General features: G+C 43.3%; 2 protein-coding genes across 7 annotated transcripts; one reads left to right on the plus strand and one right to left on the minus strand.

Annotated features, from left to right (window-relative positions):
- Positions 1–42,317: 42,317 nt before the first annotated feature.
- SLC7A10 (solute carrier family 7 member 10) lies at positions 42,318–82,635 on the plus strand. Of its 5 annotated transcripts, none has more exons than XM_038148483.1 (11): positions 42,562–42,694; positions 65,787–65,991; positions 72,073–72,224; positions 72,947–73,072; positions 74,015–74,168; positions 75,752–75,875; positions 75,972–76,075; positions 77,093–77,189; positions 80,751–80,900; positions 81,172–81,349; positions 82,292–82,635. In XM_038148483.1, the coding sequence occupies exons 1-11, from the start codon at positions 42,562–42,564 to the stop codon at positions 82,432–82,434; spliced, it is 1,566 nt and encodes a 521-aa protein (XP_038004411.1). In that variant the 3' UTR covers positions 82,435–82,635. The 5 variants fall into 5 exon arrangements, with proteins under 5 accessions (XP_038004409.1, XP_038004411.1, XP_038004408.1 ...); XM_038148480.1 differs by lacking the exons at positions 42,562–42,694; positions 82,292–82,635 and adding exons at positions 56,627–56,718; positions 56,834–57,023 and having other exon boundaries at positions 81,172–81,772; XM_038148482.1 differs by lacking the exon at positions 42,562–42,694 and adding an exon at positions 56,705–57,023.
- Positions 82,636–91,743: 9,108 nt separating this feature from the next.
- LRP3 (LDL receptor related protein 3) lies at positions 91,744–119,886 on the minus strand. 2 transcript variants are annotated; one of them, XM_038148104.1, is made up of 8 exons: positions 119,532–119,886; positions 116,976–117,038; positions 113,686–113,733; positions 105,644–105,782; positions 96,544–96,752; positions 95,174–96,260; positions 93,934–94,066; positions 91,744–92,577 (listed from the first exon to the last, which is right to left on the minus strand). In XM_038148104.1, exons 2-8 carry the CDS (start codon positions 116,980–116,982, stop codon positions 91,771–91,773), a joined length of 2,430 nt encoding a protein of 809 aa, XP_038004032.1. In that variant the 5' UTR covers positions 116,983–117,038; positions 119,532–119,886; the 3' UTR covers positions 91,744–91,770. The 2 variants fall into 2 exon arrangements, with proteins under 2 accessions (XP_038004032.1, XP_038004031.1); XM_038148103.1 differs by lacking the exon at positions 116,976–117,038 and having other exon boundaries at positions 119,532–119,884.
- Positions 119,887–131,279: the final 11,393 nt, after the last annotated feature.

The following is a 131,279-nucleotide window of genomic DNA, read 5'->3' on the forward strand; positions in this document are numbered from 1 at the left end:
GAGCTACTCTAAAAATCCTGTGTCTGGAAACTGTAAGAGGCCCAGCCATGTGGTACTAGGTTAATAACCAAAAACTGCAAAAAAATTAGGAGTTCATCTGAACTAGGAGTTCATCAATTGCAACAACAAAGATTAGTTGCAATTATTATGGAGCAATGACATAATGCTAAAATTAAAGAGACAGCTGTACTGCCAAAATTTATAGGAAAGGTTCTTTCAGCTGTTAGGAAATATTAATGCCATGTAAAAAAAAAAAACAAACCTCCAGTTAAATTTATCAATGGAAAAAATGAAAACTCTACCTTTTCTGTCAACTGTCAGCAACTGGCACAGTCAAAGGCAACGAGATGGCCATTCTTACAGAAATCTAGTTTATGGATCTCCTTTTAATAAAAATAATACTGTTAAAGTTGATTTAAGTCTAAATAAATGTAGAAGTCAAATGACACAATACATTATAATAAGTTGCTTAAGACAAAAACAATGCTATGTATTTTTTTACACCTGTTGCTACCACAGTCTACTAGGTACTCAATGGCATGAGAAATTTTTTTCTCATTCTGTTGGATGAAAACATGAGAAAGTTAAGACATTATTCACAAGACAGACTGTTACACAGCATCCTTAGTGTTCTGCTATTGTCATGAACTGCAGAAGGACAAGATGGTTGACATGTGACAATGGCAGACACAGAAGAGAAAGCCTGGCAAGTGACAGGCTGAAGGGGAATCTGAACAGTGGTCTGCTGTTATAAAGGGAGCAATCATCAGTTAGAGAAGCCAGAAGGAAAGTTACTTCCCCCTCCACCCACCCCCTCCAGGGCTACTGGTACTCTGTGCTACAGCACTCAGCTCAGATGTGGAGCAAGGTGGGAATTCAACAACCAGAACAGTCAGGAACCTAGAAATTGTGATTTGTGCAGATAAAATGAAGGAACTAAAGCTGTCTCCAAATAACAGAAAATCAAGTACAAGGTAAGGAATTTTCAGGTCCATAAGAGATTCCTGCTTGGAAAGGTATCAAGCAAATTTTGCAGTTCACTATTAGAAAATTTTCTATAACACAGAGCAGGAGTGGAATGGAGTGACCTGCAGGCATTGGAGCTCCTTTGAAACAATTCACAGAACTCTCTCTCCAAAAGGAGGAGAAATAGAAACAAAAGGTCCTTGCCTTTCCTTTGCTTTTCCCCCATGTCGTAATGATCTTAGTGCATACAGGTTTTCTACTCTCATTATTCAAAGCACAGAAAAAGAGAGAAAGAGAAGCAAAGGCCCACTCTCAGCTTCCAATGACACTGGATAAAACAAGCAGCAATATTTGCTTCATAGTCCTGAAAACACCAAGCCACAGTCTGGATTTGGTTTCTCCCAAAGTTCTTTACATAAATATAAAACCTATCAGCCTAGTGGGACCATGGACTGGGCTTTCTTTCCCTAATCTAGTTTCCTGAAAAACTGAGGAGACTTGCTGAACTGAGTTACTGAGGTGTTTTCTAGTCTTGAAATCAAAGGTCATAGGAATGGGCTGTATTTGATTGAAGGTACAGTGAGATCCAATCTCTGTGCACAAACTAGATTATTATGTTCTTGATGACCACATCCACTTGAAAAATTGGAAAATTTTGTTCCTGTATTTGCCCTGGATATTACAGTAAGCACTACAAGCAAAATAGTAGGATGCTAAGACAGAATATGTTTTAGACAGGCAAAATCCATGCCATGCATTTTTAATAGTGCTTAGTGATTAATCAAGTCGTTAGGGATGTGGGATTAAAGTCTTCCCATCAAGGTTGGATATCTTAGCACGTAACTAGAGAATATGGCCTTCCTGCAGGTATTGCTTGATGAGAGCCTTGGCCTTTGCCATACAGGTCAGAGCATTCCCTCACAGCCCAAAGAGTGTGCATAATGAGGGCAGCAATACAGTTCTTAAAGGACAGAACAAAGATGGCCACTGGCAAAAGCAACAATTAATAAATAATAGTTTGCAACACTTTACCGTAGCCCTTCACATGTCCAGCGTGATAACTAATTAATCACAGCAACAACTTTGTACTCTATGTGCCTTTCATCCAGCACCTCAAAGTGCCTTACAAATGTTAATTAAGACATAAGCTGTACTTTGAGGAATAATATTATGGTACTGGCCCCAGTCACTGTTAATTCGCTCTTCAATAGCACAGCTTGTGAAATCTGGTCGACTTTCCCAATGAAACAGAAAATGTGCAAAACTTCCTGGCACAAATCAGAAGATGTGTTTCTCCATCCAAATATAAGCTATTCCATTGTATTGCTGACAATATGGCATTCTCCACTCCTTCATGTTTTACTCCAGCGTAACCTCACATAACACAGCATGGTTTAAATGTAAGAGAAGATTAACTTTTCACAAGAAAATTGGATAACTGGTATTTTAGTCTGAACATCTGGCACATTTTTAGCTAAACTGTTTCTTTAAAAAGCTTTAGGGTTTGTTTCTTTTTCAGTGCATTCACTTACTACAGGCATTTGACTAACTTTAGCTCAACAGCTGAGATGAAAGTTAATTTCTTTACTGCAGTGACTAGACTTGGGCTGCCCAAAATGTCTGGAGGTCTGCATATTTTGGAGTTATTCTAATTCCTCTATTTAGCACTGCAACTTTACATGACATTTTGTATACATTCAACCATTTTCTGCTCATACAATCAATCTTCTGGCTTCAGAGGGGTGTGTGCTTGAATAAGATAGACAGGATTTATCCAACATCCCCTTTTAAAAATCATAATAGATTGCTCTTTAATTTCTTTGAGTGCCCTCATACTGTTGCACACATCCTGACCACAGAGCTGCTGAATTTGGGCCCCAAAACTTTTGGGCCCCTATGATAAGAGTTTGAAAAAGCCAGCTAGTTTGCCTCTGTTACACAGGTTGAGCAGAAAACAATTAATAGCTGAAAGCTTTTACCAACTGTCACAACTTCTTTTTTCTGGTCTTAAAATCTCATAATAGCATATGCAGAAAACCTTGCACTAGAAAGCTCTATTTAACCTCGAGAATAATAAAGGAAGGACACCTTATGTCATTCAGGTTTTGAATCAAAAACATCTTTGCAGAGGTATTTTAAATCCACGTGAACACATTTAGCTTGGTGGAAGGAAATGCTAAAGAGAGGCAATCCCAAAGTAACCTAATCACTAACATATTAACATCCCAGAAAGGGCTGCCTACTGTTCTGCCTTTAAACATTTCCCACTTATTTTGGGAACCAATGTCCATCTTCATGCCCTAGAAAAATACTAGCAGTGCAGGACAGAAAGACAACCAGCAATCCTTACTTTTGAAATGAAAAATGTGCACAGCAGAGTCAAGTTTCACCTTTTAGATTGAGGAAAGAAAGAAAAGGTGGAGGGGAAAGGGTGTGAGAGAGAAAAGTACAAGAGCCATCATTGAACAGGTGTCTGCATAATAACAACATGAGTAGAACTAATAAAGTTAATTTCAGTGAGCCTTGAAGCCAGTTGCAGGCTATTAAGAAAAACAGTGGGTTAGCATTTCTGGGAGCAGGTTTACTAATAGTATTACACAAATAAGAAGTAATTTCTTTACATCTTGAATGGTCATAATAAGCTAGGGCTTACAGCTTTATTTTATCAATTAAGTGATTAAGACAATCCCAACAGCAACGTAAACTGACACACTTTGTGTGTGACTCTGTATGTGTGTCTATACATGTGCAGCAAATGCCTATGAATTATGCGAAACATCTACCTGTGTCACTCTAATTGGTCCAGAACTATAAAAGGAAGATGATGTAAACTGGAAAAAGATGAAAAACTGAAAAACCTTTGCCTAATGACCAGTATCACGTTTCAATACATCTGAGGAATTCGAGGGGTACACTTACTGCTAAGAAAGAGGAAAGAGTTGACAAATCAAACTGTTGTTGGGATCATGAAACAAGCAGTCTTTTCCTGCTCTTTAACCAAGATATATTTCAACTTCTCATTATTTCTCCCATCCAGGGACCTGAGAAGCAATTTCCTAGCTACCACTTGTCTTAAAAGAGAAGGAGAGCTGGTCCCAGGGGCACAGAGAACCTTTTGACACCGTTCTCTTTTGGGAGTTCACATGTGATTTTTAATGAGAGTAAGAGCAATACTTTTAGCTTTGAGATATTAAGAAACTTATGAATGAATGCAACTTCCATCTAAGCACATTTGAGTGCATTGGTACAGTATTTCTTGGAATTCTTAAAGGTACACAAACAGCAGCCTCCTGACTTCAGCAAGATGCTGCCTTACTTCGTTGAATTTAATGTTTCCTTCCATGACTACATAATTCAGATTCTTTTAGACTAAACATAAAGACTTTACTCTTCAAAACTTAGCATATGTGGCGTAGCTGGAGATAGTAGATGTTTCTATTAAAACCACCTATTCTTCCATATATCTTTCATTTCACCAGAAACTCTGAAACTTAACAAAGAGCAATGATTACATCAGTTTGTGACACACTGTTTCTCTAGCTACAATTTTTTCTTTGAAACCCATACTAGATACCCATTGTCAAGGTCAGGGATATTAAAAGTGATTTGTTAGATGTAAAATAATGTTTATTATAGTCTAAAGAGCAAGCCAGCTTGAAGTAATAAATTAGTGCCAGATGAAAAACTGCCAGAATTCTCTATTATACATACGTTTCCCTGGAAAGCATCCCAGATTTTTTTTCTTGATAGGCTCTTTTACTAAAGACTCCCTGACTTATGGAGTGTGAGCAAAAGTTATAGCTCATAAAAGGGTCAGTGAGGAGCACTAAGGGGCTCTGAAAACAACAACAACAAACAAAACTCCTGTATAAACTGAGCTGTGGTTACAGCCTAAATAGTACAAACTGATGAACTGCAATAAAATGCTAAGAAAAACTTATGGAGTTTACCCACATAATTGCACTGGGTCAGATACTTGTAGCATCATCAGAAACCTGAAATCTGCATGAAGGAAAAAACCCAAATTATTCTCCTCTTCCCCATTGTTCTGCTCTCCGTTGTTTTAGAGACAAGGGTCATCTCAAATAAACAGGTAACTTGTTGAATTATGCATTTCATTCTTGACATGCACTGTAGTGATTTGGGAAGTACATAACTTGATACCATGAAAAAGAAAAGCACTATTGATACCAGCAGGAAGGCTAGACTGCAGTAGAAGGTTGTTTCCTGTGCCAAGGTAAATGTTGCCAGGTATACTGCAAACTATTATCTGTTACTATTCTTCAAAGGAAAATAACATATTTCAATTTTTTTTAATTTTTTTTTTTTTTTGTAACTGTGAGAACAAGAGAAATGGAAATGTCAACCTCTTTCTTGCTCTCTCATGCATGATCATTGATTTCACCACAATATGCTGAGAAAGCAGGGGGGACCATTGATCACTGGAAGTGAGCATTAACAGCAAGGGCATAAGGAAGTGCTTAAACCCAAGCAGCTGGCTGTGCCTGGGAATCTGGAGAGAGAAAAGGATGACTAGAAGTTTTCATTGCACATCTTGCAAATACCATGTAGGTCCAGGTCTGTTGGCTAGCTGCATCAACACAAATAAGCCAAAAGATGCCTTCAAAAGCAGTCTGCCAGCAATAAAGCAACAAAGAGACCCCCACCAGAATGGTCAATGCTGAAAATAAAAGCCATGTTATAAATGTTTACATGATGTAAGTTTGGAGTGTAGAGTCCAATAATTCTATCTGGCTCTTCTCTCTCACTTCCGTTCTTGGCAGCTAGATAACAAGTTCAGCCAAGCAACTCACTTAAAATGTACTGACATGAATCCCCATAGTGTAAATAACATATCTTACCTATGAAGGGTGATTATACTCCTTTTATTCTTGAAAATACTATCTTCCTAGCCTTTCCATGGAAATTGTTTGCATTCCTCATACAGTTTATAGTCTATAATCACAATACAGACTATTGCTGTTAATAACTAGAACGACACGGGTGCAAATCCAAGCCATGGAGCTGACACCCCAGAGCAGAGAGGAAGTTTGAATCTGAACATTGCATCCCCAGTCAGTCTCTATGGGAAATGAATTCACAAAGCAATAATAATACCATAAACAGCACTTAACGTGTTAGGGCTGATCCTGTCAACCCAAACTCCTACAGCACAAAAACTCTTGGCAGATCTCACACACTGCTAAAGTCTCGCTGAAACTCTCTAAAGGGACCTTACGTGGGATTTAAAATCACGCCACTGCCAAAGGGTGACATGAACCATTGCAGGTACCACTGAAATCAGTCATCATGCTGGCACAATCAATACATGTGCTACACAAGCAGATCGACACATCCCCTCTGCAAGCACGCCAGTCATCAGATTTTTGTCATCCTCCTTTCTGGGATTTTATCATTAAGGCAGATAAATCTCATGAGCACAGAAGTCATGAAACAGATTTGGGTCATCTGCAACAGAACAACTGCTGGTTTTCGCTCTGCAGGATCAAACCCTTCTTGCTGACCCTTTGTGCAGCTGACAGTCCTGCTCAGGCTGGCTGTACGTCTGTCAGGGCTGGCCTGGAGGGTACAAACTGAGAAGGAAGCCAGCAAAGGCAAGTGCTGTGTTACTGCAGGAGGTGCAGACATGCTGAACATGTTGGAACAGTACAGCTCAGCTAGCTGAGATCTGTCCCCTGTCCTCACACTGCTGGCACTGGCTGCAGTTTCATTCTCCAGCTGGCTACATGTGTGTCTTCCACAAGAGACCAGCATTATCCTCCTGAATACACGTACTTCTTGACTTCAGGATTTCTCTGTTGAGATTTTCTCTTAACACATCACAAATTCAAGTTTTGTCTGAATCTTAATGCATTTTCTGAATATTAATTATTAATTCCCGGAGCAATTCTTTACCTTTTACTCTTCTGCAATCTCCAATGAAAACATCAAAAATAAGAGCATAATGTGCAAGTCTTCCAGACAGTGAAGAATGCTTTCTGAGCAAAGAACAAATTGGCATATGCAAATACCACAAATGGATAAGATTACCTGTAGGGACGGGTACCATAAAGGTACTTGCATAGACAAGTATACAAACACATATACTGTACCCAATTCTGTCACACAGTGTTTGCACAAGAAATCCAGAGGTATGTCTGCTTTAATTTATTTATTGCAGCTACTATTAAACTACTGAATTTTTAATGTATTTCTTCCCTCTATTGTTAGAGAGAAGAACTTCCAGAGTTTTGCCATGAAAAGAAAATGAAATTAAAAAAAAGAAGAAAATGTTTAAAACTGTGGAAATTGCCTTAATGACACTTCGTTATTATCACCTTTCAATCTAGGCAAGAATTGAAGCTTAAAAATTAAAAAAAAGAGAAAATATCTAAAAAAAAGAGAAAATATCTAAACACTGAGACAATCTTTTCAAGTTGAAGGTGAAGAATGCCAAAAAATAATACTCAATTGCAGCTCCCCTAGGAAACTTAGTTGAAGACAAGTCAGACTGAGTTGGTGTGGATTCTTTTCACTGCATCAAAGGAAAATCAATAGTACAGATTGAGACCAACAGGGTGTGTGGTTCAGCAGTGTGGTTCTCAAAGGATCTTTGTCTCACCCTGGTCCTCAACTGGAACTTCAATAGCTCCATGCCCTGTTGGAAGTTATGGGAAATCATCATGGTCAGAGGAAGATAAAGAGCTCTCAGATGGAACCTCCTTGGCAGTCACAGGACTGATGTGACATGAGCTGCTGAGAAAGAGCTGCTCTCTTTGTCATACTTGCCTGCTCTCTTTGTCATACTTAGCCCCTCGTCTGCTCCAGGATACCAACCAGAAAACTTGTAACTGCAAGACAACAAAGTTGACAGGAAGGAGACCCAAGTGTCTATGTTTGAGTGCTAATATAAAAACACCCACAGCTGATCTCTTTCCTCCTGACATACTCCTAATGGGGATTTGGAGCATACATCACAGAATTCATATAATGTGGGATGTATTTACTTGCTGCCTTAAGGCTTTCCTTAAGGTAATTTGAGAATAAAATACTTTAAATCTGACAAACTATACCATGAAAAAGCCCAAACATCTCAAATGGGATAACCCATGTCAGCAAAGAGAGCTAACAGCTGACTGTCAAGCACAAGTAATGCATATCATTGAGGATAATATACAGAGATGTACTCACTAAAACATATCTTCATGCTATATACATAATTTAAACAGTTGGAAGCCTTTCCTAGCAGAACCATAGCAGATAGGCATTGAAACTGCTGCTGGAACACAGCAATACAGAAGATCAGCTTGGAACTCATCTTCTCACACATTGAGTGTTAAGTGTGGCCTTTGCTTCCACTATCAGACAAAATTCTCAGAAAAGCACCTTTCAAACTGGCTCCTGAGCCATTACAGCTTCCCTTGCCATCCCTCAGCAAAAAAGCAACACGGCTCAGGATAAATACATAAGTACTAGTTGTACAATCATATTGCCCATTACTTTTAATAATGTTACCTCCATTATTTGTAATAATGTTTTCATTTGTTTCTGCTGTCTGGCAACCTCTGGCAATTTTCAAAATTAAGTCCTCTCTTCATACAATGATGGAGAAACTGAAACACTACAGCACTATAATATTGTTATAATTTCACTGCATCTGAAATGAATTCACCTAAACTGTGAAGATTTTTTTTGATGTATTTTCAGAGCTTATATCTTAAGTGAGATGGTGCCACAGGATGAACAGCAATTTATAAGATTTGCTTAGCTTTTCATCCACAAATGTTTTGCCCCAAAGCAGGGGCAAATCTTCTACCTTTATTTCACAGACAAGGGAACGGACAGCAAACAAGTACCAACTCTGCAGAAGTGCTTGTACTGAAATCCAGTACATGGAACCCTGTTCCACGACTTATTCACTAGGAATATATTCCTTCCATTCTCTGGGCATCTCTCCACCTTTTCAATAACCTCCAGTAGCCATTAACTTGCCTGGAATTACTAAAGAAGGGAAGCTGAAGGTCACCTGTGGTTTTGAGGAGATGGGCTGGAGGCCCCCGAGCAGTCTGGTATCTGCTCACTGCTGGCAGGGAGCATTGCCACATGGTTCTTTCAAATCTTCTCTGGCAGCAGGAAGATACTGACATGCAGAATACAGCCAGGAGTCATGAAGTCTAATGAAGAGCCAGAATGAATTCCTAGCCTTTTTCCACCTCAGTTCTTCTGATACAATGAAGTGATTCCCAACAAGGAGCACAATCATTCCGAGTGTCAGAGCATGAATCAGCACATCAGTCCTCTCTGACCAAGGATCCTCCAATGGTTATCACACCATTCTGTAAGGCCTTTGCTCTGCTCATGTTTTCCTTTGCCAGCAAAATGAAAGCTTCCATGTTTTATTTGTGGGATCTGTCATAGCACCTCATTCAGGGCAAAGAAGTCTCGCACTAACTTATACTGCATATTTCAGTGCTGTACAGGCTCAAATTAGTTCAGACACTATAGGAAATCCTACAAAACTTATCCTTAAGTACCAGTGGAACAATGTTAATATGCTGCCAGGTACAGTAAATGGACACATGCTTCTCTCAGTTTCTCAGTATGTTCAGGGACCATACTGTCATACCATCTTGTATTTTTTCATACATCCTTTTTGTCATTGTGCAACTCTACCAAAAACCTGTCACTCAAGGCTTTGCAACAACTAAGTATAAGGTATTTTGTGACCTGTGTACATTCTAAAGGAGCTGAGGTAAATTAAAGCAGTAGATACAAGCATTCCAAATAAGATGCTGCTTTAGTTTACAAAAACACGTAGGGATCTAAGGATTAACTTGCATGAGGCTTGGGCAGCCTCACCTTGAACACTGCGTGTAGTTTTGGCCACTGCAATATAAAAAAAGATCAAACTATTAGAGAGCATCAAAAGATGGAGAAGGGCCTTGAGGGGAAGCCGTATGAGGAGTGGCTGAGAGCACTTGGTGTGCTCAGCCTGGAGAGGAGGAGACTGAGGGGAGAGCTCACTGCAACCTCAGCTTGCTCATATGGGGAAGAGAAAGTGCAGACACTGATCTCTTCTCTCTGGTGACCAGTGAGAGGACCAAGGGAAGAGCCTGAAGTTGAGTCAGGGTAGTGTTAGGTTGGATATTAGATAAACATTCTTCCCCCAGTAGGGGGCTGGGCTCTGGAACAGGCTCCCCAGGTCAGTGGTCACAGCACCAAGCCTGACAGAGCTCAAGGAGCATTTAGAAAATACTCTTGGGCACCTGCTGTGACTCATGGGGATGGTGCCCTGCAGGGCCAGGAATTGGACTTGATCCTTGTAGGCCCCTTACAACTCAGCATATTCTCTAATTCTGTGATATGCCCTAATTCCAGAGGAACCCTGAATTTTTACAACATTGTCTTGTTCCTTGAGTTCTGCTCAGCATACAGTTCTGCTCGGTACACAACTGCTAGCATGAACCAGGATGCAAGAATTCCATGCCTGCCCATCAAAGTCTCTTGACTTGGCAGATGTTCTCATGCATGACAGCAATCAGAAGATGCCATTCTTTCAAAATGCACTCAGAGAGCATCCTCTGTTAAAGTGCTCATGTTCAAGAGGGAATTCAGAACTCACTGGACCAGAAAAGAAAGAGAAGCCACCAGGAGCCTACCTCCCTAGCCAGGTGGCCAAACAGCTCACCTGGGAGCCATTTTGAACTGGGGTGAATTCACCTGACTTCTGGTGAATTCTTTTGTCAGTAACTGATGGATTCCTTCCCTTCTTTGCACTCACCCTCTCACACTAATATTTATTCCTTAGAGGCAGTCAACACAGCTCTCCCAGGGGAAGAAAGATGGCTGAAGACTCTCCTACCTGAGGAGGCTCTGAATATTGGCTTCCTCATTAAACTGCTGGATTATTATATACAAAAGTGGCTAAAATCACTTTTAAAGTGATATTATTTCTATTTAATTTTTAGAAATAATTGCATCTTGAGAAAAAAAATGCATCTTTAGAAAGAAAGCAACTATCCTTGGGAAGGTTGTTTAAACAATGAATCCACACCTCCTGCCTCACATAAGCCCAGTGAACCAGTTGCCTACATATCCCCAGCTCAAGATTCAGTGCTCTGCACTCTTCCTGAAGGTTGTTACACTGTTTTCCATGTCCAAACTAGCTTGTGCAGCCTTGGGACCACTGTACAGCCCTGTGCTGCTCCACACAGGGCATTGAGTCTCCACTGCCCAGGAACCACACTCCTTCCTGCCTGATCTACCCTCCAAGCCTAAAAGCTCTGGACAAAGGACACCAATCCACAGTTTCTCCCGTCTCACTAAGCACCCACATGAACACCAAACCTTGCATTTCCCTTCCAAATTGATCCAGCCATGATCCTTTGCAAACTGATCGATTCCTCGATTCTGTCCACTATGCTGCAAGGATGGCGTGGCAGAATTTCAATGAGCACATGGAAGAACTGGAAGGATCAAGCCTAGAATAAGAAACTCTCGACCTGAAGAGTGTCTAGAGTGGGCTGAGAGGAGATGGGGACAGACAAACTCATCTGTCTTTAAGGTCAAAGACAGCTTCATCACCCATCCATACAAACAGGGAACTTCTTTACTTCCCCAGAGCTGCAGTGCAGCATCTTGTAGAAGAAACCTGAGCCTTTCAGGGATGCAACATCAACTCGACTAAAAAACAGGAAAACCTTTCTGTGTGCGTGATGTGTAGCAGCCATTGTCAGCTGTTAGGAAACTAGTGTCCTTTTGCAATCACAAATCCACTCTGTACCAAACCTAGCACAAAGCTACCTGAATCCAGCTGTGACTGACCAATGTGAAAACCTGACACTGCTATCTTGCCTTTTTTTCGTATGCTGTGCTCCTGTAGTGAAAAGATTAGGTATCTCTTTTAAAATAAACACAAAATTTACACTAAAATTGTGTGAATGGGGTGAAAAAACTTGGATAGAGAGAGCCAGAATTCTGCAAGAATAACTGGCAGACATTTTGCAGTTTTACAGTGGTTGTAGCCAGCACTTCTGCAACAAAGGGGAGTTTCAATTACTCTGGGGCACCAGGCACAGATTGAAACTCATATTTTCTTATCTATTTAAAGTTGCTCAAATAAGCATAAAGCAGTGGTGTAATCAGAGAAGCTATTTCCATTAATCTTTATTTAGATTTTTTTTTTAAATAGGCCATAAAGTTAGTTTATAGGGATGATCTTTCTTTGCACGCAATCTCACAATGCACACAATACCTGTGGGTTTACCCAGGCAGTATTCCCACTGAATCTACAGGGATTTTTCTCCTGATTATAGAGTACAGAGTAATTTCCAGTATTTTATATTAGTTATCTCTGAGATTAGTATGGCCAGTACTGGAGCAACTTTAAACAGAGAAGCAAGACTATAGTAGTTTTCGCCAGAATTTTGCTAACTATGACATTTTAGAAATCCAGACCCAGCTGTTATTAAGGTCCCTGGGTACATGTTAGGGCAGCACTACTTTTGATATCCTACATTTAATTAGAACTTTAGCTGAAATATATTGAGAAAATAGTCAGGATAAAAGGTCTCCCTCTCCTTCATTCAAAAGAAATTATACTCTCCAACACAGATGTTAAAGAGAAAGTCATATTGTTGCAAATTCTAATTAGGAAAAAAATAGAAAAGCAATTCAATTACCTCACAAGTATTCCTGTAAGTTACTCATACAGAGCACATGAATGCTATATCTTCATTACAAATGGTACAGACATGCATTTATTCCTAGTATACCAACAATTGCAGCAGATGATGTAATGTATATAAAGCAGACTGCTGAGACGAGAGACTCATTTGGGTGGTTTACCTGGAAATAGGGAAAAATGCACTAACCCAAGATACTCCCATTAACTTCTGCAGGCTTTGGATCGGGCTCTACTTGCCTGCCTAATTAGGGCTCTTCTGGCTTCCTGGCAGCCAGTTTCCAGCTGGCCACCCTGCCAAGAGCTCTCCTACTTGCTGCTGACTCCACTGCTCTACCCCCAAGGAGGTGGGGAGTTCTACAACACGGAAACCGAATACACCCTTTACTAAACAAAAACATGTATGCCTCCAAATGTGCAATGCGAAACGCCGTCCAGCTTTAACAGTATTTCCTCTGCCATATGGAAATTACTGCATGCTCTAGTCCAAGGAAAATACAGATCTCCCCAAACCTTGCTCCGGAGCCCAGCTTTCAGCGCTTTGGGAACACTGGGAAGCGTTACAGCCCTGTTATCCAGTGGGGTTTAATTGCCATCTAGCGGGAACCATGTGCAACTCTCGACTTTCCCCACGTTACAGCCTTTCACAGGGGAGCCCTGCCCTCTCCATCCCAGAACAACTTGTATATTGGCAGGACATAACTACCCAGAAGGTGTTTCCACTGGCTCGACTCACCTGGACAGAGACCTATTTTTTTCTGGGCCAGGGGGTGTCTATCAAAACAAAGCAGTGGTGATGCCCTTCTGTCCTCAAAGACAAAGCTATACCTAATCTGAGTAACTCTCACACTTTTCTATGTCTGAGAAACAAGATATTCCTGTATGTTATTCCTAATGCGAGGTTTTCAAAACTCTAGAAAGACTTAAACTAAAATACCCAAAGCCTAGACTAAGGCACTGGTAAGAAGATACTGCAATGCTTGGGAATCATCATTAAATCCCAAGTACTTATAGGGAAAGAAAAAACACACTTTTTCACTTATGAGTTATTAAATCCTTAGAACTAACTCAACAAGTAGGCTAACACTAATTTACAAACATATAATCAAAAATATTTTCTTATTTTCCAAGTGTAAAGCACTGAGCCTACCAGCAAACTCATTAAGCAAAAGCAATTTCCATTTATAAGAGCTTAGATTCAGCTTTCCAAATACCTCATTTCTATTCTTCCAATTAGCATGCCACATATGGAAGATATTATACCAGCTACCCTTCACCTTTTGTCCTCAAAGCTCTGAGAAGGACCAAGCGTTCCTTATTTCCTGATGAATCCTTAATTACCTGCAATATGACATATTCCTCCTTTTCTCTTTTTGATCTCCTAAAATCTAAAAGGCAAAGCCAACAAGGCACAGTGTCTTACTCTGACCCTTCCATGCTTCCCAGTAACTGACTTTAAATAATAAACATTTGGAAACACACAGTACCCGTCTGCATTTCCTTTCAGTCTGTCAGTGTCTTCACAGACCTGGTAGTCTCTTTGTTAAGGGCTCAGCTAGTTATTCCTCAAAGGACCAGTTATTCCTCAAAGGGCAACAGAGATGTGCCAGACAGCAAACTGCTGACTGCCCAGTGTGATTGCAGACCCATCAGAGCCCAGCTACCCGATGGGCATCAGGCACTAGAGCACAATCAGCACTTCGTTTGTTGCATGACTTCAGGTCTCACATCCCACGTGTTAACGTGGGCATCACAGGCTGACACACACAGGAGGGGGGAAACGAGGAAGGGCTGGAGTCATCAAATGTGCCTGTGCCTAATCCCTGCTCTGAGAACGTTCCAGTTCCACAACACTCCTGATAATAGCAAAGCATGTCAAATGACATTTTTTATCTAACAAGCCCTACAAAATGCATATGCTTTTCATTTAGCATCCTATCCTACATCTGCACAAGTTGCCAGATAAACTAAAGTCAAGATGCCTACTTACAAAAGAAAAGCCAACTAGATGTGGCTTTCAGCTGTCAGCCTGGAGTTCCCATGTTAATGTACCTTAATCAGGGCTGCATTAGCATTTAAGATAAGCATTTTCTGAAAGTTCGGAGTCTTGAAGTTACTATCTGGTCTATGCTGGCAAGGAACTCTTGCATAAAGTTGACAAAGCTCATATTTGTCTCTATATCTGTCAGGATTATCAAATGCTACTTCATACTTAGGACAGTGGAGACAATGGCACCAGTAAGATTGCCACTCTGAAGGGCTTTGCTTCATAGTGGCTTTATTAAAGCAGAATAAAATGCAGCCTCAGTGGATGAGTTGGGTCTGTATTTTGCTTAGCTAGTATTGTGGTATGCATTTGCCTGCAAGATTTAGGAAGTGTAAGAATAGCATAAACCTGTTCATTTCCTTTTGATTTTTGCTCTAACCTACTTTGGAGTAGGATGGTGCCAAAGCAGCTCAAGCAGATTTCCAGTAAGTGTGTCTATGGGCAAGGTAAGTTGGTTACATCAGGGACCTCGACTGCCAGAGACTGTCTCCCCAGACACATTTATCTAATTGCAATTAACACAGAAGTCCTGTGTGTCAAAGTCATACTTTATAGCACATGGCAAGTGAGGACAAAAAGAATGCAACCTGCTGATAAAACAATAACCTTATTGAAAGAAGTTCATTATCCCCAAATGATCTGACCTTATTTGTTAATACTGCCTTTCTACTTCAGGCTCCTGACCTCTCAGCTACAAGAAAAGCCCAATCACATGCCCAAATCCATGTTAAAGTATAAGAACAGTTAAGAGCTCAACACTTTCTGAATTATTATGTCCTTGGGATGTGGAGTTGCTGCTTCAGTCAGTATTTTTATTTCTCATGTATCTGTGATTCCATCTGGAAACAACACAGTTATCTCGTATCCACCAAGACAGCTTCCACCTGCTTCCCATCACCCTCTGGTATCTCGGCTTTCCCTGCACTTTAGTGCTACAATTGAGAAAAAAAAAAAAAAAAAGAGAGAGACAGGAGTGGCCTGTTGCATAAGGTGTGCTCAGCTCCCCACAAGGCTGGCAAAGGCTAAAGTGGCACCAGGCACCCATTGCCAGGACAATTTTCTGAACGATTGCTCCACAAGGCTGGCTGGGTCAGGCCTGACCAGCTGCAAGGAAGCTCTCAGCTGAGACTCTCCAGGCTGCTATTGCTGGGCTAATTCACCACATTTAGAGGCAATATGACCATCCTACTCCTAATTGAATGATGTAAGGTGCTCAAAGTATCCATCCAGACATTTTGTGACAATCTGCTAATAGTCATTAACATTCTCAAATAAAACAACTTCACATCTCAATGCCAATATTAGTTTAATTATTTACTGTGCTCATAGGGACTAATTTTACACCATATAAACCAAACTGAAAAGCAGTAAGTACAGTGGTTTTGTTGGTTTTTTTTTTCCAAAACATGGTTAATAAAATAGTAATAATGTATCAGAAAAACACAGACGCAACATAATAATTATCCTTCACACTTGAATAGCACGTTTCATCTGAGAAACACAAGGTACTTGAAAGACTAAAATTAATTCTAATTAAACCTCGCAGCATCCTGTGTAGTTACATGACATTTACAGAGTGGTAGGTGAGACTCAGAGGTTTGGTAAGTTGCACAGGATGATACAGTTTGTCATTGGTGGAGTCAGAACAAAAATCAAGATCCTGGCTTCAAGTTCTATTTTAACTGCTAAGCTGCCTCTCCTCTTCTGTCCAGCACCAGATTTTCTGCTACAGTAAAATGACAGATGAGGCAAAGGGAAGAGCAACCTATTTATATTCCAAAATTTGAGATTTAATGACGAGCTAAATTGTTTTAATAACTGACTATTTTCTTCAGGCTCTATATATGCTTCTCCATTCCCTGGGTTTTAATCTCATACATAGTCTAAGCATGTTGAATCAAGCACTGTAAGGATAGAAATTACCTCTGGAAGGGAAAGAGGTTTTGTCTGTCCACACAAGATGCATTTTCCAGATCTAGAAAAATTTCAAAATACACATAATAGCAGCAGCCATCACAAGTAGTGCTTTCCATTAGAAACACTTGTTAAAACATACATATTTAACTAACTGTATTTTAAACAGATTTTTTTTCTTTTAATAATTATTCAGTTCTCAGGAAAGACAGAAACTGAAGAATCCAGACAAGAGAAAAGATAGTGGGAGATGAAAAAGAAAGAAGGTGCCAATCAGATAATTGCTTAGACTGAAGAGAAACACTTCCTAAAGCATAAGAATAACATTTCACGTTACCAGAGATGTAACATCTGCAAAAGAAAATATTTTTTTGTCTTTTTTTCTTAGCTTATAGTTATTTAAACTATAAGGTAGAAAAAAAGTGCTTTTTTCAACTAGTGAATCTTGTGAAATATCCCTCAAATCTATTATTTGAAAAATATCAGCAAACTTAATAATTACAGCAATTATTTGAAGGTCATCAAGGAAGAGATTTCATCTGCAAGAACCAACTATTCTGGAGGCTTAGTTTCATCAATGTAAGTCAAAAATGCCATTGATTTTCATTAAGAATATCATACATAATGTGGACATTTGGGAAATGGGGAGAAAACTATTACTAACTTCCAAAGAAAATTCAATTTTCATGGCCCTATATCCTACATAATTCCCACTGGCCAAACAACTGAAGCTGACAGCATTTACATGCAATTTAACATTACTGGTCCTTTCTACATGAAGGAAAGCAGGACAGAAAATTACAAATCTGATTGGAACCACCCATAAAAGGACAAGATCAAGGAAATGACAATAGACAGGACAAATCATTATGCTTCAAATTACTAAAATATATAACACAGTCTTAAGTCTATTTAAAAGTGTGTCTGCTGAATTTGCCTTTTTTCATAGAAAAATTATTCTTCATAATATATCATAACATATTCTGACGAGTTGAAAACCATCTATTATTTTTGTGTCACAGTATTTATAAATCTGTGCCACAATATTTAAAAATGATCTATAATAAGTCATTTCTGCACTAAGATATACAGAATGAGATACAGATCACAGAACAGCTGAGGCTGGAAGGCACGTTTGGAGGCCCCTAGTCCAGCACCCGTGCTCAGCACAAATCTAGCTACAGCAGGTTGGTCAAGGCTCAGCTTTTGAACAGCCCAAGAGCAGTGACTGCCTTCTTTTTGGGTAGGCTGCTCTACTGCTGGACCACCACCCTAGTGAATAAAAAAAACTAATTCTCATATCTGGTTGAAACCTCTGTTGTTATAATACGTGACCATTGACCTTGTGTTTTGTTGCACCCCTCTGAGCAGAAAGAGATATGAGACAATTCCTTGCTGAGGCTCCTTTTTCACAATGGCATGATTAGTGTTTGGTATCTAACTCCTGCATCTTGTCCATGTAACCCACCAGAGTAAGGATGTTTGGGTTTTTTTCTTTTTTCTTAAATTTTTTTGAGTTGAAGACTAGGTATTTCGTGTGGCTCAGGAGCAAACTGTAATCAATTAAATTGAATAGTTGGAATCACCAATGGAAAAACCTCAGCATGCATTCTGGAATGAACAGGTAAACCAGTGCACAAAAAAGCAGGTAGCAAAGTACTGCACCAAGAAGGGGTCACTAATATCAAACACCTTGCTGCTACAGAACCCTCAGTTGCCACCCAGACCATCATATAGTATTTCACTCTTTGCTGCTATTGTTTGGGTTCCAGGTACATGAGGTACAGAGCAAAACTGATCCTGGAAGAACTCTGTGTTGGGATGGGGGAGGCGAGAGATGGAAGCTGCTCTATTGCAGTAGCAGATCACCTTGCCTCACATCTACCAGTCTTTTCCTGAGGAAAACGTCTCTCAGATGAACTTCTACTTCCTAATTTAGCAATAAAACCTTCCTCTTTCTTTTACTCTACCAGCAACGTTTCCTGTTTAAAATATATTTTGCAATTTTGCCGGATCTTTACATCACAGGGGAGAGGGTAGGGATGTATTCATTTTTTTAAGTGTAGAGTTTTAAAGTGAAATTGTAGTGTTATGATGGTACAGGACACTATAAGGAGTAGGATAAGATACCATTCTCCAAAGGTGAGAAAATTGCTTGTTTGCTGCTTGTGCTTGCTATACCTGAACACTTGCATGACAGAGCTAATCCTATTTAATAAGCACTCATTTTATGAGAGTTCTGCTTTTACAGTCCTCAGTTTCTCAGAGACTATAATCCATTTTTTATTCATTTCAATCTACAAAATAATTGAAACTTCCACACACTGCTTTTTGGTTTGGTTTAGTTTGGTTTTTTTAAATGGGGAGACAATGAAAAAGAAGACCAAAAATTGGATTAATTCCATTTGAAAAATCCTAGTTTCACAGACCAATGTTTCTTTTTCTTTTCAGTGTCAAAACTCAAAGGATCAGAAAGGAAATCATGTGATAAGCTTCTGTTTTGCCACAAGGGCCTGCTTTATTACTTTCCATGTAGCCATTAACCTCTGAAGCAATGGGTTGGCATGTCAATCATTTAATTGGAGCAACAGGAGGAGAATGACTCTATGGTTAGCACAGAGCACTGAAAGGCAAAGAGAAAAGTTCCTGTTCACGTCTGATAGATCAAGAGTCTGTAAGAATCCTGGGTAAATTTCATCAGGGTGAGGCTAAGATCCACAGAAGTGTTCCTTCATGGTATCCTGCCCAAGACATCTACACTCTCAGAGCTACTAAGCACCAATAGTTCCTGCGAAGAAGATTGTGTTCCTGATTGTCCATCATAGTCATCATCATCCAAAGCTAGGCCTTCAAATTTTCAATATTTACTTTGCAAATATAAAGGCTTCAGTCTTTAGGACTCAAAATGTGTGCTTGAAATATTTACATGACTCTGGAGTTGGTTTAATGTCCCTGTGATGCTAGGGTGCAAAATGTATTACAGGATCAGGGGCCATTGGTTAAGTAATCCAGCAATACAGGTAAATATGCTTCCTATAAACACCTGCTTGGCTCTCAGATGCTTTCAAATTAAAAACAAACAAACAAACAAAAACAGGAAAGAAAAAAAAAGATCGTGTTATGAAATAAAAATAACCAAAGGCTCACTGCAATAGGCATTTACAGATTCTATTTATGAAACAATAGAGTGTGAGGCCCAAGGAATACACATAGAGAGCAAGGTATATATTTATATAATCACATGTGTGCAACTTACAATATTGTGCAAGAAAACATCGAGGAGGTTTTGATCTGCGTGCTGGTTTGGGCTGGGGTAGGGTAATTTTCTCCACAATGGTATGGGGCTATGTTTCAGGTGTGTGCTGAAGCCAGTGATGACAACATAGAGACGTTTTTGTTATTGCTGAGCAGAGCTTGCACAGAGCCAAGGCCATTTCTGATTTCTGTACTGCCACACTGGGAAGGACATTGTGGGTGCATGAGAGGCTGGGAGGAGACACAGCTGGGACAAATGACCCAAACTGACCACAAGGATACTCCAGACGATCTGACATCATGCCCAGTGTATAAAGTGGGGGGAACAAGGAGGAAAGGGGGATGTTTGGAGAGATGGAGTGTAGTAATTGCATATCCTCTGAACAGAGAGAGACATGGTTCTCCCAGGAAAAGCCTGGGAAGCTATGTAGAAGCTGTGGGAAATTTAGAGGAAAGAATTCAAACAATTATTATCTCTCTTTCTGTAACCACTGTTTACAGAAATGGCTCTCCAGAGCGTGCTATTCGTAGTTCACCAATAGTGTGAGAGGTTTTCACTTTGAGGCCAATCAAGTATCAGATTAGCGAGTCAGACTAGAAAAGTCAACTTCTTCCTAATGGAGGAATTCTATTTTGCCTTCTGATGAGTGGAGTCATTCATTCTGTCCCTGACTCAACAGCATCAAAGGAGTTTGTCTTCCCAAGTCACCATTATGCAGGATGTGGCCTTGCTCACCTGGAGATGGCTGAACTCCTGCCTATCCATAGGAATCTGTCCATTAATTCCTTGTTTTGCTTTGCTTTTTGTGTGCAGTTTCTGCTTTCCCTATTAAACTGTCTTTACCTCAATCCAAAGTTTTCCAGCTGCCACTGTTCCAATCCTCTCTCAGATCCCACTGGTAGGAGAGTGAGTGAGTGGCTGCATGGGCCTTGGTTGCTGGCTGGGGTTAAACCACAACCACCTTCCATTTTAACTCTTAGCATTTTGCAAACAACTACAGATCATCTGTTACCAATTGCTTTTGTACCAGTTTCCACTTTCCTATTATGTAAAACACTGTTTAGTGTATTTCTTACAGCTACACTCACCTTAGTTCAATGGGGCCCCAAATATTCTTGTAGTATCCAACACTGAGTTGTTGCCCAGCCCTCCACACACCTACACACTGCACGGCCAAGAGTGTCTCATTGCTGCTGGGGGGCACAGTGGAGCAGGTGGATAGAGAGAGATAGTTACTGAAAACCTAACAAGAGGTTTTTTTGCAAGCCACCAAGGTGTTTAAAAATAACAGTCCTGCTTTGAGCACAAAAAGCAAGAGGATGAACAGAAGCAGGCCAAGATAAAGCTCCACTAACAAAATGCTCAGGATTTGAAAAAAGAATTGCCCTGTCCAGGCTGCTTGGATAGGAGCTTTCCTGTTCTTTACAGGCCTAGACTGTTACTGCTATTTTTTAATTCAGTGACAACACAAAAAGACTTTTTGCTGGAGTTGAATTAGCAGAAGTAGATTTGGTCTGGGAGTTTTTTAACATGAAAACCATTTGTTGCACATTAAGATATCCCACAGCTTGTTTCTTTTTCAGCTTTTCCTAAAACCAGATTTTGCAACTTAATAGGATATCTCCGAATAAATGACACGAACCCTAGTGCAGTGTTAGAGCACCCAGACACTGCAGCAACAAAGCACTCACTGTTGAAAAGCCTCCGCTAGATCCCAAGAACTAGCTAACTAATATAACTATTTTGTTTTCAAATGGTTAGTCTCACAGATCTGCTCTTCATACTTCCCAGCATAGCAACATGGTTTTCTTCAGAAAGTTCATGTTTCAATTTATTTCTTCCCTTATCACAAGTCTGTCCAACTCTCCACTCTTGCCAGTATTTCACCCTAGAAAATGCACCTGACGAGAAATATTTCAACTCTGGGTTCAGAACACACCATGGTCCATGCTGGTCTTTTTAGAATCCCATCTTTGCTCACCTCCTCTCCATTAGAACAGAAAAATGTCATATGCAATTTCCACACAAGATCATAAGTTCCTGCCTAACTCATCAGACGACTCACTTAGAATTTATTAGCACTTTACTGATACCAAGTTGCAAGTATTTATTCGTGGCAAGAAAAAAATTGCAAGAGCACTAGGCATTAAGCTTAGTTTCACATTCAAGATATATCTGTGATTACAAACTCAGAACAATCTGGTTGATCTTGTTTAGAAAGCCCATTGTCAGATCCTAGAACAGACTTACCAGACTGGACCTTGAAGAAGACACATCTGAAAACAAATATGGTACTGTTACTGACTCCTTCTGAAAATTTATCTGCAATGTAAGACATGTCACATGTACCCCAGCCTGTGCGAGGGCCTGAGCTAGAAACACCTTTACAGGCATAAGCTTCATTACCTTTGTCTCCCTGATTTTTTAAGTTTTTCTAAGCCTTCTGATATTTACATTCTTGTAACAAACTTTCTCACACACTTTATGTAAATAACACTGTTTTGCATTCTTCTGTGGAGGAGGAGAAACGTAAGGGACTGTTGGTTTGTCCAGTGTCATTGGAGAGGTGGCACTTTCACCCTCCAATCCACTGTCACTTTTGGAAATCTATAAATGTTGGAGTCAGAAACTAAAAAAGCCTTTTCTTACCTCGGGAGAGCTGCGTGTCTTTGTTGTGCTATTGTGTGTCCTGGACAGTCACAATATGATGGCAAGAAACAGAGAATGAACCCTTCGCCAGTGGTTGCAGCATTAAATTGTCAAGAACAAACTGAGTGACTTCAGTAAAAGAAACCAGCAGTGACAGTGACAGCGTGTCCCTGACACACCAGCCAGGAGAGCTCTGCTGAGCACACTGCCCTTGCCGAGCCACCCACCCCTCCCACAGGGTGAGGGCCCCGCTGTGCAGGGCAGGGTTTGGGGTTTCCAGCACTGGCACTGTAGCAGGGGCTGCCTTAGATCATGGTTATGCACAGGACACAGGAGCTGCCTTAGATCATGGTTATGCACAGGACACAGGTGTGCAGAGGGCCTTTCCCCTGCTGTCAGTACAGGCTGCACATCACATCACAGGCCAGCACCCTGCCCCATGTCCTAAGCATGGAATTTACTGAGTGAGTAAATTTACTGAGCGAGTAAATCAGAGCTGCCATGCAGAATCAGCCACAGCATATCACAGGCAACTGCTCCCAATGACACATATAAAGACAGAGTCATTTTTGCAGACTTCATTCCCAGATGCTGAAACACTGAAATAGGTTCAATCTATGTGAGATAAACCAGCTCCCAGATCTGAGCTTTTATTCAGAACCATTCCAACTCTGTCTGTTCTGCTTATGTAACATATTATGTTCACTGGTCATGCCTTGTCACCCAAAAGCAGCTGATGGTTGAATATCTAGCATATAGAATACCAGATTGGACCCTGTCACTTGAAAATATTGCCACTTGTCCTCTTCATCTCTGTTCTGCTGGTTGTTTTTTGCCCTAGAATAGAAGTGAACAGAAATTTAAACAAAACCAGATAATTTGAGAATTTCACAGAGAAAGCTGTCCTGTGTGAAGAATACATGTGTTTATGAGTGCCAGAGTGATCTTCTTTATCCTTGGAGGCATAGGAGAAAATGAGTTTTTATTTTCTTCTGGTGCTGGCCTCCCTGATTCATGTTACCTTTTCACCCCAGTTAACATTCTTGTTGCAAGGAGCATGCAAAAATCAAAGAAACAACCATGTACAACTAGGGCTAGTGCCCTGTTTTACAACACAAAGGAGACGGCTGTAGGCATTCTTCAGAAATTGAAAGGCTAGGAAAAATGGGTGTGTTGGGGTATATGAATTTTAACTTCATAATTACCCTGTTATTTAAAGCTAATGAATAATTACTACAGCAACCTTGCTGTCATACAGCATACACCTACTCACCCATAGCTCAAGATGAAACCAGAGAATCACATTTGGAGCCTCAATCCTCCAAATACTTCTTATTGAGCTTAACACTTGTTTTGCCAGCATCCCTTGGCATTACTCTCCATTTACCCATCCAGGTCCTTCAGTGGCATTCATTGGTCTCAAAACAGTTTCAGATCAGAAATCACATCAGGGGTGCTATACTCCAATATTATTGATATTCATGTTTACATTCATCTTTCACTTCTTCCTTGGAATTACTTCCAGCATTTAAAACTTTTTAAGTACTGAACTTTCCCTCAGAGGGGCTGCTGACAAGGAAAGAACAAACCCAAGCCCCTTCAGTCAGTACACGTGAGGAATAATAATAACTGAGGAATAACTGAGGAATCTCAAAAGTGAAAGTAAATCCAAGCAAGCTGTGACAAGAACTTTTACAACTCTTCTAACATTAGAACTTTGAAAAATTAAGGCACTGGAGTTCTATATTCTCCTCTGCAAATCCTACAATAGAGCCAGTACTAAGGAAGTTAAAATGGCTCTCCTATAAGCAAGTTTTATCTGCATTTGCCATTGAATAAAATAGATTTTCTGACTACTGTGGCTCTTGTGTGGGAATCAGAGTAAAAACAATGTTTGAAGAAAAAAAAAAGATAGAAAATACTAACCTCAAATATGCTTTTCCCCTGTAATCCCCTCTCCATAGAAAACACATAAGAAAGGCTGATTCTGGTAAAGAGTGGTGCAAAAGCAGATAAAATCCCACTACAGCTCTGGGTTACCATGAAGAAATAGATACTGTATTACCCTAATGGAAAGCAGGTAGACTTTATTCAGCTGCCTTATCAACAGTGAAATCACTGTTTCATACACCACAAAACCAGAAATGGGCCTGCTTTAGGCAAATGTGGGGTTTTGTAGGGGGAAGGGTTGGGTTTTTGTTTCAGGTTGGTTGGTTTGTTTGTTTGTTTGAAAGACAACCATGGAAGAGTGCAGGAAAAGAATGCAAGCTGTCTCACATAGCAAAATACTGACCCCAGCTCACTTCTGAGTAGAAGGAAAAGAATGTGGGCAACGTCTCTCTTGTCAGAAGAGAGGAATAGGCCAGACCTTCTCTCACCAGCACAGGAAGAGATGCAGAGAGACATCTTAAGGAGCAGAACGCAGCACACAGACTTAAATTCACACCATCTTTTATGGTTCCTGTCATAACAGTTCCAGAGTTCTGGCAAAATAAGCTTATTAGTGCATTATCACACAAGATAATCAGGGTGATCTAATTGTTAATACCACTAAAATTGAAATGTGGATGTTAACTAGGACTACCTATACTATAAAAGAATTTAGGACCCATTTCTAATACCCACCACTTAAAATCTGTGTTCAGTACTCATCCTTCTTCTCCTCATCAATACTGTTTTGATGATAGTTTTCAGCTAGAGTTAACTGTCTGTTGGTATAATGCAAAAGAAAAATGATCAGCCGTATATATACTGTACCAACATAAAGCAGAGTCAGTTAAAAGAAATGAGATTATTATTTTATTTTTGTTTTCTCAGTCAATCTCAGAAGTATTTTGATTTTTTTAATGTAACAAGCTCTACAGAAGAGTTGCACAAAATAACCATTATGGACATCATAACAGCCTGCAACACCTGCAGGCCATCATTTCCAAGGTGGCTTGCTCATCTTTAGCAATATTTCTAGAATCACCTTGACACAGATGTCAAATTTTACACAAGAAATAATGACATATGATCCCCATTTTAATGCTGAGAAAGAGATCTGAGATTTCCAGTGACCAGAAAGAGAATAAACAAAAACTGGGCAAAGTTCCTGGACTGCATTACTACCAGTAAAACAATTCCCTTTAACAACCAAATGTAGATTGAAACCTCCTCAGCTCTATTTCTCTAACCATGTGAAGTACAGGCTAAATGCATGTAAATGTTTGTCATCTTTGGAACTAAAACACTTATCATGATTTGCTTTGGACATTGAATTTATTTGGTTCTCATACAACCCCAGCCATAAGAAAACTTTACCCTCAGAAGGCATTTCTTACCTGAAAGGGGAACTTACTATTATTTTAAACACTAGAAGTACATTTGACCCTAAACAGAGTACATGAAGACAGGAATTACATGCATACTGTTTAGTCAACTGTCTGCTGAAACCTTTATTTTCTTAACCTCTGTGAGGTTAAGTTCTCCACAATAACCTGACTGTTCACTGCTTTGCAGGTCTGAGCCCCAGGACAGGATTAGCCAGAATCAGCTGGACAGACACAGGCCTAAACCACTAAGGAATGATATGTATATGGTATTTCCAGAATGCACAGCAACAATTCTAAGTGGAAACATTTGTTCTAGCTGTCCTCCCTTGACAGCTTCAGAAAGAGCATGAGCTGGATCTCGTCATCAGTTCTGTTATACAGACTAAAACAAACCAAATCCCCTCTTTGTGGATGTGAGCCAAGCAACTGAATGTTCAGGAAATATTTCAGGGATTGAAGTCCCAGCCCTTTAACTGATATCTCTTGTGATATGCTGAGGATGGCAGACAGGTGCTAGCATGGAGATAGGCAAGAAGTCAGCCTAAGCCAAGCAATTTCACATGTAGGTTGCAAAAAAGCACCAAAACTTCCAGGTAGGCATTGGACACTGCTCTAGTCAGGATTCCTGGGCCACAGAACAGAAATTCATGGGTATGAACACAGCACAATACACAGGCCACCAAAAAAACCAAACCAAAACAACAACAACAACAACAACAACAACAACAACAACAAACCGCAGGAGGAAGGGTCAGGGTGTTTTCTAGGGGAACACAGTGAGGGAAGTTTAGCACTCCAAGCTGTTTCACTTTTCAGAGAGTGAACGGTAAAATAAGGAATTGTTGAATTGTTAGAGTGGAAACTGTTCTGCTCTTGGCCCCCTTTTAGGACTGCTTTTCCCCCTCGTGTAGGCATCATGCAGATGAGCAACAGGTCCAAATAAGAGTCTATCACACCACACAGGTTCTCTGCTGTGCTCTGTGCTACCTCTCCCCTGGGAACTGTTGCAAAAAAATGCTTGTTGCTCTGCAACAGGATAGTGGAGTAACAAAAGAAAGACTGACAGCTGTCCCACTGTGGACTTCACGAGGGGAAACACTACGTATCTCTTCACAGGCAACCTGATTTATCGTGGTGCTGGTCACCTCTGGGTTTCACCACCTCCGCCTCCCTTCCTTGTCAGGAGGAGGATGGAAATTATGAAGAGAATAATGAATGCAAGTTACAAAGACAACAAGAGAGCCTCTTCCACTGAAAGGGATGGAGGAGGAGGAAGAACAGCCTGGGGGTGTAAGGAGCAGTCCAGAGCTTGTTTGCAGGGGAAGAAGGGTGAACAAAATGGGGAGAGTCAGAGCACAGCTACCAGTGACCATCAAATGCCTCTTGGAGGTGCTGTCACAGGAATGAAACAGCACTGGTGTTTGCCACTTTACGACACAGATTTGGCTACCTTGCTTCCACCTGCTTTGGGCCCTGACACTCCGCACGTTTGACTCTCAGTGTTAGCTGCCCTACACAGCAGGCTCTCCTGAGATACCCTGTGGAGACATGGGGAAAGAGAGGCAAAGAAAGACCAGGCAACTGCAGACAGTGAGTGTGCATCATGAGCTCTGGTTCTCAATTCACTTACAAGGGAAAAAATAGACAGCTGCACAGCACATACATTGCTGAATCTTTGCTATTAAATGGAACTAACTTTCATTATTTCTGCACCTGCCTTGTAATTGTGACAAGCAGGGTAAATGCAAATATATTCTAGTTAATATTAGTTTTCTGAAACCACATAAAAATGAAACAAAATTTGGATTTGGAATATCCTCCATGTTGAAACGAAGCTTTATAATACCTTTTGCAACAGCTATAAAGCTGTTGCTGCATATCAAAACAATAAAAAGACAGCCTGGTGTGAGTTAATGTGGCAATATTACAGTACATTACACCTCTTAGCTATTTTTATAGGTTTATAAGAACTGAATTTCCCAGTTATTCTATCTTCCCACAGGCCCCACTGTCACGGATATAAGTCATTCACCCATTCACTGTATGCAAAATGTTAGACACTGAGTGCCCAGGACCAGACCAATTACACACACAAATGAAAGGATCATGAACAGCTTCCCTGTGGATAAACATCCAGATTCAAAGCTATCATTTACTTCCCTTAATTCACTTCTTTTCAGAAAGGGAGAAGCTCTGACAAACCACAGAAACAGAAAGAATGAAACAGCCAGTATTTCAGTTTCATAATATATCCCACAATAACTCAGCACCAAAAGAGCATTGGAACTTGGATGAACAGTTTCAGAAGGCCAGAAAGTGAAAGGGGTCCGTAACAAACCTAATGTTTGTACAGTGAGCAAATCCATTATTCAATGTTCTCCACAGAATATGCTAGATCTCATGGATTAGGAGTTTGTAGGAAGTCTGTGTAACGTGTTTCCCTCTGCTCTATTTCTGTCATTAGTTTTTGTTTCCATGGGAGCTCTCCAGACATTAGCCATAGAAAAGTTACCTGAATTACTGAGAAACAGGGAATAAAATACCTGCAGGGATTTCACAACTGTGTCCAGAGACTTAAACCATTTTGTACATTATTTCCAGATGGCTCTCTCAGTTTCCAGGCATTTGGTCTACATGGGGATATCCTGTTGATCTAATGTGTTTTTCAAGAGCAAATTCCTTGGTCTGATGGGTTTTTTAATTACCTGACAGGAACTTTTATTTATTTCTTAGCTGTGAAGCAGAGGATATCTCATGATTTAATGAGTCTATGGGTAAAATAATTTTAAAATACATGCAATCCTTGGAGATCAAGTAGACTTGCCACAGTTTAAGATCCTGCATGGTTCATTAAGCAGAGAATAATATATGTCTAATAATATATGTCTAAAAAGACATTCAGTAAAACAAAGGAATGCTGTTTAAATGATTTGTGGATGGTCTGTCAGGGAACATTTAATGCATTTCTGATGATGGAGCATTATTTAATCCATGTTCAGAAACAGACAAAAGTAGGTATATAAAAAAATCTACTGGGAAGTCATCCATCACCACAAATCCTCACCACCAGAGAATGGTTGGGTGTTCTATGAATGGAAAGTTTGGTGGCAGCAGAATTTTAGAGTAACAGAAGCCCACATCATAAAAATATCTTTTTGAGTAGTGCCTTTATGAGAAAATTCAGGAAAAAAGCTACAGCAAATCTGTGATGAAGATTTTAGCATCCTCTCCCCACAGAGCAAATAGGAAGCCACCTTCTGAGTCACCTGCTGCATCAGACCTTCAGGCTGTAGTCTCTGCAGTACCTGTTCTTTGAAAAGCCAAAAGTAATCAAGATGACTTGGATAAATGTGTGACAGGAATGGCAGAAAGTCCTGCAACAGAGGCAAATCTTGAATATCAGACTATTCCTAGAGCACAGGCTAAGGCTTGTGCTATTATCAGAGAAAGCAGAGAGAGAAGAGAAAAGAAGAAAAGAAAAGAAAAGAAAAGAAAAGAAAAGAAAAGAAAAGAAAAGAAAAGAAAAGAAAAGAAAAGAAAAGAAAAGAAAAGAAAAGAAAAGAAAAGAAAAGAAAAGAAAAGAAAAGAAAAGAAAAGAAAAGAAAAGAAAAGAAAAGAAAAGAAAAGAAAAGGCAGTGGGGGTTGAGGGGCCAGAGGTGCACAAAGGAATTCTCTTGGTATGATGCCCGGCTCCAGTGGAGTATTGGGTCAGGACTCAGTTTCTGTACATTCAGCTCCATCCTAGGGTGAGAGAAAATGGCACAGATTATGTATTTTGAGCAAGGAGTCGTGGTACTGGTGTGATCAACAAGTATGATCTAAAATTGAAGATGAAAAGGTATTTCTCAAGCTTCAGTCAAGACGCAAATACTTTAATTTACAAAGCCGAAGAAAGAAAAGGGTTCCACCCATTTCCCCAATCTACAGAGCCCAAATACTTAACAAAAACATGGTCTTTTAGAATATTCCTTTTTAAATGGAAACAACCCACTTTTCTAAGTAGTAAATATAAACAAGACTTCTGGCTTTTACTTTCTTTTTCTTTCCCCCCCTCCAGTCTCATCTTCTACCTCTTTGTGACTGAGTAAAACTTCTCACTTTGGTGTGGCAAAGCTGAAAACTGTTTATTTGCTTGAAAAAGGACAGTAGCTGTATCAGGAGTACCTGGGAAAACAGGCCAGAAGCTAGATATGGGATTTAAAGAGAACTTGATCTGCCCCCCTCTTCTGAGTTGTCTTCTGCAAACTTGCCTTGTCAATCCTCCCTGTGACCCAGCCTGCCCCAGAAGGTTCTTGTACTTCAGCTGTGGTAAAGACTGAGGAATACTGAGGACAAGGGAATGGATGCCAGCAAGGAACTGTTCTGTCTGTGCACTCTGTTCCTTTCCCTCCAAGTTAATAGGGACTAGAGCAAACCCTTTTGTAATGAACATAACAAAAGATGATGAGTTAGCCTCAAAGCAGTAATAAAAGAAAAAAAAAAGAACTCTTATAATAAAAAATGCATTCATATAACTGGGTTTTATTATTTCCCACAGTTTTATTTTAATATATGACTCAGGGTGTGGAGATGAAGGTGTGATTCAGAGCAATAATGGGACTTTAAAAGCTTGTGCCACAGGGGTGGGCTAGGCCCTCTGGTTGCCATTTACAGGAAGCCTCTAGTCAAACAAAACTGCTACCCAGGTCCACCTGTACTTTGTCCATGTAAGATAAAATGCACATAAGACATGGTGGGTATACTGGGAAGAACAGACAGGAGATATGTATATGAAAACAGAAAATAGTGTGACTAGAAACTAGCAGAAATGAAAGCACTGGCCATTGGATATTGTTAAGAGTTGGTAGCACTTAACATCAGATAGCAGAAAGAACACCTAGGCGCACGTTGGTTCTCAGACCTTGCAAAGTGTTTAACCATGCCCCTTAGATTTTAGGAGCTGAGCAGCCTGCAATCCTGCACCCCATGGTGCCATCAGCTGGGTAACCAAAGAGAAGTAGGAAAAGCATGCAGGTGTTCTTCTTGGCTCTGGCCTTCTGCACACACCTGTGATTGCTCCACTGAGAACCACCAGCACAGCAGAAAATCATGCCTGCTCCCTTTCCTTCAAGAGGTCATCTTAGGAATTGTCTGTGGAAAGAAGCAGATGTTGTTGGTGAATTAAAGGAATATATCAAGCCTCAGCAAGTGCAGCATTCAGCTACAACCAATATAAACAAGATTTTTTGACTTGTCACTGGCTTCCCCAAAGCCCCAAAGATCTGGTGTGAGCTCAGTTTGAATGGCCAACAGCTCAGGTAGAAAAACATCATTTTGTCTGAGTTGTCAGCAGCTTCCTGAGCTATTCCCAAAACACTACAGGACTTGACTCAACAATTTGAGACTTTCCATCTGAAAAGGTTCCATGTGCCACAGTGTGGACCATGGTTCCAGCTCAGCAAAGCACTTAGGCACATTTCATTAACAGCACTTGCTGAACAGTCTGTTGTCCTACAGTTCCACAGGTAATACAAGGTCTAAATTATCAATATTTCCAACACTATGCATTGTGTAGTGCCAGATTCCTGCACTTCAGTACTTTAGGATGAGCTGCTCTTGAATACTTTTGAGCAAGATTTCCCAAGCAAATGAGAATTTGCACTCATGCTATGTGCATGCCTGTCTGTCCACATCTTTCAAGTTTGAAAGGAGGATGAAGATGGTCATAAGGCACGTAAGCACATATGCAGGGTATCAAGAAAGGAGTGCTAAAGGCAGAACAGTGAAGAAGGACAGAAAGAAGCCACTGAAATTACAGTGAAAAGCAGCAGTCTTTGCTCCGTTAACATACAGAATACTACTGGAAGACAGATCAGTGAGATTACCAGCAAAGAAAGATCTCCAGAATCTGGTCCTCCTTTCTGTTAGGGACACAACCTTTCATGGTTTACAAACTCCTCTTCCATTTCTTTACTCTGACGTACCAACACCATGTGAATATCAACACCGAGCTGAAACTGCATATTTCCATGAGACTGATGTGATCACATGAAGGATCATTAGCCAAATGCACTCCACACACACATACACAGAGAACAGCCCAGATGCTTCCAATATAATCTTCTTCTCTATTGGCAATTTGCTCCAGAAAGAAGAAATGTCCTGTCTTGGAGAATCTTCTGATTCTACTTGCATTCATTCAGGCTGCTCCCTATTTGGATTGAGGGTGCTCTGCACTCTCAGTAACTCTACAGAGAGGTGCAGCCAAAAAATCTCATTGCACCAACCCACCTCCTGAACTTCATCAGGCCAAAAAGCCTAATCCCTTCCAAAGGAAAAGGGCAAGAAGGAGAAAAATCTGGTGCCATCATCAAAAATGTTTGTGATGATGCACTCCACAGCAAATCCCCTACCCCTGCAATGATGCTGTCAGAGCCTAACACAAAGAAAAGGCATCCTGTGCCTCCTCTTGGAAAGGTCCACCACTGATAACACCAAAGGATAATGTAATACATACGACTCTCCAGGCAGATTGCAACAGGAAGGAAACATCTGGTTTAGAGGTGGGCAACCAAGTCCAGAGAGGTAGATCACATTATGCACCAGTATCTGAGCTTCATTCACTGTTTTGTGGGCTGGTGCACATAGCAGATGTGAGTGAATGGGCTCACAGGCAATCCTACCTACCCAGAGCATCCCTGCTTGGGATGCTTGCAACTGTTCCTTAAACACAAGTCGTTCCTACTGGGAAGCACTCGCACTCAAGACTGACTTTTTTAAATGGCCACCCAGGACTGACAGAAAACCAGTAGTGCTGCAGCACCCTTGCAATCCATATTCTTCAAGCACTGTGAGGGAAAAAAGGTCTGATGGTGCTTGTCTGGTGCACTTGAACGGGACAGGGGTATGGCATTATCTACATCTCGCTCCTGCTCTGCTTTATGTGTTAGCAAAAAAAAACAAGCAACAGAAAAAGCTCAAAAGCAACCCCAGTCCTTTTTGTCTGAGTGCACCTGTACCCTGCAGCAACCAGAAAGGAGGGGTAGGTGGATGACCCAATGTACTTGCGAGAGCCTGTCATCTCTGTCTCAGCAAATTTTGGGGCCTGACTTTGTCATTAGTGGGGAAGCCAAGCCCAGGTTTTAACTTCCTTGCAGCTCTGTTTTCCCTCTTTACCAGAGAAAATTATTTCATAAAAATTATTCCAGCAGGTTTACAGTGTAGTTTCTGTGAACTCATTTAATAAGTAAGTACTGGAGGGGACATGTGTGAACTCTAAGTACAATGCACTTGTTACGATCTGATTTAAACCCAGAGGAACAAAGAAAGCTAAGTCTCTAAGTATAAACCAGAAAGAACTTTGAAGTTTCCAAATATTCCCAAAAATGAGATTAAAACCAAACGAGATTAAATGTTGATGCCAAGAAATAATATATTTTTATTTAATAGTAAGGGAAGCAAAGAAAAAGAAAGAGAAAAGTAGAAAAAAAGTTTAGGAAAAGCCAAGGTTACTTTAAAAAGCACAGGATAGGTCACCACCACACTGTACTACCTTCGGTGCTGCTGGGAAAGGATGGGGGAGAGGAACAGTTTTTCTTTTTCTTTTCTTTTTTTTTTTCCTGCTGTTTGAAGCGTCTTATCTGCCGTCTCCGATCTCTGGAGCCGTTTGGCTGGAATGGGCGGCCCGTCCTGCGAGATGCAGGAGCGGTGCCAGATCGCTGCAGCCGAGCCTCGGGCTGCTCGCACCGCGGGAGCGGGAGCGGGAGCAGGAGCAGGAGAGGGAGCGGGAGCGGGAGCGGGAGCGGGAGCAGGAGAGGGAGCAGGAGCGGGAGCAGGAGCGGGAGCGGGAGCGGGAGCAGGAGAGGGAGCAGGAGCGGGAGCAGGAGCGGGAGCGGGAGCAGGAGCAGGAGCAGGAGAGGGAGCAGGAGCAGGAGAGGGAGCAGAAGCAGGAGCAGGAGAGGGAGCAGGAGCCGGAGAGGGAGCAGGAGCAGGAGCAGGAGAGGGAGCAGGAGCAGGAGAGGGAGCGGGAGAGGGAGCGGGAGCGGGAGTTCACAGCTCACTCGTGACCTCGGGCCAGGGCTGCAGCACCGGGGGTTCTCCTCGGGCGGGCGGCGTCGGCTCCCGGAGGCCTCAGGCCATGGGGGGTGGGAAGGCAAAGGTCAGGGATTCTGCCCCTCGCTTTCCCCTCCACATTTTGCGCCCGTTTTGCCTTCCTTTCCATGAGCCTCAAGGCGAGCTGCCCACAGTCCATACCGCACACAGTTTTCAGGTGTTCAAGAGTGGTGATGATAAGCTGACAAAATGACAAAGCATTTTTGGAAGAAGCACTTTTTGGAGCCTTTCTCTTATTATTAAGTTAAACCAAATATAGATTGCTGTCTGTAAGACAACTCTCCATCTTGCAGACAGATTTGCTCCTGGACAACAGGGGAATCTACTTTATTTGTGGTTCTCTGTGCACATATTCACCAATATTCACATTAAGTGAAGAGTGTGATACATGTTCTAATTTTGTTATTCTTCTCAAAAATTATAATGTTGTATAGATAAAAAGTGTTATAATTTCTTTACTATTCCATGATCCAATAGATGCACCAGCTTATTAACAGAAGTGGGAACAAAAAGCATTTCTGTATTTCAGAGGCTGTTAGAAAACCTAGTGTGCCAAACTGCCTCCCCCATTCTCTGAAGTACACAGCAAAATAAGGCTATACAGTGGAGCCTCCAGCACAGGCAGCCTTGTAAAGCACAGTGTGGCTCCACTGGACACCTTGGGTACAGGAATGTCACCTGTGCTGCACAGGTAAGGAACACACCTTTGCAGGAGAGGTACAGCTGAGACATGAAAGCTTTTTATTGAACTCCTCTGGTGGAACAGGCCATAGAAGCACGCTTTATCTCTTCCAGGGAAAATGAACAGGCTAACACAAACCCAGGGCACACAGTTCGCAGGCCTTTTAAAAAGCTGCTCCTTTCTGTTTCTCTGCTGTTAACATCTTACAGCTGAATCCCAGTAACTGGCTGTGTAAGCACTTCTAGTCAGTTCTAGGGCAAAATCAAACAAGTTCATTCAAACCACTGTCAGGTGGCTCAGCTAACTTGTTTTATTTTGTCCTGGAAGACTCAGGAGTGTTCACAGGTCAGGAAGAGTTGAGAGGGAGCTCTAAAATCCTAGATGAATGAAGTTAACTTGGCATCCTAAGCATTGCCCTTTGAAGGCAAAGCCAAGACAGGGTAAGTTAAGCACCACTGACTTTGCCTTAACAAAATCAACTATCAGGAGACAGTATTCAAAAAGGCAGGAGACAGCAGCGTACCCCATCATGTCTCAGTGGTAAATCACTGAAGTAGCAGTCTGGAGATTTCCTCTGGCAGCTGAGTTGCCTCCTACATGCAGAAAGCTGCCCTGCCCCAGCACCCTGATTACAGACCCACAGCACAGCCACACAGCCTGGCCTTGGGCCCCAGAGAAAGTAGGGTCCACACTCCACTTCCCAAACCATGGCAGGAGCCCACAGAGCAGCCAGCGTGAGCAGAGTCAATAAATCCAAGCTGTGGTCACAGGATGCTAGCAAAATGAAGCAGTAGGTATGGTTTCAGGCAACTCAAACACAATCAGAAACACAATTCTAATGCCATTAGCAAAACGAATGTTACTTGAAGTCTTTAGCACAGACTATACCTTTCCTATGGATCCTGGTAATACCTATATATATATATACCTATGGTAATAATGGCTGGTCTCACCAACCTCCATGCCTTCATTCAAATTATATCTGAGCCATACTCAGACTGGGAGAACACACGGCAGAATGATCCCCATCCTCATCTCCTATTTTGCTTCTTCAAGCACCAAACATGGCTAAAATGCGCACAGCCAACACTGGAACATGTCCCAGCTGCCCTCTCAGAGCTGGATTGCTCCCTCAGTGGCATACATAAATTGTGCTTTAGAAATATATGCTGAAGGATTACTGGGGGGAGGGGGGAGAAGTTAATGACAACATGAACTCAAACCCACTTACACAAGACTTTTATTGCTAGTAATTTTAATCTCAGGTGCCAAACTTCAAAAAGTACGTACTTACAAGAATCATCAGAGGAGGCAATTGAGATCACATTTAGTGTAAAATACAGATCCAGAGTGCCATCTAGTGCACTTCTGTGACAAGAGTTTGCACAGAGGGCATTATGTGTGTCATGGTTTTTGGGTCTGATGGGGAACTTCTTTCAGCAGATAAACAGGAAGAGGTAGAGATGAACTAGCTTCCTTTTAACTAGAGCTTTTAACTCTGCCAAATGAGTTATGTTCATAAGCAAGAAGATATGAAATAAGAGACAAGTTTTAATTGCGATGTTACCTGTGTAACTAGTTTAAAAAAAAAAATAAAAAAAACAACCTGCCCCTCTTGATTTAATTATTCAAAATACACTGGCAAGCCAGAAAGAAATTTCTGAGTGATTTGCCTGGAATCTATCAGGGACCAATAGAATTCAATTTGAGTGACAAAACAGAGACTAAAAATTCATGGGTTCACCAAATGCAGAAGTCAGGGATAAAATTCAGGACAATCCCAGCTGACTGGTGAAATGGTGTAAAGTTAGGATGCTGATGTTTAGCTGAAAAAGTGGTGCAAGAAGAAAGAAAGGATCTAGCATACATATGCAGAACAGGGAAAGACAGGGTCGGTAAGAGGAAAAGGACTCAGCTAAATGCCTGAGTCAATAGGCATGATTTAGATTGGTGATTTAAGACAATTGCTTTGCTTTTTATAGTGGTGAAATGTTGAAATACTACAGTGTTGTCAGAGAGCTTTAAAGAGATGCATAAAACAAGTGCTTATTCTGAAATTGATCATCCTTTCATTCCCTTTCACCCTGCGTTTCAAGGTACTCTCATAACACACCAAATGAACCAATCATTAATTCAAACTAGGTTCTTTCAATAACTCTGCCTCCAGAAACCTCATTCATCAACAACCCACAAATAACTCCACACATAATTTACTTACACTCATCTACTTAGGAGTTGTCATGAAATGTCTTTGAAGGGAGGATAGAATGGTAGAATTTGAACATTAAATGACCCACTTCATGTAGATGGAAATTTAGAAATAGATTTTTTGCACAGATATCTATGTGTCTAATGGTATCTAGGTATCTAGCAGTTCATACCTGATGAATTATCTACCTAAAAGACAGCAAACACTCCAGTCACCAGAGTCTACACATAAAAGTCTGCTGTTCAAAGGATGTGAAGCAGCTGGCCCTGAATTTTCTGTACATTGTCAAAATACTGTCCTTTTATAGAAGCTATGGAGTTATCAACAGCAGGCAAGTGCCTGCTGTGCATAAGACCAACACTACTGCTAGAGGAGCACAAAGCACAGTGACACTGCCTATAGAATGTCCTGAGATTCCTAAATTATGGAATTAAAGTTCTCAGATCCTACAGAGGGTCATGGACCCATTGCATCATTCAGTGCAAACAGTGCCTCTTCCCAATGCCCAACAAATGCAGTACACAGCAGGATTCAGAAGGTACACACCACTGCCTGCCAGAGTCCAAGCATTTGGGCAATACTCTCAGGCACGTGGTGTGATTCTTGGAGGTGTTCTATGCAAGGCCAGGAGCTGGACTTCAATGATCCTTTGGAGTCCCTTGCAACTCAGCACAGCCTGTGATTCCATGAGCCTCTTTAATATAATGCCAGAACAGTTCCACTGTTGAGGGAACCTCTCTCTTGTTCCTTTATTACAGAGAAGAGCAGCTACCCACAATAAAAGCTACTCTGGACATTTTCCTACTTTACTGAGCTAAAGATTCTGCCTTTCCTTTTCAAACATACATGCCCATTTTCTTGTGTAGGCACTGGGGAGTCAGGAGTCACATACTCTTCTTGTGTAGGTACTGGGGAGTCAGACAGCAATCACATCCTCTTCTTGTGTAGGCACTGGGGAGTCACACAGGAGTCACATACTCATGTGCCTTCCTCTTCTACAGCTTTCTGAAAACAGATGTACAATAGGAAATAGAACTAGGAATACAAAGAACACTGTTTTCCACCTTTGTCTTAGAGAACACAATAGGTAAAGGTGATGGAAAGTAAGATGCTTTCAACAAGTAACTGGTCCACCTGCACCTGGGCTTGATTTAGAGTTACCTGATGGGACTCATCCACATTGAAGTGGAAAGGCTTCCTGTGAGTCCCTCCCACTGATGCCACTTCCCACTAATGGGTGGCCTTCCCGTGTTTGTGTTCTTGTTTAATCCTAATGCCCTACAAGTTTCTGTCCTGCTACAGAAGTGTTATGGCACCCAGGGTAACAGCAATCCCATTGCAGTGGGAGCCCGAAGGCCCAAATCAGCCACCAGCTGCAGGGGTGGCACACCCCAACCAACCCCTCTAACATGCACTTGTGCAGGGCACATCAGTGGACAGTTAAGATCAATCTCCCACATTCTGTATGAGCCTTCCACAGACACCATACAACATGGAAAACCTTATTCACAAGTTTGTTAGCAATTAAGAAACGCTTTACAATCCCATCACTCTCCAAACTTCCTTTTGCTAAGCCAGCCAGCTCACTGTTTTATTTGACAATATGCAAAAAACAGGTTATTATTCCAAGTGACTGTTTCCCAGCTGCTGTTCATGGACCCCATTCAGTTCAAAGTTGCATTATGTTTTAATAACTCTTGTAAGTTTTGGTTTTGTAAGGTTGGCTCTATTTTAGGAAAACATAAATTTGTGCAGATAGATACAAAAATGGAGTGAGACTGGGAAAATATCTGCTATCATGGAGAATCTTTCTATTTCTTTAACCTATCTTCCTTTCCATATATCAAAGATCACATTCATTTGAAAACTCAGTCACAGCATCCCTTCACAAACAGCATATTAAATTTCCTTTCTTCTTCCCAAAATACAAAACTCAAATTGCCAATATTTGCTTCTTTTTTTTAGAGCATAAGTGGCAATGAATGAAATAACTCATTCCAACAACTTCAAGAATTTCTGTACATTTCAGAACATGAAGAAAATAAGGACAAAAATAGCAACAAAGGAGAATACATGCAAGCTTCACTGCATCCTCTCTGTGCAGTTGCTATGCAGCAATTGCCTTCCGACAAAGAACTTTGGCTTTTTTGCTTTCTAACGTTTTGTCACTCAAGTAGATACAGTATGTTCAAACCCAAAACTATTTAAATCAGTTTTCTGCTCCAAGAGTTGCCTCAGATAACTACTAATTAGAACCTACATGCCCTCTGACTTGCTCATTTTGAAACTATATTAACAATAGGACAAAATACACAACCTAAATAAGTCAACACTACCACAAATAGAGAAAAGTCCTCTCTTCACCCTCATGCAAAAACCACAGCGTAGCAGGCAGGCACTCAGCCTGAAAAAAAAAATAGGAAGAAAATAAAGAAAGAGCGTTTTTTGGCAGTTAATGTGGGCAACCTTTGTCACTGCTGTCTTTTCCAACAGGTTTCTGGCTCACTGCTGTTTTACACTCCAGTGTTCTGCTATGGATGTGGGCATATTGAAAACTTGTGTCATAAACAGCCACCTGCTTAATCCTTCACCATTAGTAAAACACTTAAAACTTTGAAAAGGAAAGTAAATTATTATGCACACCCTGGGAAAATAATCAGTAAATCAGTGCTCTTTATTTGGATTTAGGGAAAGAATTTGTCCTGGGACAAATGAGAAAAATTAAGTTCTCTACAGTGGTCCAGGACTACAATCCCAAATTAAGTTAGTAGCACAGATTTCTTGGCTGCACCCCCTTGCCCCTAACCTTTAATCCACAGGGCATGAAGTCAGTCTCGCGTGGCAGGAAGGGGCTGTGCTGCTGCTGCACAGGCACCCTCCTCCATCACCAACACAGCCGCACACAGAACCCCATGTGCCTGCAAAGCAACCGGGCTAAACTGCCCACGGGGTTCTGACCTGCGTTAGGAAGGACATTCTGGCAGAGATGCCACAAAGAAGCACCTATGAAATTAATGCTAAGCTTCTTGAGAAAAAGGCAAGTGTATACTTTTAATTTCGGCTCTCAGGGCAAGGTCCCCTCAAATGGGCATTTTTAAGGTCCATTCTTGGGCAGGTTGGGGTCCGCTGTGTCAGAAGCCCTGGAAGCACACCCTGCCCAGGAACAGAGGCTGCCTATTCCTCCTGGGAGCAGCCCCATACAAAGGCAAGGGCACACTGCTGCCCTCGGGGATCAAACTGACAAAGCGGGATCTGGTGCTGAAACTGCAAGGTGTAATAGACAATGTCCTGCCATTCTCAGCTACAGTGAGATGTGGCAGTTCCTTAATGTTTTTGCTGCAAAAGGTTTCACTGGCATGAAGCTGAGATTTCACCCCGTGGTTCTCCAGCGCCAGCTATTTTAGCCTTGGTCAAAAGGCACCCGAGGTGAAACTGGATAGCAAGACAAAATGCTTTAAGGTTCCTCTGCTTTTCATAGCTTTAATGACTTGTTGACTGCCTCTCCTAAGGAGAGATTTCTGGTGCCTTTCTGTTAGGTTTTTCCTCATTATTACCTGTTAAATCGGTATGGTCACTTAGCTGTTCCTCTTGGCTTTCAGTAAGCAAGAACAATTACAAAAAATATTTGTATCAGCAGGCAGAGTACACACAGATACAAATAACTGGCATTTTCCCTGGCAAAGCCCTATAAACTGGCCAGAATATTTAAAAAAAAAAAAATCCTGCATCTACTGATCAATTGATTTGAAGATTATTAGAGTTAACTGAATTCTGGTATTCATTTTCATCATCCCACAGCCAGCAGGCTCTGTTGCTCACTAATCAGTAGAAGAGGGCTGCCTGGGATTTCTGTCTTCCTCATAATACCACAAAGATAATACACATATTTCAGAGCAAACCAACACTTCCACCGCAGCCAAAGAAAACACCTGCAGTGTTATCCTTCTAAGTGTCATTCATTTACCAGATTGTGTGGGCTTTCTGTAAAGGTTAATTAAGCCTAAATTTCATGAGGTTCTTGAAACTCAGTAGAGTTGGAAACACCATTCACTCACATATTTCTTGACTTTTGTACTTTTTAAAAGGATGTTCAAACTAACTTTTTTTTTTTAGCTTTTACAAAATAAATAGACTATCACAGAAAACTTTCCCAAAATATATTATAATGTCTGTATAAGACTAGCATGCAGAGGTACCTACTAGAATATACATGAGTTACTAAGAAACAAAGCTATGAAGCAATCAATTCGGGCACCTAGAAGAAACACCTAATACATCAGGTTACTTTTGAATACCTGAAACTTTGTTTCCAGTCTTTGCATATATTTCATAGTCTTTAAAAGCAGAACAGTAGTACTGTTTATATAGTCCAAAAAGTAACTTTTCTTGTAAACCTTCTTGTAAAAATCACATAGTCATTCAATAAAAGAACATTGTAGAAGTGGTTAGTGAGGCAGTTCATTCAGAAACAGAGCAGTGGATCAACTTAGGATACAAGCCTCTGCTTCTGAAAATCAGTAAGCCTTTCTATAAAAGCAGCAGAATAAAGCAGCGGAATAAAGTAAAATCACTTACAATTACCAGCTTTCTAAGAATAATCCACGGATTTGCTCAATAGGCTTACCAGTTGTCAGGTCATACTTTTCATTGTGAAGACAAAGAAAATCAGATTGGTGCCACCACAGAAACCTCCCAACTTCCTTCACTGAGGTGAAAAACCAGACATTCCCTGTTCCATCCCTCCACAGCCCAGTTTCCACTGCCTCACTGTTTGCCACACTGGTGCACGTTGTCAGTTACCTCAAAATCTTAGGGAATTTTCCTAACCTGTGCACTTTCAGAATAGGTCACTGACACCGGAGTCTTCTCTGAACACAGAAATGGTCTCAGGAAGGTGTTCGTCTTACAAACAAGTAACGAACTGGGCATTCCCATCAATAACCCCGCGGCTGTTACAGCTTGAGGGAAGAGCCCAGGTCCCCAAGCTACAATTTAGCTTTTCGATATCATACGAGAGCAGACTTCATTCACCGATATTCTTGTGAAGGCAGTTTGTTCACAGAGCAAAGATTTGCCGAACGCAGATCCCAACATTTAAGCTCCGTCCCCTGCGTGAGGAAAGAAAACGTTTCTCTCCTGACGCTCCCCGGCAGAGAGCCCAGCTGCAGCAGGTCCGCAGCCGCTGCCGGCCCGGCGAGCCCCGCGGGGCTGGGGGTGCACGGCAGCGAGCCCGGGCAGCCCCTCAGCCCCGCGGCGCGGAGGAGCCGGTGCAGCTCCCTTCAGGAGTGTCAAACTACGTGGGAACAAAGAGCCGAGAAACTGAAGTTAAAAGTACGGAACCCGGCCAAACTTGGGCATTCCCGTCTTGGTTTTAACTCTGGCAGTACCGACGACAAGCAATAAAACGTTTGTTCCGTACGTTATCGCACGGCCTCAGCTAACAGACCCCAAGAGGAGGCGGTGGCCCCGGAGCCCGCGCGGGGCCGGCTCTGCCGGGGGGCCCGGGCACGCCGCCAGGCTGGCTCGCGGAGCCGGGCAGGACCCGCTGCCCGACACGCCGAATGTCCGAGCCCAGCGCTCGGCGTTGAGCCCTCGCCGCACAGCGCCGGCTCCGCTGTCCCCGCGGCCCCTCGGGACGCACCCGCAGGTGCTGAGGGCGGCCGCGCCCGAGCGACCGCAGCCCTCAGGCGGCGCCACCGTCAGGGGTCCCGCGCGGCCCCCCCCCCCCCGCCCGGCCCGCGGGGCGGCGCATGCGCGCGGGGCCGCGGGGCAGAGCAGCGCGGGCAGCGATGGCCGGCGGGGAGCAGCGCGCGCCCGGCGGCCCCGAGCGGGTGGCGCTGAAGAAGGAGATCGGGCTGGTGAGCGCCTGTGCCATCATCATCGGTAAGGGCACCGCGGGCGCCCCGCGCCGCTGACAGCTCTGCCGCCGGCTGTGCTGCCGCTGCGGCGGGGGCTCGGGACCGGCCGGCGCGGCGATGCACGGCTCCGCGGGCAGGTGCGCGGCACGGCGAGGGGACAGCGCGCCGCTGCACCGTGCGGCTCGGCCCGCGGAGCTGGGCGGCGAGCGGCTAACGCACGGTCCGAGTGAGCCCCCTCCGCCCAGCCGTTCAGCGAACGCCAAATCGTGAGGCTTCCTAAAGTCTTTCCTGATGCCCGGTGAGCTGCTGAGGCTTCTGCGGCGCTCACTCACCAGGCTGAACCAGATTGATTCGTTTGTCTGATATCGGGGCTCTTCACAGTGCAGGCGGCAGCGGGGGCTCTCGGAAAGCACTGCCAGGCTGTCCCGGAGCCGCGGTGGCGGCAGCGCCAGCTGGCAGCGGTGCTGTCCCGCAGCAGCCATGGATAGCACAGCGGTGTGTCCCTTAGCTGCCATGGATGGCACAGCGGTGTGTCCCTTAGCTGCCATGGATAGCACAGCGGTGCTGTCCCTTAGCAGCCATGGATGGCACAGCGGTGTGTCCCTTAGCTGCCATGGATGGCACAGCGGTGTGTCCCTTAGCTGCCATGGATGGCACAGCGGTGTGTCCCGCAGCAGCCATGGATGGCACAGCGGTGTGTCCCGCAGCAGCCATGGATGGCACAGCGGTGTGTCCCGCAGCTGCCATGGATGGCACAGCGGTGTGTCCCGCAGCTGCCATGGATGGCACAGCGGTGTGTCCCGCAGCTGCCATGGATGGCACAGCTGTGCTGTCCCTTAGCTGCCATGGATGGCACAGCGGTGTGTCCCTTAGCTGCCATGGATGGCACAGCGGTGTGTCCCGCAGCTGCCATGGATGGCACAGCGGTGTGTCCCTTAGCTGCCATGGATGGCACAGCGGTGCTGTCCCTCAGCAGCCATGGATGGCACAGCAGTGTGTCCCTTAGCTGCCATGGATGGCACAGCTGTGCTGTCCCGCAGCAGCCATGGATGGCACAGCGGTGTGTCCCTTAGCTGCCATGGATGGCACAGCGGTGTGTCCCGCAGCAGCCATGGATGGCACAGCGGTGCTGTCCCGCAGCTGCCATGGATGGCACAGCTGTGCTGTCCCGCAGCAGCCATGGATGGCACAGCGGTGCTGTCCCGCAGCTGCCATGGATGGCACAGCTGTGCTGTCCCGCAGCAGCCATGGATGGCACAGCGGTGTGTCCCTTAGCTGCCATCCTGGCACCGTGGTCAGCAGCGGGGCTGAGCTGCTGCTCCCGTCACTGAGTCAGAACTGGGACATTGGGGTGCTCAACTCTGTCCCTCCGTGTGCTCCATCACTGCTGGGGATGTGGGGGCAAGCGTGGGGCAGGAACATTCGCCCAGGTGAATAAAAGCAGCCCGTACTAACCCAGCCAGCCTCACAAACCCGTAGGAACACCCAGCCGTTCCCTCACCAGGACCTGGGGACAAGGCGCGCAGTGACAGTGGTCTCAAGGTGCACAGGGAGGTGACAGCGGGCACAGCAGGATCTGCCATCTCCATGGGAATGCACTGCTCAGTGGCAGAACTGGCTGGGACACCCCGATGTGTCTCTGTGAGTGATGTCACCAAGCTTGAGGAAAAGGACTTCACTGCATGCTTCCTATAGGTGACCATAGTGCCCTACTGCAATTTTATGCTCTTGGTCATGTATGCCTCTATGTCCAATGCAGGTGGATGTGCTCTTGCAAAAAAAAAAAAAAAAAAAAAAAAAAAACCCAAAATAAAATTCAATGCCATTGAACAGGATCATTGTGAGCAAGGCTGTTTTATGAAAGGAAAATATTTCAGTCCATTCCCACAGTGAAACAGTAAAATCTGTATCTGCAGTTTTTTGGGGAGATGTGTTCTACATATCCAAAGATACCTTTACTTTAGCATATTTAAGGGCAAAATCTCGATTCTGGATCTCAGTGGAGCTCGGATGACCTTGTGTTAGAGTGAAGTGTTGAGTGCTGCACATTGCTGTAGGTAAGGCACTTCCAGGGTTAGGTATTCTCAGAGTTGCTATAGGGAAGATTTATGGCATCTCTATCATTTGTTAGGTATTGCAGAATGGCACCTTGAGACTGCTACCCTTCTCTCCCAGTCAACCTTTCATCAACCTTATTTGCAACATCCTGCAAGCAGCATTCATATATGTCGTGCCTGTCCAAAATAAATCTTGTGAAGTAGCCTCTCATCTAATCAGGGACATTTGAGCAGGGAAAAGCACTGACATTTTTGATAAACTGTAGTACTCTCAAGTGATCTAAATATTAGAGAAGGTTATCTGCTCTGCCACATAAAGCCTGAAAATTATTCTGCAAATTTCCCCATATTTTCATAGGAGCCATTTGAAACACAACCATAGGATCCTGTTTTTTAGTTTAATTTGTTTGTGTGCAGATGCATGAAATTACATCATGTATCACAGTCTTCTGTAACAAAGTGGTATGTAGTAGGAATGTAGTCTGGCTTTGTAGGTGTCACTGCAGAAAACATGACAGCCTCAGTCAGAGGACACTAAATTACATCAGATCGGCTTGCAAGCCGTTACTGGAGTTAACTAAATGAAATCTTATTTAAGACTCCTTTGTGAAAAAATAAACTAGTTGATCCGAGTTCATACTAGGCAACTGGTTAACTCACAAATTTTCTGTTGGATAGAATTTAACATAGGTGGAAGATTTATTTCCAAGTGATTCAATAGCGTGTTAAAAACAGATGCAGTTAGTGTGTCAGAGCCTGTGGGACAGACCAAAGGACAGACCAGGACTTTTTATGTCAGCCATCATATTGGATTTCCTGGTTTTGAGTGGAGGAGGGAAACCCATTTCAAGGGTTTAGACATCAGATTCTAATGCACCCCACAGCAAAGTCATACTGAGAACACCAAGAAAACCAGAAATCACTTTTAAAAAACTCTTCTTGCTCTGTGTGGACATAAGGATTATGCTTTCTTATTTTTCTTTAAATGTTTTTGCAGGTACAGAAAATGTAAGAGCATATTTTTATATTATCAAATAGAAGTTTGATGCTGTGATCTGCTAGCATTACACGAAATGTTCTGGTTTAGCTGACTGTTCTACAATTCTAATCAGCTGCAGGATAGATATAGAGAATTATAATCTTCTAGTAATTGAGAAGAGGAAACATGAAGCAGTATTTGAAAAATAACGTAAATATGAGTTTATAAATATGTGAATAATAAGTTTGTGGTTGCCTTCTATACACTAATTCTGCTTGTTTAAAATAAGATGTTATATGAGTTGCAGAGCTGGGGAGTCAGACAGTGCCAGGGAGCATCAGAAAGCAACAGCATGGAGTGAAAGAGAAGGCTTGGGGGTGGGAGCACCTTTGTCCCCATTGCACTGAATTTGAGAGGATTCCACTAATGGCAGGATGTAGTCTCTAGAATTTGCAGTCTGTTAGTAGTACTCCATCAGAGTTGCAACCAAGAGACTAAAAACAGCCTCTCAGGGTACATCCAGGTTAAACATGCCATGGCTGTCAGAGCTCAGGGGGGGCTCAGCCTGCCCTGTGGGCACAGGGCACATCCTGGTTCAGGGAGCAGGGAGGGCACAGACAGCCTGGATCCTGCCAGTTGTCCTGAAGCCCTGTGCTAATTCCCTGGAAAACAACTCTTCCTTTTCAATCTTCTTGATATGTTTTGAATTGTAGGGCAGTTTTCTTACTACTTTTACAACAAAGGTATTTATCAACACAGTAAATTGCTATGCTGTCTTAATGCACTCACAAAACTCATCCTCCTTTTATAGAGATTTGAAAGGTTTTACCATAAGAAATACCAGTTCATCTAACAAAAAACTATGCAGAAAAAAAACCATAATAAACTACATCAAATTAGGACTATGTCTTTCCTATATCCACCCCATAGAACAGTCTCCTGATCTCTTCCACCAGCTTAGCATTTGGACAACATAAGTGTATCTTTCATTACTTAATTTATATTTTTAACTTGTTTACAAATAAGCATTTCCAAAGTTTATTTCACAGTGAGGCAGAAGACAGCTCATCTGAGTATCCTGATGTACATACAGGTCCTGAATACAAAACCTTTAACTCTAAATAGAGACTGGTAGTTAATGACTGTAAAACTGAACAGTGTTTAGTAGTAGTAACAAATCTTTCTGGCAATTCATCTCTGTCACAGAAAGAGCACTTTTGGAAAATGCCTGAGACATGCTGTAGAAGCACCCAAACTGCTCTGTCTCAAACGTGGGTATGTACAGTGAAAACAAATCTCTCACGGGCTCCAGACATTAATAATCTCACATGCACTCACATGCACTGCAAATCAGGCTTGCCAGTACTTAAATGAAGTGATACAGCTTAAAAAGTAGTGACATATATGTGTTATTCTCTCCTAGATAATAGCTTATAGATAGTATATAATTGTTTGAAATCCACACTAGATTTTATTTAGCAGACACAGAAATCAATGCTGGGTTTAACTGAGCAGTTATTTCATGCACATAGACATAGCTGGCTTTATATCTCATTTATAGAACTGTCTATGTAATTGAGATTATTGCATGTGTATTTTCTTTGAGCACAGGCTTCTTGGCTATACAGTGCCTTCCTTGGAGTCTTGCCTGTGTAGATAAAAAGCAAAGTAAGAAGTTCCATGACTTGATGTAATTTCCACCCCATTCCATTGTTCTTTACAAAAGTACAAGAACTAGAAAGTGCAGGTTGATTAATGTCTTATAGCAGCCTGGTTCTTTGGGTCTGAACAACAAAATTCACCATTCATATATTAGATATGTGTATTTAACTGTATACACAAATTGTATATATAACACATGTAAAAAGGGTTGTTTGACTGTTTAATACAGATCAAGTAACATTATATAAAACAAACAGTTAAACATCTCTTAAAACCTTTATGTGGTTGTAAAACTGCATGAAAGTAGCATTATGATGAAATCTGTTGTATACTCATGAATGATTTAATATCAGGTTATATGAGACCTACTAGAAGACTTACAAATTCAACTACAATGAAATATGTCAGCTAAAACTAAATACATCTTATTTTGCTGAACACAGGCAGTCAAGTTATCTGCATCAGCTGACTTGGCATTGCTTAAAAATGCTTGTGGTGCTTACTCTGGTCACACATGAATTTGATGTAAGATCCCCTACAAACTGGTTCCTGATTCGGGTCCAGTGATAGTAACAAAACTATGTTCAGCTATGACAGTCCAGTGATAGTAACAAAACTATGACCAATGAGCAGTGTGTTCAGTTTTTGCTAGTTCTGAAAGTAACTTTATGGACTTTATCTGTCCACATTGCCCAGAGAACAGCACAGGCTTACTTCCATCCTAGCTGACCTCAGTCAGCCACCCAGTGCATGGTCTCAGCAGAAGGCCCACAAGCTGAGAAACCTCCTTCCATCAGAGATGCTTCCTGAGGCAGAGTTGTCCTAGTATGTAGTGCAATTTACTGCCCACGCCATGGTAGTCCATCAAGAGAACAGCTGAGTTGCCTTGGTTGTCATTGTATCTGCCTGTCATCATACTTATTTACAAATAATTGCATATGCGTGTACATGGAAGTTTTTATTTGCATAAATATCATTCCATGCACCACTCCAGTGGGATTTTTCCTCCTTGTCAGTAACAAAAACCCATTTGCCAGCCTCCCTGTGTGTCAATTAGCTGTCTCCTTACTGCTGTGCCTCCTTCCATCCCTTAAAATCCCACAGATAGTCTTTGTTGGCAGAAATCTAGGCAGAAACAGCATTCAGCAAGCTGCTAGCTTAACACTGGGGAGAGAGAGCATGTGGAACTGGGAATAGCCTTTATATTCCTCTTTTTCGAGTGGAAATGGATAGGTATTAATGCACAGTGCTTGCTGTATCCTCTCTGGTCATGTTTCGTGTGCCACCATTGCTTAAGTGGACTGGGTTTTGGTCACTGAATCAGAGCCATCTGTTAATCAAGTAACATTTCAAATCATTAGGAGATCATTACTAGTCAGACCCAATGGACTTCAGTGGAGTAGTACCCAAGTTACAGAACTGCAGCAGAAAGAAAGATGTATGGAAAAAAAAAAAAAAAAGCAGAGAACCACCACCCACATTACTGGATGATTTTTCCTGATTTCTGTGATCCTGCCTGAAGTCACAGAAAACAGTGTTGTTGCAGCAAGAATTTTCTCCCTCTCTGGATCCGTGCAAGAGCATTTCACTTTTATAGCTAACTGAAGTTTCAGGACACACTTTTGCTTGGTGACTTGTGAGACTAATACAGATTACACTTCAATGCTTCTCTCTCAGAAAAAAAAAAAAAAAGTTTCTAAACAATTTAGAAAGGAGTCAGCCTTCCTTACCTGTTACACACCTTGCTAACTAATATTTTGAGCATTTAGTTCCACATGGCACTTACTGATGGAACACACAAAGTATTTACAAATGCACAACTCTTTTGTTTTTTTCAGGGCAGTAGTTCAGGATCGAGCTCTGGACTGTAGAGAACTGTAATTCAGTGTCTTGTCCTCTCATAAATGCAAATTATGGTTTAGTAAAGTCAGCAGTCAATCTTTGTTTGAGATAAATGGCACATATTCCTTACTAGTGAGAAACCACAAAGACACTTTTGAGGGACTTGTGAATGGTTTTTCCATGTAGCCCAGAGGCTCAGGCTCAGATTCAAAACTGCTGAAAATTACATGTCCGCATTCCATATGTACATTTAAGATGATAAATATCCTTAGTTTGGTATGGTACCCAATAGGAAAAAGGATTCATACTGCTGAGAAAGATTAGATCCTGCAGTTGGAAAAAAAGAAAGCTGGAGATCACAGAATCACTGGGTTGGAAGAGACCTTCAAGATCATGGAGTCCAACCCAGCCCCAACACCTCAACTAAACCCTGGCACCCAGTGCCACACCCAGGCTTTGTTAAACACACCCAGGGATGGCGACTCCACCACCTCCTGGGCAGCCATTCCAGAACTTTATCACTCTTTCTGTGGAAAACTTCTTCCTAATATCCAACCTGTATTTCCCTTGGCCCAGCAGATGCCCGTCCAAAATGCAATTTACATTTATGGCATGATATTTTACCATATTCCCACATTCTTCGAGACTGTTCCAACATACAGTTCTCCATCAGAATTGTTTGGGGTAGCCTTTCACTTGAGTTTAGGGAGCTGAAAACAAGCTGCAGTTTCACATGAAAGTAAAAACCATGGCAAAGTTCAAATTAGGGTTGGTAAAAATTCAGGGAGATTCTGCAGCTTCTCTGGGCTAGCAGCCTACCTCTGAGGCTAAACTGACCTACAGAGGAAGTCTAAAAAGGAGCTGTAATTAGAAATTTTTGGGGGGGGTGGGGTAAGAGCCCTAAAAGCCTTAACTTTATATTTTTCTTTAATGAATTTTTCTGGAGAAAGAAAAGGGTTTTATTTGTCCACAGATGTGCCTTTCTGCTGCAGTCTATATCAAGGAGAATTCAGCATGTGAAGTCCCACATGTACAATATGAAAAAAAAAAAAGCTGATATTCTATTTTTCTGCAACTATTGCCACACAATTCCGTTTCCAAGTCATTAGCTATCAAGTATTCATTAACTGATGGTTTTGGTTTGAATGGATTTCGTTTGGGTGAGTATTGCTAGTTTTTGGGGGTTTTTACCTTCCTACCTTCTAAAAAAAGTAGAAAATCCTGATTGAGACACAGTGACTCCGATCACAAGGCTGCAGCAATGAGCTCTGCAGTGAATGCCAGGAGTTCAGATACAACAGAAACTCCTTCCTTGACAGATGAACTAACAAAGGTAGCATCCTTTGGTAAGTGTCTCACTCCTGATCTGGCAGTACAGTGCCTGCTTTCAGCAATGCCATAAATCTCCACTCGTGTTCCCTTTTCCTGTGCCTTGCAGCTCATTTCCTTCTAGCATAATGTAGCCTTTTCTGTTGAGAAAGTCTGCTCTGCTTTGGCAGGCTCACAACAAGCAGAAATGGTTTGGTGGAGGTTTAGCTTTTTTTTTTTTGTTTGTTTGCAGCTTTTCATGTGCCAGACTTTTCCTTTTGAGACCCTGTTTTTTGTCGTACTGTGGGGGGAGTTTCTACTAGCTGCCACACTTTTCTGTCATCATTTCGATCGCAGCATGGTAAAATGAGAAGGCATTTGTTGGTACTGAAGTGCCCCAAATATAAAACATCCTAACAGTGTTGTGTTATTCTGCTGGTCCTTAAAAGCCCAGAACTCTCCCAAAGATTTCTTTAGCAGATGTTCCGTGGCAAAGAGCAGGGAGCCAGCAATCCAACATTGACTGAGCATCTCAACACCCTAATTCCTTTTAAAATGCTTGTAGCCCACTCTGTATAGTGAGAGAGCATAGAGAATATGCAAGCCCTGTTCTCCTGCAGAGGAAAGACATGTGCAGTGGTAAATACATTTATTCATGTCAGCCTCCACAAAATCTCTTTATGCAGTATTAGTTTATTCTCCTAATGTTTTCTTCTGGCACTGGCCTTTGCAAGTCAGGAGTGAAAAGCAAGATTTGAAGAGTGATTGTCTACAAACTGTTCCCATCTTCAGGAACTTGCATATGCTGTTTTTCTGATTGCAGGGGAATGTACAAACCAGTGTAGTGTTAGGGTGAGCTGTTTAAATTCTTCCTTCTAGACATGGTTCATCATCTCTTTCAGGCAATAGAGACAAATTCCACTGGATCTCAGAGCAAGGAAAGGGGTGAGGGCTATACTGGTGATGCTTAGGCCTGAGGAATTTCTGTATCACTGAGTAATGGAATAACCCCTGGAGCTGAATTGCTCTGATTCATTTAACACTTTCTTTAGAATAGTATCAAAACTTAAAGTAAACTAAAATCTTTTTGCATCTGAAAATCAAGTTGAATTCTTTTTTATCTGATCCTTAAATACGGGCGTAATCACACTTCAGATGTGGGACCAAAATATCAGTAGTGTAAAACATACCATTTAAAATCTGTAAAACTTTAGAAAGGTTACCTCTAACTCCAAGAAATAGGTCAGTGATCTGGATGAGTGGCAGTTTTTCTGCTGTGAAAAACAAAAGCTCTTTCATCAGTTATATGAAGCTGCTTAATCTAGATCAGGCCAAACATCTTAAAATAGTATACAACAAAAAATTATGTTTGAACAATACGAGGGCCTTATTTACATCCACAAATACCAGGAGAAATCAAGTTGAGGAAGAATCTCATTCTGTTGACTACACTGGGTCAGAGAGCTCAAATCCACAATATTAATGTGATCTGTGGCAATGAAAGTCACAAGGCTGCCCACCACAAAATTTCTAATTCACATGTAGCACTGGTCACCACACAGGCACGCTGATTATTGTACATTAACTCTGGATTAGCAAATCCAGGGATGAACAGTCAGTGTAAAAACTTGCCCTCTGACAGACATGCATCCAGACAGGGAAGACAAAAGCTGAGTTCTGAATACTGAAACACCTTCTCTGTGACACAAGGAGTTTTGTGACGAGGCCATTGCACTTGTGTGCACGTATATGGCATTATAAGCTACAGGTGTGACAGGAAAAAACATCCTTGCTTGGCTAGTCTCCCACTTCCTCAGTGTCTTCCATCTTTTTGCTGTTAAATTGTGCAACTATCCTGAGAGGAGGAGAAAAAGCTATTAACAGGTGCCATATATTCCAGGTTTTTAATGGTGTTGTGCTGTGAGATTGCTCCTGGTCAGGCCCCACGAAGAAGGCTGATGAATCCAGAAGAGTTTCTCCTCCCTGCCCACCTATGCCTTGGGAAGGATCAATATGTGTTTCTCCATAAATCTGAAGATAATGACTGCCAAGGAATGAGGACTTACAGCTTTAGAGTGTGTGCTTTTATATCATAAAAATTCATCCTTTTGTACAAAACACACAAGGGATCATTTTTTCTTAGGGAGTTGCAAGAAAAGGACTGACAAGAATGAAAATGTGGGGTTGAGTTCCTTGTCTGGATTATTTCAAAATTCTTTAGCAGCTCTCCTGAGAGCTTAATAGGACAGGATTTACTTGTTTGTTTTAAGGGAGGTCACCTCAGACTATATTTCATTTTGATTTCCCCATGGCTTATTTTTTTCTCTGCCCAGATTTTGTCCTGTTTTGATAGCAGATTTTATTCTTTGGTATCTGGGGTTTCAAGCCTTGTTTTATCACTAATTTAAACCAACTCAGAGAGTTCTAATGTCCTGAAAGGGATAAGAAACTATCATAAATATCATTCTGGGTCCCCATAAAAAGAGGTTTCTTTTTTCTGATGCTTTTAAAAGCAGTCTGAAAACTTGAAAAACCATATATTTTGGAAGCATACATAATTAATTCTTTTTATAAGAGTCTTGAAAATAGTAATAGCCTTAGTTAGTACAAAAGAGCAGAGAGTATCCAAGCTTGTTAAGCTTGCAAACACTGTGCTTTGACTCAAGTAAATTTAAAAATAGCTGAATCAGTATTTTAAAGAATAAAGGAAAGAAGTGTTTGATTCTGGTGCTGTCATCACATGCCTAGCCTTTAGCTTGGATGGGATTTCCATGTATGTGATAGAATTAAAATATTTGTAATTTTTAAAAAAAGTTGACAAAAAAGCTGACAAATCGCATTTTTTGTACTCCTGCTAGTAGATCTTGTTGCAATTAAGCCATTTCTTATGGTAAACTCTGCCAGAAACCAGTAGGACACAATGTCTCCATGTTTTTTGGTTGTGGACAGGGCCAGTTCCCTAGCAACACAGCAAGATTTAAGCAGACTTTACAAAAGGTGCCAATCCTGTACATATTACAAATGCATACAGAAGGAGTAGCTCTCCTTCACATGCTTGTGCTCCTGACAGAAGATTAAAGACCCTTTTCTTAACTGGTCCCAAGCCCCCCAAATCCTACTGAATGCAACAGGAGTGGAGGACTTCATTGCCTCAAGGATCAGGCTTGAAATTAAATGAAAGCAGCTAGATGCAAAACTGGTTAATCCTTTATTGCCCACGTACCTGAGCGAGGCTGGCAGTCAGAGAATGAGCCGTGCTGTGTTCAGCTTGCACAGCAGAGAGCAAAGCCAACGAGTGGAACCTGTTCTCATTAACTGAACTTACAGGGCCAGTCCCATTCACTCTTTGTGCCACAAATCCAAAAATGAGCACACTTGTCACGGACCAAACACAGCCAGGGGACAGGAGCAGCATCCTGGCTGCCCTTTGCAGCAGGTGGGGATCACCCTCTGTATTTCAGACAGGGAAGGGGGCACACAAAGGGCAAAAGGAGCAAATTCACTTCTGGCCACCATCTCACAGAGCCTCTCTGAAGAGAGGTCTGTGAATATACCATCTATTGAAATGCCTTGTTTCCTTTTGAGGCCTGCTGAAATAGTCTGAGGAACTCTTGGCTGAGCTGCTCAGAAGCACTAGGACTGAAAAACCAAGGAGAAGACTTCTGTCAAGTGACATTTATAAAGAACATGTTTCAGCCATAAGTCTGATGCTTTAGGAAACCAGGAAAGAAGAAAATAAGACAGATCTCCAATCTCTTGCAAAACTAGAACAGAAGGTGTGGAGTATAACCAGGGTCCCATACACTGTGATGGCAGGGATGTTCAAGTCTGTGTTAACATCTATTTTGCAGGATAAGCTAATTTAATTCCATGTTTCTGTGTACTCTGACGGTTCTGTGAACAAGTAGGGGGCAGGAGTGACATTCTTTTTGATGAATTTTTTTATACAGCTGGTCAATGAACCTTTATACAGCTGCTTAGATGAACCTGTTACATAAAGACATCAGTGAGCAACACGTAGTCTCATAATTCTGAAGATACTTAATTTCAAAAGGTAGTTGTGATATTTGCAAATACAAGATTCATACATGCACAAGAATGTTATATAGCAATGCTGCTAACTCCTGATCATACTACAACAGGTCCTTAAATTCCCAGATCAAAGATATTTAAGAACTGCAAGAAAAGCTGCCATTTCTTTTGGAAATCCGAGAGTTTCTAGTTCTCTGCAGCAAAATTGTCTAAACATGTTCTTTAAAATAAATTCTATATTTAAAAATAAAGTCAAGATACAAGTCAGCACTGGTTCTAAAAAGATGAGGACAGCAACACAGCATCATAAGTGATGTCTGTCAAAGTGTATACTGAGCTGCTAAGTGTTCATAAATCTCATTTAAACTCAGGTTGAGCTGTTTACCAAAGTGTGTTTTGAGTTAAGTGCAAGCTTTAAGTCAGGTATCATTGTGCAATAGCTGTACACACCCCAGGAAGCATAAGCACCTTTTATTTTTTTGCTTTTAAATTCCACCTCAGTTCATTGACCATAGCCTATCTTTGTATTCCTTGATAAAGCAGAGATAAAGCCACTTAGAGATGTGAATGCTGAGATTACCATGCTAAGAGGTAAAACTATCACAGATTTACAGCCAGAAGAATGTGAACTTGGGAGATTGAATGATTTCCGTTTAAGGAGGTGTGAAATCTGCAACAACCCCAAGCTTTGCTAAGAAGTTCATGTCTTGTTTACATCTGCATCCAAAATAAGGTTGTGTAAGATCCTAGGCAATGTCAGTAGACCGTACAGGAGACTCTGAATCAATCTTTCTTCTCAATAACATGAGCTATAACACAGCAGTTGATGTATTTGGATGATTTGTTACTGCCATTTTCATATCGCTTTGTTTTAAATATGTATTGCCAGGAATTTCAATTCAGGAAGGCCCTTTGAACATTTTAGCCTTTTAATATTCAGAGTAATATTGAAGAATAAGCTTTACCTTAAAAGTTTAGCATACTGAAGTTCCCATTATACCCCTCTAGAGATCAAGGATTAAGTGATAATGGTTTAGAGATGCTCTTAATGGATCCCAAGTTTGCAGAAGCTGTGTAAGCACAGTCAAAAATCCACCAGCTAGCCTGAGTCTGAGGACACTTTTGCAGGGCTCATCTTTGTGGGATCAGAGCAGAAGGCATAAACCCCAGTAATTTGAGAGAAAATCAAAGGCAAGAGTGGGAATTAGGTTTTGCTTTATTTGCAGTTGAGCAATCAAGTTCAAGCTGTGTTTTTTCTCCAGACCTGCTCATTCCTGTAATGCTGCCCCATAAATCCCCACAGTGTCCCTTGGCTGGTGCAGAGCACACATGGGTTTTTGGTAGCTGTAGCTGAGGGTTGCAAGGACACCAATACATGCAAACAAAGTTTTTAATTTGCAAGGAGGAACATTTTTCACAGCAGAAAGCTGCATAGGTAAGCAGGGAGTGAGGAGCAATGGCGGGGGTCAGAGATGTGCCAACCTCCAGGCTGGTTTCTTCCTCTTGAGCCTAGACTTGTCTAACAGAAAATCCTTCTGTGTGCCATGTAACTCTCCAAATTGCATCCAGATGTTTGATTTAATCTTTCTGATTTGGCCAATGGCACATCCATGAGGACTGACAGCTTTCAGGAATGGACAGCAAGAGGCTTTGCCACTGGGCAGCAGCTGCTGATGGATTTTCCAGACTGAATAATCTGTTCACCATGATCAATCATAGTGAGCAAAAATAGTAGATTTAGGGGGAGGAAAAAGGGAAAAAATCCAGCATTTTCCATAAAACAAATCATGCTTCAAAGATGGTGCAGGGCTCTTCACCACTGGCATGAGCAGGGCTGAAGAGTGGCATGCTAAAGAGCTGTAGCTGTCATGCAGCTTGGCTGAGCCACAGCACTCCCCAACCCGGCTGAATTCTTTGGCTGTTTTCACAGCTGAGTTGGTGAGCTTTACAGCAGCATTTTGGAACTGCTTTTCTTCTTGGTAAATACCAAAAATCATTGCAGGTGTAGAAGGCCCTGTGAGAGTGCTCCCAGGGATGCAGCTGTCACTTGTGGGATTTCTCAGCTGAGGGACAAACACTGAATCAGCTGAATGGGCTGGCATCTGCCCCTTAAGCCACCACAGAAGGACCAATGTCCACTATCAGGTGCTTTCCTTAAAATCAGAATATGTAAGTCACACAGTGTCCTGGACCCCATGTCCTCCAGCATGCTTGTAGGGCAGAGCTCTGTACACTGCCCGTTTCTACATCGGGGGATTTAACAACACATTTCTGCCATTTGCAGGTAAAATTCCAAGGCAGGATATTGAGATCCAGAGACCACAGAAACCAGATGTTGGACAGATACCAAGGGCCAAAGCAACATAAAGCTGCAGTGTTTACAGAGAGCAGTCAGTGTGCAGTGCTGCATGTTCTTACCAGGGCAATCCAGGCCTTACCACAGGGATCCTCCACATCCCTCACACAGCACCAAGGTAGGCTTGGCACTCAGTTTCTCTTTGGAAATCAGTAAGAGGGTTGAAGCCTCTCTCCTTTGCTTCAAGGGTCACAGTAGCTCCTTTATGTGAAGTCTCACAGCCGGGGGGGAAGTTTGAGCCTCTGTTCCCCATAGACCTGCGTGCCATTGCCAGTGGGGGATGCAGTGGGAATCACCTCATCCTGTGGGCTTCTCTCATCCTTACCTGGCAGCGCTGCCCTGCAGTAAACCCTGCTCAAGGCCCCTGAAGTCAAGGAATAAGGCAAAAGAGGAAGGTGCAATATGGAGCTCAGCAAAAGCAGCAGGTTGTAATCCCCTCCTGGCACAGGCTGCTCAGCGCAGCAGCATGTGGGAGCTCACAGTGAGAATATCTCACTGGAAAAGTCACCCAGTCCCCTGGAGAAGGCTTTTCCTGATGTTTCTGCCTTATCATTGCAGCTACAGAGAAGGGCAAGGGAGGCTGAGGTTTCCTCTTCATGGTAATGAAATGCAGCCCACATACCCCAACGCTGGCAAGAGAAGAGGAGAGCAAGTCAGAAGTTAAGGAAGTAGAGAAGTCAGACCAAGTACAAGAGTCAGAACAGAGGAGCAGGAAATAAAGCAGTGGACTGTGTGTCTGAAAAGAGGAGACAGAGCCTGCAGCCTGTGAAAGGATTAGCAGAATAAAAGGAGTTTCAGTTTAGAACAACAACAAAATCCTATCATAGAGGCTTTAACTTCTTCTTTGAAATAAACACACTGTAACAGTGTTACTCAAATAACACTGAATAAAGCCATGTACTAGCAGACATCTGTCATCTTTATTATTTCACGTGCCCCTGAGAGGCCTGATCCCCAGCACCCCCTGGCCATTTGTCTGCCTTAGTGCAGATCTGTGCTCTGCACACATCACCTGAATGTTTGGTCAGGAGTGGCACTGACTGATAGGGACAACCAGGTTCCCTTCTCAGTTGTAGGCCCTGCAATTTTGAACCAAAGGACAAAAGGATTTGTAAATTCTTCTGTCATACCTGGTGTATGCTCACATGCATACTCAGGAGAGCATGATGCTTGCAAGCCAGAGAACTGGATCAGAGGTTCCAGTGCTGTTTTTGGTTATTGGAACACCTGCGTTTGACTCAAGTACTATAATGAGAATATCCCCACACTGTATCTCCTTTAGTGAGGTCTTTATGGTACAGATGTGCCCTTCCTACAAGTAGTCAACACATGCCAAAGGAACCTCCTTTGAAAGCTGTTGTATTTTGTGAATACCATGTTACCAAAACAGAGGCTGAAAAGCTTTCTTGATTAAGTTTCTCTTGATTAACCTGCTCCTGTTGGAGAAAAGTAATTGACAAATTATCACTAATTTTACAAAAAGGTAGAAATTTTAAACCACCACATTTTTGTGGGTTTAAGCTGCTGGGTGCTTTGGCAGAGGTTGGATTACTAATGGCCTGAGCATGGTCAGTCTCCTGTGGCAAGCAGCAGGCTCCAGCTGAATAGCAGAGCACTGCAGTGCCATAAATGCATCCTGCAGGATTAGAGTACTGCATTCCTTTAAGGCTGCCTTCCACTACCAGTGGAAAGGGAATCCAAACAAACCATCATCATTAAGCAGTTTATATACTTAAGCCAGAGCCAAATGTGTGGCTTACTACTTTTAAAGAACTATTCAAATGGCCCCAGATAAATTAAAGGTCCTGTGAATACTGAGGTTAGCACATATTTACCTTGATTGCTCTTCTCTAAATTGTGATTTTTTTTCATCTAATTGCAGCACAGCTGCCTAACACACTCCCAGAATCACAACGATGCAGCTGCCATGCACAAGGTGTATCCACTTGCTAGTTCTGTTTATCAATGGTCTTGGCAATTTACTAAGTCCTATATTTTTTTAAAATAACAGATGAGAAGGCAGAGGTTGTTCTCTCTCTGGGGAAGGATACATGCTCTGATCCTGCAGACTGATTGGTTACTGGGGAGAACAGCAACCCAAAAATTTGGCACCCACAGTTACACTTACTAAAATTCAGGAGAAAAGTGATATTCCATCCTTGCTGCAGCTCTTCAGGTTCCCCAGATAACAGATATTTCCAGCCCATTTCCCACCAGATGGGCAAGTCTGCTTTTTCCCTGTCCTTTGTGCAGCTGGGCAGGGCACAGCTGTGCCTTGCTGAGCAGGTATTGATTTAGAATATATAGAAATTTAAATTGTTTACAGCTCTCCACAGTACCTCTTGCAATAGCAAAATCTAACTCTAATCACTGGAACAGACTGTTGCACACCTTGTAAGGCTGCATCAGGTATCATTAGTGAAGCTATGCCTGAAATATTTACTTTTCTTAACTCGGTTTTCTGTTCTCTCCACACCTTCATTGTTAGAAAATTTTGTTCAGGCCCTCATGGACTACACCTGCATGTTAGTGCTCAGAAGGTAAATGATCTTCTTTATACATCTATCAGAAGTTAAGGAAAACTCTCAGTATTTGAAGCAGCCTGATTTTTAAAATCTTTAAAGTTGTGTGTAGTGTAATCAGATTATGAATTCTTAACACAGTAAAATCCAGTTGGAATGCTGGAACAGCAGTTTATAGTGGCTGGTCATGTTCTGGCTTGCTAGGAATTTTAACATAAATATTTGAAGTCAGGTCTTAAGTTTGTTTAATTTTGTTAAATACTAATCCCTGTAGACATTAAATTATTATTGTTATTTTTACAGCCCTTTTTGAGGGGTTTTTTTGCAAGCATTTTAGCAGAGCAGCCATAATTCATTTTCCGCTGATACAGAAGTTCCATTTTTTTACTTGCACATGAAATTAAATGGCTATTATTTTAATGCCAGGCTTTATAGATCCTTTTATTCTTTATCTGTTTTTCATTAAGAGTTTTCTGAATGCTATTTAACAGCCGAGAACTCCAGGAAATTGCATCGAATACCTTAACTGCCACATAGCCTAAATTCCTGTTTGACTAGAGGTTAAGAAAACGCACTTGAAGTGTTTGATGGTTTTAATTCTGTTGAGTCCCTGCAGCCTAGCAATTTTTCAGACCTGTGGTCTTGATTGAGAATTTCGTTTACTCTTTGTATGTGCACTTGTGTGGTGCATGGCAGCCTCCTCTCCCAGCACGTGCCTGAGCCAGAGCTCCAGCTCAGCCAGGGCAGAGAGCAGCAAGTGCATCTACTGTGTATAAACAGGGTCATTGGGACTGTCTGTGCTGCCACGGAATTTCCAGTTTGCACCAAAATTATGAGCTGTGCATTTTACTTCTTGACTGGGTTTGCATCTGTGTCATGCCCTGAGTTCACAAAGGGGCAGTGGCCGTCAAAACTGGTCACTAACAGCCTCAGCTGGGAGTGTTTGACTCCTGGCAGCCAATTAACTGGCAATTAGCTGCACCAGAAGCTGCTTCATTTAGCAGATTTCTGCTAAATACATACATAAATAAATATCCATGATGAGTTACATCGTCACCATTATTGACATAATCCACCTCATATTTAATTTGGATTTAAACAGTTTGCAAAGCACAATTCCTTTTGATTAAGCTTCTTTGTTGCTGTTGCCAAACAGGATTCTCAATTCTTTACAATATTTTCTACTGCAAAAAAGATGTATTTATTTATAATTCCTTGGCAGGATGCAAAGCTTCAGCATTTGTTGATAAGAGAACCTTTTTAAGCAGTGACCCAGACTGTCATCCTGTTGGCCTGGGCAATGTCTAGCTAGATGTGAGAGGATGGGAGAACTTTTTGATTGTTATTCTAGTCTCAGTGCAAACTGCCTGTTGAGGATGCAGTATATCAATATATCAAGAGAGAGCTGTACCTGAAATCAGGTTGGTCACAACATTTACTTTAAAAGAAAAAAAACAATTCCCATTTTCTACAGCTTGCACACAGCACCGAGTAACGGGTGCCAGACTTGCCCTTCTCAGTAAAAATACCCAGACACACACTCAGACCGTCTGTCACAGTGCAGCAATTAAACACCCACCCTACAGGTGGGGAGATAATCTTTGATGATGCTCAGTGCCCTGACTGAGGTGTGTTACTGTGATTCAACAAACATGGCATGCACCTCCCCAGCAGCGCTGGAGGCAGCAGCACTCCCAGGCATTGTGTCTGCCAACACAGCATTGCCCTGCCTGCCCTTGAGCATCACCCCTCCCCACCTCAGCACCTGCTCTGGGTGCCGTGTCACCCACCCTGAGTGGGGAGTGCCATCTCCTGAGGACAGCCAGCAGCACTGTGTGAAACAGGAGTGACTCCTGCAGGAGTCTGGCAGGATTCGCTCTCCTGAGCCACGCACCGTTCTCTAGCCTGCTATAATCCTTCACTCAACAACTAGGCACAAACTGATTTACCTCACTGTGGCCAGAAAGAAATAAAAAAGCACAGGATTTCTTCGTTGTTAATGCTTCGCTTTGAAGGGGAAAGAGCTGCTTGGACAAATTACTGATCCATCTACAATTTCAGATGTGCAACAGATCTCTAAAGAAATGTGCATGCAATAAAAAGGCATGAGTGATATTTTTCTTTGCTAGCTATACAGGAAATTGCTTGGTTTTATCCAAGCAAGACCAAATATGGTCTCTGTATATAATAAATCCATTCTTACAGAACTGATGGGTGCTTTCAACAAGCTGCAAGATCCACTGTTGTTATAGTCTGTGTGTATTGTGTGCTGCAGATAAATAAAAGATGCCCTAAGGATTTTGCATACTAAGTGAATATGCCGAGTATTACCAAGTTCCTTTCTTTTCCCACAAGCACAGGGACACTGTTTTCCTTCAAAGTGCAGTTCCTGAAATGTTTTGGTGAGAATTCAGTTTTTGTTTAAGAGATGAGTTTCAGTTCTCATAGTTATATTAAAAGACATCAAAACCCCATACCTGACCCCAAATGCACTCTCATAGTTCAAAAGCCGAAGGCAAAATGAAAACATTGGATTTTTCAATAAGCCAAATGTCCTAATTTTCACATTACCACAGTTCCCAAATGGTTTAGCTCCACAAGAAGTGCTGATCTCAGAGCAAAACTACACACTGCATGTGTGTGACAGGTCTGGGAAACCCATTCTGGGCCAGGTCACGAAAGATCCTAAACATAATTGGAGTGGAGATTTGAAAGGATGGGGGGTTTGGCATTCTCTTCACAGAAAACCAGGTTTGGGATCTACTTCCACTGGGTCAGAGATGGAGCATGGCTGACAGGAGAGGCTGGACCCACCTCACACCATGGTTTGGGTTCTGCTGACCCAGGACCCGCAGGATGGGCTGCATGGGCTGAGCATGCAGCTCACAGAGGACAGGCTGGGCTCCTCATCTGCAACTCTGTCTGAGCTGGAAACAGCCAGAGCTTGCTTTGTTTCAGGAGAATACTTTCTGGGCGCAACTATCTGAAGGAGCAGGACCAGACAGATTCCTGGATGGTTCTTCCATGCAAACATTCTACTAATTTTATTACCAGCACTGCTGGATGTGTTACTTGACTGGAGAGATAAAAAGACACAGACCTTTTTTCTTTATTTTTTCTTTTGCATTCCCCTCCCCCATTTCCTATTTTTCTAGGATGTGGAAACTGCTCTCAACATTGTCCCAAAAAAAGAAAATAATCATGACACTGGATAAGATCTCAGAAGTGATATATATATTTCAGGATATTTTGCTTGCCTTCTGACTCATAAGAGTTGGTAACATAAATTTTAAACAAAAGCTGAGGTTGTCATGGTATTTTTATACCAATGATTCCATATTATTGTGAAAAGGAGGAAAAAAGGCAACAAACACCAAGAAACAAGAGATGACAAAACACAATGCTATGTATGGGAAAGAGTGCACATTGCATTTTCTCACCCCTAAGGCTGCTCACCAAATTCCCTCCAGTTCCTGCTGACCAAGACTTCCTGAAAACTGCTTCTCATCAGGCAGTTTCTGACATCTTAATTTCTGGAGCATTTCAGTATTTCCACCATACCTGTTTTTAAACATGTCCTACACCAAGTGAAGTGAAGGTACTTTTTGGGCACATTTACCACATCCATGGCAGATTTTCATAAGAACATTTTGTTATCAGAAGGGATGTAGCACTTCCACTCCTACTGATATGGCTTTTGCACACGTTGTGAGTGCAAAGTAATACGAAATCCATAATGACTTTGGAAGGTAATATTGCCTTATTCTTTATTCACTCATGAAGAATATTACATTTTTAATAGGATTCACTATTTAATTTACAAAAAAAAAAAAAATGACCAAAAAATTAGTAGAATGTTTGTATGGAAGAAATATCCAGAAATCTGCCTGGTCCTTGCTCTGCTGCTGCAGATAGTTGTACGCAGAATGTGTTCTCCTTAAACAAAGAAAGTTCTGGCTGTTTCCAGCTCAGATGGAGTTGCAGACAAGGAGGACTGCTTTGGCAGTCTTATCATAACAGGAGGCCATCATTCTGAGCCACAGACACCTCCTCCCTGCAGCCATTTGGATTTGGGAAAGAGCCCCACTGCCAATGCCCCTCAGTGCCCACCACCCAGGCTGCAGGGACGAGCCGTGCCCCTTCCTGGGGGCAGAAACATGAAACACAGAGAGCTCTGACGATGCCAAGTGCAGGCATTTAAAACCCACATCAGGACTGTTTGTTTAGCCTGCACTGTGCCACATCACTGCCACACCTTCTCCCTGCAGTGACACCTCACCAGGAGCCAGCTCTCTTCCCTGGGCTCATCCCAGCATGGCCAGAGCACACTGCTCCCCATGGTGATGTTTGCCTCTCCATTCCCCACCCTTCCCACCCCCCTGCAGCTCAGTGGGCACAGAAAGCCCAGCTCAGCCCCTGGCCAGCACCACGAGCACAGCTCTGCAGACACCCTGTAACCCTGGATTTCTTGTCCGTGACCAGTCTGAGGGGTGCCAGGCTGTGTTTGGATTGCATCCTCTCCTCATGTACAGACAACATGGAAAGGTGACCCAAGGGACAGGGTGGAAACTGAGAGCCTGCTGAAGGGTGAGCATTTGCATCTGCTCTTTGCTGCCAAAAATAGCAGCAAACCTGAGCTACGGTGAACAAGGGTAGTGAGCAGGAGGAGATGGCAGGAAAGGAGCCAGCAGACCCATTTAGGGGTTATTCTGTCTTTGGGCATTTATTCAGTACTGGAGTGGCCAGAAAGGAATATGATTCCGTCCCAAAGAGGCAATGGAAACCTACAGGTCTATGTTGGTAAAAAACATGTCTGAACTTCAGCATGCTCCCCAGAATACCACCAGCTCCTCCCAGCAGGGCAGTGTTTTCAGGCACACTGATCTGTGGAAAATGCAGGTACACAGGTATGTATGCTGGCAGGAAGCAGATCATTTTTAAGGGGCTTTTGTCACTTAAGGTCTTTCTCCATATGCATGAGTACAACTGTTAGACTGTGGCACACCAAAGACTCATAAGGCAGACCCTTCCCCATCCTCATGGGCCCTTTGGGCACTCTCCAATGGCTTCCTGTCTTTCTCGTGCCCCGATGCCCCAAACTGCCCCCAGCACTGGAGGTGAGGCCGCCCCAGGGCAGAGCAGAACAATCCCCCCTGGCCTGGCAGTGCTGGGGCTGATGGCCCGGGACAGGGATGTCCCTGCCGGCAGCCAGGGCACTGCTGGCTCAGCTGCAAGTGGCCCCTCCAGGAGCCCCAGGTCCCTTCCTGCAGCTGCTCTCAGCCTCTCCGTGCCCAGTGCCCCCACACAGCCAGGGCTGCCCCGGCCCAGGGGCAGGATCCAGCTCTTGCCTGAGCCAAATTCCCGTGGCTGGGCATTGCCCCTCTCCATTGTCTGGGTCTCTCTGCAGGGCCTCTCTGCCCTCCAAGGAGTCAACAGCTCCTCCTAATTCAGTGCCATCAGCCCTTCCTGAGGGCTCCTTTGAGTCCTGGGTCAGATCATTCGTGAAGGTGTTGGGCACCTTCAGGGCTGAGGGTGGAGCCCTGCAGAGCCCCACTGGTGACAGGGCCCAGTCTGATGTCACCCCAGCCACTGTCACCCTCTGTGCCCGACCCCGAGCCAGCTGCTCACCCATCATGTAACACACTATGGCCCCACATGAAAAAAGAGCAGCTGGTGGTTTCCAGCACCTCTTTTTTATACCCAGCACTGCTTCAGCTCACATCATCTCAATTCTCTCATACTGTCCAATATTTTAGCCGTGCCATATTATAACTTTACATTTTATGGCTGATCACTAAGCAGCACAGGTATTGCAAGTACAAAATGCTTATAGATTTTTAATATTTCAGACTTTGAGATTACTTTTTCAAGCACAATCTTAAATCCATCCTTGGTGGCAAGCACACCTTTCGGGTCCCTCGTTATAGACAATGCTACTCTCTTCTTTTTTGACCCCCCAAACTCCCTGGAAATTGGCCTTAACTTGTTCAAATTCCTCTTAGGAGTGGATGAAAAGTCTTCATTACCAAGTCACTTCTAACACCTTGCAGCAATACTCTTGGGCATGGCAGGTGAGAGTTATGCAAGCTGAGGAAGCTGATGCCAGAAAACTCATGGATCCTCAACGGCAGAGCTGGGCACACATTTACCATCTTTGACTGCTGATAAATGGCAACACTTCTGCCAGGGCATAATCAGAAACAGTGCAGATGTGCAAAATCTGAAAGGGGGGCACGGGGGTGGCACGGCTGGGTTTTTTATTTGAGTGGGGGCTCTGGGCTTGTTTCCCCTCTTTGGAATGAATAAAAGCCAGCTATTTACTTTCTTTTAGCTGACTGCTGACGTGTTGTCCCTTGCAGGTAACATCATAGGCTCTGGGATCTTTATTTCCCCGAAGGGAGTCCTGGAGCACGCGGGCTCGGTGGGCCTGGCTCTCATCATCTGGGTGCTCGGTGGAGGTGTGGCTGCCCTGGGCTCGCTGTGCTACGCTGAGCTGGGAGTCACCATCCCCAAGTCGGGAGGGGATTACTCCTATGTCACTGAGATTTTTGGTGGGTTAGCTGGGTAAGTACCCCGTCTCTGTAAAGTGATTTGAAAGCACGTTTATAGTGTGTGTTTGGTGTGGGAAAGCCATCTGATTTGGAAGAGACAACATTTGTCAATAAAAACGCTTCAGCAAAATCAATCTTTCTGTTCTCTGTTAGAAATGCCAAACTGTCCCTGCACAGACCTGCCAGTGCTGCTCCCAAGGGAGGGTGACAGGTTCTCTCACGTCCCTCGCTGCCTCAAAGTCCATGACAGAGGATCTGTCCGTGTGTCCGTGTGATCTTCCTGTGTGGCAGCCAGGAGTGATCCGTGCCTTGTGCTGAAGAGCTTTACCCATCCCAGGCCAGGCTGGAGCTCCTCACCTCAAACAAAGCAAAGCTGCTTGACTTGCTGCTCAGAATCAGCACGTGTTGTAAAAACAGAGAGGGGGGAATGCTAACTCAGGGAAGGGTTTCTCTCTGAAAATAGTACTGATGGAGTAGTGTGGCCCTGTGAGGAAGGGACAAGTGAGATGAGGTTATCTTTTTTAGAGTGTACACTTTTTGATGTATTCAACACAATAAATTAAGCTGCCAGCCTGTACTCACAGCCTACTAGAGAAGCACCAGAATGTTCTGAGCAGCTCTCTCATTGTGAGTAGAGAGGCCATACCACATGCTGGTGGTTTAGTTAAGAAAAATAAGCACCAGTACAGAAAACTAGAGAAAGAGTAAGGAAAAAAAACCCACCAAAGCAGAGTATTCCTTCTCATGTGAGATGGGAAATGAGCTTATAACAGTTGAGCTGGCTGCTGAGCAAGGACAAATCAGAACAGGCATAACACAGGCAGTCTGTCACCCTGTCCCAAAGGCTGAGCTCTCATGCCTGCCTCAGCTCAGTGCCACACAGGCACAGGGCACAGCCAGCACTGCAGACATGCCTGCTCACAAGGGGCACTTCTGCTGCTTGTCAAACTTCAGCATCACCTTCTGCTGGTTCATGTACTCTGTGTTTCTTTAGTTGATGGAATCTCTCCTCTGACTGCTGTCCTGCTTGCACAGAAAATTACACTGACATCACAGAACAGATGGAGGCAACAACAGCAGTGGCTTGGCTAACCAAGTCTCAGCTCCACTCAGGTTTGTTCTCTCACGGGGCAGGGGCTGCACAGCAGAGCTCCTGCTTCCCCAGGGCACTGCAGCAGCAGGCAGCAGCTTCCCTACTGCCTGCTGCCAGGAGCAGTGTCTGCAAGCAGGGACAGGGCCACTGAGAGCATAGAACCCCACAGACTGTCACAAGTCCCATCCCTGGAACATCACTGTGAAGGAGGCCAGCAACATGAGAGTTCCACAAAACCAAAGGAATTGTGCTTTCTAGGAGAGAAAATGAAACTACTTAGAGATCAAGTACAACTAAAATTAAATTTAATTTAATTAAAATTATTTTAAATTGTTCCTCAGCTCCCTCTGCCACACTCAAAGAACTTGCCTGGTCCATGCAAACACCAAGCTGTGCAGCTGCTGTAGCAAACCACACAGCAGCTGATTGATGACTCCCCAGCATGTACCTGGGGACAGTCTCACCTCCCAAGGCAGGAAATTCTGCTTGGGCAGCACTTACTTGGTGTCCAGGCTTGTAATGCACAAGCAGTATCAAAAAAGCACCACCTGTCACCTGAAGGGAAGCAGTGCTCCCATCCTTCCTGTGTAGAGATGTTAGCTCTCTCTCAAGAAAAGAAATAGTTCCCTTATTATGGCAAAGAGTTGCCTTAGGCAAAAGCCATCAGGCAGGTTTTGGTGTAAAAAGGGGGACTTGGGTCACCTTTTCCAGTAAAGCCAAGCTGGGACTGTGCCCTGCTGCCCTTTGCTGAGCCACCACCCAAAGGCTGCAGCTTTGGGGAGCTCCAGCACCTCCAGCTCCCCGCCTGGGGAGTGCCCATCCAGCACTGGCAGTGCACAGGCAGTCTGAGCTTAAAGGGGCTGCCCTGTGCCTCCCTGGCATGAAAACCACTGCTGCTCTTTTGATTTAATCCTTCTACGGCCGGGCACATCAAACTCAGCACACAAAGCTTTAGTGCACCTGCCTTTCCTGTGCGTCTGACTTTCCCAGGGACCATGGATGTTTTGGTCTGGTCATAAAAAGGGGTTTGTTGTAAGAGCACATGCTGTACCCACCCAGAGCACAGCAACTCCACTTCTGTTGTCTCGTCCCTGTCTCCCAAAATCCTCCCATTAATTATTTTTTGATATATCTATGCAGGTTTTCCCGCACAGATACAAGGCACAAAGAAATACTCTTTGATTGTGACAGCCACTGGAGTAGTACGTGGCCCAGCTTCTGTGTGGCACTATTGACAGCTGGATGCACACCTGTTTATTGAAAAAGCCCCATTGCTAGGTGTGAGGTGAGGAGCTGGATGCAGTAGCAGAGGCAGGACAGGGCCATCTCTGGAGCTGGCAGGAGCTGTGGCTGCAGAGCAGCAGCCCTGGCGAGCTCAAGGACAGATGAAGCACTGCTGAAAAGTGCTGGTGATGGCAAACCTTGGCTGGGGTCTCCCTGAGCAGAGACACTCACCAGCTCCTCTGGCCAAGGGAGAAGGAAGAAGAAAGAGAGAGAGAAAGATTCCTGCTTTCCTGTCTATTCAGGAATCGTTTTGGTTTTAGGTAGCATTTGTGTGAGAGCACAAACTGCAGGGAATGGCCACAGCCTGTGCTGCAGGAGCCCTCTGAGCACAGCTCTCCTGGCATGCATTGGGCCTGCAAGTCTGTTTGAGTTATAAAAAGAACATTACCCCAAATTATAAATAAAGGCCTTAACAGGTATTCTTGCAGAAGACAATGAATAAATCCAGCTTCATGAAAAGCCCTGCAGTGAGTTTCTGATCAATACAACTCCTGAATGCTCAGCAGTAATGCTGCAGCCACCACAGCTGCTTCTCCAGCACAGCCTGCTGACTGGACATACCTCCTCTGCAAAATCAGTCAGTGGAGAGTTTGCAGCCAAAGCTTTGATAGGTGTCACTCTAAACTGCAAGTATAACATGCTTCAAATATACTTCTATGTTTCTTTTCCCTTGGTGCAAAATTTTGAATTTTCCAAAGGCAGTGAGTCTTTCAGCAATGTAGGATGGCATTAATAGTATTCAAACTGGCTCCAGCTTAAACCAGTTCAGTTTTTCCTGAGCTGTACTGAGGTGAGTTGTACTATAGCACCTGTTTCAAGCTCTTTTCTTCTGCTAATGATGCATAAGTTGGGTACACTGGAATTTTATACTTTCACAGGCTGCTTTGAATCCATAACATGTCTAATTCTAGATCCTTGTGGGAGTACAGGCACTTCCCAAATAGATATTTCAGAGCCAATTTCACCAACTCCACTAGACTATTCAGGAGCCAGGTGAAACCATGTTGTTGATTTCTTTCCAGAGGTGAGGAAATTAGTATGCAGAGATATCTGCAAAAAAATTCAGTTTTGGCCCGGGGATGAGTGGCACTCCACGTGAATGCCACACCTGCCCAGGAGCAGGAGATGGCACCACTCACTCTGGGCTGTTTCTAAGACTGGGGATGGGCTCAGAGTGGACATGATCCCATTCATATCCACACTGATGGGACTGTGTGCCACTAACTTCAGTGAACTTTGGATCAGGCTCAACAGCCAAACACAGCAGAGGCCATCCAGCCAGCAGCTAGAATACAGGCACAGAGGTTATTTCACCAGCTCCTTCACCACCAGCACGTGCAGCAGCTCAGATTTCTCATGCAAACTCCAGTGTTCAGAAAAATAAAACCCAACCAAACAACCAAAACCAACCAAACCGAACCAAAAGGTTACATCTTCCTTTTTCTTTACATTCTGCTGTCTCAAACCTGTTATAAAGATCTGATCACTTCTCAGTCAGCAACAAGAGAAGATTTAACTTCTCTTATTTTTGTGATCCCAGCTACTGAACTGTGAAAGGCTGCAGGGTGGAGTTCCATCTCCAGTGCTGTAGCTCAGCCCTCAGGGCAATAATTCTGCCACTTTCCCTCTGAAGAACAAAGCGATTCCAGGTGTGCCATGCTGTGTTGTCTCCCACATCACCTCTCCAGGAGGCATCTTCCCCAGGAGCAGCCATTCCCAGCCCGCTGGGCCTCCAGCTCCTCAAGCTGCCCTGGCAGCTGCTGGCTCTGTCAGCACATGGCATGTGCCAGCATTGCCCCTGGCCCCACAGCTGGTTGTTTAGGGATGGGAATGTGATCTCAGTGGCCAGCAAGGAGATCTTTTTCTCAGAAATAGGTTTTGATTAAAACTTGCCTGTAGAAACACCATAGAAGTGGGCCTACACCTTAGGCAAAGCTTCCTTCTTGTTTTGCTGCCATCTCTCTTTTGAGCTTCACATTTGACAGTGCAACTTTGTCCCCCCTCTGCTAAAATTATTTTCTTTAATTTGTGTTATCAATCCTGCATTTCTGTTCCATGACTGTCATTAACCCATTCCCATTAAACCACTTTCTACCCAATACCAGCTACACCACACTCCATATTACAGCACAAAAACCAGGACCAGTTCTGCCTGAAATAGTCTTTCCAGACCATCCTCCCCAGTGAATGATTTACACAATTCTCAGCCTATGTAATTGGTATGGGTGAAGATAAACATGACAGGGGAAAACTGGCAGCTTCTGCAAAGGCCCTGCCAGTCAGCAGCCAAACAAAACAGCTTGACCTGACCTGAGGCAGCACCATCAGTATCCTAATCATATTCAGCAAATGGTTCTTGTAGTCTTTAGGTCCTGTTTATCCTTCAGTGTGGACCAGCTGAGTTAACTCAGCAAGCAGGATCTGCAGAGCTGTCCCAAGCTGGGTGCATCATCAGCACCACCAAATAGCACAAAGCAATCACTGGAGAAAACTGCTCTGAACCACAAGGAAAAACATTAGAAATTGAGGGGGAAAAAACCCCAAAAATGGATTCACACAACAAAATAAAGAGAAAAACTCAGCAGTTTTTTCTATTGTAAAAAACTGCAGTGGCAGCTGGGAAGGTACCTAGCTCTTACATTGGTCTGGTTTACCAAATCAACTGTGGTAGCTAATTAATTGTCCCATCCTTCTCAGGAACAAGAAGGCAAAGTGAAGGATGGGACTGAGAGACATTTTCCACCTCAGCTGAGGAGCACCCAGCCAGCAGCACTCCCTCCAGGCTGATGACACAGGGAGGCTCCCTCAGCTGTGCCAGATTTCAGGGCTGGAAGTGGGGAGCACAGTGGGTGGGTGCAGCCCCTAAAGAGCTACCCATGTACTCTAGAAATTATGCTGTCTTGTTTGGAAATACCATTTCAAATCCTCAGCTGTGTCATGCATCCCTGCACGTTGTATTTGTGCATGTATGTGAACAAATGACTGTGTGTGTGTCTGTGTGTGTATAGACATGGCAAGAAAAACTTCACTTGCAATGACTACTTCCCACTACAGAAATAAGAATACTTCAAATATTTTAAAGTCTAACCTAATCCACTGCTGCCTTTTTAACCTTTTTTGTTTTTTTTTTCTTTTCCACAGAATGAAAAACCAAAACATCTCACACTTTATATTTGCACAGTAGCTTGTTGGGTGCAATCACCTTACAGCACAGCTGCAGGCAGGCAGCCCAGCTGTGTGATCATCACCAAATACTGCAGCACTGGCCTGCCTCACAGAGCCAGCACCAGCAGTGACAAGAGACCCCCCCAGTGAGCAGCAGGGAGCTGGAGGCAGTCCCAAAAGTACAGCTGCTGCCTTTGGCTGCAGCCAAAACCCTTCAGAGTGCCTTCGGTGTAGGGACTGCTGTCTGCTGTGGTGACATGCCACGCCAGGAGCAACAGAGCTCCTTTCTAGACACAGAGTTAAACCAAAACACAACTGCTGGTGATAATCCTCACTCTTCCACACATTCCTCAGCCATGCTTTGCTTTACAATGTTTCATTTAAAATACAGGTTGTGCTGAGAACACGGGAGAAGGGCTGAGGAGAGTCACACTGGTGTGTGTGACCAGGATGGAGGTGTCAGCCCTGACACCTTGTGCACGGCTGGCTGCGTGTGACCTCCTCCAGCACGGCACCAGCCCTGCTCTCTTGTGCTTTTCCTTGTCTTTCCAGGTTTCTGCTGCTGTGGAGCGCAGTGCTTATCATGTACCCAACCAGTCTGGCTGTCATTGCACTGACCTTCTCAAACTATGTCCTGCAGCCTGTCTTCCCCAATTGCATTCCCCCCTATAATGCCTCCAGGATCCTCTCCATGGTGTGTCTACGTAAGTATTTGCTTCTTGCACACACGGGAATCTTACCCAGGTTTTATAAGGGACCATCTGAGGAGCCACTCCAGCCAGGCTGGGGTCAGGGCCCCAGCTCCAAAGGCCCGTGGGGAGCTCCCAGGAGAGGCACTGTGACTGGTGTGGGATATTCTTGCCTGCAGCAAGTGCAGGGGCCCGGAGGGAGGCACAAAGGCACCCAAATCCCTGTGGGTCCAGGGCAAGTGGTGGCAGGTGAGCATGTGGGATGGGGCAGCGCTGCAGAACCGTGGGCACCTGGCACAGGTGACCCCACCCTGTGAGCCCTTCCCCTTCCTATGTCCTGTCACAGTCACACACGCGAGCGTGCAGGAGGCAGCGGCAGCCAGCTCTGCACTGGCCACTGCTGGAGCTGGCAGAACAAACCTGAGCTGCAGCACTGAAGACTTTCACTGTTTCTGTGAGGAGGCAGTGATCCTGGCTCACTGTCAGGAGGCAATGATCACACTGGGCACTCTCAGGCACAGTTCCTGAGCTGGGGAGAGCCCCTCGGGCAGCCCCACGGGGCTGATGGCTGCCAGGGATGCCCCTGCAGCTTGGGAAAGGCAATGCTGCTCCTCACCCTCGTTACTGGCCATGCTAGAGCTCCCTGCAGGAACACGAGAGTGTTTTTCACTATTTTGATGTTATGTTCTTCAATAAAGATGATTTCATTTCACTGAATTCAGTCTTTTGCTCTGCAGTCCTCCTGACGTGGGTGAACAGCTCCAGCGTGCGATGGGCGACGCGCATCCAGGATATTTTCACGGCAGGAAAACTCTTAGCCCTGACCCTAATCATTATTGTGGGCTTCATACAGATCTTTAAAGGTACTCTGTGAGACAGCTCTAACATCAGTATGGTACTGCTGATAGATTTGATTTTTTCCACTTTCTGCAATGATTCCTCCTTACAAACTGACCTGAAGGTGTGCTGGGTTTTGCCAAGCTGTGGGATTGCACACTGACACAGCTGTGGAAGTATGACACAAGGGAGAAATCAGCTGTGTCCCCTTAGAAAAAGTCCCTTTTCAGCCCACCTTGCAGGATTTGATAGAATAAAGGAGAGCAGCTCACAATGTTTTAGAATAGTTACTTAAAAATTTTAATCTGTTGTGCATTCCTTGAATTTGAAGTGCTCTGGATGTAAAATGAATAAGCAGTGCTTTGCCTAGGGCAGGAAGATATCTGCTTCATTTCAGGCACTAGTCCAATTTCCTACATAAAGTCCCTCATAAGATTAAACACAGGTGAAAAAGTCTCACTGATTCACCAGTTATTGGAAAGCCAAAAGTACAAAAGACTCATCATGTATATGATGAGTCATATAAAGGACGAAGAAATATGACATTTCCAGAGAGCAGAAAACTTCTCAGTGGTGCTAGTCCTACAGTCTTGACAAATCTTTCAGGCCCATAGACATTTTATTTTCAAGGATATCTACTAAACAACACCAAACTGCTGCAAAAGAAATGGGCATTAAGGGCAGGCAGGAATTTGCACTGCCAAGGATCCGCCCTCAGCCAGTGCAGGTTGCCACAGGGTCTCGTGAGTTGCTGTGGCACAGATGTGGTGAAGGGTGCCAGGAGAGCAGGAGCTGCCTCACCAGGCACTGTCCTGCAGAAAGCACTGCAGCTGCTGTGTCAGCCCATGGGGGCACGAACAGCGTGAAGTCTCAGTTCTAATGAAGAATAAAAAGCAAAATCTTACCCATTGTAAAGTGTGTGAGGTGGGTAGGCGTGGCCTAACATCTGGCTTGCACTCTCCATGCAGGAAACTACAAAGAGCTGACACCAAGCAATGCATTCAGATTTTGGATGACTCCATCCGTGGGGCATTTAGCATTAGCTTTTCTTCAAGGGTCCTTTGCATTCAGTGGCTGGAACTTCCTGAACTATGTAACAGAGGAGCTGGTGGATCCCCGCAGGCAAGTATCCACCTCATGATGCTCTCCCTGGAGTGCTGAGACACTGGAGCTCTCTGGGAGCATTACTCCTTTCATGAGAGGCTGCAATGTCTGTGGGACTGGTCTTTCTAAAGGAGGGAGAGTTTTGTTTAGAACAGATAGCAGGCAAGCTCCAGAAACACTGGAATTAGTTGAGAACTGAACAAAGCAGCCCGCAGACAAGGCAGTATCTTTATGCCACTATTCAATCATGTTCAACCTTCCATAACCACACAAGTATCTACAGGAAGAATCTTCTTTGTCATAAAATAGTTGAATCATCCTGGAAGTTGCTTTGCTTTTTCACCCAAAGCTCTCCCACAGACACCTGAAAGAGAAGATCAGTTGTGCAGTGAAAGTGGCACTCTGTGCCCCAGCAGAGCTGTGGGCACCCTCCTGCCAAGCCAGCTTACCCTGGGTACTGCTGATCCTGGCTGTGGGCAGGGCTTGGAAAGGATTTATCTCAAGCAGCCCGAGAAGGCTGAAGGGAAAGGGAATTTTAGTTCAGCAAAGCTCAAATGTTTCAACATTTCTGAGTTAATAAAGTGGAATGGCAAATGTCAAGAGCAGCTCTTGGAGCATTAGTTACTTCTGGGCATCCTGTGCACACAGCAATTAAACAACAAGAAATGTAAGCTGTTACAGCTTGGATGGGAATGACTTAAAGCTACAGCCTTATGAGCATCTCTGCACACCAGTGAGTGGCAAAGTGTATGCCCAGAGATCTTGGCAAAAAGAAAGAAAGTGTGGTAGTATGTTTCCTTATTAAACAACAATATTTTAATGGACGACCATGATTTCAAAGCTGAATAATAAAAAAGTTATTACTTAAACAAGGTAAATATGGCCTTAGTTGAGAAATAAAGAGAGAATGGAGCAAATGGCCTTTTTTTTTTTTAGTTATTGTTGCAGCCTTAGTGGAGAAATTAAAGTATTAAAAAAATTGAATAACCAAAACCACTTTCTCCTTTCACTAAATCTATTCAAATTCACATGGTTAAACATGCTTTCTGAAACCTTTTTTCCCAAATCTGACACAGAGAGAAAAATGCATAATGTTATATACAGAACAGCTCAGGTGTGCACCTCTAGGAAGGTCTCTGGGTTGGAGATCAAGTACATCTACTACTGCAAGTTGTAAAGTTGACCTGACCAGGTTTAGGGTACACAATGGGCCAGGGCAGCAGCTGAACAACAGGATCCCCTTCCTTTTCAGAGCAGGTGAAGGTAAAGCAAAGCAAGACATTTTATTCCACCAGGGTGCCTGTCCCCAGGGCTTTTGGGAAATGGATGTTTCATTTTTCAGTACCAGCCTGTCCCAGTCCCAGTCAAGAGCCCCAAGGGAGCTCGTGGTACTGTCCCCTGGAGCTCCCTGCAGACACAGCGTTTCATTCCAGCCTTCTGTAAGCTGCAGTGGTCAGAGGGCTGGGGGAAGCTCTGCTTCCCCCAGAGAAACAGCCAGGGCACCCACCCAGGGGAGTGACCGCCCCGGGCCCCACACCGCTGTCGTGGTCTCGCTGTGCATGATTGTGATTTCTCACCTACCCTCCCACTTCTCTTATTAGGAACCTGCCTCGTGCCATATTCATATCCATCCCATTGGTGACATTTGTGTACACGTTCACCAACATTGCATATTTCACTGCCATGTCTCCCCAAGAGCTCTTGTCCTCCAACGCTGTGGCGGTAGTAAGTAAAACCATTCCCTGGATGTACCAAACACACTTTGATTTCAGTGCTGTGCTTTGCAGTGTGTTTCAGTTTCTCTGCCTTCTGTTGCTTTAGACATTTGGTGAAAAGTTACTGGGCTATTTTTCCTGGGTTATGCCAGTCTCAGTGGCCCTATCTACATTTGGAGGAATAAATGGATACCTTTTTACCTCATCAAGGTTAGATGGAGTACAATTTTATGAACGTTATCTAATTTGGGGAGGGGCTGTTTTAATTGCATTTGCTAGAGAAATGCTAGCTAAACATTTTGGATGTTGTAGAGAATGAGTTTGTTGTTGGGTGTGTTGGATACAATCAGTTATGAATTATTCTGTTTCGAATCGGCAAATGTAATATTGAATCATGAAATTTCTTGCAAATTAATCCTCATGAGTTATTGAAAGTGTTTGCAGATGTGGAATAATTCACAGCAAGAGCCAAACACAGCTTTAGCATGGAACCAAAGTAATTTAATGTCAATAAAGTTCCAGTAGCTCACAGCTAAACTGTGCTTTGCTCAAGGAGGAGTTTTAGGGCCTGGTGCTGCACTCAGCTACAGGCACTTTAATGCTGGAAAATCTCCTTTCAAGCAAGATGCTTTGCATGCATACTGCTGATAGCTGGGCCAGAATCTGTAAAGTCTGTAAGATTGTAATCAATAAAGTCTGTTTATAATCACTGACCTGTCTGAATTTAATTTAGAAATTATAAAGTTTTTTGAGGAAACAGCTGAAGTACCTTGGGAAAATTATTTATCCCAACCCTTTCACGGGTATGATGGAATGCAATGAATTGGAGTACATATGTAACAGGCTATACACTTGAAAGTGAAAAGCTAAGGCATGTTAAACCTTATCCAAACCCCTTTTGGCACTGTAAATGCCTACACAACCTTCAGAGCCACCACCCCTCACTGGGTAAAGAGACAATGCTGGCCAGCAGATAGTCCTTGGGCGTATTTTGGCATCTCAGAGCAGGCGTGCTCCCAGGAGACATTAGCTGTTAAAGGCCTTGTACACTGCAGGGTTCAGCTTAAATACCTTTCCCCAGTCTCCAGCTGCCTCTGCAGCTGCAGCCACAGCTCCTTTCCATGAGAAGACCAGAGCAGGTGGTTGAGATAAGAGGTGTTGTGTGACTAGGGACTGGACAGGCTGTTGCACACCCTGTGGGTTCATCATTACCCTTCTTATTTGCAGGTTGTGTTTCTCTGGTGCTCGGGAAGGCCACTTGCCAAGTTTGCTGGCCATGATCCACGTCAAGAACTGCACACCCATCCCTGCCCTTCTCATCTGTGTAAGTTACTATCCCTGCTCTGTCACCTGCTTTTAGGAACACTAAACCACGGAGAGGTGAGCTGGAAAAACCCTTGAGAAGTGGTTTTACCCCAGGAGAGGAGAAGTGGGGTGCCATTCATTCACCCTGAATGGCAGCTGGTAGGTGCCAGCTGAGCAGCTCCATCTCCCCAGAGAGAAGCAGCCTTCAGCCTCAGAAATAACTCCTCCTCCTCCTCCTCCTCCTCCTCCTCCTCCTCCTCCTCCTCCCAGTCCCCTCAGCACCTGAAGGGTTCCCTCATAACCTGAGTTGCAGTGTAAGTCATTAACTCTTGTTCCTGCAGCAAGAGACTGGCTTCTGAAACAGAGATATTTCATTTAAGAGCAGACAAGTTCCTCAAACCAACGTTGCCTGCTTCCCACCAGCATTTGGAAGCCTCCATGGCCCTAACCCCACTCCAGCAAGGCAGCTTTAGGTCCTGCCACCAAAGGCAGAGATCTGGGGGGTCCCAGGAAAGGACAAAGTGCTCCTAAAATTACTTTCACCAACCAAGACACCTTGTGAGGGGTAGCCAGGCAGTTTTCTGACAGTCACAGGGTATTTCTTTCCACAGGCCAAGAAATTAAGCAGGGACAATGATCACAGTAGGGAATCTGCTGAATGGCACCTCAGGCAGACAAGAGGTCACCTGCAAAGGCCAGACACCAAGGGGCAGCTGTGAGGAGTGCTGGGGGTCCAGCTCCTGGTGTGCTCCACGGGAAAAAGACTCCCCTCACTTTTTAGACAGCAGAAATTTCCAGAACACTGACGACTTAGGGAAGTTATTATTCAAAACAAAGAGCTTTGTGTTCTTTTATTGACAGTGCAACTGGAATGTGTGAAGGGTTTTACTGTGGCATAGAAGCTGACAAAGAGGAAAATGATTTGTGCTGCTGCTGTCCATGGCCACAGGGCCCAAGCAAAGGAATTCCCAAAGGGCATTTGCTTGAAATCTTGGCTGATCAATGGCTGCCAACTACAGATTTGCCACTGATATCAAAACCACGAGGGTTTGACCCCAGAAGCACTAGAAAGATGCATGCTTACATGTCTCCTGGCTCTAGCAGCAATTCTGGCACAATACACACATACACAATTTCACCAAATAAGTAAAAGCTCGTTCCACTTTTATGACAAAATGTGCATTTTGTTGAGGTTTTATGGCATTCCTGGGGCTCAGTGCCCCCTCACAAACATCTTGTGTATTGCCCATTGAAAGTTTGGGGTAAACTGCCCTGGGCAGCCATCACGGGATGGGATCCTGTGTTCTACAGGGGCAGAACTTCTTTGTCCTTAAAAATACATCAGCTGAAAAAACAGCTGAGTGTCAGAGGCTGCTTCTCTGTAGAACAGCCCCAACAAGAGCAGGCTGCCTGTGGAGCTGGCTGATCCATGCCATGCCACCCCCCCTTGAGTCCCAGTGCAAATCACAGAACCAGCCTGGCACATTAATTCATCATTTGAAGGTGTTTTAATGCAGCTCAGTGCACACCAAATGCTGCCAGGAAATATTTATTTCTTAACAAATAGAAAGATGCTGATCATATAGTGTAGGCAGCTACAACAGCAAACAGGGCCACACTTTAGGCAAACCTAATAATTGATACAGCATGTTTGTTGTCTCTTCCATGGAATCACACCTAGCTCTCTGCATGGAGAGCAGTTTGTTTGTGCATCAAGAATGGCTCTTTCAACACCACCAGTGAGACCTTTATTTTTACTGATTTACTATTTTACTCCCAAAAATCAAGGGGCCAAGCTAAATGTAAAATTTGGGCTGCAGTTTTTTGGCAGGATGGGGGGAGTGGCTGCCCGCCCTGTGGTCAGGCCAGCTGGAGGGCAGCACCCCCTCTTCAGCCACGAGGGGATGGCACCCACCCTGTGAGTGGATCTGACACACCAGTGTCACCCACACGTGGATTCTTGCCCCTCCAGGTGACACCCCTGCAAAGCCCTCGGTGGCAGCAGAGAGTTGGACACTGTGACACAGTGCAGGGGAGAGCAGAGACCATGTTATATGGCAGCAATATGGGATGGTGCCCAATTTTAAATCCATTTTGTGGTCAGTCAAGGTGTTGAAATCCCCCTGCCAAGCCTGCAAGGCTTTGAAAAGGGGAACAGAGGGACCAGCAGGGTGTTTGGCTGTGGTGGTGCTTAGTTCCTTTGCTGGAGGTGCAGAAACCTTCTCTCCTGGGAGGAATTTACTATTGGAGCAGCTGATGAAGAAAACAGGGACAGAAGCACAAAGGGAGCCTGGATCAACAGGAACCAAATCTGGAGCACTCTCTGGAGGGATGTGGATATTTGTTCCCCTGAGGCTCTGGGCCCCAGTGTTCACTGCACTGGTATTTTGTGCAGGTGAATGCTCAGCCCCTGTGGTACCAGAGGGGGTGGGGAGCTCAAGGAGCAGTGCCCTGGCTCCCAGCTCAACTCTCCTGGGTCTGCAGTGTTGATGCCTTTTTGCTGGTCCTAAAATCACAAAGTAGACACAGGTGCTAAAGAGCAGTTACCTTTTCAAGGATCCTTAGGTGCCCAACTCGCTGGAAAGCCACAAAGATGCACACGTAACACCAAGTGCATACAATTTCTATACGTTTAGCAAATTAGCATAACTGACAATAAACCCCAATTAGAGGCATAAATGATAATTCCCCCTTAGTTCAACCCTTTCAATCCCCCCCTCAATTAGACAGGAGCTAATGTTAATGAAAGTGTGTCTCGAGAGAGCTGCTTTCAACCTTGGCTTCCCAGAAAATCTAAACTTGGACCCCCCAGCTTGGAGCCACAGGTGAATTTATTTTGTCCTTCTGTCTAATATAGCAGGTAAAAAGCCAGCTATGAATACTGCAATAGGCTACAGCTCTACAAATGCATGTGTACTGAATACAGAGAGAATATAAAAGCAAAACCGGTGAAAATCAATTCCGTGTCAGCATCAGGCAGACACAGAGTTCAAAAAAGCAAGCAAAAGCATGGAAATGTCCACCATCCATCTGCCAGTTTCCAAACATTAGTAATGCTCATAAGATTCATGATGCTGATCAGCTGTGACATGAGCCAGCAGGGGAAAGGGCAAACCTCTAATTCTTTATAATGTGCAGAGCACCTGCAACCACATGGTGCCCGAAACACAACATGTTGAGTCTAAGAAACCCTTCACCTGGAGTCCTCAGCACAAGGTTCAATAGCTCTTGAAACACTTCACAGAAAAGGTGGAGTGGGAGCTTTGCCAGCCTTCCCAGCCCTGCCTGCCTAGTCGTGGGCAGCACAGACACCTGTGCCAGCCCCCCAGGGTATTTTTAAACAGACCCTCTAGCCTCTGCCTTCAGCATGCCCCAAATCACCCTAAATACCCATTTAGCTCCAGCCCTGGTGGCACAGCCCTGGGATAAGGAACAGAGCCCCAGGAAGCAGCACACACCCAGCAGGTGCCACAAAGAAAGGGATTTTCAATGCTTTAATGGGATTTTTGCTTGGTCTTGTTGTTTTTAAGCTACCTTTTTCTAGTAATGGCTGAAGAAGGCTGTGCTTCTCTCTTTGCAGTGTTTGGCCACACTCATCATCATGCTTGTTGGAGACACATACACGCTAATCAACTACGTGTCCTTCATTAACTACCTCTGCTACGGAGTGACAATTATAGGCCTGATTGTTTTACGCTGGAAGAAACCCAAAATCTTCAGACCTATCAAGGTGACACTGTTACAGCTCAATTTCTTGGTTGCAACAGGGTGGGATGGGAACACCTCCCAGACCATGTCCCAAAGTGCCATTAGTGTAACAGAAGGATACACAGGCACATCTCTTGTGAACTTGTTGGGATGGGCAGAGAGGAGAACAGTGGTGGAGGGAAGGGGACGCAGCCTGGGGGGCCTGGAGCCTGCCCTGCCTGCAGCCCCCCACAAGCCCTCAGCCACTGCTGCTGCTCTGCACAGTCCTGCTCTGCTCTGCTCTCTCCTGGCAGGTGAACCTCCTCATCCCCATCACTTACCTGGCGTTCTGGGCCTTTCTGCTGGTCTTCAGCTTGTACTCCGAGCCCGTCGTCTGTGGGGTTGGACTCATTATCATTCTAACTGGAGTGCCAGTGTTCTTCCTTGGAGTCTACTGGAGAAATAAACCAAAGTGTGTAAATAGGCTAATAGGTAAGCCAGCACCACGTGCCTCCCTGCCCTCCCTGTTCAACTCGGCCATGCTGGCACCAAACCAGCCAGGGAACTGCCCCGAGGAGGCTGGCCACCCCTCACAGCCAGGGGCAGCCCCTGGGCACAGAGTGGCCAGGCCCTGCTTTGCTTTGGGCAGCTGTTTTGCCAGCCCCTGGGTACATTTAACTCCTCTCATGGCTCTGTGCCCATGCCCTCAGCTTGCTCCCAGCAGCCTGCCCCAGCAAATACTCGGGGTGTCACTTTACACACACAGACAAAAGAGCAGTCACCAAGGGACTGAGGAGTTTGTGTGACCTTTGCCCTGCCTCCTTCCTCTGTGACATGATGAACTATCTCATACTCAAATGTTTCTTGTGAAGACTTACATTACCCCTCATATAAAATTGAAACTGCAAAGAGTCTCCTATGTTTTGGTTGTGCTTGATGTTTAATCACTCTGCTCCAAGGGGAGGACTTGCAAACGAGCACACTGCAGCCCTCTGCTCTCACTGGAGGGTTTCTGTCAGCTGCACTTGGCTCCACTGCCAGCAGCTCCCCACGGCCAGTGGTCACTGCAGCCAGGCTGACACAGTGCCAGGAGGGCTGGCAGCCATGCCATGCCATCCCCATCCCATCCCATCCCATCCCATCCCATCCCATCCCTGCCATGGGCAGCACGGGCAGCTCTGTGAGGGGCTGGGGAAAGGTGTCCCTAAAGGTGTCCCTAAAGCTGTCCCTAAAGCTGTCCCACCTTGCTCTGCCCCTGCTCCAGGAGCACTCTGGTGCCTGGGCTGGAGGGAGAAGGGCTGGAGGGGCAGTCAGGGGGCAGCAGGGCTGTGCAGCTCCTTCCCTCGTGCCATTGCTCCAGCCACCCACGTTTGTTTAGAGGAGCTCAGGCGCCCCGTGAGGCACCCACTAACCCTGGTGATTTGCTCCCTGCAGAGTCCCTGACGTGCTGGGGGCAGAAGCTGTGTTTTGTGGTGTACCCTCAGTGTGGAGGTGCAGAGGAGGAGGCCTCCTCCTCCCACTCCTGGCGGCTGGTGAGCGACACAGCAGTGAGGAAATCACAGCAGCGTGGCCTTTGAGGCTGAAGTGGCTTCTTGTTTACATGCTGATTTTTGAAAAAAAAAGTTTTTCTGGAAATAAAAAAAGTTGTTTTAGAGCATCAATAGTAAAGCCCATAAAATGAGCTACATCCTTTATGGCCTCTGTAGCTTTTAGTTATTCCCTAAGAAAAAAAAAGAAAAAAGGAAAAAAAAAAGAAAAGAAATAAAATGTAAAATAAGGAGCTGGTTGGGTTTTTTTCTGGCAGCGTTCTTGCTCAGCAGGGGAAAGCAGCACAGACACAGCTCTGGAATACTGATTGTAGTCACCATGAGGGTCCACCAGAGACACACAAATTTAGGCATTTCAAAACTAGGGCAGCTCCCAACACCAAATCAAAGTACAGTAATCAAGAGAAAGCAAGGAGACCTCTTGCTGTCCCTGGGTGGGGTTTGCCCAGGAAGGTACAACCCAAAGGATCACCCCTCCAGACACCTGGAGGAGCATCCCCAGCCCAGCTCTGCAGAGCAGCACAGCCAGGGCTGCACCAAGCACAGACTGCAGAGTAAAACCCACAGCACCAACCACCTGCAGCCTCCAGCATCGTTCTGTGACACAGGAAAAAGGTACAGAAGTAGTGATCCAAATCTCAGATATCTCAGCTTTGTAGAGATCCAAATCTCAAGTATCTCAGCTTTGCAGTGGTCTAAATCTCAGGAATCTCAGTTTTGCAGGGATGTAAATCTCAAGTGTCTCAGTTTGGAAGCGGTGTTGTAGAGGTGGAGGGGGTTCCTGCAGCACCCAGGAGCTCCTGCAGGAAGCTCAGCCTGATCCAGGAGCACCTGCAGGAAGCTCAGCCTGATCCAGGAGCTCCTGCAGGAAGCTCAGCCTGATCCAGGAGCTCCTGCAGGAAGCTCAGCCTGATCCAGGAGCTCCTGCAGGAAGCTCAGCCTGATCCAGGCGCTGCTGGGGAGGATGGAGTCGTGGAGAGGTTTGCAGCAGGCTCAGCAGTGGAGCTCAAGGGAAACCCAGGAGAGGTCCCTGATGCTCCTCCTGTCTCTTGACAGGTGTCAGGGGGTGCCACGTTGCTCCAGAGACCAATTCCCCTTTCCAGCTGGGCTCAGCCAAGTATCACTCACACATCAGATGCTCCTCAGAAAGTGTTTTGCTTATTTTATTTGTGCCATACACTAGGGGAAAAAAATCTCATTCGTACACTTAATTAATATATAGAGATTTGCTGCTGTAGCAGTATGGCCACTTTCACACCAGAGAACCTTCTAAAAATGCAAAATGTGAGAACAGCTCTGAGCTACTATTCTTTCTCAGTATTTGAAAACAAAACCTATCACATTCAGTAGCCTTGGTAACAGCCAAAATTACATCTGAATGTAATTTTAAAAGTATCCTTCCATGGCCCTGGCACAAAAATTATGGATTCATTATCTTAGTTAATTATTCAGAAATACTTTTGTAATATAATAATAATGTCTATATATTAAAATTCTATTCATCTCCATCTTTCAGATAGCAGACACTAAAAAGAGTCACAGCTTACATTCTTCTCTTTGTATAAAGCTGTTAACTGTAAGAGATTAAAATACATATTTAGCTAGACAAAAAGGTGAGGTTTTGTGTGTATATGTGCACACATGTAAAGAGTCTACATTTTAAATAATAGTATGAATATATAGTTTGTTAATTGAAATCATAAATATTCAGCTTGCTTTTAAAAAAAAAGTTCAGAGCAGACCTCCCTGTGGCTAAGCAGCACCTGAACCTTTAACTAATGTCAGAGGCTCCCATGATTAAATCTCCTTTTCCATAGCTCCAAATCCACTTTCTGAGGTATAATTTCCAACTGCTTAATTCTTTCAATACCTTTTCTAGCTAGTGGGAAAACGAAATGTATCACAGCATCAGAAATACTGATTGCTTTCAGAACTGCTAAGTTTAGGCATGGGTTTATTTTTGTTTGTTTAAACAATTAAGGTATGGAAATCAGCCAGCAAGGAAACTGCAGCACTTGGGACAAGTCTGTATGGTAATGAGAAAAGTAATAATAATAGCAATAGTAGTAATGCTGCAACAGCTACCAAGGCTTTTCTTGGCTGTTATATAAGGAAATCAAAAGCAAAATTAAAGAACAAATTCCTCATAATTGTTAATTGATTTTGGCTCAAGTTTTCCCTGGTTATACTGACATACTTGAAAAGGAACATTTGGCCTTAAATCAGAAGGCTTAATTTAGAACAGGATGATTTACTAGACCTCATCTTTGAATTACATGCCAATCCCCAGAAAGTGTTCCACGGTGTTTCATTTTTAGGAACAGCTTCATCTCTGCTCCCATCACATACATTAAAGGCTTTGCAAAGGTTACTGCCTAATGTGTAGAATTTCTAACCACAGAAATCAATGTACAGAATTAGAAATTTAAATTCATATGCTAAATGAAATTTGGCAGCACACTCAATCCATATGAGAGAGATTTTTCCTAAAGACAAAGCAACTAGCCCCACAGGAGACATAATTACTAGTATTTTAAAGCCCACTGAAGAAAAAGCCTTGAAACAGCTGACACTAGCAGCACGATGAGAGTACTGTGGTACTTGATACAGAAAGGCAAGCTGCTTCCAACAGAAAGGAGTTCAAATAAAGCTTAAATAGCAATGCAGTACCATATAAGCCTATATATTATGTGCCATTGTATTTATGTAGCATAAAATACTAGGGGCTGTAATGCAGAAAATACTCTGGGAGTATCACCTGTAAGTCAGCCTAAGGCAAAGGCAGTAAAAAATGGATTGGATTATTCTTACCTGATTTATCACAGGGTTGAAAACAGTGGCAACAGATACATCATCACTGTGCTGCATGCTTTGCAAGAGAGAAGAGGAGAAGATAAAATTCCAGGAGCTGAGTGGGCACTGTTGGGAAGCACAGGGACAATGAGACAGAGCTTCTGCTGGCTTGGCCACCCTCAAGCATTTTCAAAAACTTGATTAAGGAATTTATTGTCTTGCATTCCCATTAGTACATAAAGCAGAAGAGCTTGATCTCAGAAGGATCAGGGGTTGAGACTCACAGACTATCCTGAGCTGGAAGGGCCCACAAGGAACACGGAATGCAGCTCTGAAGAAACAGGCCCACCTGGGGAATGTTGTGCTGTTTCTGTTCAGAGCCTTCCTCCCCTTAAGGACAGAGGAGTCCCTGTGTGTTTAATAACACATCTGACTTGGGAGCACCTTTCCAAAACGTATCCAGAAGCATGCAGAGCAGATCCCATTACCAGGCTGCATCTCCTCTGAGAGCACAAGCCCTGCTGCAGGTGTCAGCCTCAGGACAGGGGCTGGTGGCCCCAGGGGAGGCTGCCTTTGCCTGGGGACGTGCTGGGGTGGGCTGGGGAGCACAGGACAGAGCCACAGCCACAGCCCAGCTCCAAACAAGCTAATGCTGTGAGAGAAACGTGCTGAGAGCTGAATTAAACAAAATAATTCACCTTCACAGGAAAGACAACAAATGAACAACCAACCAGCCCCCGACAGACATGCTGTCCCACACTTCATCTTAGAGGCCTTTGTCAAAGGATTTCTCATCTTTCACTTACTGCTAAACCTTGAGAAAAATGAATTTGGTTTCCATCCCCTCTGTACCAAGAACCAAATCAGAAACTGCTCACAGTTATTCCCCTGCTGAGGAGTTCTTTGAGAGATATTGAAAGAAAAATGACGAGTAAACTTTGCTTAGAATTTGTCTTTTCCTAAAGCTTTAGAGTTCAGAGAGTTGTGCCCTGTCTCCACCTCCAGCTGTGAGTACAGGCAAACCAAACTCTGGTTTTTAAACCTCCTGTCCTTGGTGCTTGACACCTCTCACCAGTGCTCTATCTTCAATGAGAAAATTCTGCACTTGGAAAAAGGAAAAGGAAAATCCAAGAAGCAGGATTAGAAAGTGAGTAAGAAGATGCTGAAAGGCCAAAACCAAATTTGTCCTGAAGTCCTACAGTAAGAGACAGCCATAGAAGGGAGGGAGATCCAGAGGGCATCATAAAGCAGGGAACACACAGAATGAAAGGGAATAAAATGGAAACCTCCAGCACTCACCTCAGCCTGGGTAACCATTGAATCCCTGCAGCCAAGAACACAAGAGCCAGAACCTGAAGAGGGAAGAACAGCTCACTGAGCTGTTTGCTAGGGTGACAGACTGACAAAGGACAGGCCACGAGGTGTGCTGCCTGCAAGGCTCAGGTTCAGACAGCTATTTGTACCAGATTTTAAATCCCAGCACTTGCCTGGGAGATTCAAACTCAACTTCCAGCCAAGTCCAAAAATCTTAAATAAGCAAAAGCAGTTTTTCCTCTCAGAGAAAGGTCTGATTAAAAAGGACCCAATTTCCTTCAGGCTTCTCAAGCGTGGCCCTTGGTTTGCTGTAAGACATGTCTGTTGTACTGCACAGGCTGTCAAAACACTCAAGTATCATTTCTGACTCTATTTCCATCTCACGGGTTATTCTCATTTCAGCCTCACATCAGGGGATGATGGTAGGGTTTGAAACATTAATGCTTCTGCCACTGCAGCTGAATGAGCATCTCATGGCAAAACAAAACCAAAGCACAGCAAAGCCAAGCCTTTCTGCTAGGCTAGAAGGTAGTGTCCCTCTGCATCAAGCTGGCTCCTTCCATCCTCCATCATCTGGGACCATCCTGAAGTCTGTCCAATTCTCTTCAACACAAATAAAGATTTCCAAGTCTGTGGAACACAGTCAAGACAAAACAACTCAGCCTTCACCTTCTCCTGAAAAAGAGCAGGACAGAGCAAGGAGTAGCTCTAAGATAAGGGGAAGGAAAAGCATCAGTAAAACAAGCATTGGAGGCTGTACTTCAGAAATTATTTTTTAACCACTCTAACAGTCATACACTTCAGGGCTTCCTTTTTTTTAGTTGGGATAGATGCATACACACACATCAAAGGCAGCTGTATACAACAGAGAATTTCCTAGTGCCAAGATTTCACACACATTATTTAAAAAGTGATATTCCTGTGACCAGCTTCAGCTACCAGAAAAAGCAGATGATAAAAAAACCCCCAGAGGTACAAACCAAACCAAAATACACCCTCCCCCACCAAATTCATGTCCACACATGGAGTCATGGGTCAGTCTAAGAGAGCAGAGTTTAGGAATCCTCAAGCTTGGGTGTTAAGAGTGACAGTCAGGAACCCACAGGCTCTGGGTTATGTCAAATTTTATTAAAAATTAAGAGTTCCAAAGCAAGGCAAAGCACAGTGATGCCCAGCATCCTTCTTGCTCAGTATCTTGCTCAGCAGTCCAGGAAGCAGCAGTAGACACTGACAAACATGATACCACACCTGACTCATACGCCTGCACACACACCATGGTAAAATGCTGTAACTAAATTAATATATACAACACAAATTAAAAACAAACAAAAAAGCCAAAAAGAACAGAGAACAAGTATGCTTAAGGGATGTTGCAGAGTAATAGACAAGCAGGAAGGCACCAGAATTTCCAACAGAAATATTCCCTGCTTTAACAGCAGTAGAGGAAATATTAGGGGAATCACTTTTGCCCTTTATGCTGCTTATGAGCTTGCATTCTTTTTAAACCAGTAGCTATTCTTCTCTGTTCAGAGGGGGTTTTTGGCAAAGGGCTTTTTTTAGAAGGGTTGAGGGGGGTTTTTTTTGGCTTGCTTGGACAGGGGAATTTCAAATCTTAAAAACACCAAAACCAACCACACAACTTAAACACTTTGTTTCCTGTCGACAAAAAAAAATCTTTAAAGAGTGCAGAAAAACATTGTTGAAGTAACAAAAATTTTAACATGTTTACTAGCTGATTAACTTAAGCTTGTGTAGTCTTTAAAGTGTTGTATTTCCACTTTTTTTCTAATTTAGGAAGTTCTGAATACGAGGAGGCAGCTTATATGAACCAGAACTGAACCATCCTTGAAGGCACAGTTCAGGATAGTTGATTCCCTGTTTCACACTCACAAGAGATGGCAGAAGGGCAGGCACACACCGAGGCAGACTTTGTGATTTACACAGGTTTTGACATTCCAGGGCACTGCAGTGCACCTCTTTGTGCTCACAGTGCAAACACAGAGATTTCTTCTGCAAAATTAATACTGAAATTGTGGCTCTTCCCTTCCAAGGAGTTGGCTAAGAGAGGAAACTGCCCTGAGCACACAGCAGTCAGTGCTCACAAAAAGCGCCAGGTTTGTACTTCTCATTGATGCAAAGCTGTATACAGTCCAGTAATGAGGGCTGTGAATACTTCTGTATGGTGCAACATCAATTTTTCATTAACCTGGACTTTTTTAAGTTTCTAAAAGTAAAACCTTCTCAGGAAAATTTTCCCTGAGTTACCAAATCAATACATAAAATATGTATGATACATGTAAGAAATAATGTGAAGTTACACATCTTAGCTGTTCAGGGCTGCTCCCAAAATATAGCAGTACTCTGAAGTACATATTTCAATTTTATGAGCCTTATAATGGTGATGGTTTAAGGCATGGCATGATCAGCATTATTTTATTACAGAAATATTTTTCTGTAACAGAAATAAATATACATGTATTTCTAAGGTCCTTTATATCTACACAATATAAACCTTTAATCTTTCTCCTAGCTGCACTTAACTACCTTACACATACAAGGCTATGGATTTAAAATTACCTTTAGACAAAAAAACAAAAAAAACCCCAAAAAAACCACAAAACAAACAAACAAACCAATAAAACCTGTAGCCTTTGATGGAAATAACTCTGGCAGTGCAATGCCTACAGTACACGGCCTTGCAAAAGTGGAATGTACTCAAAATGTTTACAAATGCTAGGGAAGCAAGATCTCTTTCAAAATTACATTTTCCTTGATGGAATGAGTTCTGATCACAGAAGCACCTGGAAAAAATACTGAGCAGTATTTATTTAATGCAACTACAGCTCTAGTTATGCATTTTGCCACAAGCCCTTCCTGGGATTAATGCCCTCAAGAATTTGAATCTTCTAACTCGGGAATGCACAGTACAAAACCAATTTGCAATAGAAGAGGAAAAAAGAAATCACTTTTATTTAATTCTTCTGTATTACATTTTAGTAGGCCAAAGTCCTATTCCTTCTTTTTTTTCAAGGCACTCCTCCAAAGAAAGTCCTAGTGAAAGATCCAGGGCAAAATACAGCCCATTTAAAGCAAAACAATTTTTGACACTTCGATGTAAACTGTTCACTGCAGAAATCTGTTTGCCTCTACAGCCAGCAAAGTCCTGTGAGCAGCAAAACTCAGGCCCACAGATGCCAAATCTCACAGGTTCAGTTAATAAATCTGGACAACTTGAGTCCCTACAACAACAAACAGCACTCAGATATTTGCAGAGCAGCATCATCAACCTCCTGGTCACTGTCAGAAGCCAGGCCATCCCTCTGACTGCCCAGGATGGCTCCAGCCCCGGGCAGGGGGCTCTGAGACCCTGGCATGCAGCCAAAGGCACCTGGGACTTGATCTTGAGCCATGGAACAAATTGCCAGCTTTGTATGAAGAATGACAAGTCAGGAGAGTTTAAGTAGCATGACAGTAGTTGTCACAGGGTGACAAGTAGAATTTTGGGGATTTTTAGAATGGAGGTTTGGGGTCCCAAGATGGAGGGATTTGGGCGTGCCCTGTCCTCCTTTCCCCTTCCTAACCTCCATGTTCTGGGTGATGCTGGCACTTTTGCATTGGTTTAGAGCAGAGACTGACTGTCTAACACAGGTGATAGGTACTGGAACATAATTGTAAATATAGTACATGTAGTTTTTAGTATGAAAAGACAACACCAGCCCAGGGGCGGGCAGTGTGCCTCAGACTGACCTGCTGAACAGACCTCAGCAGGCCAGAGAAAGAATGTTATAGATAAGAAAAAATAAACAACCTTGAGAACTGCAGCCCAAGAGTCCCGACTCCTTCTTCGACAGCTGGGCTGGGAAAAGAGACTTTCTAATGCATCTCGGGGTCATCCTGATAGCAGAGACTGCCAGAGTTACCTGCTTTATAAAGCATTTTGGTGTGCCACTGTGTCACGGGGGAGCTGAAGCAGAGCTCTTCTCAGAGCAGGGAGAGTCTGGCCACCACAACAGCACCAGGCATCACACAGCAGAGTTCTGTCGTTCTGCAGGGACTCCTTGTCAAGCAATGCCACCTTCTTACAGGTAAAGAACTTGCTTACTTTTAATTACACTCAAAAAACCAAAAAGGCATCAGTTTACATTTAAGTGTGTACAATCTACACAGCGTCAGCTTTAAAAATGGCACTGATGTATTTCAGTTCTTCAAAGAAAAAAAAAAAAAAAATGCAAAATAATGTTCTCTAAAAATCAAAGATAAATAATGGCTGGCTTAGACATCTGCACTTAGGTAGCAGATTTACAAGCAAACTTGTGAGACAGATTTTAATTCAAAATAAACCAGAAGTCTGATCCTGACCAAGTGCTCAGTGCTTCCCAGCACAGCCCCAAGGAGCTGTAAAGCCTCAGTGTCCTTCAGGCACTCAAAGTGGAACCAGCATACTCAAAGAGTCCCTGGAAACACAAGGGAGGAGAGGACAAAGGGTAGAGGAGAAGGAAACAATTCTGCAACACTCCCAACATCACCATGAAGAAAATGCAACACATGCCATTGCAAGACAGAAATATTGCTGCAACTAAGATTCAATGCACTCCACTGATACTGAACACTGCTACACTCTCATTGCAAGCTTCAGTAGCTAAGACACCTGGTTTCTTTCTGGGCATTCCACACAGAAAATTTAGATTTAGTGGATGCTTTAAGGTACATATGGCCATCAAAACATTCCTGAAGGGAGCAAAAGAAGTGAGCAGTTTCTATAAAAGAGGAAGCTATAAGGGATTTTAATTCCTCCTAAGCATGTTTAATTAAAATTATTGAATTTTAATTAAATTATTATGCCTAAAAAGACAGTGTTATTTATAGGTTAGTACTCAGAGTTACAATGACTGGTGTCTGCCCCAGGTTCCAACAGAGTTCTCTAGTTCAGTAAGACCACTGAAAGGCAAAGAAACACTGAGTGCAAAGTGAGTAAAAGTAGAAAAGAAATACCAGAGGATGGAGATGCCTCCAAACTGCAGTGACACATTTCTGTTCTCCTATCCACTAACATCACACACTGACCCCACTGCAGTTCCAGGAATTGCAACAGTGACATAAACATGTCCCATTTAGCCTTGTGCTGCACTCACTGTGGCATTAAAGCACACTCATTTTAGTGAGAAAGTTGGGAGCACAGACATTCCACCTATCATCGAAGAGCACTGCCACAAAAACAATGAAGCTACAAAATTTACATGGACAAAACAAAAATTTTTATTAGCAAACAAGTAAAGATTCATCATCACTGGTATTGTTTTCAGAGAGGGAAGTAGATGACTGTAACATTGGCACTTCCACAGAATGGCAACAAGCTGCATGAACACCCAAAGGCTCCTCCTGGTGTGAGTTAGGGCAACATTGGTTTTGTCCATCCACTTGGATATGAACATTCATAGGGCTGTCTGGATAGCCAGACTCCCACTTTTTTAAGGGTAATCTACATGGATCTTCACTCAGTGGATGACTTCCACTTAAACTACTGTCCTCTGGGACAGTCCTCCTGGATACTGACCCTCCATGGATCGCTTCTGTAACACTTTCAGATAAGGGATCTCTGAAAGCCTTTCCTGGATCTGCTTTACCAGACTGCTTCAGCTCTCTGTCAGAGTCAGCACTTAAAGATTTATTGGTGTGTCCAGCCTCAGGCTCTGCACGTGCTGCTGTGCAAGTATTTGGCTGGAAGATGTTGGAAGGCGACGGCTCTGTCATTTCAGTCTCTGGCTGCAAGCTGCTACATCCAGCTTCTTGCGGTCCCCTGGCTTGGCCATTTGCCTCTGAACTGGCTCCTTCTGGGGAAGGTGGAGGGCTCTGAGCAGTCCCATCAGCACTGCTGATGATCCCATCACCCAGTGTGGTCTGAGAGGTGCGGGCAGGCGTCAGCAGGGGGATCTGTCCTCTCACCCGAGGTCTGTGGAAGAGTCTGCTCCAGAGCCTGCCCAAGCGCCGCCGGGACGAGCTCCGCCGGGACGAGTGGCGCCTCATCTGCCGCCGCATGGCCGTGCGGATGTTCTGCAGCACAGAGGCCTGGAACACACAGGGAGCAAACCAGCATTTCACACACACTCCAAAGATTTCTAAACCCTGCTCTCCCCATGAGTATCTCCACTTTGCCACAAGACTTAAACTTGATCCCTGGGCTTGCTTCTTCAATGCGTATTATCTAACAAACTATTTGAGAGCACCAAATGTGGCATTCACGTTCTCTCAACAGGGAGAGACATCATTCTCTCTCCCAGGTTTTTTCCTGGAGAAGCTCAGAAAGAAGAGAGAACAATTCTTATCTCTGCTTGCTGCTCCTGTTGTTTTTGCACATGTGGAATGTGTTAGGAAGACTGATTGAAGGGATTTGGTAATTGGATTCTGGTGATGGTTGTTTGTGTTAATTAACCAATCACTTGAAGCTGTGTTCTGGCTGTCTTGAGACAGTCACGGGTTTTTCTTTAGTACTCTTTAGTATTGTTTGTAGTACAGCATCTCTTTAATGTAATAGAGTAAAATGTGATATAATACAGTTTAATGAAGCAATTGTTCAGCATTCTGAATCAATGGAGTCAGAGGCCAATCATTCCCTGCGTCGGGGGCTCCCTGCATACTAAAACCAAGGACAGCTCTGCCTCCACCAGAAGACTCTAATAGATCCATAGAATGGTTTGGCTTGCAAGGGACCTTAAAGATCATCTAATTCCAGATTCCCTGCTGTGAACACCTCCCACTAGACCAAGCTGGTCAATGGCCCATCCAACCCGGCCCTGAACATTGCCAGGGAAGGGCAGCCACAACTTCTGTCCCTCATACTGTTTCCTTTATGAGTTTTAGCTCTGCTTGTCTGCCCAGGAAGTTAATTTTCCACTGGAGTAACAAACTACAAGTGCTTTATCACATTAGGAACTGTATCTCAGATGGATACTTCTGACACCATAAAGGAGTTTTCTGAGTACTTAGAAATGAATTAGAATGACTTAGAGGCTTGCCAGTGTAATTTACCTGTAAATTAAAAACAATCATTTTGGAAAATTAAGAATTGTCAAAAAATTCTGCTATAGAGACTTTATTTTCTTATCATTTCAGGTGCATTTACAGTTTCAGCTTGAAAAGCCTTTTTCTTCTATTTACTTTCTGACCTTCCTCTCTGTCTCTATTCATTCTGTCTTGATGTACAGCAAAAGTGCTTATCTCACTGCTGCTCCCCAACAAATACATTAAACGTGTTCAAAGCTACCCACAGCAGGAACTGTGGCTCTTCAGCTCCATGTAACACATACAGATTTTCGTATTACTTCCGTATAATTAGCACAGCCACTGAAATACAGTTCCAGATTGATTGCATCTAATTTATAGCAGTTTGGCTGCTGAAATATTAATTGGCACGTGTCTGCATACTTGCGATGCATTGTACACAGGGAAGTCCTCAACTGGGGGGATGAGTCCTTGTGCAATCAGCTGTCCATAGGAGGGTGGAGCTTCCCGCCGCACAAACTCTGCCTCCAGCCGCGTCATCTGAGTCTCGAACGCTCTGGGGACAGAACCAGAGAGAAAACATGGAACAGAAGTGACAGCTTGTCCTGCCTCCCCGACACTAACGTATAAAAGCACTGCCAAAGGGCTCATGCTAGGAGTAAAACCACAGAGCTTCCACTAAGCTCCGTGGAAATCTTATCAGGATGCAAAAATAAACAAAAGGACTAAGAGTACAAGGTATGAACATGAATGAATCAAACCAGCAAGCTCTCTAGTGCAGTCTAAGGCTGGACACTGTGGCAACTGAAGTTTTATCAACTGGCCAGTAATTGTTGTGCTAGTAACAGCAGTAACTTGTTCAGCAAGGGCCCAAAGGTTATTTTGGAGAAGACATTAAGAACTGGAAACAATCACACAACAGGGCAGCTTGCAGTTGCAGAGAGGTTTGCCAGTCCTGCCAGAACAGAGGCACTGAAGTTCCCACCTTAGCACAGCAGCTCTTTCGCAGGTCCTTAATCATGCAGATTTGATCAGGAGAGAATGTAAAGCACGCTGTTCAAAACACAGTGTCAGCAGCAGAGCACAGAGCTGAGATGGGAACCAGAAAGTCCCTTAGAACTCCCACAAGGCAGAACCACACTTCTCACAGGCAAAGAAACACACACACACTGCACCCAGAATGAGGCATACAGAACCAGAGGGAAGGGACACAGCTTATACCAGGGACAACTCCCACTGAGAATAGCCCCACCACAGCAGGACATCACTTTAAGCAGAACTGAGAACTGGAGTATTCGGGGAGGGGTGAAGGGTTGTTCAATTCAGACTCAGTGAAGACTTCACTGTAGCAGTTCAGCATTCAGTTTTTGTTGCAAGGGGATGAGAAGGAAAAGGCAGATTAGGTTACAACAGATTCTGCCATAGTGCACAATAACCACGTACTTCTCACAGACCACAGAAGAGCTGCTATTTCTGCTCACTACTCCCAGAAATCTTCTCTAAGCCTAATGCAGTGACTACTATTTAGATGTCATCAGGTCCTTGGATTTGATTTCACAGTATGTTGCAAATTCTCTGGTTCAGAATCAACTCTCTTTTCCTTTTAACAAAACAGAAAAAAAACACCACAGCTATAGACACATCAACAAAGCAAGACACTTACCTGTACTCCCTGGTCCTCAGAGAATATAATTTAAATGCACAACCCAGTGCTATCACGAGCAGCAAGCCACAGACGAGACTCCCAATGAGAGCAGCTGTGATGACCTTCCTGGGAACAATCACCAGGCAGTTATGTTCATCACTTCCATCCTGGCAGTCTTCTTGGCCATCACAGCGCCAAGTCTCAAAGATGCACAGATTTGTCCCACAGTGGAAATTTCCTGGCTGGCAAGTAAAGCAGTTTTTTTCATCTGAGCCATCTGGACAGTTCTTCTGGTTATTACAGCGGTCAAGTATCGAGTAACAAAGCCCACTGTTTCCCTCACATGGGTATTCATTCTTCTGGCAAGCAGGACAGTTCTCCTCATCCTTGCCATTTGGACAATGCCACCAGCCATCACAATGCTGCTTATCTGTGAAACACTCCTCATCACTTCCACAAGGGTGTTCCCAAGGAAGGCAGTAGCCTTTCACCTGATAGGTTGCATTGAATCCATGGCCAGTGCTCTTGGAGCGGGCATGGTATGAGACAGTGAGCTGGCCCTTGGACGACTCCACACTCACAGAGTGCCTGTTGTTGTGGTGTGAAAATGTCTGCATTAGTTTATCACCTCTCTCTCCGATGCCATCATACACCTTTACATAGTCGTTGTAGCCTAACTGCAAATCCAGCTGCAGCAGAACGTGCCGATTGTCCTGTGTGTCCACATACCATGTGCAACGAAGGTCCGACCTGCTGTGGTCAGCACGGAATAAGTCTGGGGAAGCAAAAGATCCATAAAAATTCCCCAGCCTTTTGCCACAGGAAAGATCAGGACAATTATCTTCATCAGAACCATCACCACAGTCTTTAACTGAATTACACCTCAGCTCGTTCAGCAAGCATTTGGTGGAGTGCCCCGCGCTGCACTGAAACATTCCTGAGGGACAGATGCTGGATGGAGGGTCTGTTGGAGGGACAGTGCAATTCTTCTCATCTGAGTTATCACCACACTCATCCATGGAATTACACTTCCAGGTACTGGGAATACACTTCCCATTTGCACAGTGGAATTCATCTGACTGGCACACAGACTGACCTATCTTTCCTGGAAAGAGAATAAGGAGGAAAAAAACCATTATCAAACTTTTGGAACTATCTGATATCACTTTTCAACATCTACTACCATGCATGCCACAAGCTAATTAGTCAGGCCAGTACCCTTCAGCAATACAGTTAGAAAGCCACATGTAAATAATATTAGTGTTACCAATACTTTACAGTCATCAATGGCCCAAGATGCTTGTCAAAAAAAAAAAAAAAGTACTCCTGTCTTCCAAGTTTTGCCAGAGAGAGTATGAAGTGAAGCCAACAAACCCCCAATATTTTACCTCTAATATAAGAAAGGCGAAATCCCTGAGCCTGTCCTGAGCTTGATGCATCTGAGTGAAAAAATATCCACACATGGTCCCTTGCAGAGATGAAAGATGGAGGTATGGAAGATCCACACACTTTGTACTCCTCCCTCTTGGAAGATGGGCCAATCATCAACCAGTCTACTGCACACTTCTGAGAGTCTTCCAAATCAAAGTTCTTAAAACTGTTCAGAACAAAAGAAAGCACAAGTTACAAAGAGGACATGTATCTGAAACAAAACCCAAGAGAGAAAGAACAGACTCTAATGGCTGACTTTCTGCACCAAGCAGCGCTGACATAAAGGAACCAATGCAAAGATAATGAAAGATCTACCTTCTATATACCACCCTGAGTATGCAGAAACAAAGCACATCGCCTAATTTGGAAAAGCACCCATCTCACAAGCATAAACATCATACCAAAGTAGCTCCAAAAGCTGAAAAATAAGTCCTCTTTTACTCAGTCCTTAAATAAAACTGCTTCCTAAAATATGGATATGAGGGAAAGCAAAATTCCAGAATACATTACATAGAAAGTAGATTAATTTCAGCAGTCATTTCCAATTGTAAAAGCTATGAAACTAGGGATGACAGGGTTGACTACTGAATTGGAAAAAGAACAATAAGAAGCAGTATAAAGAACCCTAAAGAGCTAAGTGTGAGAGACAAATCCACTCTGCGAGCCAGGGATGGGCAGGGAGAGACCAAGAAGAGAACAGGGCTGGAAAGGGAACCTAAAGTCTAACACCATTATCTTTTAATTCAAAGATTAAAATATTCCCTTTCTGGGAGTGCAAATGCAGAGCAAACAAGACAATGACACAGTCAAATTTCCAGCCCTTCTTGACACAAGCCAAGTGATTATTCAATAGCAGCTTATCTGGTGCAAAGAGGAGCCCTGACTGTTGGCAGAACACTGAACACAACTGCATAACACTCCCTCACCTGTGGCTCAGGAACCATATGTGGTATTTGGTCTGATGAAACAGATTGCATTTCTATTCAGCAATCTGCAATGACAATAGCAGATTGCAGACTGCACAGAAAAATACTCATTAGGAAGGGGCACACTGTTCAGAACACTTAGAAATGAATTTTGGTCCTTTTTTATGTAACTCTGCTACACCAAATTACCTTGGTAGAAGTTTGTGCATACTCCATGCAAATATCTAGACATAATTTTCAAGAAGGCAGAAAAGCTGTTGCAAAATACAGATCTCCTTCCCTAAATGATTTTTCACAAACATCAAAGACAAGTTCTTTGAAAAAGATAATGGAGAGATAATTTTCTGATATCAATGTGTATTTACAAAAGGTTGTCAATACCTACCAGATCTTGACCTTTGAAGCTGAAAGGGAAAGAACAGCAAGTATATAAACTAGCTAATTCATCTAGGCAGGAGACTCAGCCTACCCACACCTGCAGGTCCAATGTGTTCATTGGCTTAACAGCTCTCAAAAAAATGTTAACAGCAAGAGCATGAGAAGAGAATGCTGAATGTGACAAGTTAAAATGGAAATTAAGAGATGACAAGCAACATATGTGCAAGGACATTCCATCCAGAAATGTCCTTCCTCTTCTAACTCTCTTTCTCCCGCCAACCTCTGTGTGTCTTCTCAGCTGTGAAGAAATATTCCCACAGCACTTAATTCTTTGCTATAAGCAATCTCATAAGCTTCTGAAACCAGCATATTTTGCAAGGATGTTTTAGATAACTGTGCAGCCAAAATAAAAATATTTAAGTACTCAGCCATTCAAAGATAAACCAGAGTATTTCTGTTACAGTTGTTCTGCATAAAATGTTCTTCATGACCAAGAAGTGAACGGCCACTGCATCATGAAAAGGAATTATCCAAAGCATCAGGGAAGCTTTAGTTACTCACATAAAGTTTGTTTGTTACATGGGATGTGAGATAGCATTACTGAGCTACCACGTCAGTTTTGCTGTCTGGAACTCATTTTGGCACCACACATCATGTTGGGTTTCTATCATCTACTTGGAGGATTGTTCATAGGAAGTTTTTAATGAAAACTTTTTGACTAAGTGTTAGAAATACCCATCTGCCCAACAATCCAAGTTTTTAAGAAAAAGGAACAGTCACTAAATCAAGGAACAGAAACTCAAAACTGGGAAGGGGGGGGGGGAAGGACTAAAAAATTTCTGTGTGTATGTGAGAAACAAGTTCATTTACTACATCTTTTGGTGCTTTGCTTTTGTAGTTATTTTAGATGTACATGATGAACCTTAAAGAGGCAAACAAATTGTTCTTCTCTCTTTACCCAGCTCCCAGCACTCCCACTGGGTCCCACAGCCACTCATTTTCTTCACTCTGCTGAAAAGAGCTACTTTTGTCTATCAAGTAAATAACTCAGCCATAGCGTGGTTACACAACACAGACTGCACAACCCAAGGGGAGAATCTGCCTATACAATAAGCTGTCTATAACTTACTTTAAAAAGCACTTCTTTCTAGAAAAAAAAGAAAAGTATTCAACACTTTCACGATTCATACAAAGGAAGAGTACAGAAAAGTCAGCTACATGCATATGCCTTTACAAAGGAGTTTACAAACTCCTTTGCAGATGACAGCAATACCTCCCAAGAGGATGCATTTGTGTACAGTTAATATCTTTTACTTGCACCTTAGAAGTCTAGTACTGTACATTGCTAATAAACAGCCTTTTTTTGCTTGTGGAAAAGGAACAACTTTTAGTTCCAGCTTCAAATGCAGAAGCCCAGGCATACAGAGGATAACTGATTTTCTTGAGTGTCACTTGTGGCTCTCAGACAGATTCAGAGAAGAACCCCACACTTCTTCACTGACAAATCCACACTTCAGCCACAGAGTACAAGGGTGATGAGGCAGAATAGACTTGCAAGGAAACAATGTGTTTAACAGATTCCCTAAGGACACCTTGCCTCTCAGAGATACACAAGCTACTGAAAAAAATGCCTTGGTATTCGAAAAGGGCAATACAATACCCTTGAAAAAGGGTAATACAGAATATTCACAAGAACAAGCTCTTTCACAAAAACAAACATCCTAATCCCAAGTGCCTAGAAGTTTCAAACACAGTTTGTATGTTCTAGTTCTAATGTGAAGTTTTATGTGTAATAGAAACCACAGCAGTTATAAAATTTCTTCTGCTAAGAGACAAAGCAAAATCAAAGCAATTATGTTCTCCCTTATGCAAACTAATCAACAGATGTATTTTCAACAAACTTTCCTTTGATTAAGCCATTGTCACTATTTCAGCACCCTTTTAAGTTATATTGCCCCTACTAGAAGCAATTTTTTCCTCACTTACATTGATGGTCATTTTACAAGACCAAAAGCATTCTATACTTGAACAAGCCCTCACCACAAAAAACACTACCTTCTACAGAAATATGAAAACAATATGAATACATATGTTTGCACTTGTAAGTATATAAAATTTGGCTTCACTTCATAATGCATTTGTGACAAGGTTTGGTGTTAGAGGTTTCTGCCATTCTACTCTGACATTAAGTAGCCAACTGATTTATTTTAGCCAAAACTCCTGAATACTGCACCCAGCCTCTACTGCTTTACTTCTTTCATCATCTCTAATTAGATCTAGAGTTGCTCTGTTACAGTCCTCTGAAGAATAACTTAATCCTGCTACCAACCAAACATTTATTTATTCAGCTGAGCTTTCTCAAACTGGAATGCAAATTTTTCTATCAAAAAGGCTGAATGAGTGTTGGTATCCAGTGAAAACACAGGACAAAGACTGGTGCTTGTACTGTTTATAGGACTGCACAGGCACTGTACAGTCTTTGGAAAAGTACTCCAGTCTGTAGTTACTGATCTTGAGGGAAGTCCCAGACCTTTTGTATCAAAAAACTATATTTTTTGTGACTAAAACAAGAAGCAGGGGCCATACTGAAACAGAGAGTACTCATGTGTAACATCATCCACAGCTCATGCAGCACCAGCAGTGCCACAGTATTGTTAAACATCTTGGGCAGGGAAGCACAGGATTTGAGAGGAAAAGCAAAAGCCATTTCTGCTCAGTCACTAACCCTCTCCAGCAAAGCCCTCTGACAGTTCTGCAGGACTGGAAGAGGGACCCAGGGCTCCATCCTACCATGCAAGCTGCAGGGCACAGCAGGGTTAAACTCCAGCCCTTGCACTCCCCAACTACAGCCTCACCCCTGTGCAACCCCTGCTCCAGACACCCCCTCCAGCCAAGAGCTTCACTTCCAGAGCAATGCTCCCCTGCCTGGGCATCCTGGCACGTGGTGATAAAGGGAAGGAGAACCTGCCTTTCCCCCAGGCTTTTTTTCCTCTCCACAAGCAGAGCACACAGCCCTAGTTCACAGGGCAGGGAGAAGAAAGGCAGTAAAACACTGGTATTTCCAGCACCAGAACTACAACATAAACAAAATACAACACCCATCACAGAACATCCTTTAAAATGGCCTGGCCTTGGGCTGTTCTCACTGCTACCTGCGGATCTCCAAAACAATACAGGAATGTAGAAGGAGACTGGTGTACAAGACCAAAATTATTGGACCAAAATTTGCAGGTTTTCTTTCTCCTGAAAGATGCTATTGTCATGCTCTTGGAATGCCTCTTCCACATTTTTATAGAGAAGTACAACAACAGCCAGTTTACCACTGAAAGTATTCAGAATTTGAGGATCAGAACAACCCAGTGTGAACTGAGAAATGCATCACTAAGTCCTGCTTTTACCGAATTCTGCAGAAATCAGTAAATTCATCTGATTCTTTTTCCAGTGGCATGATACTGAAATAGAGGTTACCTCCAACAGTGAGCAGACCTCCAGGAGTTTGCAGGAAATTACAGTATTAGTCATATACATCAGCTTTTGCCTATGTACTCACATGAAGTAACAGCCTACAATCTTCCTATTATCTATTTTTACATTGCTGGAAAGTACTTCATTAAACCAGACTACCATAAATATACATTAATAATCTATATATATGAGAAAAATGTGCTTCCTGCAAAACTAATGCTTAGCAGAGCTTAGTTTTTTGCCATCTGCACTGAAAGGAACAGTAGCAGCTAGGGAAAAAAAAGTACTTCTATAAATAATGTAGGGAATTCTCTACAACCCTTTCAGTAATTTAGGCACGAGGGACTACAGATTAAAGAAAAAGAAAGCTTTCTTAGTAACTGGGAAAGGACAAACATGGGATGCAAAATCTGAATGAAAGCAATTAGTAAATACATAAAAAACTAAATGTCCAATTTAGCCCTCTAAACTAATTTTAAAATTGGAGAATAAATATTATGGATAGGTCAGTAAAGCACAGTCCCAAAATAAAACCAACCGACCAATTAAGCAAGAAAAGTTACTTCTATTTGCCAACTTCTCACAGAAAGTGTAGACTGTGAACAACTGATGACTTAATTGGCTCATTACAAACTTCTGCTTAACCACTGAAGCACAAGGACCTGAAGTCAGGAAAGCTCTATTCTACTCCCAGGTTCCAAGCAGCAGCTAACTGCATAACCTTAGGCAAGAGACACTGCCTAGCAGGGGCTATTTCTAGTAGGGGCTATTTCTTCAAAGGCCGAGTTTGTAAATGGCTATTGTGAGGTTTTCTCCAATTAATGTAAAGTTCTGAAACACTATGAGTTTGGTAAATAGAATGTGAAGCAGTCCCTTTAACTCTTCACACAATTACAGACCAGCAAGAATATATGAACAGACCTCAATTTTATGCAGAAATTGAAACTCAAATGCTATCTGACAATTTCTTTTTTCAAAGCCACTGAAGTGAATGCCAATGAAGGTGATCCCCTCACCTCAATTAATAAGAGACAGCTTGAGTGGGTCCCTAAGTAGATTGCTTTTCAATACTCTTATCTTGAATTCTGAAAATGGAGAACATTTTACTTGCAATCCCCTAAATTCCAGTAATAAAACAATAAATTTATACTCCACCAGGGTTAATTACAACCATCAAGTAACAGCAACTGCTAAACAAATTTCTTTTCATTTTTTTCTTAGATAGGAGGAAACATAAACCTATAAAGCCTGTAAATAATGGTACAAAGGCAGTTACTGCATATGACACATTTATATGATCTTACATGGTTTTATGTAATCCTCTGTGAAAAGAAGTACAAAAATAGAGAAAATGGGTGGAAAATCAAGTAGTTTCCAAAACAATAACTAGCAACTATCACTTGAATTTAAAGAGACATAACATAGTCCTGGAAAACAGTGGCTATAGGCTTGTTCACAAGTCTCAATAGAAGCATTCCATCAGACACACAAACCTGAAAGAATGTCTTGAAATATGCATACAGAGTGGTATAAGCACAAAGAACATATACTTCCTGTTCATGGGAGAGCTCCCTCAAGGATTTCTAGAAAGTAAACTATAAAGCAAAACAACAGGCATGGAAATGTGAAGGTATGAAGAAAATCAATATACACATGAGAGACAGACATTAAGACATAGCTTCTAAAGGAGCCAGCATCTTACATACACATGTAGATCTGGTCACTGCTCTACTGAAAGCTGCTGAAAAATAGGTTTATAAAAAATAACCTCAAGTGCAAACAGTTTAGAAATAAAAATACTTTCAATTGCAGTTTTACCCCTTAACAACTCCAGCTGTATCTCGTTATATATATCTCTTACATAACACTGCTGTGTTGTTGTCAACGAGAATTCAAGATCAAAGGAAGTGCTTACTGTGGAACACAACACAGAGAAGATGGGCTTTTCTGAAACCTTTCAAAATGCAGATGTTAGCACAAGAACTGTGTTTGATTTTCCCAGGAAAATTTAAAAAGCTACTCTTATGCCCTTACCAACACATTGTTAGAATAAGAAGCATATCCAACTGGAAAGCAGAAAACATGTTTGCATTTGAAACCTCCTAGCCTAGGCAAGTCAGCTCCTTCTTTTACATCCTCGCCATTGCAAGGGCAACAGCCTTGTAAAGAAATCCTCAGATGCTGTAACATTTTGCATTTCATATGCTGGAGTGAGTCATTCCAAGTACATTTACAGTCACAAACATAACACCACAACACTAGTCCCTGGGATGTAAACACGTAGTTTCTATTGTTTGCATGTGCAGAGGAGGGCAGGATAAGGCTGTGCATTCAGGGAGAGAAAACAAACCCATTCAGAAATCTTTCAAGCCATACTGCTGTGCACACATCTAAACTGTACACACATTATTACCAGTTGCCACACCTCATATGTTCCTTTGTTTCTCTAGCCTCTGTTACACTCACACTTGCAGAATAGAGTCCTAATTCTAACTGGAGCACTGAGACATTTCCATAGCCTAAACTGCAGCATTATTCTCTGTCCTAGGGTGATGTTATGGTGCTTGTACCCCCAGTCATCTGTTTATACTGGATATTATGTTCTGTGCCTTCAAGACTGGCTCTGAAGAGCAGAGTTTTGTTTTGGTTTTGTTATCAGCCTGCTCCCCACGGCTGGCGGGACACAGGGATGGGGCAGTACACAGTGCAGCTTTTGCTTTGCTTTCGCTTTGCTCTTGCTCCTGCTTTGCTCTTGCTTTTGCTCCTGCTCATTAGTTAGTTTAGTTAAGCAGTCTGAATTTTCCTGGACTGTTTTTCTTTCCTTTTCTTGGAACCACTTGAGCCTGCTCTGGACTGGGACCTGGAAACACCAAGAGTTTGCACCTTGTGGCTGCAGCAGCCATCCCCAGCGCCGGAGGGACTGACAACAGAGCGACCTCTCCCAGGAGAGACTTTCTGAATTTGTCATCCTTTTCAGAGCAGTGAAGGAGTGTTGTCATCTGGTATTGTTCATTCTGTGTGCTGGGGGTGCTGTGCCTGTTAAATAAACAGGTTCTTTCCACTTCTCTCTGAGGAATCCTTCCCAAATCGGTTGGAGGGAGGGGCCGTGTGGGTTTGCTTTCTGAAGGGGCCCCCTTTGGAGGTTTTCTACCAAATTTGCCCAAAACCAGGACATTCTCCAGAGTCAAGTCCTGTGTCTCATTTGTATGCTTTCTCAGTTTCCAACAATCTCTGCTTTGAAACAAATTCCCCACATCCAATGTAATGTAATGGGCTTTAAAAGCATGTTTCTATTTATGAATTTCAAATGCTAGCAGGTATTTACTTCATTACTTTTGGTGAGTAGTTCCTATTTTGAACTATGGATGGTGGAGCCTTCCTATTATTCCATCTGTGGCAGATTTGTTTTCAATTTCTGAGCATCTGCAGTTGAAGAGGTTTTGCAACCCTTTCAAACAGCTGAGCAAAGAATGAGCAGATGGTGTCAAATGTAACAGTACTAAAACCCCCTGAAAAAACTTTTCCTAGGTTTTAATTTTTAAGTAAGAAATTCTTGGCTCATGAAGGATCCCACCACTAGCCCAGAGAAATCAGGCACGTTCACAGTATGCTCATATTATACCCTAAATATTCTCAACAAACCATTTGCAGTACATTTTAGTCTTTATTGAATAGCATTTTTCTAGAATTGAGCTGAAACTATACCACAAATGCTAACTATTATTTGATTTGTTAAAAATAAATATTAAGCAGAAAAGCATGTGTCTTTTGGTAAAAAAGTAACAATAAGCAATAATTATCTTCAACTGTCTATTAAGCATAGCACCATTTCAAGACATTCGTGAAAATGCTGTTTTTTCTCTAAGAATTTTACATGCCCACTGAAGCTGTTGCAGGTCTTACAGCCTTCACCTACTCCTACTCCTAAGCAATGAAGGGAAAGGGGACCATATAATGTGAGTAAATACATTGCTGTTTCCCACTCCCTCAAATGTCAGGGGTATATGAAATGTCACACAGGCATTGTGAAGATAAATACATTAAAAGACCACAAATGACTTCTGTAATCACAGATGTCAGAAGTAGCCTACAGAAACAAGCCACAGTGAAGCATTTTTAAATAGAGAGAGGTGCCCAACCTGGAACCATGCCCCAGTGTAACCAATTTCAGCTCTCTTTGATCATCCAGTGGCTCTGGAGACAGCCTCACATTGGTGTATCAGGTAAACTCACTTTTTGTTTTGTTTTAGCAAAGCAATCCTCTACCTCCACAAGTATCCACCCATACCTAATTGTTATCATATCTCCATGATCTCCTTGGATGTACCAGCTGCAGTTTATGGCTGGAGGATAGTTGGATGGCCAAGAAGGACTGTAGATGACTCCCCGTCTCTCTGTGTGCTGTTCCAGTTCGCCACTGCAAGCAGCTGTTAATAAAGGGAGAAAAATAACATTGTTAATGTTTTGCCTAATCAACAATTCATATTAGCTTCAAGAGCTTTCATCAGTTTCTGGAGACTGCAGACATGTGAGTCAATAGTTTTATCCTCTTACTGCTCTCTTCCCTGCCCTGTTCTTTAATTAAGACACTCACACCAAGTGTAGGTAAGCATAACCTGCATTTCAATGCAGCACCAATCAATAATCTTGTATGAATCTACCACAGGCTACAATCAATATTACTGCATGGATCTGCCAAGAGGATGTAATACAGAAATCCTTCTCACCAGCTTCTCAAAGCCTAGGTAGGTCACCCAGCAAGTGAAGAACATCCGCATTAACTGTAAAGTAGCTAGCAGCTCATTTTGTTATGACATGTTCCTGGACATGCTGTTTGTTCTCTTAACCACATGAAGAGTTTGTAAGGGTTAAAAAAATACCACCACCCACCACACCCCCACCCCTCCCACAGAAAAGTAAACTGCAGTCCAATGTTAAATGTTTTCACTGAACATTACTAAAGTACTCTAAATTCCTTCTGAACCCATATAGATGGGAAAAAAATTCAACACAAGGAAAGGAGCAAACAAGGCCAAATAAAGCTCAGCATTTTCAAAGCACATTTAGTTCTTCCTATGGAAAACAGCAGGCTGAATCAAATACTTATAATTTGTAATTAAGCAATTCAAAAATGAAAATTAAATGTTCCGAGGACAAGTTGAAAAGCTGTTCTGATAAGAAAACATACTCCAAGCAGACTACAAGAGGGAAAATTCTCTGCAATGCAATAGCTATTCTGAACATTCTCAAAAATATTATTTTAACTATTTTTAAAACAAATTACTATCTAGAGCATGACTTGTGGACTGCAGCTGAATATTTCAGTTTTTGAAAGAAGCTTACATTCTTGTAGCTGAAAAATGTAGGAAGGGAAGAAAAAGGTTGCCTATACCTTGTCACCTCATACACATACACATCCCAATACACTGCATTATAAATGAGAGATTTACAGTATTGCTTGAAATCCAGCCACACAAATACACCACTTTCAATTCCCAGCTGGGATCAGATTTAGCTGCACTGGAGGGATGGAAGGAAGGAGTCCCAGCAAAGCTGCTTGGCTGCAGTCAAGTCAGGCAGCCTGAGGAGCTCCTGGCTGGGGCTGGGCTGCAGCACATCCCCTCCAGGAAACCTAGGCCTGGCACTGTGCTGTTTGTTCACAGTAAGCACTTTTGAACCGAGAGCCGCAGGAATACAAAAAGCATCAGGTGAGCAACTTACCTGAGGCAAAACATGAAAATGCTATTATTTTTACTCTCCAGGTAGAGCATTCCACTGAAATACAAGTATATAATTCCTACTAGTTTCAAAGGCCACAAAAACATACAGAATACATAAATACATGAAAACACCTATTTCCAAACAAGTATTTTGCAGTAATGAAGTTACAAAAACAAGAACATTGTTGTTATCACATTTCTAAAACCAGAGCGGCTCCATGCCAGATGCTGGAAAATACTTAGATGCAGTTGCAATTACAGAAACATAAAAGCAAATGTAAGACCCACAGCACTTTCCAACTCCAGTTCTCAGTTTCTTTAGGGGTATAATTTTGTTCCTCCACATACTTGTTACTGCATCCACATATCACAGTAGCAGAAGAGGACCAAGAGCTAGCAAACACATAAAGGAGCTGGGAAGGCTGCATCTCCTAACTGCCAGGTTAATAACACTTTAAAATGGGAAGGAAACAGAATCCACAAAGTGAAAGAACAAATGCAGCAGACAGCACTATCCAGAGCCTTCCAGTAACACCTGTGCAAATATTTCTGCTGCCCTTATACCATATTATGTTCTGGATTAATATCCCTTATTTATAGTACTTGCAGTAAAAAAAAGGGTTAAAATTACACAAAACTTATTTAGTTTCCATTCTGAGGAAGTCCCACTGACAGGCTGATGGCTCCGCATGAGCACTTCCATTCACACATCCATCAGTGTAGTTAGGGGAGCTATTATTCTCCCGAATACTTGTTTCTCAGTTTTAGGAAGTAATTACAGAGACTCTGAGCAATAGTTACTTAAGCATCCCAGCTTTTTTGAAGTAATATCACTACATATTTTTCTTTTGGAATAACATAGTTTCCTAATGCAGAGGATCTGCTGTAACATCACAGTTCAGGTCTTCAGTGAGAAATGCTTTTTCTTACTAACACTGCAGATCTGATATAAATGTGAGGCAAGAAAAACACAAGAGACAAAAGACATAGATTCTTCCTTTCAACAGAAGAACTGTAGCTGTGCAAATCCATGGACATGGTGAGGAAAGGGCTGCACTGATACTCTATGCCATTTTTGGCAGTTCATCTGACAATGGCTATTGTTGCCAATACTTTACCACGGCCTCATCCCCTCAGTATCAAGCCTCTCAGGCTTGTCCTACTCAAAATCAAAAGGACAATTGCTTAGCTCTTGCAAAGGGTCCTGATTTGAATGGACCACAAATCTGAATTAGTATCTCTTTTGGTTTAAGACAATTTAAAGGAGAAGCCTCTGGGTCTGGCTGTCTCCCTCAGGGGTCCAAGTAAGCAATGAATATAAGTAGATTAAGTGAAAAAATAACCCTTCACTAAAAAGCAGAATAGCAACAGTCATAAACTGTGGATGAGAGTGTTTAGTCAGAGAGAGAAAAACAGACCGCTTTCCCAGGCATTGCCCTGGGGAAGTTGTGGGAAGCTCAAAGAAAAGAATTAAAATAATTCTTATCTCAAGTCTGTACACCTGATGTTTGCGAACACGTGGAACGTTGTAGGTGATGTTTATGGACAAGAAGGTGTTGTTCCTAATTAAACCAACTGTGTGAGTGGTGTTGTTTGAGAACCAGTCAGGTTCTGGGTGAACGATCCTGCCTAGAAATATCTGAAGTTCCTAATAAAGTTTCACTTCGTGCCTCCTGAGTTTTAGAGTCAATGTCGTTGCTTCTCACTGTTCCTAATCCAACGACGACAAGAAACAACAGCAAATAACGCCTAAATACAAATCTGCTCAACCCTGTGGACTCCCCAAAACAAAAAGAGATCCCAGACAAAAACTGCCAGCCACAGCCCCCAAGGTGGTGCCCTGGATTCCGAGCATGCGAGTCAAAGGACAAAGTGGAAATGGTGCCAGTCTTTTCTCCACCGCCCTCCTCCGTTCCCCTATCTCTCTCTCGGCGTATATCCTGTCGGCTGGAGCCCTGCCTGAAGTTCTGTGGGTTCAGGGAACTGCAAGCTCACGGAGGGCACCTGTCTGGCTAGAGGCAGGGGCACGCAAGAGAGCGCGGCTGGGCTGGATCCTCTCGGCCGGGAGCGGCTGGAAGCGGAGCGGCTGCAGCTCCCGAAACCGCGGCGAGGGGACAGACCGACACTGGGCTGGAAATGGCTTGACGCTGCTGCTTGCTCTCGAATGGCCCGAGGAGAAGACACCGAGCCTGGGGCTATAAACGGCGGCGCTGCAGCTTCCCTTACCCTCGTTATCTCCGTGCCCGCAAGCACGAAAGGTAGCTCGGGCAGCTTTTGAACAACACGCGCTAAAGCAAACCCGCACACAGCTCACAGACACACAAACACCGCTCACAGACACACAAACTCACACACAGCTCACAGACACACAAACACCGCTCACAGACACACAAACACCGCTCACAGACACACAAACACCGCCCACAGACACACAAACTCACACACAGCTCACAGACACACAAACACCGCTCACAGACACACAAACACCGCTCACAGACACACAAACACCGCTCACAGCTCACAGACACACGAACTCACACACAGCTCACAGACACACAAACACCGCTCACAGACACACAAACACCGCTCACAGACACAGAAACACACAGCTCACAGACACACAAACTCACACACAGCTCACAGACACACAAACACTGCTCACAGACACACAAACACACAGCTCACACACACAAACTCACAAACACCACACTCACAGACACACAGACTCACACACAGCTCACAGACACACAAACACCGCTCACAGACACAGAAACACACAGCTCACAGACACACAAACTCACACACAGCTCACAGACACACAAACACTGCTCACAGACACACAAACACACAGCTCACACACACAAACTCACAAACACCACACTCACAGACACACAGACTCACACACAGCTCACAGACACACAAACTCACACACAGCACACTCACAGACACACAAACTCACAAACACACCACACTCGCAGACACACAAACTCACAGACACCGCTCACAGACACACAAACTCACACACAGACACACACACCACTCCCGGCCAGGGAACCTCTGAGATACAGGAGCGATTTTTGGGCACAGATGATGATGGCGTACACTATAATTATGAATGACACCAAGACAGTATTGCTAAAATTTAATTACACTGTTTTAACTATATGTCCACGGTCCCCTAAACCTGTTGGAGCAAACTGGGGACACACACATACACACCTCCCAAAACTACTGTGGTGTTTACCCGAACCTCACTTAATTGCCTCATGTTTTTGATGCCTTTTTCCCCACCAACTCTCATTACTACAGGCTTTGCCAACATGAATCGATCTCCACCCAAAAGAAATCACCCGCCCCTCCACTCCTTGTGCATTGACTGCTGCAAGGCAGAAAAGGTGAAGTACCCCAGCACAGCTTTCAGCAGCTCTTTTTTCACACACATAAATTTTGAAAGAAATACCTTTACTAAACACAGCCTTCAGTGCTGACAACAAAATGGTAAAACCACACAAAGGCAGAATTTTATACTGTTGGGGCTTCAATATTAATAAAAGGGTCCCAATTCCCTCCTCAGCTCCTGGCCATGAAGTCTGCAAAATCGCACACATGCCTAAGTACTGTGTTAAAAAGTACTTAAGGCTTCAGCATGACACGGTGATTCCTTAAGGAAAACAAACAAAAGCCTGTTCAAATTGCCAAAACATCTAAAGGAAAGGGAAGTTCCTAAATAGAAAGGCACAGTCCTGGATTCTGAAGACCTTATCATCCATGACAACAAAAGAATAGCAGTGATAACACTTTTTTTAACAATTCAGTGTATTTCCACAGCCTTTCCACAAAAACTTAAAAGAAAAGTGAAATCCCAATTCACTAAAAACTCCAAACTGCTTAAATTCTCCACATTAAGCATTACTGAAGAAACATAAAAATACCAGTTCCTGGACTGGTCAACCAACCCACCAAAAATCTTACTGAGATGGTGCTTTTAAAGAAAAGATAAATTACAAATAATAAATCTTCCACAGTTTAAAAAAAAAAACCTAAACAACAAAAAACTAAACAAGCGAAGAAAAAGAAAACCCCAAACTTTAAACAAATACCAGAAGAGATATGAGTTCAGAGAGTTTCTGTCAAGAGGGCATAAATCTTAATGAGGCTTTCTGTAACAATCAAATAGATTTCTTCTACCGTAAACAGCAGTAGATTCCCTCTGCCAGTTACGTATGCCACAAATATGTGCAATGACGTTTCCAAAAACTTTACATTAATAATATTACTCTTATTTTTGCAAGGGGAACTGTGGTGAAGCTTAATGTATGTTTTATTAAAGGACAGCACTGAAGGTACTATGGTGTGCTGAAATACATTTTCCAAGAATCCCAGACAAAAATAAGTCCTGCAGCTTCACATTCTTCTGCACCAGGGCCTGTCCCAGTCACAAGGAACACATCCCAACCATCTGCTCCTGGATAAAAGATGTTTTGCACTTGCCACAAGGAACCTCCTCTCAAACCCAAATGCTTGGCAATACACCTTTCCTCAAGTGGCTGTCTCAGAGTTGGGAGGGAACTCTGCCCAAGTTCTCACAATGCTCCCTCAAGGAAGGCTTGCACACATGGTTTAATGCAGATCCCTTATGCCTGTGGAAAAAGAAGACTTAAGGCTCCCCTTTGATTTGCCCAGGCTCCAGCAGGCTTCTTCTGCCCCTGGTCAGAGCCAGTGAAGGCAGAATCCAAGGGTTCCACCTACAGATGTGACACAACCCGAGCTCACGCCGCTCGATCAACAGGCCAGCCTAGCTTTGTGTGAGCACAGCTAAGAGAGGCTACACAGGGATGGATCCCTCTGCTGCAGTGACCTTTGTTGATCACTTTCATCCCAAGCTCCAGTCACACCATCAGGAGACAAGGTAACTCAAAACTGTATGAAGACAAGAAAACTTGAAGGCTACAATACTCTGAGGTTTTCAGCACATTTGTGGAATAAAAGCCAGATGTTACAATTTATTTCTAGTGGGAAAAAAAAGTGTTAAAAAGCAGCAGAGCCAACTGGAAGAACCTCTACATATTTTAGGCTGGGGCAGCATCACCAGTATAAGTAAGCAACTGTAATTACTTAATTTACATTCTGTAAACTCATGCATCATACACCAAACAGATGCCAAACTCCATCAAAAGCTAAAGAACCATCCAGGCAGAACATACTAGGACATAAATGACACTCTGTACCTTTTCCAATAAAAGAATGGAAAATACTGTGTTGCAGACAACACGTCCTGCATGATTTATCCACACTTCCTCTAAGCTTAATTTAAGCAGGTTACCTAATCATAAAATAACTACCTTCTCCTGATTTAAACCTTCTCTCAACACACAACTTTGACTTGAACACTCAAGCTCCCACATTGTTTGATCTACTGTCCTAGAAATATTTTTATGTTTTCTAATATCCTTTCCTCCCATCTTCCTTATTTGCCATTTTCAGTTTTAATATAAGTTGCAGCCTCACTGGGAATAAAGTACACCTACACGTATGATGGTGGATTGACAGTCACAGGAGAGTCCTTATCACTAAGAGGACCCTGACTGCAATATTCCCATAATGTCAGTAAGTCACAGCACTGCTGGAGAGAAGGAAATTACACTAAGTGCTGCGATTCTGGTTGAATTTCCACACTGACATTCATAACACATGTTTAATATTCTTGTTTTAGCTTCTTCAGGAATGAGCCACTCTCCCTGACTTGGTGCTCCCAGGCACACATCCTAAACACAGAGTTTTCCTCTAAGAATACCCAGCACTACGACCTTAGCCTCAAGCTTACAATTTTTATCTATCACAACGACAATGATGCAGCCTATAATCCTGCTGTGGTTTAAACCCAACTGGAAAATGAACCCCACAGAGCCACTCCCAGCCCCCAACCCTCAGGTGAGAGAGATGAAACGCAGATTCGGGGTTGAGATAACAATCTACTGTTACTGGAACAATTTGCAATTCAACAGCAACCAGTGAGAAAACAATCAGTGACAGCAGCGACACCACCGATGATAGCAGCGTGGGACAGAGGGCGATGGCCAAAGCGCTCGGAGTCTGACTGGGACAGGGACAGGCCAGGGCCAGGGCCAGGGGTGACCAGAACACAGGGCCAGGGCCAGGAGTGACTGGAACTATGGCACAGCCTCCGCACGGCCCCTTGGCCTTGTCCCCCCGCCGGGCACACACGGGGACAGCCCCAGCACGGGGACAGCCACCCTGGCCCTGGGGACAGTGGGACAGCCACTCTGCCCTTGGGGACAGTGGGACAAGGACCACAGGCCTTGGGGACAGCAATCCCTGGCCTTGGCTGGCACGGGGACAGTGATCCCTCACCTTGGTGACAGCATGACAGTGATCCCTGGCCTTGGTGACAGCAGGACAGAGATCCTTCACCTTGGCTGGCACCGGGACAAAGCCCTTAAAAGTCCTAAACTTCTTAAGATGTCATCATTAGTCTGTCTTAAACAAACGTCATTAAAAAAGTCTTTCATTAGAACACCTCTCTGCATGGGGAAGAGACAGTAACAGCTCAAATGAACAGCAAACAGAGGGTAAGAAAAGTATGTCTTACCTAATGAGGTAACAGCACTTTCTATTTTCCCAGTCAGGAAGAGATTCACTGTGTAAAGACAGAAAAACAATGTTCAGACAAATTCTAGCAGTACAGGGCGGCAGTCAATAGTTAACCATTCCTAGGTGTTTGCTGGGGTGTTAGCACAAATGCATTGCAGTTTCCCAACAAGAACTTTGCTTATCTGCACAGGCAAGTCGTGTAATCAACTATTATCCTTCACTGTAGCTAAAACAAGTCAATACACAGTGGAAGTTTAGTATCTCTGAAACATGCTACCAAACAACTGCCAATCTATTTTAAATTATCTTCCATAGGATTAATTTTAATTGTGGAACACAGAAGAACAATCACATTAAAACGCAGTTATTATCCTTAAATGCTTCTCTGAATAAAGCAAAGTTTGCTCCCCCTCAGGTAAATGTCACCTTGAAAATCAGCTGCTAAAGCTAACATGATTGCCTTGACTAAGCAAAAGCGATGAAGTTTTCAACAAGGTCCACGAATACAATCAAAACAGGATGAGGCAGTACTTGCAATACATATCTGACTTGCAAATTAAGTTCCAAAGACTCTTCACTTTCTCAAAAGTCTCCTCTCACAGTGTATATACCATTAAAGTGATCTGGAAAGAGTAGTTATTGCCAAAGAAAATTTGTCCTGTGTCATTGTTGCTCCAGAAGTCAGCATTAACATGTAGTTCCCTATTAGTTTCCCCACACATTCTTTAAAAATTACAGCGTGTCCCATTGACTGCTCTCATTTCAACAGTAATCTGTAATCTACAAAGACAGCCTATTAGTAAAATGACAAATGAATAATGCTTAAAAAAATGGAAAGGTTTAAAATGTTACCAAAAACTTAATTTACAACATCCCAGCCCAAGCACTCACTTTGGCTTTATTTTGCATATGTTAAGTCCTAAATCTTTTAATAGATAATCTCTTGGCAAGAATTCAGTTAAAAACATCATTTAAAAATCAACAATAGGAGAAGAGAGGAAGAGAAACCGTCCCTGTTCCCAACAGTCACTTAGGAAGCAGCTGACAATTAACACTATTTATGGCTCAGAGCCCTGGGCCCCCATTGTCTTCTACACTGTCTAAACACATCCCGAAACAATGACCCTTGCCCTGACTACCTTCTGTTATAACTTAAACCAGCACAAGAGGTACACAAAGTACTGAAGGGGTGGAAATAAAAAACAATCCCTCAGCTTTCCAGTTCAGGCCCTGTCATGTTTTTCAGTCACCGCACCGCAGCAGCCCAGGTGCCTACAGCTGTCCCTCCATGACTTGTAGCTGGCTATCCAGTTTGGATTTTCTCCTTTTGGGAGGACTGCTACAGACCTGGCCCTGCAAAACAGAGAGAAAACTGCTCCTGGGGTCACTCATCACTGACTTCAGGGCTCCACCTCAGGGACAAAGTGACTTCCCTCTCCTAAGCAGTCTTGGGACTGAGCTTTTAGGAATACACTAAACAAGGAGGGCAACTAAATGGCAGTGTATGTAATGCTACAGCTTGAGGAGAAACACACCTGAGCCACAGACTTGTGTTAATAAGCATTATTATGATGTTCAAAGGACCCTAAGAACACTGATTTTATTACATAATTACCTAACATCTATAACATTTGTTATATGACAATAACAATGTGCCGTGTAATTATTTCTTCTTTCACAGTGCTAGTTTGCTCTGTTAGGAGAGTAAAAGTACCTAGGAGCAAAAATACTATCCTGTACCAGGAAACAACACGGCCCTGTTAACTCTGGCAAAGCAGCACTTCCGTTTGTGACAAACTCTGGACTGCAGCAGTAACAGCAACACAACATTTCCTCATCCAGTATTAAAGTGCCACTGTTTCTGTAACCATAGTAATACAGTCCTAAAGACAGATGAAATTAATCCATGATTATGTCACAAATTTATATAAATGAGAAGTAAAGTACTTGGTTTTGCTCCAAAGAAAGTAGGTGAATACACTCTGCATAAGTAGTATCAGCAGAACTGAAAGCAGTGTTTGAAGATACATCGTATGGAGGAGGCTGGGTCTGTACTACCATTGTCATCTTTATGTCTCCTACCTGAACACTCCAATAGCCGTAAGAGAAACAAGCTCTGAAGCAGAGGTTTCCTCACATGGCTTTAAAAAGGCCCCTACGCCCTTTAAATGGAAATAAGTAGGATAAAGACAAGGGGCATAATAGAGTGGAATTAGCCAGCTCAGAGCTACATTACTGAGGATTGTTAAACACTGAGCCCCAGCTTACTCACAAATGCAGTTAAAGGCAGCCTTGCACACCACACCTGGCAGATACCTAAGAAAGAGAACCCCCAAAAATACTCGTTTATCTCTGCAAAAAACTTTTATTGGCCGCAGTTGCAAGTTCTTCACTCTCATTTTCAAACCCTTTTCTACTAAGAAGTCAGCAAAAACAGTTCTTTAAAATAAAATCTAAGTCTCACACCAGCTATTTTCCCAAGCAGCTGAATAAGCTTACAGTTTCAATACCCATTTTGCTCACTCAAGACCATCAAATCAAACCACAAGAGCACTGTTAAACCAGCACCCAGCTCTCAAAACTGGCAGAGGCCCGTAAGAAAGAACAGCCATTCCCTGCTGATCTTCTTGTCTCTCTTGTCAAAATAAAAACAGGTGAGAGAAAGAGTATTAGAAAGTTTCATAGATGCCCTTTTTCTTAACTGTTGAGCAGTTATGGGAAAGCCAGAAAAAAAATCCCTGAAGTGGTTCAGTTGGCTTGAACTCCATGTAGGAAACTTAAACTGTGCCATTCATTTAGATTGCTAAATAATTCTCAGGGTGAGGTTTGCAGCTTGGAGAGTGACTATTTGGATCAAAAGGGAAATTTACATCTTGGCACCTCCAAACCAAATGACAGCTACCAGGCTTTCCCCACAGCCAGAAGGAGAGACATCAGCTTTGCTGATTCCTTATTTGCTAACTTTCTATGTCCTCCAGAATTTCTCAAGAATGATCAACAAAATGGCTTCACAAAAGAGCAGTTGAAACAAACCCAATTCCAGCCTTTGGAGCAGCAGCTTGCAGATGAGGTCACACAGCAATGGTCAGTGGCAGTGCATTGATACAGACACCAAACACCCACACACAGGCCATGGGAAAATGAGGAAAGAATGGCAAGAAGCAAGAACCGAAAACAAGGATGAAAGGAAAGGACAGACAAGCAGGAAGTCAAACACAAAAATGGTTAAAGTAGCAGCATTAAATTCTTGTGGGTTCACTGAAGCAAAACACCTTACAAGCTTCCCACCTCTCATGTTTCTCAACTTCCACTACTGTCAGTTGTGCAAGGAATAGGAATAAAACATTCCAGCTGAAAAGAAGAGCCAGACAGTGAAATTCTAGAAGTCATAGAAAGCAGAAATCTACTAAACTGTCAGCCTGACATCACCCACACCTGAACACAAGAAGTGTCTTCACGTCGGCTACGGAATTTACATAAGCTTTTATTATCTCATTAGTCATTTTAACAATAACCATGCTATTTATGTCAACAAAGGTCTGAATGGGCTACAAAAAAAAAAAAAAGAAAAGAAAATTTAAAAATCCAAAACACCCCCCAAAACCAGTAAGAAATTCAGAGATACAGGGAAAATATGTATCTTTCTCTAACTTTAAATAAGCAGTGTAGGAGATACTATCCTCATGCTGTGCACATTTCTGAAATCCCATTAAGACTCTGCAAAAAAGGAGAGTCATAGGACCTGGATGTTCAAACTGTTTTGTAGTTTAGCTAGCTTTTTACATTGTACTTACGTTAATTAAAATAGATACATTTGAAATAACCACAGCAAAACTTCAACTTCCTACATGTTTCTAGGTAAGCACAGATGTTAAGGAAGCACTTACACAAAAAGAAGCACTCTGTTTTACAGAACAAGCAGTCTGGCCACAAGATATCCCTTTCTGATCGTTTGCATAACGAATAGTAACTGTCACTTGGGATTATTAAAAATTAACTCTAATCCACTTCATTAGCAAAGAGATGTGGGTTAAAGCACTCTGGATCAAGGAGCTGAGACAGTTTACCAAGTAAGTGTCTGAGGGCTCAGCGCAGCCCCGGCGCTGCTCAGCTGTCCCTGAGTGCGCTGCCCCAGCAGGATCCTCTGGCAGGGCGCAGGAGCGGAGCAGTCAGCTCCTGTGAGCTCCAGCAGCTCCTGTGAGCTCCAGCAGCTCCTGTGAGCTCCAGCAGCTCCTGTGAGCTCGAGCAGCTCCTGTCAGCTCCAGCAGCCCCTGTCAGCTCCAGCAGCCCCTGTCAGCTCCAGCAGCTCCCGTGAGCTCCAGCAGCCCCTGTCAGCTCCAGCAGCTCCTGTGAGCTCCAGCAGCCCCTGTCAGCTCCAGCAGCCCCTGTCAGCTCCAGCGAGCTCCAGCAGCTCCTGTCAGCTCCAGCAGCCCCTGTCAGCTCCAGCAGCTCCTGTGAGCTCCAGCAGCTCCCGTGAGCTCCAGCAGCCCCTGTCAGCTCCAGCAGCTCCTGTGAGCTCCAGCAGCCCCTGTCAGCTCCAGCAGCCCCTGTCAGCTCCAGCGAGCTCCAGCAGCTCCTGTCAGCTCCAGCAGCCCCTGTGAGCTCCAGCAGCTCCTGTGAGCTCCAGCAGCTCCTGTGAGCTCCAGCAGCCCGTCAGCTCCAGCAGCTCCTGCGAGCTTCAGCAGCCCCTGTGAGCTCCAACAGTTCCTGGGAGCTCCAACAGTTCCTGGGAGCTCCAACAGTTCCTGGGAGCTCCAGCAGCCCCTGGGAGCTCCAGCAGCTCCTGTCAGCTTCAGCAGCCCCTGTGAGCTCCAGCAGCTCCTGTGAGCTCCAGCAGCTCCTGTGAGACTCCTGTGAGCTCCAGCAGCTCCTGTGAGACTCCTGTGAGCTCCAGCAGCTCCTGACAGCTCCAGCAGCTCCTGTCAGCTCCAGCAGCCCCTGTGAGCTCCAGCAGCCCCTGACAGCTCCAGCAGCCCCTGACAGCTCCAGCAGCCCCTGTCAGCTCCAGCGAGCTCCAGCAGCCCCTGTCAGCTCTAGCAGCTCCTGTCAGCTCTAGCAGCTCCTGTCAGCTCTAGCAGCTCCTAACTCCACGTGCCCTGTTCCATACGCGGGGCCTGTCGTTCGCTCCTTCCAGTCACAGCCAGGCGCCAACGCTTCTGCCGAACAAAAACCATTCCCCTGACGGAACAGGCTGACAGACTGGAAAGCAGTAATACGCTTCATCACGTTGCCATAAATTAACACCTGCTGAGAAGCAGAGCGGAAAGCAGCGGCTTCAAGCAGAAGGGAGGGAAGAGAGCAGAATATGGCAGAGACACGGAGGGAGAGGAAATGTTTCTTCCCGCTGCCACTCAAGAGAAGGGCCGGGCAGGCGCGCAGCGGGGCCAAGCGCCGGACAGTCCCTGACCGAGCCCCGCCGCTGCCCGCACCGCACTCTGCACAAGCTCACAGCCCACGGAACAACCGCTGATGCCTCCTAAACTTTTTTTTTCGGGGCTATGCGAGGTTACGGCAGCGCTTCCAGAGCCAAGGGCAAGGCGATGGGTTCCGCTGGATCCGGCAGCGCTCTGCGCGGCCCCGCACCGCCGGGCAGCGGCCGGGCACGGCAGCCCGAGCGGGCGCCTGAGCGAGCCGTGGCCGCGCCGGCCCTCGGCTCGTTCGGAAGCGGGGTGACCGGAGAGGGCTCCGCCGGCACGATTCGGTGTGGTGCAGCCTCGTCCCATCCCGCGCCCTCCGCCTACGGTCACTTCCCGCAGGGGAGGAGGGGGCCCAGCAGTCCCCACAGCCGGTGCCCGCCGTGCCCGGACGTGCCCCGCCGCCAGGGAGCGGCCGGGCCGCACTCACCCAGGCAGATGGCAGTGAGCGGCGCCAGCGCGCCCTGACGGAGCTCCGCGGCCGCTGCCTTCTCCATGGCGGGTCGCTGTCGCCTGCCCTTCAGCGCGGGGGGAACCGCGGCGGCTCCGCACCCGCCGAGCCGCTACGCCGAGCCGCAGGAGTCGTCGGCGGCGCCGCCGGCCCGCGGTGCCCCCGCCCGCCGGGGAGCCGGGAGTGGAGCGGGCGCCCGCCGCGGCGGCGGCCCCATGGCCGGCCCGGGCTCCCGCTCCGGGGCAGGTGGCAGAGAACAGACCGCAGCGCCGCCGCCGCTGCCCCACGTGACAGGCCCGCCGAGCAGCTGCGGCGGCCGGGCCAGACGGCGAGGGGAGCGCAGCGCCGCCCCGCTCCGCTCCGCGCACACCTGAGGGGCCGCCGCCGGCGGCCGGGCGGCGCGGGCGGAGCGCGGCCGGGGGCGGAAGGGACGGCGAGGGCCGAGCCCGCCCGCGCAGCGCCGGCCGCCGCGCTTCCTGTCAGGCACGGCTCGCCCCGCTCCCGCCGCGCCCCTGCGGCCGCGGCCATGGTGCAGGCAGCCCGCGGGCCGGGCCCGGCCCAGCGCAGCGCCCCGCGGGGCCGCCCCTGTGCCGGGCGGGGGCGCGGAGCCGCGGGCCCATGCCGGGAGGCCGCGCCCAGTGCCGCCGCCGGCCCCCCAGCCGGGAGCCGCCTCGGCCCAGCGGGCGCCCGGATGCCTTTTCGCCGCAGTTTCCTCCGGAGCTACGCTGAGCTGGCTCCGCCGCAGCTGCCGAGAGCGAACGCTGTGATCGGTGATGGGCGCATGGAGAAAAGCCTCCCCAGGAGCCCGGCTGTCCTTAGAGCTCACGGTGCCTTCGGCCGTACCAAGTGCTGGGACCCAGGCCCGAACCCTTCCGGGCCCTGCCGACCGTGAAACGAGTCATCTGGTCATCACACAGGTAACGTATCCACTGCAAGGCAGCCGAGTCGGATTACTGTAAACGACGCAAACCCATGAAAATGGACAAAGGTTAATGCGTTTACAAGCAGCAAGATGACAGAAGTTAACTGGGAACTTCATGAAGAGAATTGCAAAACAGTGCAACGGGACAGGTACCCCTGCCCAGCTTGCCCTAAACAGCTACAGTGAACCAGCTGTACCTCACATGTTTGCTGAACCTCTCCTTGTTTTCCCATTTGCAGATGCTCACGTACTGCCCCGGAGAACCAGTACCAGTGCCTTAGGCCTTTTTATTTCAGCACTGTAAAGTGTGGCTATAGGAGTCTATCGGTTTGAGATCCTTACCCTCGCTGAGCTACAGACCTGTGCCTTACCTTTTCCTTATCAACTCCTTTGCTGGAATTATTATAATTTTAATTTGCACTTGCCTATCACTCTGGCTCTTAATGAATGCCTAATGGATGATTGGCCTGAAGATCAATAGTATCATGTTGGGTGTACCTGAAATGAGAGAAATGGATGTCATGATAAATACCTCTACTGTGCTGGAGATGCAGAAACAATGAGTGGGTCAGTACAAAGTTTACCTGTGGGTGAGAAGGCCCCACACTCAGCACAGCAGTGAGCTGCCTGTTCTGCAGATACAGCCTATTTCACATGTGCCTGTGCAATTTTAAATAGCATAATAAATCACACATTTTTTTCACAACTAAATTCTTTGTAATCTAACCAGACAATTCTTAAACCTTTAATGGACCCATGATTGTAAAATCATTTCATCTGGGTTTTTGAGCAGTAATCCTCAAATTATGGGTCTGTAAAAGCAATAATGGAATGTTTCATAAAAGAATTTTTCCTTGGTGAGTCTATTATTGTAATTTGAAAAACATATACAGTCACTTCTACATTCTGCATTAACCCTTTTTATGATAATTGTGAGTAAATTATATCTCTCATTTCCATTAAATAACACCCTTGCATCTCAGTGCACTGTAAAACAGTAACAGTACACTGTATAGGATTGAAAGCAAAATGATGGATGCAGACTCCTTTTTTAACAGATTGTGTCCATGTCACTAACTTGTTAAGATAAAATCCACTCAGTTTAGAGTTATACTGTGATGTTCACATAGGACTAATTTAAAATTTTGAGACCTGATTTTCAGTCACCCACTTTTGTGTTCACATAATTATATGTAAATTTCAGAAAACTATATATGAAGGTACGTATGTGTATGCTCCAGCATCTGCTGGCCGTGGGGAATTAATTATCACAACATCCCCCTTGAAAACACAACCAGCAGAACCCATCCTAGGTGCTCTACTTTGGGGTGATTTGCAGATTATTTTAAACTCACTTTAAAAGAGTTGTGCCAAACTGAATCATTGCTCAAGCCACGTGTCAAGCCTTCATATCCCATTTCAAAACAGAGATGGCTCTAGGAGTACACCTTATACATCATGTATGCTGGAGCTGTAGGTATGTTCATTCATTTTAATGCTTTTGACAGACCTGGATCACAAAAAAGTCACGTAGCACCACCAAAATAAAGTTTTGATAAAGGTTTACTGAGTGTAATCAAAAGATATTACAAATTTTTAAAATATGCAGTAGAAAAATGAAGACATAGAATGATACAAAGATTGTGGATTCTGTCTATATTAGTACAAAAAACATTAAAATAACTTGGAACCTTAGCCTATCCATTTATGTAATATCTGTCTTATTTTAATTACATGTCATTTTATTACTTTATTCACATCAGTTCCCCCTGTATCTAGTTTTTGTAACTAGTAAAAGCTTATGCTTCTTTTACAAGAATCTCTATCTATGGATTACTTTGGTTGAGATTTCTTTAAACTAAGACTATAATTTTACCAGTTCCACAAGTAATTTATATGGATTTATCTCCTTTTCAGCATGTATCAGTTTCAATGCACGTACAGATTTGTGCCGATCAGCAAGACTGGGATCCCGTATAATCACCACTGCTCTCTTTTGACAGCTGGCATTAAAGAAAAGTTGGGTAGAAAGCATTGGGTTTGGTAAGACATGATTTGTCTCAGCCTCACACTGTTCATCTCTGGGTTTATTGCATCACTGCACAGCACTATCTAGCTGCATTTAATAAGGTTTACATTTACTGACAACTACGCTCTCCCTGAAAGAGAAGAAAATTCTCAAGGGTGCTTTGCTGCACCAACTTTAACACTATTTCTGCCTTGATCCATTACAGATCATTACTAAACTTCACGGTGATCTATTTTCCTTCCACTTCTTTAGGAATTTGTTATTCATGAATTCTGTGTAGAGCTGAAAAAGCCCTGTTATAATTCACATTCATTTTATGAAATGTGATGGGAATAAATATGAGCAGTTTGGTATCACAGGTAGGCAAATACAAATTGTTTGATGGAGAAATACTGTAAGAACATCACCAATGTATAGGCATTTTCCCAAAGAGACTGCAAAGCGTGATATTCCTCTATGACACTCTGAACATTCTATGAAATTCTGAGTTTGTATCAAGCAGACCAGATTGTGAGCAGCAATTACATTAGGGTAATTGCTTGAAAAACAAAATAAAATTATGCTCTCTTGAAAGGGTTCAGTTGTCTTTGTAACTACTATCAAGGCAGCATTAATTGCATATTAGGTTTTTTTTATATTTGTAACTTAGCTCTCTTAACAGAACTGAAGGTCCACACAACCTCTCCATTAAGTAAATTATGTCTCATTTGTGTTTAATTGTGTTACTAAGATCAGATTTTTGAAACATGCAGCATAATTACAGAGGAGGATTGGAACTGTCTGCGTTTCAAATACTTACAGAAATAATTGGAGAAAGTTTATCAGGGTTCCTTAACACATTTTTTAAGCTGCACTTTATCAATAAGCTCCAGTGGACAACAAGTTATTCCAGACACCTGAAAGAAAAAGCCAGGCCACAAACAGCACTGTTTTATTTCTCTCTTCTTTGTGCCTTTAAATATTTTCAGTGTGATTGGTTTTTAAAGTATAATCTCAAGTTGCTGCTGTATGTCAGGAACTGTGTCAGCTGTTTCAGGAGGCTGCTGTCCCTCACAGGCCAGCACACACACACTCACTCCCTGCAGCACGCTCAGCTCTGTGCCCTGGAATCCTCTGAGCTGCTGCCCAGTGCCACTGCACAGCACAGGCATTCTGCAGGTTCCACTAGCACAGCGAGTTCCTACACGTGCATTTCACTTGTGATGCCACACTGAAAGGCTCTTTCAGTATCCCACCACATCTCCTACCTCCCCGCTGACTTTATCTTGTAATAACTGGATCTGGGTTGATTAGTGAGACCCCATATCTAGTAGGATGCTAAACTGATTTCTCTCTTCTTCCAGTTCCTTCAAATCTACTGATGAGATGAGTTCGGACGATTTAGTTTAGTTTATGATAAATCCTTTTGTGCTTTGGTTATATTAGGGACTTACTCTCTCTGGTAGCTGGAGTCTTAAAGGATTTACTACTTTCCTTGACATACAAAATGTTTGGTAAATGAAGGCTAAAGTAACTCAAGAAGTAAGTCTCTTCTGCTTGTAAATGATAGGAGAGCAGTACTAAAATAAGGCTGAATCACATTTTAGGTGAACTAATGTGTTTTCAGATTCCCCTTCACCTGCAAAAATTCACAGAAATAATGGGCTCAGCGGGGCCTGAGGTTGTAAAGTAATAAAGACTTTTACTTTACTTCTTTTCTACACAAGAAAATGGAACAAACTATCAATACATTCTTAGCCAACATATACTAGCTGCATGAGTTTCCAGACTTATTTTAGAATTTAAGTAGGAGATCAAACAGATTGGAATTAGAAGCATGAAAGCTCCTCTAACTCACAGAATGAATGCACATTAAAGCTATCTCCTAGGGAGAGAACAAATATCTTTGCTCAGAATAAATATTGTTATCAGAGCAGATGAAAATAGCCACCTGAGGTTGCTCAGCAATGTGCTCCCAGCCTCCAATTCTGTTAAAAAGAAATAAAAAAAAATGTAGAAATTAATTAAAGTGTTACATACAATCAGGCTTATCTAAAACGGAGCATGCATAGAAAAGCAAAACAGGTAATTAGGACTGAACAGACACTTCAGATCAGTTCAGTGACTGGTTTTTGTGCTGTAGAGAAGGGTTGTAAACTGCTGCAGTGCAGATGCAGAGGCCACAGAGCAGCTCCCCTGTCACACCACCCTGTAGCGTCCCCCCTACCAGCCCAGAAAATGCTCTCTGGTGTAATGTTACCCATTAGCTGGGAACACCAATGATTTTTAGACCTGTCTTCCATCCAGTCTTACAACTGGGAAACTTGTGCAGAGAGAAGTTAGCCAGAGCACGCTGTTCAGCAAGCTGCTGCCTCAGGAGTGGTGCAGCACGTCACTCAGAGCTGGTGCTCTGCCATTTCACCCAGAAGCTCTGGGTCAACAATCCCAGCAATACTGACAGGACAGTTCTGAACCAGACTACAAGCACTGCAGCAATTCCACTGTAAACTGAATAACAGCTGCAGTCTGTACTACACAGTATACTTATTATAGACTGCCAATTAAATTTACTTGCACCCAATTACCAGTTGAACAGGAAAAGCACAGTAGAGGATAACCAGGCTTCTCCTGTTTCATCAACAATTTTTTTTTATTATTTCCTACTATTTGTGTCACCAATAAATAAAATTTAGTGTCTCTGGCTAGTCTTCATTAAAATTTGGCCCAGATACTTCCTTAAAGGGTTTATTTGGTCCTAGAAAATGCAATTTGTGTTTCACCTGTCTCAGGGTTGTCACTAAGACTGATGTATGGCTTTGTTACCCTTATTTGTTCACTATAGTTATATTTTTAAAGTTCCAATGGTGTGGTTTTGAGTATAAATTTCTCTTACACCCATTCTGCATGAAGTGTGCTCTTCTTATTCACGGCAATACCCCACATAGTTTCAAAAGTCCTAATGATTTTACAGTAAGAAAGTATCCTTGGAATCAAGTAGAATAATTATTACTGACAATTCTACATTTTCTTCTCAATGTTCTCAATGCATATTCATAGCACAGTGGTTTTTGTGTTCATAAAAGAGCAAATTACATCATGTTTCCCAAAGAAAAAGAGTGATAGTAGTCTTTCCTAAAGAAGTAGACTGATAACAAGATAACAAGAATATAACAAGATAAGAATTTGGAGCTGTGCCTCAGTGAAACTGTTCCACACAGAGAGTGTAAAAGGATATAAATGGAAATATAAGGAATCAGTAGGAAATAAAAGTAAATACAATGTATTAGTGTATCAGGACAATCATCTGTTTAGCTAATTTCACTAAAAGATAAAATAAGTTTAAAGCACTAGGAAAGAGACATGCCAACCTGTGCTGAAGTGTGGATGTCTGATCTTTACCCAGGCTGTGAGCCAGCACCTACCAGGAAGAGGACACAGAACATGTCAAGTCAAGAGCTACTAAGTCATGAGGTGGATTTCCATGACACAAAATGCTCTGCTCTCTTTGGTTTGTCCCCTGGATCAACAAACGCTGTCTTTGTGGATCCTCAGTGATCCTGCCAGCTATTGACAGTATCAGCTAGAGTGGCAAAAACTGGTAGCATGTCATCAAGGGTGCTGGGCTCACAGCTAGGGACAGGAAATTACCCCTGCCCTTAAGGTGTAATGTTTTCATCTCTGTTCCATGCTGCCTAGGCTGTTTTTGTTACTGCACATTGTACAAAATTTCTAAAAAGAAAAATCTATCTGAAGCCTACAAATGAGATCTGATTAATGTAAAACCCAGTGATGTTTTCACAAATCAGCATGCTAATTCAGACCACATTACAGAGAGGAGAAAAAAAAAAGGGGGTAATCATAAACCATGGAACAAAACTACTGTCAGAGATTTGTGGAATAAACAAAGCTGCTTCAACATTCAATGGAGTTTAAAACCATGAAAAGTCAGATTTTCTTGTGCGTAAAGAAACCCCTGTAATCCAATACACCCTTTAACTATGACACAGTCTGTGCAGCAGAGCTGTGGATCCTAGTTGTATGTTCCAGCCAAAGCATGAAAATAAAAGGAGAGCCTGTGATAAATGGGTTGAAGAACGAGAAGGGAAAATCATTTCAACAACTGAACAATGAGTGAACAAGACTGGCAGCCCTATGGATTCATACACACCTGGGCTGTAAGTATGCCTAGAGAGAAGGAAAAAAAAGGCAGTGAGTGTGAGGATAATCAGTGATTCGGATGATCAAAATTGTTTGAAGAGAGCACGGGTACTTGTTTTCACAAAGCTTTACCCACAGCTATTGTTAGGATACAGCATCATCTGTAAACTCAGTGCCTGAGGCAGGGAGATAATGGTCAAAAACTGGAAGACAGAATCGAGAAAATTTCTGTCTTCCACGTTTGTGAAGGTTGAGTCATCTGAGATCCCCTTTCACACACATCAGCCTCTCCCAGGGGATCAGTGGTGCTCCCCTGAGCTGGCATTCATTCATTTATCCCCGAGGGCAGCAGTGGCACGGCTGCATGCACAACTCCCCAAGAGGGCATCCCCTCCCCAATATCCATTGGCTGTCAAACATTCCAGCTCTTTCCTCGTCTGAAGATAAAGGTGCCAGATAGGGCAGCCAACTAAATTAACGAAAAATATTATTTTAATTAAAATCAGGAAATAAAATCAAAGAAAACTGCCGTAAAACCACTCAGGAAAGTATCCACGAGTGCCTGTAGTGGCAGATGATCAGGAATGTTGCAAAAGGGTACCTACTTAAAATCACAAATACGTGAAGGTAACTACAACTTTTCTAAATAGATAATTTCTGTACAGAGTTCTCACTCTGGGAAATCTCAGAACCAATCGTATTTCAGAGGGCATAGGGGAGAATCCTGCAGCAGGCAACAATAATAAAATCAATTTATACATATGTTGCTCCACATGTTGCTTTATATTTATATATTACACATTTATGAATTCTTTTAAACAGGAAGCAATCAAGCTGATAGAGCTACTGGGGGTCACAAATCCTAAATTAAAAATAGCTAACAGAAAAAGTTCTTTGATCTTATACAGATTTGAGAGGACTCCAGGGTAACACTGTATTCATAGCACAGAAAATCCCATGATCCCCAGATTGGTGTATACATCTACAGTGATCAGAGTTCAAATACCTTTCATCAGGGCACTTCTTCCCATGGCAGCATAGTGATTGTTTTGTCCATGTCAGGGGAGGTGCTGTAAAGATTAAACCAGCTTTAAAACCTATTTGAATAAAATACCCAAGTATTCATTTATATTTAAATTTGTATTCACATTGTCAGACTCACAGACTTTTGAGATGTTTATAGATTTTTCAGTTACTATCTCACACAACCAGTGTTTTGGGAGTTAACTGTAATTAGCTTTCATGACTATCATTATTCACAGACCCTCTTGGAACAAATGAACAAAAATATGTGTATGCATTTGTTTTGTTGACTACAAAAAATATGGCAGCTCACATATAATTATCATGTAACTTAGGAAAACCTACTCCTTTAAACTATTCCTTTACTATAGTAATTTGCCAGCTTTCATAAATGACAGTAATTACAACAATTGTTGTTTTATAATCTTACTTATTCCATGCTCTTCTGCTCTAACTACAAAAAAATAGTAGTAGTTGTGTCCATAAAAATAGCATTGCACTAGCTTGAACAAAGGTAGTGATTCAAAGAGATAATATTTAATGCTATTATTTCATTAGCCAACATGGCATTCATCCTTTTCCATGGCCACAGGTGCAGCAATCACAAATTCAACTCTTCTTGCCTCCCCTACTGTAAAGGACTGATGTATAGTGATGAGTTAATTTGTTCTCAATCCCGCATTTGCTGAACTTAATGGCAAAGCAGTGTCCATTGATCACAGTGACACAGAAGGAAAAATCACAAAGGCTTCCTACTTCTCAAAAGCAAGCCACACTAGCAAATATTTAACTGTCAATTAATGTCAAGCAATTTTAAATATTTCATCCTGTTTCTATACATCTACTAAAAGTACATTGATCCCAGCTGGAAACACAAATAGTCATTGCAGTGCCCACGTTTATTTTGGCACCAATCTCACTGCTTTTGCTGGTAATTTACTTGATGCATCCCAGCACAGAAGGGCTCAGATTTCTGCAAAGCCTCTCAAGGGCACAAAAAGTTAACACAGAACCCATCAGTGATATGTAAATCTTGATGTTCAATGATTCATCATCTTAATATTCCCACAATGTAACTTTGTTTCAGAAATATTTGTATTTACAGCGTAACACATGCTCCTCTTCCTTATGGGCAATTTTCACTCCCATGGTCATTACTAACACTATTCCTGAGGTTCTTCACAGGGAAGAGCAGATGCAGAGCAAATACGTGGATCAATTTCAGACTGTACAGTACCAACCAAGAGCTCTGCAGCCACATTAGCTGTGATCACTGCCAGGCAGGCCTAAAACCAATCGTGCCAAGGCAACCCCAAATCTATTTTTATGCTCTCCTAAGGGCCCCGCATTCAGAGCTGCTGAAATACAGACACCACCAGCAGCTGCATAATCAGTGTCTGTGAAAACATTTGGAAACTATTAAGTCAGAGATTCAACAAGACAACATCAAAAGAAGTGACTAAATCCTGCTCTTACAGTCATGTGACACTGAATTTGGACCACAATGATGAACAACAGTGTTATGGGGCTAAATGATGCCTTAGGTTTTAGCACCTTTTCTGAGAGATGTGCTATCTCATAACAGCCTTGGCCTCTAAGAATTCCAAATTTGTGTTTGCACCCACTAATTCATTAATTCTCCCTTCATCTTCTGGTGTTGCTCGCACAGACCACAGCCAGAGGGAATGCCAGAAGAAATCACAACTGACATCACTGGAATCAGTATTAAGGAGCACATGACGTTCACCCTGTTCTTAGAAGGGCAGCAGGTTCTGGCCATGGAACCAAGGCAGTTGACTCCTTTTGACCAGATGTCCCAAGTTAACTGTTCACCCAATGCTTTAGTTTTCAAAGATAATAGTCAAAGAACTGCCACAGAGACCTGCATATCTTTTCAGCTGGTTAGAGTTGAGAAGTAAAAGTCTTGAGGGTTTTTTTCATTCATTATGCAAACTTTAGGACTCAGCCAGTATAGATAATAGAAAACAAGGATTGGGTTTGGTTTGCTTTAAGGGTAGGGAAATAATAGGTATTGGTACCCTGATCAATTAAGAGAGTGCATCAAGAAATATTTATTACATGAAGATAATTTGAACTACCTCGAGAAGCACATAATAAAAGAACATAACCCATAAGACGGAATAAAAAAGAGTGGTTCTGTTCTGCCTGAAAATGACATGCAAATTAAAATGTTAATTAAAAAAAAATTAAGTCTAGTACTGACAAAATAGCCTCTCAAGGCTGGCCAAACAGACCTGAGTTAGCATATTTGACAATTTTTGTTACTGACAGTAAGTATTTATTTTAATAGAGAAGCACTATATGCAGTATAATTAATCAGAAATAAACATGCAAAGTTAATTGAACAGTTTATATCAGTAATTGTTTTAAATATTAAGCCATACTCATAGTAATTAGGGACACTATAATAAATTATTTCTGAGCTATGATCTTCTAGCATGTTCATTCAAGGTATGTCAAATAAAATAATATGTATAAATGGTCATATTATTTGCTCTTATGATAGTTGTAACTCATGATATTTTTAACTATTATTTTATCACTGGACAAAAAGAGAGAAATATTTCTGATGGATATAGTATACATACTAAAAAACACATTGTTTAAAAAAATGTCTACATACAATACTTGGTCAACCCTTACATCATTTTTAAAAAGCTGTAATTCAGACAATTTCAAAATATTTCTCATGTTAAAGTATTAACAAGAGGTCTTTTAGAAAAAGCCATCACTCAACAGTTTCCATAGACAACAAACAGCTAATTATAGGGGCTAATTGTATTTAGTCATTTGTAAGTAAAGAAAAACCATAAATACTACAGGAGATAAGGACAGACCTTGTTGTTTTGATGGCATTGCACAGTTAACAGCACAGGAAAGAATCTGCCCACACAGCTTGAATTGATTCATCTTTTCCTGCATTCATTATGAATCAGATTCTTTATTGCCTTTTTATTGAATGAAAGCCTCACTATGGCACAGTCCGTGGGAGTTCCGCCAGCGACGTCGAGTGAGGTCACTGCTTGACTACCTCTCCAAATAATATTAAAAATAACCTTGTATATTTAAACCTTGATCATAGCTTAACTACAGTTTTCTGAAAGAAAGAAAAGTCCTGTTGCAAAAACACAAAAGACAGATGCTTCCCCCTGGTGTCATCTTTCAAATGATGTCAACGAGAGAAGCTGCTGGCTTTCCATGAGTGCAGGAAACATGCGTGCATGCCCTCCAGGATGTGAGACAGAGCTGAGTGCATGGAAACATGCGTGCCTGAATGCATGGAAACATGCGTGCATGCCCTCCAGGGTGTGAGACAGAGCTGAGTGCATGGAAACATGCGTGCATGCCCTACAGGATGTGAGACAGAGCTGAGTGCATGGAAACATGCGTGCATGCCCTCCAGGGTGTGAGACAGAGCTGAGTGCATGGAAACATGCGTGCATGCCCTACAGGATGTGAGACAGAGCTGAGTGCATGGAAACATGCGTGCATGCCCTCCAGGATGTGAGACAGAGCTGAGTGCATGGAAACATGCGTGCATACCCAACAGGATGTGAAACAGAGCTGAGTGCATGGAAACATGCGTGCATGCCCT

The sequence above is a fragment of the Motacilla alba genome, chromosome 11 (genome assembly GCF_015832195.1).
Source record: "Motacilla alba alba isolate MOTALB_02 chromosome 11, Motacilla_alba_V1.0_pri, whole genome shotgun sequence".
Classification (NCBI taxonomy): Eukaryota; Metazoa; Chordata; class Aves; order Passeriformes; family Motacillidae; genus Motacilla; species Motacilla alba.

Excerpts from the sequence above, each read along its gene's own strand:
- LRP3 (XM_038148103.1), bottom strand. The coding sequence starts at position 119,598 with ATGGAGAAGGCAGCGGCCGCGGAGCTCCGTCAGGGCGCGCTGGCGCCG. Across the intron at positions 105,783-113,685 it reads AAGTGCTGTTACCTCATTAG|CTGCTTGCAGTGGCGAACTG; the intron begins GTAAGACATACT and ends CTTTATTAACAG. Across the intron at positions 94,067-95,173 it reads CTGAGGACCAGGGAGTACAG|AGCGTTCGAGACTCAGATGA; the intron begins GTAAGTGTCTTG and ends TTCTGTCCCCAG.
- SLC7A10 (XM_038148480.1), top strand. The coding sequence starts at position 56,882 with ATGTTGGACAGATACCAAGGGCCAAAGCAACATAAAGCTGCAGTGTTT. Across the intron at positions 77,190-80,750 it reads TCCCTGCCCTTCTCATCTGT|TGTTTGGCCACACTCATCAT; the intron begins GTAAGTTACTAT and ends CTCTCTTTGCAG. Across the intron at positions 80,901-81,171 it reads AAATCTTCAGACCTATCAAG|GTGAACCTCCTCATCCCCAT; the intron begins GTGACACTGTTA and ends CTCTCCTGGCAG.